The sequence below is a fragment of the Rhododendron vialii genome, chromosome 12a (assembly GCF_030253575.1).
Source record: "Rhododendron vialii isolate Sample 1 chromosome 12a, ASM3025357v1".
NCBI lineage: Eukaryota > Viridiplantae > Streptophyta > Magnoliopsida > Ericales > Ericaceae > Rhododendron > Rhododendron vialii.
In genome coordinates, this window is record NC_080568.1 from 31,865,120 (window position 1) to 31,974,086 (window position 108,967).

The 108,967-nt window shown below is 38.4% G+C and overlaps 11 protein-coding genes, 1 long non-coding RNA gene and 1 pseudogene across 23 annotated transcripts; 4 read left to right on the forward strand and 9 right to left on the reverse strand.

Moving 5' to 3' along the window:
• Positions 1-4,461: 4,461 nt before the first annotated feature.
• LOC131312095 (uncharacterized) lies at positions 4,462-8,528 on the reverse strand. Its single transcript, XR_009195696.1, has 2 exons — positions 8,368-8,528; positions 4,462-5,043 (listed from the first exon to the last, which is right to left on the reverse strand). It is a non-coding gene; the product is annotated as an uncharacterized LOC131312095 (long non-coding RNA).
• Positions 4,809-8,963, forward strand: LOC131312090 (aquaporin NIP6-1). The gene is made up of 5 exons (XM_058339822.1): positions 4,809-5,063; positions 5,447-5,671; positions 6,028-6,222; positions 7,763-7,824; positions 8,423-8,963. Exons 1-5 carry the CDS (start codon positions 4,809-4,811, stop codon positions 8,625-8,627), a joined length of 942 nt encoding a protein of 313 aa, XP_058195805.1. The 3' UTR covers positions 8,628-8,963.
• A 154-nt stretch (positions 8,964-9,117) lies between these two features.
• Positions 9,118-11,777, reverse strand: LOC131312094 (uncharacterized). The gene has a single exon (XM_058339829.1). It carries the CDS (start codon positions 11,542-11,544, stop codon positions 11,200-11,202), a length of 345 nt encoding a protein of 114 aa, XP_058195812.1. The 5' UTR covers positions 11,545-11,777; the 3' UTR covers positions 9,118-11,199.
• On the reverse strand, positions 11,739-15,640 carry LOC131312092 (large ribosomal subunit protein uL30z-like). Of its 3 annotated transcripts, none has more exons than XM_058339826.1 (6): positions 15,498-15,640; positions 14,986-15,180; positions 13,445-13,542; positions 13,183-13,320; positions 12,307-12,409; positions 11,739-12,207 (listed from the first exon to the last, which is right to left on the reverse strand). In XM_058339826.1, the coding sequence occupies exons 2-6, from the start codon at positions 15,166-15,168 to the stop codon at positions 11,989-11,991; spliced, it is 741 nt and encodes a 246-aa protein (XP_058195809.1). In that variant the 5' UTR covers positions 15,169-15,180; positions 15,498-15,640; the 3' UTR covers positions 11,739-11,988. The 3 variants fall into 3 exon arrangements, with proteins under 3 accessions (XP_058195809.1, XP_058195811.1, XP_058195810.1); XM_058339828.1 differs by having other exon boundaries at positions 15,549-15,610; XM_058339827.1 differs by having other exon boundaries at positions 14,986-15,174; positions 15,498-15,609.
• Positions 15,641-20,540: 4,900 nt separating this feature from the next.
• LOC131312087 (plasma membrane ATPase 4-like) lies at positions 20,541-28,897 on the forward strand. The gene is made up of 15 exons (XM_058339818.1): positions 20,541-20,846; positions 22,719-22,838; positions 22,935-23,033; positions 23,105-23,242; positions 23,520-23,834; positions 24,132-24,458; positions 24,639-24,758; positions 25,120-25,242; positions 25,335-25,439; positions 25,689-25,998; positions 26,520-27,034; positions 27,525-27,698; positions 27,987-28,169; positions 28,262-28,443; positions 28,792-28,897. Exons 1-15 carry the CDS (start codon positions 20,793-20,795, stop codon positions 28,886-28,888), a joined length of 2,862 nt encoding a protein of 953 aa, XP_058195801.1. The 5' UTR covers positions 20,541-20,792; the 3' UTR covers positions 28,889-28,897.
• Positions 28,898-30,669: 1,772 nt separating this feature from the next.
• On the reverse strand, positions 30,670-34,733 carry LOC131312089 (probable receptor-like protein kinase At1g80640). The gene is made up of 10 exons (XM_058339821.1): positions 34,222-34,733; positions 33,505-33,675; positions 33,164-33,414; positions 32,931-33,063; positions 32,742-32,805; positions 32,550-32,646; positions 32,364-32,466; positions 31,744-31,862; positions 31,137-31,226; positions 30,670-30,994 (listed from the first exon to the last, which is right to left on the reverse strand). Exons 1-10 carry the CDS (start codon positions 34,397-34,399, stop codon positions 30,872-30,874), a joined length of 1,329 nt encoding a protein of 442 aa, XP_058195804.1. The 5' UTR covers positions 34,400-34,733; the 3' UTR covers positions 30,670-30,871.
• An 8,739-nt stretch (positions 34,734-43,472) lies between these two features.
• LOC131312091 (uncharacterized) lies at positions 43,473-50,783 on the forward strand. 3 transcript variants are annotated; one of them, XM_058339825.1, is made up of 5 exons: positions 43,473-43,956; positions 48,264-48,314; positions 48,658-48,723; positions 48,818-48,886; positions 50,037-50,158. In XM_058339825.1, the coding sequence occupies exons 1-5, from the start codon at positions 43,600-43,602 to the stop codon at positions 50,055-50,057; spliced, it is 564 nt and encodes a 187-aa protein (XP_058195808.1). In that variant the 5' UTR covers positions 43,473-43,599; the 3' UTR covers positions 50,058-50,158. The 3 variants fall into 3 exon arrangements, with proteins under 3 accessions (XP_058195808.1, XP_058195806.1, XP_058195807.1); XM_058339823.1 differs by having other exon boundaries at positions 43,478-43,956; positions 50,093-50,783; XM_058339824.1 differs by having other exon boundaries at positions 43,478-43,956; positions 48,661-48,723; positions 50,093-50,783.
• A 790-nt stretch (positions 50,784-51,573) lies between these two features.
• LOC131312096 (acetylornithine aminotransferase, mitochondrial-like) lies at positions 51,574-55,440 on the reverse strand. Its single transcript, XM_058339830.1, has 3 exons — positions 54,252-55,440; positions 53,149-53,583; positions 51,574-52,239 (listed from the first exon to the last, which is right to left on the reverse strand). Exons 1-3 carry the CDS (start codon positions 54,645-54,647, stop codon positions 51,700-51,702), a joined length of 1,371 nt encoding a protein of 456 aa, XP_058195813.1. The 5' UTR covers positions 54,648-55,440; the 3' UTR covers positions 51,574-51,699.
• Positions 55,441-57,297: 1,857 nt separating this feature from the next.
• LOC131312097 (F-box/LRR-repeat protein 14) lies at positions 57,298-60,619 on the reverse strand. 5 transcript variants are annotated; one of them, XM_058339834.1, is made up of 3 exons: positions 60,451-60,619; positions 59,614-59,679; positions 57,298-58,937 (listed from the first exon to the last, which is right to left on the reverse strand). In XM_058339834.1, the coding sequence occupies exon 3, from the start codon at positions 58,890-58,892 to the stop codon at positions 57,489-57,491; it is 1,404 nt and encodes a 467-aa protein (XP_058195817.1). In that variant the 5' UTR covers positions 58,893-58,937; positions 59,614-59,679; positions 60,451-60,619; the 3' UTR covers positions 57,298-57,488. The 5 variants fall into 5 exon arrangements, with proteins under 5 accessions (XP_058195817.1, XP_058195816.1, XP_058195814.1 ...); XM_058339833.1 differs by having other exon boundaries at positions 59,149-59,679; XM_058339831.1 differs by lacking the exon at positions 59,614-59,679.
• Positions 60,620-61,968: 1,349 nt separating this feature from the next.
• Positions 61,969-71,068, reverse strand: LOC131309680 (BRAP2 RING ZnF UBP domain-containing protein 2). Its single transcript, XM_058336280.1, has 13 exons — positions 71,018-71,068; positions 69,805-70,149; positions 68,289-68,404; positions 68,077-68,185; positions 67,845-67,959; positions 65,918-66,015; positions 64,796-64,902; positions 64,472-64,718; positions 64,286-64,339; positions 63,911-64,060; positions 63,086-63,150; positions 62,599-62,653; positions 61,969-62,500 (listed from the first exon to the last, which is right to left on the reverse strand). The coding sequence occupies exons 1-13, from the start codon at positions 71,066-71,068 to the stop codon at positions 62,360-62,362; spliced, it is 1,653 nt and encodes a 550-aa protein (XP_058192263.1). The 3' UTR covers positions 61,969-62,359.
• Positions 71,028-77,299, reverse strand: LOC131312098 (3-isopropylmalate dehydrogenase 2, chloroplastic-like; annotated as a pseudogene).
• A 503-nt stretch (positions 77,300-77,802) lies between these two features.
• On the reverse strand, positions 77,803-83,663 carry LOC131312100 (RCC1 domain-containing protein RUG3, mitochondrial). 4 transcript variants are annotated; one of them, XM_058339837.1, is made up of 7 exons: positions 82,954-83,663; positions 81,548-81,687; positions 80,551-80,745; positions 80,208-80,372; positions 79,955-80,110; positions 78,218-78,603; positions 77,803-77,956 (listed from the first exon to the last, which is right to left on the reverse strand). In XM_058339837.1, the coding sequence occupies exons 1-6, from the start codon at positions 83,511-83,513 to the stop codon at positions 78,401-78,403; spliced, it is 1,419 nt and encodes a 472-aa protein (XP_058195820.1). In that variant the 5' UTR covers positions 83,514-83,663; the 3' UTR covers positions 77,803-77,956; positions 78,218-78,400. The 4 variants fall into 4 exon arrangements, with proteins under 4 accessions (XP_058195820.1, XP_058195822.1, XP_058195823.1 ...); XM_058339839.1 differs by having other exon boundaries at positions 80,208-80,336; positions 82,954-83,661; XM_058339840.1 differs by lacking the exon at positions 80,551-80,745 and having other exon boundaries at positions 80,208-80,336.
• Positions 83,664-88,748: 5,085 nt separating this feature from the next.
• Positions 88,749-98,148, forward strand: LOC131312099 (protein NUCLEAR FUSION DEFECTIVE 4-like). The gene is made up of 3 exons (XM_058339836.1): positions 88,749-89,272; positions 96,069-96,970; positions 97,378-98,148. The coding sequence occupies exons 1-3, from the start codon at positions 88,949-88,951 to the stop codon at positions 97,829-97,831; spliced, it is 1,680 nt and encodes a 559-aa protein (XP_058195819.1). The 5' UTR covers positions 88,749-88,948; the 3' UTR covers positions 97,832-98,148.
• Positions 98,149-108,967: the final 10,819 nt, after the last annotated feature.

The window sequence follows — 108,967 nt, forward strand, 5'->3', positions numbered from 1 at the left end:
GGTACAGATTGATGATGAATCTTGCTTTTAAGGTTGTAACTTCATCATATGAGGAGGGTTGCACTGTCTATAAAAGCCCAGTTGGGATGGGCCAGGTTCGTGTTTTTAGGCTCGGTGGGTTTGTTCATGTTCAATCTAGGGATGAATTTTTTTATTTTTTTTTGACATTCGTTAATCCTAATTTAAACCATCCTAGGGAAATTGGGGAGAAGATGGGGCTTATGAGAATCGAACATTGCCCATGTGCATGGGAATATGTAAGGGAGACCAACTACACTCTACTCTACTTGCATCTAGCGATGAAATTGGTTTGGTTTGATTGGTTTTTTGCCACTATTCGGACTAAAACAACCTAATCAGTTTTTGAATTGTGTTGACCGACACCGACCATTCTTTTAAAAGTAACCATTCAACTCATTGTGTGTTTGAACGGTTCGGATTTGGCCGGTTTAGTCAGGTTTTCGAAAGAATGGAAAAAAATAGCACTTCATTCATAAATAGGCTCTCAACGGCCCGAAGAGATGTGGGGTTCGATGTCGTTGAAACCAGAAATCTGTTAAGATTTCTTCTCTTCTTCTTAGGGTGAGATGTAATAGACAAATATATAACTTTTCTTGCACAATAGTTACGTTCAAGTCCTTGTTGGCGTTTGCCGTTTAGTGGAACTAAACTTACTCTTTACTGTTCAGATCATGTGATGGGATCTGAGCCTCGACCCTAATGTAATTGCACCATGTCTCCCACAAATTGCTCCCTCTATAATTCCTGACATGCATGTGGAGTAGTCTATTTACATATCTATTTTGCATTCTAAAAGGATTACTGATAACCTATGAGAACATCCAAAATGCTGAAATTGAGGCCTTGTTCTGCTAAGGGCTTTAGGGGTTTCTTGGCGTTTTGTCCTTATTTAAGAGCGTTACCAATCGATTTTCACGTTGAGTTAGATTAGCACAAGTCTCGTCAATAACCTCTTTTTCAATCAAAGAAATGATTAATCAAGAGTTGAGAATCACCTTTCATTAATTAGTGGAACTTTTTTTTTTTGCATGCATGCAAAACCAAACTTCTTTCAACTTTTGTCATTTAAGAACCAAACTCACTAACCCATAGAGGTCAAGTCGGTTCATCGACAAGTTAGAAACGGAGGCAGGATTTGAATTTAAAAGATGCATGTCGACATCTGAAATTCTAGGAATTAACATGATTATTGGATTTTTAAGGTTTAATTGCCTGAGTTTTCAGAGACGATATTACAGACTTTCGCAGAGAAAAAAGAAAGAAAGAAATTAGGTCAGCCTAACTACGTCTTTAAAGTCATTTCAATCAATAGCAAACATGCTTGCTTTCTTATACTGTAGTAATTATGCTACAGCGATAGGAGACATTGGATGGGCACCCAAAAATGCTAGTGCTACAAAAGTTAGTGAGTTCAAAGTCCACTAAACTTATGGTTCTACTTGAAAATTGATCTTTCAATGGCAGAAGTGCTCAAAGAATTATTTTCGTTTGACCAAAAAAAAAGAAGAAGAAGTGCTCAAAAGAATATGAATAAGTTGGTTAGGTAGACATCAAAACAAAGCTATGCATTGTATCAACCCTCGTCGTTTTCACGAATTCTCATAGAGGATCGGATTCTCTGTAGTCGATTTGAACAGTAGAGTACTAGTGCGAAAAAGAATCGACTGTTTGTATTTGACACATAACAGAGGGCCAACCAAGTAGTAGTGGTATTGAGGAGCAGAAATATAAAACGTCCCCCTCTCAATGGCTGTCGAATTCGAAAAAATACTACTTGCTCCCGGAATACCGCCACGTGGTGCTCAGGCTTTTACCACCACACATTCACGCGGAATCCGGAGCTAATTTGATGGACCCTATAAAAATGCGGTTGTGAAGACCTTTGGCTCCAAGAACACTGAATAATCACTCGTGAGTCGTGAAGTTCCTTAACCAGTTATCACTCTTCTCAGCAGTCTTTCAGAGTCATTTCAATTGGTTCCCTTGCTCTTTATCTCTTTTTGTTCTCGTGACAATGTCTGTCCATATTCTTATTGATATTGATATTTCGAAGGTAATTGAATGGCTCTGATCTATTCAAATTTAATCCTAAATTTACATTTATTTTGGTGTAGCTAATGGGAATCAACCAGTAACGTCCAATCAGTTCCCCGGTACTAATTCTTCCTACAAATCCTGAAACATACCATGGATTCCTGCTATGGTTTCTTACAAATTAAAAAGGGGAACGGTCGCTTAAATCCCTGTATTTAGAGCCCGTCTCATATACAACTAGGGCTGATAAGCGAATTAAGGTACTCAAGTTTGAACCCATCTTTGGCTCGTTAAAGTTCGTCGAGATCAGTTCGCAATATAAACAAATCAAACTTAAATATTTTTTATTAAGCTTTTCAAAAAAAAAAAACCAAGCTAGTTTAAGATATGCTCGGATGATGCACAAACGAAGCTTACGCAAGTACATTTGAAGCAGTTAAACTTGTAAGCCACACTTCAATATTGGACTGCTTGGAATCACTTATCAACCCTGTAACAGGGACCAAATTAAGTGATACTTTAAAAAATAAATAGAGGCAGATATTTGGCGGGATCAAGTATATACAGTTGGTTTGTAACTAAAAATACTCTATATATTACTAATATTTATTTTGGTAATGTAAGGTGTCTCGGGCCAGCTTGCCCGCATCTCGGTTTAATCCTTACAACACCTCTCACAACCATTTCAAAAGCTTACACGTGGGGTGAAGTGGATCCAAAAGATACTGACAATGAAAACCAAATCTGAGACCTTGAGAGAAAGCAAAATCCTAAGTCCCAAGCCACGATCTCTAGACCAACCCCTCGGGTTTCTAATACAATATATCTTTAGCTGGACTATTTCTATTTCTTTAGTGTCAAGTATGAGAGATTCCTCACATCAAACTCCTAAAAATACAAGGGTTCTTGTATTTTAGCAGGGGAGTGTTTTTAAAATCACAGCTCCTGCCACACAACGTGGGCAGTCAAAAGGATAAATGAGGGTCCGAAGTTGTTCAAGTGCTCTGGTTACGTGCCTACACGATTGATAATCGAACCAAATGTATCGGTTCTTATTATTACATCAACATTGATAATCGAACCAAATGTATCGATTTTTATTGCATCAACATACATGTGGAGTAGGAGCTGCCCTCCCTGATCGAAGAGGGATCTTGCTTGGGCCAAGCAAGGAGGGTTCACTCAAGAAATCAAAGTCCCGAGGGGGGTTACGCGAGTGAATAGTGAATTGCCCAAGAGCATCATTAAGGATTATCATGGTGGAACATCATTATTTTACATCGGTAAGAGCTTGACTGATTTTCGCCCTTAAATTCGCAGGGGCAAAAATAGAATGAATTAACCAATCAAGCATTTACCGTGTATTGCAGGGACTTTTAAAAATAATATTGTAAACAAATTAAAACTGCTTCGATCATTCGTATGGGCTCCCAAAAGATGAGCCCCATGCAATCTGAGCTTCTGAAAGATGAGCCTGGGCTTCCGAAAGATGAGCCCCATGCAATCTGATGTACATTTGTTGTACCCAAATGGCGTGCCACAGTAGGGCCCACGTACATAATACCAACAACAATATCATCAATGAAAAGTCTAGGGAATTTTTATAGACTGGCTAAAGGTTAAAATGTACCAGCCCTAGCTGCTAACCTACCTGCCCCTCTTGTGACTTAATAATGGCAATGTTCCAAAATATAGGGTCCTTATTTGGAGCCATCAAGTCATAAATAAACCATATCCCACAGCTATTTATTCAAGGAAAGTACAGGAAAATGAAAACCACTTCCTTGTAATTTACCAACCAATATTCTCTCTTATCCCATAGTGTTCAAATTATTGGCAACCAAGGGTGCTGTGGGCAATGGTCTTCCACATAATTGAGTGGAAGGAAGGATTGGGAGATGCTGCCAAGCGGGGTGCTTGGCAGTGGTGCTAAGTGGCCCGATCTGGGAATGAACGGCTTAGATCTTGACTGAACAATGAACGGTTCAGATCTATATGCACTCAGATTCAATCCGAATCGTGCCAAGATGAACGGCCAGATGCCGCTCGGCACCCCTCTTGGCAGAGGGTGCTTGGCAACATCCCAGAGTCCGTGAAGGAATGCATTGAGTAAATTGTTGATATACATGTATACTACCAAGTGATGGGTTCACTAGGCAAGCAGGTCGAGTTCCAAGCTTAATACTACTTGGGTTCTACATCCGTTCGTTATAGGACTAAAGTTACTCTTTAGAGCTCGCAATAAGAATCGGGACTTTAACTTCGACCTCTACATAGGTGCGGTGAGGCCTCCTGCATATGGCTATCAAGTGTTACGGGCAATACGCATTGACGAATGTATAGACTAGTCTATTTACATATCCATTTTCGTACACATATACGTACGTTGTCACACATACACATACATGTAATAATGAGTATTTATTTACACTTGCATGTAATCAAGTGGAAGGGACAGGAAAACCACGACTCATGTCTGAAATTCGAAGATTTTTTCTTGAATCCCGCATACCATAGTTGATAGTTCCCACCGTCCACTTCTCTAAAAGTCACTTTATTTCACCACATTTCAATTTCCTCCACTAACTTATTTTCTTTTCTTTTTTCTCTTGATCTCTTGGGAGTCAACTCTTCTAACTATTTATATGTTAACATGTGAAGCTCTCAGTCCTTAGAAGTGAGAGCTCAAGCTTCTCTGAGTATTTCAGTTACCTTTAAATTGTCTTTGGTTTTAAGCTTTTCCTTTGGTTGTGATGGAGTCTGAAGATGTTGCATCAGCTCCTTCAACACCAATGACACCAGGTACAAGCGGGGCTGCACTGTTTGGCGGGTTCAAGCCAGAGAGTAGTCATACCGGCAACAAGAGATCACCATCTCTTCTCAAGAGCTGCAAGTGCTTCAGTGTTGAAACTTGGGCCGTGGAAGAGGGCACCTTACCCACCGTCTCCTGCGCATTGCCCTCTGTCTCCTGCGCATTGCCTCCCCCTCCTGTTTCACTTTCAAGAAAGGTACGAGAGAGAGAGAGATCTCCAAAGCCATTATTGCATTTTGGAGAAGTGGATGAAAGAGTACTGAGTGGTCCAAATTTATCACGAGTATGGTTATACATATGAAGATGAATTTAAGGCACGAAGTTCATTTTCTATGCACTATCTTGTGTCCCACTATGTCTTTAGAGTTTTTGCCCAGCAAAATTTTGAACCGTTCAACATGCGTAGGACTTAGGCCCCACATTCAAAACGAATGCCCGTGCTGCCAACACCGCATTCTGGAGACTTTTCTGGAAAAATTTATGGCTCCATATCATTTGCATATGTGCATATGGTAAAGATGAAGGCTAACCCATTTTCACATTCTGCGTTTGTTGTAATGGGTTGGTGCCAAAAACCAGGTGGGAGCTGAGTTCATAGGCACCTTCATACTCATATTTGCAGGGACAGCCACAGCCATTGTGAACCAAAAGACACAGGGCACAGAAACTCTAATCGGCCTCGCCGCCTCTACTGGACTCGCCGTCATGATTGTTATTCTCTCCACCGGCCACATCTCTGGAGCTCATCTCAACCCAGCAATTACCATTGCCTTCGCTGCCCTCAAGCACTTCCCATGGAGAAATGTAATTCAACCCTTGAGTACGCTTCTTTTTAACTGAATTCTTATTTTTTTCCATCCTGCCGAGGAAAAAAGGGTTGGAAGGGGTTCCTTCCTTGGGCAAAGAAACTCGTGCCTCCCGGGGAACCAAATAAGAAGGATAACTCAAGAGGGACTTGCATCATAGTATGATCTCAGCCCCACAGGGAGATCATAGTATGATCTCGTGCTTCCCGGGTTCCTTCCTTGGGCTTGACCAGAGAAGCTAGTGGCTAGGATTATCAAACACGACTCTCCCCAAACGTTGCCCAGAGACCACACTACTTTTATGACCTTGCCGTAACTTTTGGGGATCATTTTACAAGTCAATTATTTGGGCAGGTACCAGTTTATATGGGAGCACAAGTGTTGGCATCCCTTTGTGCAGCATTTGCCCTCAAGGGGATTTTCCACCCTATAATGGGGGGTGGAGTCACCGTTCCTTCAGGTGGCAATCTCCAAGCCTTTGCTTTGGAGTTCATCATCAGCTTCAACCTCATGTTCGTTGTCACTGCAGTGGCCACAGATACCAGAGCTGTAAGAATACCCCTCCAACTATCATTCTAGTTTTCAGCTTATTCTAAAAGATGTCTTCTAGGATAGCCCATCACAAGGAGTCAAAACCATAAACTTTTTAACCCTTAAATTCTGAACCCTACATGCGTATAGTACTGATAAGTTGTCACAATTTAAAATTCAAGAAAACACAAGAGACGACATTCATCGTAATGTTACATTGTGGCGATGTGTAAACACATGAAGGCGCTAGGAAACAAGTTTGTATTACTTTCATATTGTAACGATGTATCAGCACTACAAGATTAGGACAAACAAGGTATACACAAGGGGGAATAGCTGATCCTAAGTCCTAACCTGGGTCTAAACAAGTAGTTCGTATCCTAATTCAATGAATAATTTGCTAGAACCAGGGACAAGAGTCAATGGTAGAAGTTGGCAAACTGCAACCCAAGATTTCTATGAATACTTAGCTGTTATAACCAGAAATAGTAGTAGAAAAATGCAAGTATCTATTGTTTAGGCAGTTCAGGGGGGAGATGTGGGAAGCCTTCCACCAGTTAGATGTGGTCTACCTCGATTAGACCAAAGTATTTGAGTAGCCATCTTAATTAACATTAGATCCTTGAATGGGATCAAGGTCAAGTGACATAGGGAAAGGAGCAAATGAATAAAATACCATACTTACTGGATTCTTCACCGAAGTGAAGAAATTAACCTATTTCAAATTGCTTTTGATTAAGCATTTTTGGGGAAGCTTTCCAATATGTTAACCATAATTTGATAATAGATTCCTGCAGTACAGTTCAAAATGTCAGACAGAGTATATTTGTTTGGGTAGGATGTTTTTTTACCAAAACTTTTGTGTTCTTCTGTGGAATCAATTGGCTTCTGGGGTAATATCAGCAGTGAGAAACGTTATGTAGTGTCCTGTGTAGCGACGGCAATTTCACCCGAACCTGATAAGTACCCGAATCGATCTACCTCCATGCGGGCTGTTTTCTGAAATTCCTACCTGTGGGGAGGTTCTGGTTTTGAAATCGAAATACTCGACCAGTTTCAATTTGGATTTGGTATAAAATAACCCGAGCTGTAGTAACCCCAACCCCGAACCAAACTTGAAACCGACCAAATAGTACAGTTGAGCTTCTTAATTACCAAACACTAAATAAATCTACGAATCTATACGCACCTGACAGTGTAATTTTATTTTATTTTGGTTTCGCTTCCTCTCCTCTCCTCATTTTAGTTTATATAAGCCTACATAGATAAAAAGGTGCCCAAGGTTAACTTTTTGAGTTATAGCATATAGTATTTTTTTTCTTTCTTCATCTGTTCATTATGAATATTATGCAATGCCACGGGTACGGTGCATTCCAGGAAAAGTTAAACCTTTTGTCGTTTGGTTATGGTACACTCAAAGTCACACCCGTCCGGTATCCGCTCGGGTTTGGATGCAAGTAAACACTTCAAGTTTGGGTATGGTAATTGCAAATCCGGACCAAATGACCCGTTGCCATCCCTAATTCTGTGTTTTTTCCCCTTCCATCTACATTTGCAGGTGGGGGAGCTGGCGGGAATCGCAGTCGGAGCTACTGTCATGCTTAACATACTCATCGCTGGGTATTACTTTCATGACTCTCTCTCTCCAAATGATATTGGACCTCTTTCTTTACTTAAATTTGTCCTCCCTTCTATGGTCCCAAACACAAAATTCTGAAAAATGACAATGCAACACCACAAGAATGAAAAGTTCAATATCTCATGTTCAACAATCAACACATCCTGCATGAAAGACATACTTTTCGAAATGATTTGAAGAATGATAAATATATAGGATAAATGGATAATAGGAATGAATTTTGAGGTCAAACAATATTTAGTGCAGCAAGTAAAAACATATCTAAAGGTCAACCACATGTTCAAAATGAAGCTTGAAAGATAAGAATATTAGTAGGGGCCAGGGGGCAAGAAAGCAAACACATTCAGGAGTGCCCAAGATTTCCAGAAAACTAAATCGACAATTTAGTATAATTTATCAGGAGCAGCTGTAACAAGAAAGAATTAAGCGTATGCAGGAACAGATTTAATGAACTGCAAATCCATCGGTTGTACTCAATATCTGAGGACCATTTGAAATGGCCATTGACCACTTTTGAAGTGTACCTTTGAGAGTAATTCCTTAATCTTGGAGCATTTGCCTTTCTGACAAATGATGTAGGGAGACCACGGGAGCTTCGATGAATCCAGTGAGAACTCTGGGACCAGCAATAGCTGCAAACAACTTTAAAGCCATATGGATCTACCTCACTGCTCCAATCCTTGGGACACTGGCTGGGGCAGGTGTTTATTCTGCAGTGAAGCTGCCCGAGAAAGATGGCAACGCACATGACAAACCTTCAGCAGCACACAGCTTCAGAAGATGATCCTTCAAGTACAACACCATAACGTCAGGCAATAAAGAACTCAGATTCCCTGTCCTACAATGCATAGGTCCATATGGGCAAAAATGGAGGTGGTTGGGGGTGGATATAGTGAAAAAGTAAAACATGCCATGTTCACTAATTAATCATTCATATGGATCAAGCTAGAGGTTACCATGCATGTGGGGAGGGGAAAAACTAGTGTGATGTATAATGTCTGGGACTCTGGGTGATTAACCTTCTTCAGAGAAGAGATTTCGTACTTCGAATTGAGTGAAACTGTTCTATTGTGTTCATGTTTATTGGGTTGTAAAGGGCTGGGAGCATCTTCAACAACAATTCCCTTCTACTGAGGTTTCCTGTTTCCCTTTTCATTGTCATATAACATGTCTTGTCCGTACTAACATAGCTTCTTGATCATAATTCATAAGGATATATTGCAGGTATTATGCGTCCCTATTCTTTTCTTAAGGGAGGTGGTGATGATCCGTTCTTTTCTTCCTTTTAATCATCTGCATTTTCTCTTAGGGATCATACAGTGCACTTACAGAGAATCACAAGTAAAACAGAGCTGAGGAAAGGTGGCGCTCAAGGATTTGGGAAAAGGAAAAGGAAAAAGAAATGAAAAAGTTATGCGATCTAATGAGCCATAAGACTTTAACTTTTCTCTTCATTTTTTTCTTCCTTACACAATTGGTAAATCCAAAATCCAAATACAACCTAAGTGGGAAGGCATTCAAATAATCAAATTGCACCGGTTTGTCGAATATGATATTAAAAACAGAAGGGAAAATAGCCTAACGTCAAACACTTCTGAGATGAATGCTAGTTGACGATGACTAACTAGGAGAACCCTGCAGGTACTCTATTTAGCTCATACCAATCGTAGCCCCTAGGACATCGACAATGTGTCTTAATATTTACTTCGTATACCAGCCATCTCAAGCTGTTAAACCTTCTAACAATGGGTAAATGTATCTGGCTCTTCCATGTGTCATGCAATGGTACTTGGATCCATGTGTCAGCCAACACACGGAACACTAATACACCTTCAAATTAGGAATTGGGCCATGCTGCAACGAATAGAATACATGCCACCCAAACCTTGAGCCTAATTGTTATGAGCTTTATAACGTCTCTCCTAGGATATGCTAGAGAAGACATGCTCGACACTCATTCAATTGATCAAAAATCTCTAATTCCTTAGCCTGTCATCCCTATGACTACCCCTCACCAGGTCTCAACGACTCAACCTCCAAAAAGCATCAGGTGCACAGTGCACCGATGACCAAGAAGTCAAGAACAAATCTGACATCACCTATAATATCCTCAAGGCACCCTGAAGTCATACCATGCTACCAGCCAAAGCGGAATCCAGAGCCTAGTGACCCACGGGATCAGGTCCTCCATGGTGAAATCATAGTGTACCCCGTTCCATGTGGTTCCAACCATAGGATCATGTTTTGAGATTCTTGTATTTTGAAATTCTTACGTAAGCTAGCAGCTGAAAACACACTGGGATAGGGTTACAACAAGATTTGGGTACAAAGGATTTTGGCCCTCGAGATTGGAGCCATAGGCGTACAGTCAATGGACGACCGGTCCCCTTCAAAGATCTCCAGGGTCTTTTCCATGGTTTTTATGTTCCTCAAGTCAAAGTCTTTCATTTTTGTATTTATTGAAACATTGAAAACATGTCCGCCTTTCAAAAAAATGAAAACATTGGCAGTCCCAATTTTGTTAACATCGAATGAAGTTAAATTCATCCGTTTGGATTTATTACTTTGAAGATCACCGTAAAGCTCCAAACTTATTTCTAAACCGAAAATACTATAGGTACTGATTGCAAGGGTACTGATTGTGTACAGACCGGGTTGCGGGGCCCACCTCGGGTTCCCGCATGAGTAATCAAAACCGTTCATTTTTAAACAACACATACAAGTATACAACAGACAGAGAAAAAAAGAGCAGCATTCCAAACCCTGTTTGTTTTTGTTTTTCCGTATATTCATTGGAACATCAATCAAGAAGTGACATCAATAATTTGCACATGCCAGATGCAAATAGAAAACACCTTCTGAATTACTACGATGTAAGGAACATTCACATCTGAGTATAACCAAAAATCATCTTGCTCATTTTCACTAGGTCTGATAAACCAACCAAACTATTTGAATTTGAGCTCGTATCCGCTCGTTAAAATTTAGTCTAAGAACAAATTGTGACATAAACAAATCAAGCTTGAACAAAACTACCGCTCATTTAGTTCAACTTATCATGCTTAAAAAATTCAATCTATCCGGGATTAGCTCGATCTCGTTGACAAGCCAAGCTTTTAAAGCTCGCTTTCAAACCAAGTTTGAACAATCAAATGTTCCGTATGTTCGATTTGTTGTTGGCCCTAATTTTCACCAAATAGAAACATCACAAATCAGCCGAATCCAAACATAAATGAAATCTCACTTAACTTCGCTAAAATATATAAAAGAATTCCTTTTCGAAACCTATTTAAAATGTAACCAAATAAAAGCACCTTAACCTGACCACGACGAAACGCTCGACCGCATCCATCGAATCAGACAATCTCGAGCCCTGGAACTTTACCCGACTGATCCGGTTTGATCCGGAGAGAGAGTGATTTAGAGAGAGAAAGAAGGAGCACAGCGAGAACAATGCCGACGAGATCAGCAAAGGCGTCCTTGAAGGAGGCTCCGGCGGACTTGAAGAATCCCAACTCGTCGGCGACCTCTTTGGCGGCGCCGGCGGCGAGCGAGACGACGGATCCGAAAAAGATGCTGAGGCGGCGGAGGATAGGGTAGCGGGTTTTGGAGGCGAGGAGAGAGAAGATGATGGTGAGGGAGAAGCAGAAGAGGATGTGTTGGAACTTGTCTGGGGCCAACCAGTCATCGCCGTTCTCCATAAGAGAGAGAGAGAGAGAGAGAGAGAGAGAGAGAGAAGGCAGGGGAGAGTGTTTTGGGAATTTTTTTTTTTTGGGGAAAATGGACTACTAATTAATTCGTTAGTTTCATTCAACAGATTTATAACACGGTCTAAGATCATTTTTTTTAATTCAAAAAAAATTAACCCCATTCAACCGCAATTAATCACAATCAATTTTAGTTACTAATTTAATTGCTCATACCAAAATTGAAATAAAAGACATCGTAGGTCATCTGAGGTCAAAGCTCAAACTACACTTCAATGGAATCTGATACTGTATCTTATACAAGAACAAGACCCTTTAGAAATGCTACTTCACTATTTTTTTCCGGATCGCTTGAAGGGAAGAAGAAAGACAGAAGAACAAAAGCAGAAACAATAAGAAACACAAAAGGCAACTGAACTATCAAGGGGGCAGCAAACCCTAGTTCATTTTGCTGATCAGCTCATTGATCTGGTCTTGGCGATTTCCGGTGTCTCCCCCATCCTTGTAAAGCTTTTTCTTCCCAAACAATGCTTTGTTGTCTGGCTTGTTGAGAGTAAAGGGGCATAGCAAACCGATAACCTCTTTGAAATGAGGACCGACAGTAGCGACCTCGTTCACAATGTCTTCTATGCATAAAATGCCATGATTCCCCAGTGCCTGCCAAGCATAGGAAGAATGTTTCGTTAGAACCTAAGAAATTTGGCAACAACTGGTAAGCGAATCACAAAACACGATTTAGTGAGATTCTTGACACACCTGTTCAACAATGTTGTTGTCTGTCAGAGGAACTCTCTGCTTGTCAATTTTCGCCAAACCTTTCTTGTAGATCAGATCCTTCACATTCTTCAGATTGGGGTATCTATAATCTCAGAAAAACGATGCAATCATATTACCAGCAACGAGAAGGCAAAGATGCTTAGAGTGACTAACATATATCTTCTACAAGACTATGCCCCAGTGCTTTTCAGGTGTTTTTTCTGTAATCTTTTTCCTTTTGCTCAATTCCAGCTATACTCCATTGGTTTAGTATTATATTCTGTCTACTTGTTAAGGATTTTCTTCCAGAACTTCTCCCAACTATAAACGGTAAGAGTAATGACGAATGGATGGCAGAACTATGGTAGAAATAACCAATTTTCACCTCAAACAATCCGAAGAAGTATCGCGAGTGACACAATGGTCAAACACTTGAAAGAGGCTTCAAAGTTCAACAGAGATACTGCTTTAAGACTCTACGCGGAGAGACTCGTGTGTGTGATGGCTAGGAAATCATGTCCCAAGAACTTTATTGTTGTTCAGTTTTTGTACAAAAAACAGAAGAATGGAGTACATGGGAACTGGGAAAAGCTTATACTCCCTCAAGGAAAGCTCAATATTCATTGGCACTGTTTCACACGAGATGGATTCCACATAACAAAAGCAAGGGGGTGAAGTGAAAGCTGCCCATGGTTAAAAACAACCAGTGTAATTGTTACCATTTGGATCATGCCATCATCATCAGCGAGTAGAGTAGAATTACTTAACAATATGAATATATATTATATAATCATGTATTAATGATCCCTTGCCTTCGGTAAACATCTAGCAGATGTTATTCTAGCAAATAATAGCAATAAGGAATTGTCTTCATACCCGTACGTAACAAAAGGCTCCACCAATTGAAGAATTTCCATCATCCTTTCATTCGCCTTCACAAAGACACCATTGAAGATTCTCCTTAGTCTCAGAGAGTATAAAATCTTCCTTGTCTTTGGATGCATGTCAGTTTTCCTGGAACGATTCGGTGGATACAAGAATGGATAAGGGGGATTGTTTATGTTTTAGGTGGACATCAAGGGAAAACCCAACGTACAATGTAGCGGATGCTATACAAACAATTGAATTAATAACTTACCCTCCAATGCGAATGATGAAAAGCAACTTGGATTCTGGTGTTACAGAACCTCGCCTTTTCTGTTTTCCCCTTTGCTTCATTTGGATGAGGTCCAACTCCTGTCACAAGATGGTTTTTCATGGACTGAATTGGAGCTGACATAGATCAAAGATTTGAGGGGAAAAGGTATCATATGGATCTCTAACTGGCTTCAGTTTAAGAGGACCAGTGGTTAAGAAGCAGAATGTAAAAACAGATGACACCCAGAAGAAAGATAAGTAATTCATTATATCTTTTTCCTGGAGTAGTTAAATACAAACTGACATATAAATAGGTAAATCTACGACTTGGAACGTTTTTTCCTAAGTACATATGTTTTAATGGTATAGTCCTGAATCTCCTTGTACAACAAAAGAGGAAAAGTTGATAGTCATACCCTATTTCCACAGTTGCAGTCCTTCATAATTTAAGCATGCTAGGAGTTAGATCAAGGCAAACTCCACCATCCATTCTCCACATGTTCATGTTTTCTATAGGAAAAAATTTTATTCTGCCCAAAAGGCTTGAATAACCAAATTATTTGTTTCCATCACATGGCAAGGTCAACTTTCGAAAACAACACATATAGATTTCACCAAAATCACCTTAAAGAATCAACTCCTAAGAGGCTAAGACCAAACACAAACTGAAGAAACTTTCACACAACTGGGGCTGGCAAAACAAGGTAAAAACATCAAGGAGAAGAATTTTTACTTTGTTGACCAAATATGGATCAAGTTTTAGTCAGGACAAATGTGGACTTCAAATGAACGGATTTGACATTGTTATTTCACCGAGCATAACCTGAATAAAGTTGGGCAATTTACATACAGATTTTGACATTGAGTTTGTGAGCTTTATTTGAGGGATTTGACATGACTATTTAATTACCGATTTGCAATCGTAATGTTAAGAGCTATATTTATACAGATGGCATGATAAAGTACATCTCTTTTAGCTCTAATTCATCTCCACTGTAATTTCACAAGCCACCAATAACTATGGATCTGTTTGGAAGTTGTGAAAGGAAGATAAAGTAACGGAAATGTTCAAGAGGGAGAAGCTAAGAAAGTAGGAGAAAAATCTATTATTTCTCCTTCTCTACATTTTCTTCTTTCTTCTCTCCTACCACTAGCAACTAAACAATAGAAGGATAAATTTTATAGCATTTCTCTTCCTTTCCATAAAATCCATTGCTTAGAAATCCACATCTACATAAACGGCATCATTACCTCCAACTTAAACCGAGGAATGCATCTAAGCATACCACAACAACAATGACATGATCCATGTAATCCCCCATCGACTAGGCAATAGGCAGGGAAGGATTAGAGACCGACCTAATCTTCAACAATATATGCACAAAGTGATTGATCTCACATACCACAAAATAGCGGCCCCCTTATACCTCCAAAAATCGAGTAATCCTGAAGATTATGACGAATACCTCTAAGCATGAACACAGGCAAAAACTACAATCCAGAGTTAACAAAAACTAGGGAGGAAAATATCGAGGCGATTACCCTGTCTCGAAAGTCCCTGATGAACTGCTCAGGCTTCTTGATGACGAAATTATCCCCCTTGCTTTTCCTAGTCTTCTGCTCCAACTGCAGCTTCCTTCTAATTGCCCACTGCTCATTGCTTTTCCTCTTCTTCAATATCACCTCCGGTATATAATTCAACGGCTTCGGTTCCCCCTCGGCCATGATTCACTAAGCCTCAATTACAAAATAAAGAATCACCAAATTAACTGTTTGTTCTTTGATAAACAGAAGGTAAAAGTAAAGCTTGTTATTATTGAGCTTCGTTGTTAAGAGCAACACACAGGTATTTGATTTGAGGAATATTGTGTAATTGGATAAGACAACCTCAGAAAAAGTTCAATATATGACTAAAACGAGCTCAAAAGCCGGTAAAAATAAAATACTAACTATACCTATAGACGTAGACGTAACTAAGGAGAGAACAGGGGAACTGTTTCAGCAGACAAAAACGGCTATCGATTCATTTGGAGAGAGAGAGAGAGAGTGCTTACCCGATAGCAGTGCCGGCGCCCGAGAGAGAGAGGGAGGGAGAGAGCGGGTACCTGTTCGATTTCCGAGCGCGAGAGAGAGAGAGAGAGAGAGAGAGAGAGAGAGAGAGAGGCACAGATGGCTGTATGAGGCCTTCAACCCTAATAAAGGCCCAACTAGTGTTTCAAAGACCATGAAAAATAGCCCACATATTTCACCAATATTGTATACTAACTAGCCCAACAGAAAAAACTGGCCCGCCCTAATAGTTCCCTCCTCGACTCCCCTACAAACATTTTCCGGAGGTTGTTTGGCAGCCTATTTTTCGACTTTTTATTTTTCGCATCTGTATGTTTTTTATGTTTGGAAAACTCTTGCAAAACTCATTCTATGAATTCTCATAAAGACATATTACTCTCCCAAATTCAAATAATACCCAAAACACCCTCATGTTTACGTTATTCTCATCCTCGCTTCGTTATTTTACTTTATTTTAATTTCTTCTGAATTACCAAAAAAATTAAAACATAGCTGGAGACTTTCAATTAACAAAGAAGAAAACAATTTCACAATATAACTTTAAGAAAATTGCTTAAAATATTATTCATACACATTATATATCATACTAATAAATAACCAATGACAATATAGTAAAAAATTAATCCATAATTCGTTTTCTTCATATATCTCCCAAATGGATTGGGAAATCCTGTAATGCAAGGTCTTGCAAGGCCACTCTGTATGGCGTACACTGGCGTCAATCTTGACAATAAATGGTTGAGATATAATTTTTAATTATGACTGGTATGTAATGACCCGAAATTCGGGCCAACATTTTTTTGAATAAAATTAAATATTTTATTGAAGTATTTTTTTTTGTAATTATAATTGATTTTGTTAATTTATATATCTAAACCTAGACTTTCTAGGAAACCCTAGCCCTACTTCTAACCCTACTTCATAATCCTAAAAATCTAGGATAAGATTAGATTGGATTTTATTAAGATATGAATGGATAAGATTGGACTAGATTAGATTTTATTAGATACTATATAGATTTTGTTAGATATTATTAGATTATATAGGATATTGTTAGGATTATATAGGATATGGTTAAGATTTCTAGATAAGATTTAGATTGTTCTTCCACTAGTATAAATAGGAAAGTCCCCTCCCCTCCATTCCACACGCCACACACAATAGAGAAAGGAAAGAGAAAATATATGGGGAGAAAGAGAAGAGGGAAAAAGTTGGCGGGCTATTGATGAATGCGGAAAAATATTTTAAGGCATTGATTCGTAGACGATGTGGCCGGTCATATTTGAGGTAATTCGGGGAGTATACGATATGCTTCCTACTTCCGAAAATTTTTCTTCACTTTCACCTTTATACTCCTTTTGATTATCTCATGAATTTCGTTCAATCCTGTGGAATATTGTTGAAAAGTGGAATAATTGGTATTGAATATGATGTTGTTGATTGAGTACTATGGAATTGTTTCGTACATGGATTGGATCGAGTGAACTCATGCACCAATAGCCTATCCAATAGCCAAAATGGATCGAGGATGACCCGATGAGGAAGGAGTTGGTGGAGGATCACAAGTCATGTACTGAGGAGAACATGGTATAAGGTTCCTTGTGGTTGTTGCTTCGATTTGGTAGATTATCGTTTCTTGATTCTACTTATGAGCTTTGTTATTCTGTTGTATCATATACTTTCCAGATAATTTCTTTTTCAGGTGTGGAGCCAGATTAGTCAAAATTGAATCGGAGCATTTAAGGATTAATTTGGAGATGTCTTGGAAGAGTTGATAATTTTGAAGCATCTAGAAGATTATTTAGAAGGCGGCTTAAGTTTATTTTGATGATGTAATTTATTTATGGAGAAAATAGGGGCCTAGAAGCATTTGAAAATACAATGTATTTTGGAGTTTATTTATAGAAAATAGCGGAGCGTTACAGGTAAGAATCATTTATTACCGATTATAATTAATTTTTAATATGTACAGTTGATTGATGAGATCGATAGCTGTGTGCACATGCTCTAGACGGGGTGCACTACAGCACCCCCGGATCCCTCCCAAGCACCACTCCTGTTGCAAAATACGTTCTCCATATATCATCCAAACACCCTTTCGGTATATGATAATGTACTTAATTTTTTCTAATGCACAATCTGACGGCTCGAAAATACCCAACAGAATACTGACACACCAGTGTATAGTACCCCAGCTCCACAACACGGATATGTTGTACATCTGACGACTCCTCTTGTCAGGAGTACATGTCCTCATTCATCACCTTTTCCCCTCTTTCTTTTCCTTTTTCAATTGTAAATGAGTAGTTCTAGGACCACACCCATTTTACACACCCAAATGCACATCCACACATACAAGTGTATGGGCTCCACACACACTAGTAGTAATTTACAAGTCAAACGACCTCTATGGCTCTATTCATCCCATATAGTTCTTTATTGATTGAAAATACAATTTGGTGGCATCGGTGTACTCAGAATTCATTTATTTTAACAAAAAATATTTTGCAAGAACGTGAAAGTTGAAGCTGTGCGTTTTACAACCTTCCTAATAACTGAACACATAAAAAATTACAATAAATTAATTTTCTCATCATTTTCATGCAACTAAACGAGGCCCAAGATGTTAACTCGAAGTGGGAAAAAGCACAAGTGAGACAAAATTAACTCAATGAGTTTTGATCCATAATTAAGCAATTATAGGTTTTGGGTTCCTTGTGCAGGCCATTCCAAGCCCCGACCCATTTTCATTTTTCAATCGGCAACGATAGTCATGTTCAATAACCTATAATTGATTTATGCTCGTATTATTACTGTGAATGAATCAAGTTGTTTGCAAACAATTCGAAACTCAAAAACTTCTCAGTGAGGATTCTTTTAGGCACTTTTGATATAACGAGTTGAGTGGGCACCTAAATTTTTAAAAAATAAAAAATAAACAAACAAACTATTTTTAGCTGGAAAATAATTTTTACACAAATATTGTCCTTTAATGTGTGAAAAAAGTACTATATTGAATAAAGGGAAATGATATTGACACTCCAAAAATTGATGCAAGCACTCCAAAAACAAAAGAAAATGGCTTTAGAATTACATTGATTTTGGAGTGTCAACATTAATTTTTGGAGTTCCCAATATCATTTCCCTTGAATAAAATGCAAGATAGTAAATTCAAGTAGATAAAAGCAAAAAAATTAGTATGAGTGACTAAAAAGGGAATGTGAAAATCAATCAACTTTCACAAATTTAGTTTAATTTCGAGTACTTTGAATTTCAAGCTAGCTCTCCTCAATTTCTGTTAATAATCCGATTGGACTCATTTGGAGTCGTAATTCCAACCAATCAAAAAATAGAAAATTGTAGATGAGGAGATTGTGATTTGGATGAACACGGATCCGCAACCAACCAAGATTTTTTATTTTTGATCCGCAGCACGGATCCAAGATTACTAACTCCACGTCATAGTGTGTTTGCATGGTTAATAAAAGCAAGCCAAAAACAAAAATGTAACGCTACCAAATCCGACCGACGGGTAATATTGACGGTTCACGTGTAATTGCCACAATTCGGCTCCGTTTCGCTAAGATTATTAATTTTTAAATATTTTTTTTCTTGCTTTATGAGACAGGTTATTCTCTCACAATACATAACCTTTAATTCAAAAAATAAGGACGTATTTCCCTTAGCGAATCAAGGCCAAACTATTTTCGTTGTCATCCGCATGACGCGTAATTATTTCAATGGTCTTGGAGACTGACAGGTAGTGCTCCAACGCTTTTCAACACCACACCTTGCAACGGGCTAAGGAGGCTATAGAATTTTAACCATACAAAAAAAAAAAAGGTGTTAATTTTTTTAAAAAACAGAACACCATATTTATTTTAGTTGAAAACTTATTGGGCCTAGTTCACTGTGTTTTGTTGAATTACAAGATCTACTTACTCATAAATTTAAGTGTATTATCGTATACTGTGATTTTGCATGAATGAATTCGTGCAGACAATATTAAAAATATTGTAAACATCTATAATATTATAATAGTGTTATAAAAAAAAATCGTAAAATGTCTAGCCACGCAAACAACAGCAACTCTCCAGTTGTTCGATCAACTTTTATGCATAACATATCCTTCTAATAAATTACACCATCTCCCTTCTCATTATTTAGGAAATGTATCTCTATTTTTTTATTTTTTTATTTTTTGATCGTCGAAATATATCTCTATTTGAAGGTCGTCTTTTATGATCAAATAGCTTATAAGAAAACGTCTTAGTTTTGTAACCAACGCTTTGTGTGAGTAAAGCAGTGGAGTAGAACAGGAAGTTTATCTAAATTGAGAATACAATAAAATTTCGTGCATTTAGGAACGGGCATCCCGCTAGCACGGACGTTTTTTTTTTTTCTTTTTTCAAGAGGTTCTCTGTACCGAAATCTTGGTGTATCCGTGTAATTACAAATGGTTTTCCAGCTGTAGGACCGGCGTCTCAAAATACGATTCTGCGATTGAAAATCGCCTGGTCCATGGATTCACAAAAATTTCGACACAGAGGATCTTGCGTCTCGGGGATTCTTCGGCCCCGTTTCAGAACACCTTCTTAAAAAATAAGTACTTATTTTATATTTTCAAACTAAAAAATAATGTAAATGAAAAATAATTTTTTAATTTTTTTTGCACCGTATTAAAGATCTCAATGAGATCTATCAAACAAGATCCATGTTGATAGGAAAATATAATTTACGTAAGCACGTGATTTTTGGGCTTGAAATTATCTTCTTAAGAAATAACTACTTATTTTTCTTTCCGGAACGGAGCCTTCGTATACTAGAGTGGACTCCTCTGGGAAAACAAAAAAAAAAAAATTGCTAACCACCCAATAATATTTCCCCCGCATGACCTGGGCTGCGGATCCACAACTATACTCCCGCCCGTTCGTTCGTTCGTTCGTTGGAGCCTTTTAGTTAGAGATAGAGAGAGAGACAGAGAGACAGAGAGAGAGAGAAGAGATATAGATACCATAAATGCAAAGGAAGTAGAAGTTGGTTATAAAGGAAAGACGCGGCCTCTAAAAAGAAGCTTCACCTCAAATAGGAATCCATTTAACACCAAGAAGAATGTGCAATGGGAACGAATTACAAGAGATAAGAGAGAGAGAGAGAGAAATCGCCGTCACGGGATATCTCTCTACGCAAGGAAGCCAGAGAGTCAGAGAGAGTAGTATATATAATGTATGTGTGTGTGTAGAGAGAGAAGGGGCTAGAGTGCGGTGAGAGAGGAAATAATGGCGGACAAAAGTATCAGCTTGGAAGAAATCAAGAATGAGAACGTCGATCTCGTAAGGACGTTTTCGATTATAGTTTCTCTGTTTAATCTTCAATCTTCTTCTGTTTCAGTTCTCGACATGATAGATTTTCGTCCATAAATCACTCTGTTTTCAATGTATACATACGAAAAGATGAACACGTAGACGTTTGTGTATTACTTACTTCATCCGTCCCATAATATTTGTCCGGTCCGCAAAACAAAGACTATAAAATAATGTATTTCTTTCAAGAAAAAATTCAAATTTTTTTCATAAGTTAAAAGAACTCGTTAAGATCTAGTAAATTATTAAATTTTTTTCAACTTTTCTTACAAAAATTGTATTATTTTTACGTTTCTGTTTTGCGGACCGGACAAATATTATAGGACGAATGGAGTAATTATATTCCATCCGGACCTAAATAAATATTTGAACTGCAAATCCTAGGCCTCTAAAAGATGCTTTCTTTTTGTTAAAAAATTCACAAATTAATAGATACCAGGAGTTCTTCCAAGGTGTGGAAAAAGTTAGAATTTTTTAACGAAAAAATTCATCTTTTTTAAAGCCTCGGGTTGCGAGCTGGATATTTATTTAAGGAACGGATGGAGTATTTAGGAATTGACAGGACCTGATACAAGATCTTTTTTGTGAATGACGAAGAAAAGTTTCCTGAAGTTCAAAGGACGAAAACAATACAAGTATACAACCGATACAAGATCTAGGGGATACTTTGGACATGATAGCTGGCGCTGTTTCATTGTCATGGAAAAATTGACAGATCTAAGATCACCATTCCTACAAGTGAAAGCTTGCGCGAAATACATGTGAAGAGGGTCTCTGAGTTACGGTGTGAACATGAGTCCATGACTAATGACTATGTGATCTAAGGTTGCGGTTGGTGGGATCAGATTATAGAAAACACAGGAGATATGAATGTAGAAAATAAAGGAATTGAAAGAACAAATACTAGTACTAACAAATAACACAAGAACATCATATGGACTTACTGATGTGGATCTATAACGATGGTTACAAGTTGTGCAGTTAAAAAATATTTTTGTAGAAGACCAAAAGTTGGATCTGCATGACTAGTTGAACAACTTCACGCTCCATAAAATCTGAGATTGTTTTCAGGACTTTTGTTTGATATTTCTTGTTTTTTATTATGTTTTTGGTTCATTTTGGATTGATGGTGTCAGAAATTTTATATATGTTTCCTGCATAGTTTATTACTATATTAATAGAACCGTATGGCCAGAGTTTGATTTCGTTGGTGGTGCTTTCCCCACTGATAACTCTGCTTTTCCATTGCTTCATCTAGGTTTTCTTTACTTTTATTATAACATGAGTGCAATATGCATGTGTAAGTTTACTTGTGTGGAAGATAAATTAAGATGAACGAATATCAGTATGTTCTCGTCAAAGTTTTATCACTATATGTGTTTTTTTTTTTTGCTAAGCTTATCGCTATATGTGTTAAGCATTGCCCATTGCATAGTTTACCTTCTGTTGGTCATCACTAAGGACTGTTTGAGGAGTGTAAGTTACATTCTGAAGAATGCGGGCATTCTTTATGAAGAGATAAGAGATCTACTGCGGGGATGAAGGGGTCTGATCAGAACTGTGGTCGAAGTGTTTGTGAAATGTGGCTGAAGTGTCCAAGGTTCGATAAGTGTTTGGAAAGAGTGACTGAAGTGTGTGAAAGTTTTAAAATTTACTCTTAAATCATACTTCAATATATCTATACCGTGCAGTTTGAGATGTCCTGAAACGATCTGCAATGAAGCTATGCATGCGTTTAGGTCGAAGAATGGTTTTACTTAAGTGCGCTTTCCGTCAATAAAAGACATGTCTCCTTACATATCATGGTGATGAAGTGTATTGAATCATATCATGCATGCACAGGAGCGCATACCAGTAGAAGAAGTGTTTGAACAGTTGAAATGTACAAGAGAGGGCTTGACAAGCGAGGAAGGGCAGCAGAGGCTCCAAATCTTTGGCCCAAATAAGCTTGAGGAGAAAAAGGCAAACTTTTCCTATATCGATTTACTCCTACTCTGCTTCTTCATTGCCAGTAGTCATGAAAATAGCTTATGTTTTTTTTAAACCATAATGTAACAGGAAAGTAAATTTCTGAAATTCTTGGGCTTCATGTGGAACCCTTTGTCATGGGTGATGGAGCTTGCTGCCATCATGGCCATCGCTTTAGCAAACGGAGGGGTAACTCTCTCTCTCTCTCTCTCTCTCTCTCTCTCTCTCTCTCTCTAATTTTCATCTGTAAATAAATGCAGGGAGAGCCCCCGGATTGGCAAGATTTTATCGGTATCATAGCATTGCTTTTCATTAACTCAACCATAAGCTTTATTGAAGAGAATAATGCAGGCAATGCCGCAGCCGCACTAATGGCCGGTCTTGCTCCAAAAACAAAGGTACAAAAGCTGTTCTACGTAATTACACACTATGCCAAAACAACAATGCTACTCATACAAAAACTCACACAACCTTTCACATACATGTGGGGCCCACACATAGTAGTGTGTGTGGAGCCCACATGCATGTGAGAGGTTGTGTTTGGTGTTGTGTGTGGGTTATTGTGTGAGTAGCATTTTTGATGCCCAAAATGAACTGTCTCATATGATTGGTGAAGTACCAGATAGATGATTGATGAGTGATGACATTAGTCATGTCTTTGTGTTGAATGGTTAGGTCTTGCGAGATGGAAGGTGGACGGAGCAGGAAGCTTCTATACTGGTACCAGGTGATATTGTCAGCATTAAGCTGGGAGACATTATCCCAGCTGATGCTCGTCTCTTGGAAGGTGATCCCCTGAAAATAGATCAATCTGCCCTTACTGGGGAGTCCTTGCCAGTAACCAAGCACCCATCTCAGGAAGTATTCTCAGGGTCGACCTGCAAACAAGGTGAGATCGAGGCCATTGTCATTGCCACTGGAGTGCACACCTTCTTTGGCAAAGCAGCTCACCTTGTCGACAGCACCAACCAAGTTGGACACTTCCAAAAGGTACTTTGCTAACTCAAAGATTAGAAGGAAGCTTCGTAACTAGTCTAACTAAAGAATGAACCTGGGTAGGAAAGTAATTAAGTATTGTGTGTTTACTGAAACTCCCAAGTTGAATTACATCACTAATTCAAATAACAATGAACTAGAATTGCATTACTTGGAAAAATCAAAAAAGTACTGGCCAAAGGTTCCGGTATCAATTTGTCCACACAAAATCAAGTAAAACAAAACGATTTGGCCTTATATTTTTGTACTAGATGCCTTCGTAACTTGACTGGATGGTGATGGTGTGAACAGGTATTGACAGCCATTGGTAACTTCTGCATATGCTCCATCGCCGTGGGGATCTTAATAGAGCTAATTGTGATGTACCCAATTCAGCACCGTAAGTACAGGGATGGGATTAATAATCTATTGGTTCTTCTAATTGGAGGCATCCCAATTGCCATGCCAACAGTGCTGTCAGTTACGATGGCTATTGGCTCCCACCGTTTATCACAGCAAGGTGCCATCACCAAGAGGATGACAGCTATTGAAGAAATGGCTGGGATGGACGTCCTTTGCAGTGACAAGACTGGGACTCTCACCCTAAACAAGCTTACAGTCGACGAAACCCAAATTGAGGTCAGTAATTTTCTTAAATTTTGGTGCCATATACATAACCGTTGATGTATGATGAAGTTTTGGACGTGAAAGTCTCCAGCCAAAGAAACAAAATAATAGAGCAAAGTTCTTAAAATGTCTATTTGATACTTGAACTCCATTTATAATGGCCTTGCAAGTAATAAGTCAATCCATATGCAGGTATTTACAAAGGATGTGGACAAGAAAACTGCAGTTCTACTTGGGGCAAGGGCTTCTAGGGTGGAGAATCAGGATGCTATCGATGCTTGTATCATTGGAACGCTCGCTGATCCCAAGGAGGTAATTTCAACGAGTAGATGTACTTGTATGTGTGTTGCGGTGAAGTTCAATAATTGCTGAGCAAATAGGCTTTACTAGAGTAGTAGCTCAAATAGCAACTATGTGGAGGCTTAACCTCACCTCTTTAGGCTATCGGGCTGTTGAAGTTAGGTTTAATGCTGTCAAGGATTACCACCAGTTTTCCGATGTAAAGGTTATGGGTTTTCCCCTTGCATTCAAATTCATGTACACTCTTTCAGAGTAGTTCTGATATCCATTTAAGTCAACAAGTACAGTTATCGTTGATTATGCCGACTTAATAACGTTGCAAGAAGAATAATTAAACATGCTCTTTTATTGTTCTACTTCTCATTCATTTCAGGCTAGAGCAGGAATCACTGAGGTGCATTTCCTTCCCTTCAACCCAGTGGACAAGCGCACTGCCATTACATACATTGATTCCAATGGAAATTGGCACCGCGTTAGCAAAGGTGCACCTGAACAGGTATTGTGTCCTTAAGCAGAATATATACTTACAAAGTTTAATTTATAGTTAACCAAGTTTCAGTTTATTGGTATACTGTCTATCTGCGCCAGATTATCGAGCTATGTCAAGTTAGTACCGATATCAAGAGGAAAGCTCATGACACCATTGATAAGTTTGCTGATCGTGGTCTTCGCTCCCTTGCAGTTGCTCAACAGGTCAGTTTGTATCTACTTTTCAGTGTGGCTTATCCCAAACCAAACTAAAATACTGCAATCAATTAAGCTTTATAGGAATCAGTTGCTTTCCTTACCACAGCATTCCATGTTAATAATTGCATCTCCTCCCCCTAACATTTCGATTAAGAGTTCTGTTATGGTTTTCTTCACTGTTGCATCTACTGGTCTGTTATTTGTGACCAAAATCACCTAACTTAAGGTTTTTTTTCCTTCTTCTCCTGTTTTCAGACTGTACCGGAGAAGACCAAGGAGAGTGCAGGAGGGCCATGGGTGTTTGTGGGTCTATTGCCTCTTTTCGATCCGCCAAGGCATGACAGTGCAGAGACCATTAGACATGCACTCAAACTTGGTGTCAACGTTAAGATGATCACAGGTGACCAGCTAGCTATTGCAAAGGAGACTGGTCGCAGACTAGGCATGGGGACCAACATGTATCCCTCTTCCACCCTCCTTGGCCAGACCAGGGATGAGACCACAGCTAATCTCCCTGTTGAAGAGCTGATTGAGATGGCTGATGGCTTTGCTGGTGTCTTCCCTGGTAAGTGGACAGGATCCTCCCATCTTTCCTTTCGCCCTTGAGTTGGTAATTTCATTCCTTGGTTACTCCAATTCAAAAGAGAGGGGAAAAAGGGAAATCCTACCAAAGTTTGAGTTTTGACTTGTTAAAAGGAACTTGCGTTATCGAACATAAATAGAGTGAAAAAGGGAAGGAGGATGTGAAGTTTAGATAGCCAAACAGGGATAATTTCCGAATCCACTACCCCTATCCTCCTATATATTGTGAGGTTGTAATGGGAGTTGTTGGAACAAGCCCCACTTATGATTAAGCATTTCGTTAGACCATCTAGCAATTATTAAAGGGAGTTATTGGAATTTTTTGTCAGAAACTGTACTTAACCAGACTTTGACATCAAAAAAGCGTGGCAGAATTAACCATTTCACATCTCCAAGTAGCAAGAAGAATAATGTAATGCCTTCTGGTTTTTACTTGGATGGCTTTTGATTTTTTTGCAATATTTTCACACAAAGAAGACTAACATTATTTGGGGAACAATGCAGAACACAAGTATGAGATAGTGAAGAAACTACAGGATAGGAAACACATCTGCGGGATGACAGGAGATGGTGTGAATGATGCTCCAGCTTTAAAGAAGGCAGACATTGGCATTGCAGTGGCCGATGCAACCGATGCAGCCCGGAGTGCATCTGATATTGTTCTAACAGAGCCCGGACTAAGTGTGATTGTGAGCGCCGTCTTGACAAGCAGAGCCATTTTTCAGAGGATGAAGAATTACACTATCTACGCCGTTTCTATCACCATCCGTATAGTTCTTGGTTTCATGCTCATTGCTCTTATTTGGAAATTTGACTTCTCGCCATTCATGGTTCTTATCATTGCCATTCTCAATGATGGAACCATCATGACCATTGCAAAAGACAAGGTGAAGCCATCTCCAATGCCCGATTCATGGAAGCTTAGAGAGATCTTCGCCACCGGCATTGTTCTAGGCACTTACCTAGCTGTCATGACAGTTATTTTCTTCTGGGCTGCTATGGAGTCAAATTTCTTTTCGGTAAGAAAATTATATGACATTTAGCACTCAATTTTTTCTTTGTTTGGATGCACGTAATCTTGAGTGGAATTGAGAATCTGATTACTAGGTATCAAATGCCCAGTTATTATCCTGAGGTAATCCGATTCAAATATTTGCAATAGTTCATGAATCTTATCCATAAACACGGTTTTAAGTAACTAATTACAATTCAACCCCTTCTTTCGATAGTTTGAGCCAGAAATTTTCGATCACCATGTGAAAATGGTAGGGATCACATACCTACTTATCTTTGGAATGTAATTGCAGATTGAGTAAATCGTCTAGAATCATTTTCCGATTATGGTCCATTCCAAATGTAACACTCCTTAGGCGGATTTGGACTCGTGTTCTCATAACACCTCAAGACCAGTCATTTAAACTTATACATGCTATCTTTTCTTCCTTTTCATTGCTCAGATTGTCATTTTAGTTTAAATTGTACTTGTACTTACTGAGCTTACTTGGGCAGGACTTGTTTCATGTAAGATCAATTAGGCACGACCCTAGGGAGCTTACTTCAGCACTTTACCTTCAAGTAAGCATTGTTAGTCAGGCACTTATCTTTGTGACGAGGTCCCGCGGCTGCTCCTATTTTGAACGCCCCGGCCTTCTCCTTGTTTCCGCATTCATACTCGCACAGCTGGTGAGTTTCATAACCTGGTTGGTTCAAATTTCTTATTTGCTCATTTCTTATGACCAAGCAATGCATAAAACCAAGAATAAGCAAACTACTTTCACTACAATTTGCTTGCATATATTTCTTATTCTGGAGGCAGCTACCAAACAAAGCTCATTTGCTTAATGCTCACTTTTAAGCAATAAGCAAATGAAAGAAATGGACCCTCAGTTTGAGTATCGATATCTTTATCTCTCTTCCACTGGAATTTAGTTTGCTGCAAAAAGTTTAATCAATTGTGCTTAATTAATTAAGGTGGCTACACTGATTGCCGTATATTGCAATTGGGGCTTTGCAAATATCCGTGGCATTGGTTGGGGATGGGCTGGTGTCATTTGGCTCTACAGTATAATTTTCTACGTGCCTCTGGATTTTTTCAAGTTCTTCATTCGATATGCATTGAGTGGCAGGGCCTGGGATACTCTACTGCAGAATAAGGTAAGAAAAGTTTGTATATGCAGATTTTATTTCCTCTATTCCATTGCAAATTTAAATTTACATTTTGGTCATGTTTCCATTGAATTATCCAGACTGCTTTCACAACCAAAACGGATTATGGACGGGGAGAGAGGGAGGCCCAATGGGCTTTGGCACAACGTACATTGCATGGCCTCCAGCCGCCAAATGACCCAGAGATCTTCAATGAGAAGAACAGCTACCGGGAGTTGTCAGAAATTGCGGAACAGGCCAAGAGACGTGCTGAAGTTGCGAGGTAATTATATGGTTTGAAGAGTTGATTCTGTTCTGTATTGTTTTGCTTTCTATGTATTTTCATCAGTCATTTTTTTTTTTCTTGGGTTTGGAATAGGTTCTTTTCGTAATGCGATGGACGTATCTGATTGATATGTTTTCCCTATGTTTCCCTATGTTTATTGAGAACCGATTGTTTTCAGAAATTCATCCCAAGAACAGTTTTTTGAAAGAGAAAAAGTTTTGCTGTGTTTTTCAGAGAACGAAAATACGAAAAGAAAACAAAACCCAACTAGTTATTTTCTCTAATTGATTTGGGGAATTTCTTGTCTGATATTTTGTGTTTCTTGTTTTTTTATTTTATTTTCAGGCTAAGGGAGCTCCACACCCTCAAAGGACATGTAGAATCAGTGGTGAAGCTCAAGGGTCTTGACATCGAGACCATTCAACAGCACTACACGGTTTAAGAGAGAAAAGAAAGGAGAGAGACGGAGAGTACGAAATAGAAAGTTGTGTTTTAGCTTTTTTATTTCGTTCTTCCCTCTCTTTTTCCTTATTTCGGATTTTTTTGCAGATGATGACGATGAAAGGGCAAGGGGAATAATAATCCAACCAGATGAGATTGGTTATTGGCAATCCTTGGTTGGAAAGATTGTTCATAGGACTAGGACTTAGATGGTTCTTTTTAACATAGTACAGCATATGACATGTTATTAATATTACTACGGTTGTTTAGCCTTTTATACTTTCCATTCTAGGTTTTTTTTTTTGAGTATTTTTTTTAAACAAAGCAAATGCAGTTAATATTAATAGAACTGCAAATTGCTACTTATAACTCTTAGTGCAATTTTGCAAAAGAAGAAAAATGCGTAGCACACGAATACGTGTGTAGAACAGTAAACAGAGTTTTCCTTTTAACCAAAGTTGGAGATGGAAACTTCTATACATGTTGTATAATTGCGAAATTTGATGTCGTCTTTCGTACTTTTGCATTTGGCAAATGAAAATCTCGCAATCTATGATTCAAGAAAAGACCGATTCGAAAGTGCTATTTAAAACATCACTCTTTATGCCTAGTATTCAATATCGACTGAAAAACTGCTAAACAACCTTCATGCGCAAGTGTGTATTTTACGTACAAAAAGGATCTTTTAAGAAGTGGCCAGCCCCTCGAATTGAATGGTATCTTAAACTGGTTCAGGTACTGTCACTATTGTGATACAAAAAATAATTTCAGCCCATTGATTGCAGAGAAACTTCCATATGCTTGTGTCTTCAGTCACAAGGCCAGATGAGGGCTCTAAGATCTTGGCAATAATGAGTATGATATGTATCAGTCCACTTCTTATAAGGGCGCCCTTACCGTATTACGGTAAATGTATCAGTCCACTTCTTATAAGGGCGCCCTTACCGTATTACGGTAAGGGCTTCCCCTTTTCTCTCCTTTCCCGACCAAATTTCGATGATCCGAGCCGCTCAATGTGTTTAGAACGTGATTTTAAGGGTACTCGCGAGAAATCAGCAAAAAAAAAGACCGGGAAGAGCTTGATTTGAGCAGTTTTATTTGAACCGTTCGATAAAATACAAACAAAAACTGCTCGGATCAAGCCCTTTCCGGTCTTTTTTTTTGTTGATTTCTCGCGGGTATCCTTAAAATCACGTTCTGAACACATTGAGCGGCTCAGATCATCACAAATTGGTCGGGAAATGGATGTCCTTGCCGTAATACGGTAAGGGCGCCTTTATAAGAAGTTTTGTGTGATATGTATATGCGTAACACATGTGTCTGGAGGGTAGGGCCGTAAACGAACCGAGCAGCTAGCGAGCATGGCTTGGCTTGTTTAATAAACGAGTCGAGCTTGAGCTCGAGTTTTTAGCTCGTTTGGCTCGTTCGTTGGACAAAAGCTCAGCTCGATAAGGGTGGCTTGGCTCAATTAAAGATGTTTGTTTAGTAAATGACTCAGCTCGGCTCGTCAAGGCTCAAGCCAAGCTTGAGATTGAATTTTTGGCTCGTTTAGTAAACGAGCCAAGCTCAAGCCCGACTCGGCTCGTTTACAGCCCTACTGGAGAGAGAGAGAGAGAGAGAGAGAGAGAGAGAGAGACAGAGAGAGAGATCTAGTAGACAGCCCACGAGATAGGAAAGTTGTTAGTTAAGAATGTTGGGACATGAACAATTAATATAAGCAGTTGGTTGATGTATTGACTATGCATGTGACTGGGACGTGTAAGAAGAAATAAAGTACAGATCAAGCAGAAAAACTAAAATCAATAAGATAGCTCTGGAACAATCACATTTTAATTGCTTTGATCTGTAAATTAAAAAAGAAAAAAGAAAAAAGTGGATAAAAAAGAAGACCGACGAATTTCCCGCATTTGATTCCGAAGAAAAAGGTCTTTGGAGTGAGGCAAAAATCGCAAAGGAATATAGACAAAAGGATTGCAAAGTATAATCATCCTCTTAGTGATCCCCCAAGCTCAATAGGTACAAGAGGAATTAAGGAATGCAGAACATCTGTTATCAGCGGTCGGTAACTCGGTTCTTGTTGTACACATAGCACCGCGACAGCAGCAACCTGTGTTCCAAGTTACGAAATTTAGTTCACAGTTAATGATTGCAAGAAATGACCAAGACGGGTTTTTTTGTGAACATGCGACAAATTGCATTCAAAAGCTCGAAGGCATTAGAAGCGATTTAACCAAGTAGATTGAACGTACTTGAAATAAGTGTTTCAAGTCCATTGAATTTCTGATCACTGGATCTACAATGTTCGGAAGCTTTGACCTGTCGGTGAGCTGAGGCATTGCCTGCTTGTTAAAAACATGGTTAGACAATAAAAGGTTCCAAAGGGGGAGTGTGAAATTTTCACACTCCCCTTTTTGAAATCCACACTCCTTTTTTTTTGTCTTTTAACTCTTCCAAAAACTTGAATAGCCTCTGTTTGGCATTTGCTTTTTTCTATTTGTCATTACACATTAGTCAACTTTTTCCCATTCCTTCCAAACATCTTTTACATTTCAAATTCTTTTAGTCTAGACAACTGAAACGTACAAGAAATGGAAAGAAATTCACTATAGACAAAAAGAAAAGAATTTTTCAGAAAAAATCAAAGTAAGTTGCACCAAACACACAATTGTTTGATACGATGTTTACCCATACACACAAGTGCTTGATACGATGTTTACCCATGTAACAAGAGGAAAAAAACCAAAGAAAGTTGCACCAAACACAGAAGAGTTTGATATGATGTTTACCCATGTAACAAGAGTAAAAAAAACTAAAGAAAGTTGCACCAAACACAGAAGTGTTTGATATGATGTTTACCCATGTAACAAGAGAATAGCAATGAGAAGACGCGGTTTTCTCCACAGGCTTTCTTCCCATCAAAAGCTCCAGAAGAATGACACCAAAAGCATAGACATCACTTTTATCCGTGAGTTTACCTGAAAATTGAATCGTCGAGATTACGCAAAGTTTTACTACTGACATTTCTAGACAACACAGCATTTGTATATGTTTGCAGCACAATTAACAGTGAAAGGTACTGAATTCAGTTTTTGGGTAATAACATACAAGAAAATATCTCCGGTGGCAGTTTTCCTGTAATTAGATGAGGTGTTGTGAACCTCATTTTCCTAATTTCCTATAATACACTATATTCAGAGTAAACTTGTTTCCCCAACAGCCCTGATATGTATCCAAGAATATGTTTGCTCTTGCAAAAAGTTGAAATTTCAGGTTAAGCTACGGTTGAAGCAAAAAATCCGCGAAATTGCATCACAATACACGAACTTCCCTCCTAAGTCCACAACTTCACATGAATCACATCTATGTTTAAAGAGAAGCTCCCAAAAAAAGAGAGCTATAATAACAAGTTTACAGTTCAGGTAATAGCTGTCAAGACAATTGAATGTAGTTAAAAGTGATTTAGGACTTTTGCATACCATCCAAAAGGTACTCAGGGGCTACATATCCCAAAGTTCCTGAAAGCTTTATGTTCTCCTTGCTTTGGTTTCCACCAGTTATGGCAAGGCCAAAATCAGATAGCTGAATCATGGCCAAACCGGTTAGCTACAAAGAATTATTGAACTAAACTTCAAGGAGAAATTAGGCATGTGTATTACTATAACCTTAGCATTGAAATTGGAATCCATAAGAATATTAGATGACTTCAGATCCCTATGGATTACGGGAGGGTTGCAACGCTCATGAAGAAATTCCAATCCTCTGGTCAATCAATTAGGGGGATTTCAATGCTCAACATAAGAAGATAGCAAAATATGCACCGATACCAATAATAATAGACTGGTCGAACGAGATACCTAGCAACATCGAGAGCGATTTTCATCCGGAGATGCCAAGTTAAAGCGGATCCATGAGATGGACCTAAAGTATCAGTCAAAAGTAAAACTGTAAAAGTTAGAAAAGCGAAAAAGCAAAAGCAAAAGCGAATTTAGGATACTATACATGATTATGAAGTGTACTATGTGGAAAATGAAATGCCTTTTTACCGTGCAACTGGGACTCCAAGGACCCATTATGCATCATCTCATAAACCAGAAACCTTGTATCCCCATGAACGCAATATCCCAGTAGCGAAACTACATTCTGATGATGGATTTTACTTAACCAATCCACCTCATTCTGCATTTTTTATTCATACGATCAAACGGGCATCGACAAACCAAAGCAAAAGGAAAGAAAACCAATACCAACATAAAGACACCAAATTCAATATCCGGACCTCAAATTCTCTTCTGGCATCCTGGTTTCCACCATGAAGTCTTTTTACGGCCGCAAGCACGTTATCACTGAACCGAGCCTTGTACACTCGTCCGAATCCACCCTCACCCAAAACATTGTTGTCCTGAAAATTGTTTGTTGCAGCTACTAACAACTGATACTCAATAAAAGCAACAGACCCCTTCTTGCCAGCCATTCTCGAAGAATTGAATCTACCCAAAATTGGACCAAGTGAAAGTCCTTTCGCAGCATCTTCAAATAGGCATTTCAAAAAGATGAGAAAAAACAACACAAGAGGAAAAGTGAATGAGACTTTGATTGATATACTAATAAAGAAGGTACCCTGGCTATGTTGGCTTTTGGAATTGGATTTCTTCAAGTTTTTCCGTCTATAGATACAGAAACAAAATAGAGACAGCAGAATTCCACCAAGAAGGCTAGAAGCAGCAATGAGTGCTATAAGGATTCTCTTATTCAAATCCTGGTGGTGCACTATTTTAACCTCTGGCACTCCTGCTTTCAAAAGTATTCACAAATAATGAGTTTCAGCCTATCAAAAGTCAATTTGGAAACAAACCTTTGGCCTCATGAATTAACAGAACCCTAACTCCACCCCAATCTAATCCAAGGGAGAAAGAGAGAGAAAGAGTAAGAGAACACCTAAATTACCCTGTTGTTGCCTAAACAAATCTTTGGCCTCATAAACTGTTTCTAAAAACAAAAACGTTTCTTTTTTGAGGGACTAATTTTTGAGAAGTCAAAACATTATCTCTGTGGCTTTTGTCAAAATGTTTTTTTATCACAAAAAATCTTCAAAATGGTATTGTGAAAAACTGCTCCCCAAATACTTACCCAGAAAGAGAAAACTGTTCCCTACACAAAGTTTTTGTCCCAAATTGAGAATAGAAAACAGAAACAAATCAATACCAAAACAGTTGGGTCTTACATTACCAGATGCAAATGGTGGAAATGCAATGACCCCACAAAAGAAACTATGAACAAAACTAATAAACCCACAAATAAAAGGAAATGAATAGGCAAAGTTGGGTTATTTGTTACCTGGAGAGTGAGCTGCCATTTCTGAAGGGATTTGAGATGAGGGCTGTTTCTCAGTTGGAATGAGTGGCTCAGAAGCTGCGGGAAGAGGAGGGTCTGGCCAGACTGGCCTGGCATAAGCTGAAACCCAGCTGGAACTAGCAAAAACCCATATGGGTATTACCAGAACAAGAAGATTCATGTTCTTCTCTTTGGATAAAAATGGCACAACACAAGACAACAAATGTTCTAAAGAGAGAGAAAGGGGCAATCCTTTTTCTACCAGTTTTGAATTTGTTTGGGCAGTGCCCAGTGGTAGGAGTATAGAATATCTGTGTTTCTCTCTCTACTCTCTCTCTCTCTCTCTCCTTGTTTCTTTTTTTCTTTTACGATGTGCAATATGGGACAAAACACTGGTGCAGGGACAAGTCAGAAAAGTGATTTTGCTTTATTCAAGAAAGGAGAGCGAGGCAAAAAAAAATGCACAGGAATCATGTAGCAGTTATTAAAAGGAGGGGAGAACACTCCCACGAATTAAGAGACTCACGTATGTTATCGTGTGCGTACGTACCCTGTATAATTATATACGCTGCAAAAATGGAGAGTCGTTGCTCTTCGTGGGTAGTATTCATATCATTCAGTGCTCTTGATGCACTGAATCATTGTACATTCATTGGGCTTTCTGCTTTTTGCTTTTTTTATTTTTTTATCCAAGCTTTTTTCTTTTTTTTAGGAAATGAAAAATACTAGTATATTCGAAATCATTCGAGCAATGGCAGAAACACGTGTTTAAAAGACACAACTTGTAGTATTTCAGAGTCATTAAATGACCATGAGCCCATTTATATCAAACGGCTCCTGACAGAGTTGTAGCCGGAGTTAAAATTTTAACCTTGTATTTTCAGGCCTTTTGTATTCATATACTAAACAAGTCCCAAAAATACAATTATATAGCTCATAGGGCTTACAAACCAGATACAACAAATGACCTATTGAAGATTACTATGGCAAGATACAACATTGTGTTCCTGAAAGAGAAGGAAAATTTCTCATCAATTAGACTTTTTGGATACCTTTTCAGATATTTGTGTTGTGTCAATAATATATGCATTCTTGCTAGTTTTATCAACATTGTCCAATTTGCACAACCAGAAAACCCTGGAATAAATGGCCAAGAAAATGAGCTGGATTATCCTCAAAAATAACAGGGCAAGTTTTGAAACCACCACTGTCAAATCAGATTGAAAATCATGTCACCTGTGTAAGGAGCTAGAGAATCAATTTTTTATTTTATTTTTCATTTACATGCTTTGAATGAGGCCTCAATCTGAGTTTCACAAAATGTACAAATTCATTGGAAATTAATTTCATCACATGATCTGTCACTTTCAGTTCAATCCCAATCAGGATATATCACAAAATTAATTCTTTATATAGTATGTTTTCGATAGCTAGTCATGGAAATTTCTGTTTTAGTATCCTCACCCCATCTACCTGCCCAACCACCATCACATCCTCCTCACAATGTGTATGGCGGCCAAGATTTACAAGTACTCTCATTCAATCTAATGGAGGATCTTTTTTCGTTTTTACTCTTTCGACTCTGAACATAATGTCTGTTATAAGATTCTTATACAATTATATATCTTCAAACAATCTATTTCGATTCGGAGGTTGGGGTCCAAACAGGTCTCATCGGTTTAGCTCTGTATTTCTGAACAAGCCACTCTCTCTCGCTTTTGTGGAGATTTGAACCGTTGAGGGGTTGGGGAGGATTGTCAGTGAACTGTATGATTACCTGAGATCGCGGTGCTGGCAATAGATGGTGTTTGTTGACTTCCAAATGATACAAATATATGTGTATATATTACTCTCCATATGTGGATATAAAGAGGAGAGGATGGAGGGACTAGAAGAAGGGTTAGGTAATGTGGTATGTGATAGGGACAAGCTTGCAAGTGGGGACAAATGGGAACGGCGGAAACTAGGGTGGCAATGGTAGCGACGTTGGCAATTTCGGGCTGAGCAGGTTTGAGAATGAAAAAAGGATGGTTATTACAAGATAGTTGGGGGACTAAGGTCTCATTCCGCTAAGGTTATTGTTTTTTAGACTTGATTAATTTGGTGTTGGTAATGAGAAAAGAAGGGGGTGTGAATATAATTTCCAGCGAGTCATAAAGTAAAAGACAAATATACCCTTGTGGAATCAAACAATGTGGAGCTAACAAATGTGTCCGTGACAAGAAAACCACCCTATATTCGAGGGTTTGACATGTACTCCTATGTAGGAGCAAAACACAACAACCTCCTAGATTTTTCTGAAAATAAATACATTCCCACAAAGGCAGTAGTTATAAAGATGGATCCAACTGTATGAGATAAGGAAAAAAGGTTAGTAAAATGTCTTAGTCAGATCTCTTGTAGGGTAACCCACATCAAAAAGGACTTGTAATCTAGTGTGCCTTTTTTTACGACGGTCAGGGTGTATGGGCCAATATATGCGCGTTTGGATTATTCTCTTCTCCGGTCAACGGCAGGTCATCCATGTCGAAACTAGGGGATTCAAAGGGATTTCTCTTTTGCGACCTGATCCCAAAATGTTGCCAAATTTCGAATTTAGAACACTTGAGTTTGCAGCTCATGCCTATCGTCACGTGAGCTATCCCATAGGTTCTAGTGTGCCTTTCAAACTCCACCAGATAAGCAGCAAAATAACCAAATACTAATACTCTTAGAGAAAAATGATTTCACTACTCACCTTAAATCAATGCAAACTTTTTATTTTTGTCTTTCATTCATGTAAAATTACCATTCATTTATTAGCTCTCTGTTTTTCACACATGTGAAAGGCCAATCTTGTACTTTAAGGAGAGTATGGATTACAAAAGACGAGCAATGGTAGGAACTCAATTTTAGAACATAATTGTGTTCAGACCGTTTAATACATCGACCACATGCATCAAACGATTCTTGACACAGTTAAGTTCATAATTTGTGAGAAATGCAGATGGATAAAAAGGGAAGGCCAAAATCACTTCCCCACGTGTGGGTGTGCTACTTATGGGCAATGCAAATAGCCAGATAATGCTACTAAAATCACTTTCCTACATTAGGTATATATATGCTACTTATGGGCAATGCCAGTAGCCAGATAATGCTACTAAGTACTAACTAGTATAAGTAAGATTCGATTGGAATTTTTAAAAGTGGGTAAATAATTCAGGAGTCCGGATCAGCTTACGCGCACCTCGACTAATTCTGAGAAATCAATCACACCGCCCACCTGCAGGGTACCAGTTAAAGACTTAATTAAAGCCGAAGTAAAACTCTGTATGAACTCAACCCAAATGAGTTGATTGCACCCGAGAAGTTTCGAACTTGAGATTTTAAAAAGGAGCAAACTCCAAAAGTATAAGTATTTTAAGTTTATGCACAGTAAGATGCACAATTCCGAGACGCAGCATGTGCATGTTAGTTTGACTTCTGTTTGTAAACGTACAAACAATAATTAGAGGATTGATAATGTTAATAGTCTCATCATATAATTAGCATGATAATGTAGGTAAAAGAGGTTGTCAACTATGTAGCTAAACTGCACAGTGGATAAATAATTAATTCCTGAGATAGAACTACAGTTCCAATTATGATAAATTCCTGAAAACAACCAAAGCTGCTACGGAAACCGACGGGGAAACAGGGCAAAGAGCAGGCGAGATCAATAGAAACCATCAAGAAGATGATAAAATCTGAACAAAGATGATCACTTTGTACAATAAACTGAGAGTATAAAATCCCCTTTTCCCCAATCAGCCAAACCAACAAAATATACACAAAACAAGGAGAAACAATCAAGAAAAGAAGGGAAACAAATGAGGCAAAAGATTTTCATGTGATTATCCAGTTGTGTAACTGAGAGTCTATTAACGGATCACACCAGTTTCCACAACGTGTCAAAATGAAGAATTAGTACAGATTAAATCGGCCGCTGCGTATATAGCATGTGTTTATAACCTAGAGTCTGCATTACCAATTCCCTTAACGCGTGCCCCTATCAGTTTGGCATTGAGGAAAGAAACAGAAGAAGATGAGAATGTAAACAATATTTTGTACAGTGAACTGTGAATTAAGAGCCCCTTTCCCCGATTTTCATTCTTGATAGATCAGAAATCCATTGTTTTCAAGAAGAACTGGACTTAATTGGGCCCAACTGCCCCATAACCAACCATCTACTAGACTACTCATGAGTACTCCAATTTGGGCCAAGAAAACCCAAGATGAAACCAATTTGGGCCAAGATGAAACCCATTTGGGCCCAACTGCCCCATAACAAAATGAGTAATAATAATAAAACCACTAAAAAGGACTAGTAATTTCCACATTTATTTTTCTATGTGAGCCATTCTGTATTTTTTTTCCTTAATATGATCATTGGCTCATTTTTTTAGACATGATAATGCAGTAAATTTCACATTACGTATAAAAAAATAATATTGTAAATTTAAATGACTAGGAATTAAAAAGGCAAAATTTTAGAGGGCCAAATAGGGAGTCAAATATCAATTTTTCATTCAAAAAAGGAGAAATCTCATGCGTGTTCACCTATTATTGAGAAGACATGCTATTTTTTTCCCTAATAGGCCAGATTTATCATAGAATTCTTTAATTCACCTAACGTATTCTTCCTCTGATTATCTTTAACCTCAAATTAAGAAGAAAAAAATGATTAAATTGAGACTAAAAACAAGGAGGAAAAAAAAAACTGTCCAGCGGGATTGTTGTGCCTCCGAGGGACAAGAGATGTGTTGTTCCCTTTCAAATGGTTACCATTTTCCGGTGAATGAATTAATATGAGAAAAAATCACATTTTGGGTGACTTGCGAAGTTTGTCATGTTCCCCAAAATTGATCGGACGACTCAAGTGTTCTTGACAAAAAAATAGTCATAATTTAAAAATAAAATTTACAAAATGGTTTCTCCATAGACCCTTGATAACACCCATTTGAATGGCACAATGCTCTACTGCTCCTCGAGGCAGGACCAGCTCCAAAAAAAACATTCTCCAAGAAAACAAACCCCAAACCCTCCCACCTTATGAAAGATAAAACTCCAGGGTTTTGGCTAAGTAAGTATGAGAAAGTAACTAAAGGGTTTGCTTCTTCTAAGAGGTTGCAAGTACGAATCCCGTGAAGCCCAAACACTCCAAATCCTTAGGGCCACTGGAGGCTTGCTCCGTTCTTGACTTCAAGGTCCCAGAATTAGTCGATTAGTCGAAGTGCGCGCAAACTGATTCGAACATCCAGTTATTAAAAATACTTACAAAAGATAGTAGTACAAAGTAAATAAAGTCCCAATGTGCTCATTTGGAAAAAGTAACAAGAAGGTCAAATCTTCCTAAGGTACACCAATAAATTATTCCCTTGTACTGTGTACATCTTCAACTTGAAGATGAAGCGGTATCCATGGAAGGCTTGAACTCGTGGTTTGGAGACGCGAGGTAAAAGCACCACGACTATAATTTTGAAAGATTGCAACCTCGTACGTTGGGGACGGGAGGGAGGTTCCGAGGTTGTGGCCTTGTGAATTCGCGTTCCGTAGTCGCAACCGTGGCTTTAGAGTTATGCCGTTCCGGTGGATCTGGTCTCACATTTTGGAAACGGGGGGTTGGACTTTGGAGCACCACGACTTTAGAACTAAACGCCGCCAGTTTTGAGAGATTCTGACCTCGCACGTTGGAGACCGGAGGTCGTGGGAGAGTCGGATCACAGCTTTAGTGTTATGCGGCGCCGTTTGGATATATACGGATCTCATTCCGTGGTCGAATCTCCCGTAACTTGTGATCTACGCCACGCAAAATCTACTTTTCTTATGATGGACATTCCCCCTGGTCCACAAGCCCAACACGAAACCTATTTGGGCCGAACTGGCCCACAACCATCTACTAACCGGGCCGAACTGGTCCACAACCATCTTCAAAAAACCCATTGAAATGGTTTCGTTTTTTCAACATAAAATGATGATAATGTTTGTAAATCATGGATTTTTTTCTCCACCGCACGTAGTCTTCCTCTCACTATCTTTAACCTAAAATTTGGCAAAAATTAAGTAAGTTGAGACTAAAAATAAGAAGGAAGAAAACGGACTAGGGGATTGTTATGCCCGCGAGAGACAAGAGCTAACATGTTGTTCCCTTTCAGATGGACACCATTTTTCGGATGTATGAATTAATTTGATCGAAAAATTACATTTTGGGCGACTCGTGAAGTTTGTCACGTACACCGAAAATGGGATCGATCGGACGACTCGACATGAATGAAAGACGTGTTCTTGGAAAAAAAAAATAGTCGTAATGCAAAGATTAAATTTACGAAATGACTTTCTTCATAAACCCGTGGTAACACCCATTTGAATGGCACAATAATCTATGATTCCTTGAGGCACACCAAGACTCATCTCCAAAAAAAAATACACTTTCTCCAATGAAAACAAACCCCTAAACCCTCCCACCTCATGAAAGCTAAAATCTCATGGGGTTTGGCCAAGTAGGTCCGAGAAATCAACGCCCCTTGTTACAACTCGCTCCAACTGATCTGTTAACCCTTTAGCCTAATTACATGACTCAAAAGATTAACCTCAAGTTCTACGGTAGCTGTTTGGGTTTCCTTATATATCGAATCCAATTTCGATATTTCATCGATGTGGGATTGGGTTGTCACACCACTAGACATTTGCACCGTCGTTGGGTTGCCACACCACTGGACATTTGCACCGTCGTTAACTTCAATTTTCAAGATGAAATTAGTCGATGTGCGAGTAAGCTGGTCTAGACACCCCCTTTTAAAATAAAATAAAAAACTTATGAAAGATAAATACGAACAAATAAGTTCCAATGTGGTCATTTGACAAAAGTAACAAGAAAGTCAAATTTTCCTGTAGGTATAGCAGATAATTAGTAAAATGCAATAGGGAAGCACATTTTTAATGTTTTTTTTTTTCTTCTGCGCTGCTTAGGTATCAGAGCCAATAAACCCGTGAGCGGCTTGTGGAATATAGAAAAAGGAAAGCTTTACTATACGTGAATAAGATACCACTCATTTTAATTATTCTAGTAGTTTTTTTTTTTAAGAAAAAAAAAAGTCAAAACTCACAAACTGTTGACAAATTTGTCAGAACGAATTTCCATGTATCATGGGTTGTTTCAACCAATGATCGTTAAAAAAGGTCAAAGACAAGAAAAAGAAAAAAAAAAAGAAAATAGTATGTTTTCTAAATTGCAAATGTAATTTGAGAATTGTGTTTTGTTTTTGTGTTTAATGGACCTTTTTCTACTTTTAAGATTCTTTTCCTAGACCGCGAAAAAAAAAAAAAATTTCTTATCACGAGCTATAAACCATTTTACTTGATATTCCGATGTACCAAAAAAAAAAACCAATTTTATTGAAACAAACCATATTAAATCAATTGAGTCGAGCTTTAAGTTATGATCAATTGGGATCGGTCACGTAAATCCATTTTCTCGATTGAGCTCTTCCGCGGACAGTCGTGTTCCGCTGTGTCCAAGAAATCCATGTTTTTCCCAAATAGCGCATTTAAAGACAATTTTGGGTGTGCCCTTCTACAATTTTACTAGAACCACTCCGGAAAATACTAAAAAGAAAAATACTAGTAAAGGACATAACTGCCATGGCAAACAAAGCCCAAAAGTAGAAACAAACAAAGAGCTTTCAAATCAATTTGTCCATTTTGAAACATTTTCCCGTCTACTTCGATCCCACTGTTCAGTTTTTCGGTGGCAGTGGCAGTGGCACCGTTCATAATTTCATGCACGCAAAGCCCGGATCTGGAGCGTTGTAGTGCATCCTTCGTACTACGTTCGTCTCGATAGTGGATGACTTAAATTTTCATTCGAACAATAAATGATTAAGATTTGTAAAAATTTAGATTAAATCCGAACCGTTTGTACTGATATGAATGACCTAATCATCGGCCACACTACACGTTGTACTACAGCAGCTGCAATCCCAATCCAATCCCACATAGCCTCCGGACCCCACACCCCACACCACCGAATTTCCACCTCCACCCCTAAAGAATTCACAAAATTACAATTCAATCCAATGGCACCATAAGCACGTGGCCCAACATTCCTCAACTCAACCGGTCCCTCACTTTCCCTTATCCTCCATATCATACCAAAATCACTGATTCCAACCAGGGCCCTCAAAAAAGATTCAAACCGCTCATTTCGTAGCTCTTTCATTCATAAACATTTACGTAAAAAATTACTAACTTGATCAAAAAATATGTAGATGCATGAAAACAATCATTTAAAGTGGACAGTAAATATGATTTTGAGCATAAGTTATTAACTTTAAAAGATTTGTTTATATTTGTATCAGATTTAAATCAAGATTTTTTTTCGTAAACGTGTTTTAAAAAGTAAGTGCTACCAAATGAACGGCTCGGATATTTTTTTAAAAAGTTCAGAATTGAGCCAAAATAACGTACTTAAGCCTAGTGCCGGGATAATGGTATGGAGGGGAGCTTAACCCCAAATCAGCTGGTACTCCAGAAAGAAAAAGGAGCATTGCCAAAAGCCGTACTATAGCTGCAAATGAAGCCTAAAATATAGGCAGGCGGTGAGTGCCACGTCTCACTGGTGGGCCCATAACACAAAAGGTGAGAGAAAGAGAGGGGGGCGAAAGAAGATAATTGTGATTTAAAAAAGAGAGGAAAATATGTGAAAAAAAAAAAATTGAAAACCAAACAAGGAAAATTTGTTAAAATAAAACACATTTGTCTTGAAATTTTGTCTTAAAGTTTTGCACACGCAACAAACTCAATGTGCTAAATAAAATGAACGATTTTAATTGCCTTATTGAGCTCGACATAAGATCTTTATGCGTGTGTCAAAAGATCTTCCGTGCTACCGCAGCGTCTTCCAATTAGGATTTCATCTAATTTCTCCTGCTACAAGACAAAAAGAAAAGTTCGCATTCATCGGATAGAAAAATTCCAGAAATCTCTTTTCAAATGAACCCAAAAATATTACTAGTCTATTTTGACCTTATTTTTTAAAAAAGAATAAAAGTTTAACAACTAGTGAAAAAAAACCTAAAAAAGGGAAAAATAAGCCAAACACAAATGATTTATGACAAACATCAGCTCGCCCATACACATTGCAACAACAACAAGGGTTGTCAATTGGCATCTACTCCTCCCATCTTTGGTACACCACATATATAACTCCCACCCAGGGCCCCAACCCCAGTACACGCCCATTCTTTATGACTCTCTCTCTCTCTCTCTCATATTCAGATTTCCTTCGCCACCATTCTTCCATTTCTCTCTCTCTCTCTCTCTCTCTCTCTCTCTCAATAGTGACTGCAAAAGGGTCCAAAAAGCATGAGTGACGAGGATTGGGTGAAAGCGGCGATGACCGACGACTCCGTCGTGGTGGAGCTCCTCTTTCGTCTCCACCGGTCCACGCCGCCGCCGCCGTCGAAGAAAGGCTCGCACCCTTCTCGTCCTCTCGAGTGGAGCGTCAGGCAGCGCCGCTCCAAGCCGATTCCCCACCAAGCGGCTGAGAAGAAGAGAAAGAAACCCGCCCCGACGGCGAGGGACAGCCCCACCACGCCGCTCTCGTGGAGCGGCGGCGCCACCTCCGTCAGCGGCGGCTGCTCCGCCTCCGCCGCCGCAGCCGATGGTTTCGAGGAGTCGAGTGTGTCGCCTGCCAAGAGGACTGACGCTGCTAGATCTAAGGTTTGTTTATGTGTTCTTAATATATTTTATGGTCGCCGGCGAATGGTTCACTTGAGTTGTTGTCATTCGTCTATAAACTAGTTTTCCAAAAATACCCCTTTATTTACTTAGTTCTAAAAATATTTGTCCGGTCCGCAAAACGTGAATTTAAAATTTTGAATTTTTTTCACAAAATAAAAAAACTTATTGATAAGTCAGATGAAACTCGTTTTTCATGGGAACTTTTATTTTTATTTTTTTTCATTGAAACTGGAGCGTGCTTCTTTGGGGGGCCTTAAATCTCGGGTGTATTGTGATGGTCGGGTCGAGTTTATTTACTTATTTCGTAACGGTTAATTTTCTTACTTTTTTATTTTAAAAAAAACGATTATTTTCTGGTTAGTTTAAATATGTTCACAAATGATCTACATGGAATGTTATAAATTGATGACTGATCAGCAAAATAACGACCCAATAACGCCACTATGTCCACGCCAATCCACATTTTTTTGGAAAAAATACTTTTGATGCGGATGTCTAAAGACAAATCTGGACACAGATGCGCGGTGATTTCACGAGCACTGTGTGAGATTAAATGTGTTTTGAACGACTTCGAACACATCTGAATCTGTTAGGTCAGATTGTCGCTGTTTTAGTAGTTGGGCTGAATTCTGACAAAAATATAGGAAATTTATATTGCGGTTATTTATTTATTTATTTATTGATGACGCTCTATTTTGTTCATAAAGTTAGTTACTAGTAACTTCACGTTGAAAGTGAAGCGGAACAGAGCGCGATTATCAATTTCCAAAATATATCATCCACGTTCTATCTCGCATGTCTCGAGAATTTCCATGACCACTCTTGTCATTTCACCCATCTAAACGGTGGCAGGTCATCTCCGGCGGACAACCGCTCCTTCTCACATCTGATGACATTCTAGGCTTCCATTTTTTAATCATTACTCACACTAATTAATTTACGATATTCTCCTTATACCCACTTTTGGTCATTGGATAGCCCGTAGCCGTGCTGCCAACATTATTCTAGTATATATATTTGTAAATACAACTTTACTATTTTCATTTTAACTATATTTTCAATTACAAATTTTCAACTGTTTTTAAAAGTTCATTAAATTCACAAAAATACGTTATTTTCTCAATTGAAGTTATATTTGTTCTATTTTCGAAACCGGGATCAAATTAATTGCTCTTTTTGTAAGTATCATTACCAAAATAGTAAGCAACAACGGATTATTAGACTAAATTTGAGATAAACGGATTGAGTCTTCAAAATCAGATAAAAAAATATTTTGAATGCAGATGTCTGGACACAATCCGATGCGTGTGGATTTCAAATGTTGCACGTAGAATCCACGTGCATCGGACCACTCTCGACATATGCCAGAGTATATTTTATAAAAATCAGAATATGTAACACTCTTTATTTTTATTTTATGAGAGAGAAAAATGATGACTTTACTTCAACGCATAAATGGTCAGAAGATTGAAATGACTAATCACGTTTTCTTCTCTCACTCCCACCACTTTCCGCTCACCAGCCGAAACCCATGATTGTCAGTCTATCTGCGTGGCATGCTCGATAGTGAAAAGACCAGGAAACCCTTGGTCTGAAAGGGTAGCTTCGTCAAGCCAACAGTTCTGCTTCCACTGTTTTCTAGGAGAGCTGACACAGAAAATGTCGGAGGTCTTTTCTGTTATCTGCGGACCGGTATTTCGTTCGTTTGGTCATGGGTTTGTCAAATGACGGAAAAGCCACTCCCCTAGAGTCAACTCTCTCACCGCACGGACCCACACGCGAGGGCAATTTGGTCCGTGAGTAGCCTTTTTTAGGTACTTGCGTGTTTAAATGGCAAAAAGGTCTCCGTAATAAGTTTGGTGTAGTGTTGTTAGTGGTTGTGTGGGAGGAAATGATCCCCTGTAGTCGCCTCTGTCTTATGGTAGGAGTATTTATGATCTAAATGTTTGGGCTTTGGGCTCTCTATAGTCTATAACACGCATCCGGGGATGCTTCAAAGCGCTGTAGATTGCCTGGCAGGATGCACCTGGACCGTCCATTTCAGCAATTAACGGTTCAGATTGAAAACAAACTCTTCCAAGGGAGGGAAGAGTTCATTTTTAATCGGGCCGTTGAAAACATTTTGGATGGCTGTGGTGATGAACTACAACGCTCTACAGGAAGCTGCTTTGCAGCATCCCCGGATCCCGTCTCAAACTGAAATAGCACAAATGGGATCTAGATAGTTTTGGATTACTCTTGAAGACACGACTGGAAAAATTCTTGTTGAGAAACAACCAAGAAAGTACAAAGAAAATCAACTAGTACAAAGCTGGAAAAAGAACCCGAGTCCAAATCCTCTCTATTTACAGATGAGTTCTTTTTGCTAGTCTATTATAAAGGATACCAAAATAAGAGAGCCCCTCTAAAATTCATAATTTTGGGGGGCCTAAATAAAGCGACTGCACCCATCTTGAGCTTTAACTCAGAGTCGGCTCTATACCAGGTTTCGTACATTTTTTACAGTTAGATCAAGTGAGAATTTTTCTATTGTTAAAAAATCTCATGGAAACCTGGTACATGGAAATTTAAGTAGAGAGGTCATAGGATTCCCCCCTCAAGCAACAAAAAAGAAAAGAAAGAAAGGCCAGTTTTTTAAGTTAAAGCCATCTGTATTTTGTACACAAGGCATGCGTATCACAACTGCGTTTATTAATCTGTCCATTTAATCATTGGATAGATGGATGGATATACTAGTAGGTAAAGACAAATATGGGTTATGGATAGTAGATATAACTTGGCAGCTTGATCAAAACCGTTCTTTTTATGGAGGAAAATACTAGTAGTATAGTACAACTTCAAAAGTGGAAGAGTTTACTTTAATGATTCTCTGTAAAAAGGATTAGAAGGGCCTTGAAATTTGATTGGGGCTGTTACAGTGACAGCCTGTTTTCTTAGCTTTCTTTCTTTCTTCCTTTTTTTTCCTTTTTTTTCTTTTTTTTTTGCTTGGTGGGTCCAGGAAAGTAGAATTCAAAATTCAAAGTCAAAACAAATGTTTCATGCCATGAGGGTTGGAAAATACCATTTGCAAGTGTTCTTTTTAGGTTATGATTAAAAAAAAGTGCTCTTTAGATGCAACAGAGGGAATTGCATTAGATCTTGTGGTGGGGACCATTTTGGCACCCCACAAAAAAAATACGAGTGTTTTAAGCTGACAAGTGTTACCAAATCAAACTCACCAACTAAACTATAGGGAAGTTGCCGATCAAAAAAACTATAGGGAAGTTTGTCCTATTTGTTTGTCACCTGTGCTTGGCCAATTGGGTACCAAAAAAGGTTGGCCAAGTGGCACTATTTGACCTCATTCAAACACTCTTGCCACAAAGTGTATACTTATTTACCCATATACCGATAATCCTATCGTACTCATATTTCATAGACATACAGTTCTTTGCATGTTCTATGAGGCAAACAATTCGGATCATAGTTTTGGGCCCGAGATGTGGACGAAAAGTTAGAGTATGGAGGGATGAGGTATGGAGAGGAGCTCATTCCTTGGCCAATTGGGTACCAGAGATTGTTGGCCAATTGGCACTATTTCACCTCATCCAATCACTCTTGCCAGCGATTTTGAATTCCTATGGGTTGGGCACACCACTGACGTGGTGTTCATATAACTTCAAAATAATTGCGGGTTATTTTCACAATTAGAAGTTGCTTATTTTTATAGTAGGAGACGTTTCACATGTTGAGCTTTGCTTCTTTCTCTGGCATTATCCAATTGATGAGACTTTGTTTAGTTCATAGTTTACAATATTGCAATATCTGAGAAGGAAAGGGTTACATGGATCTGTATCTGTGTTATTGAAGTACTTAAGATGTTCCTGATGGGAAAGTGTCTTGCTCTTTCGTAGTTGATGGTATCAGTCTATCGGATTTGATTCACAAAACCTCCCTTATCTTACATGGATCGTGGGAAGGATATACGCTTATGCAATTATATTAGTTAAGTTCCTAGACTGGAAAAGTTTATTTTGCCCCATTAAAGTGGTTCGTTAATTTATCTCCCACTTGCAAAGGAAATGTGGACCCGGCCATGACTGTCATGTTACAAGGCTAATGTTTTAACTGCACATCTTTCAACTATCTCAGTTTTGTGATGCTTGGACTTATTATAAGAAAAGTTTATGTTCTTCATTTGATTTGTTTGGTTTTTATTGGTTTATTGGCAAATCAAATTAAATAGGTACCAACAAAGAGATTTTTACTTTATTATGTGATGATATCTGAATGATTGGTATGTGCAGGTCACTGCTACAAATGAAACAACTACCAACAAGAGGGCAAAAAAGAAAAAGGTAAAATTCTGGTCTTTATGAGTTTGGTTCTTGTAAACTCTTGTCAACTTCATAGGGCATTGGGCATCCTCCATAATTTTTCCGAAAGCATAAAATGCTTACATCGACCAATCAAGTGACAATCCCCAGTCTTGTACCTCTATTTAGACAATGAAACTTTCAGAGGAGAATGATATACACACTTCATAGACTATGAATTACCCAATTGATTGTTGGGAACACATGATGTGTAACATAGACTGACCTGTCATTCAAGACTTTTGGATTAGATTTATCTCTCGATTTTCTTTTTTTGCTTCTCTCTATTGGTTTGATTAGCATACTGTCGTTTGCATGGCTTTAGCAGACCTTGGCTGAACTTAAAGAAGAGGAGATCTTGCTCGTAAAGGAAAGAAGGCATTTGAAGAGGGTATGTTTTTCTTGAGCTTATATACCGAGTTGTCCATGGTATTGTGGTACTTGGAAATCTTGAAGATTAGTGTGTAAATTCCCTGTCTGAGCAGGAATTAGCAACCTTACGTGCCACTGTTGAGAAACAGAGAGCCACAAATGAAAGCCTGAAGAGATTGAAGGTTAGCATGTTACTGATTCTTGTTCTCAATCCTGTTTACGGTTTCAGTTGATTGGATCTTCACTGACATACAATTAATGAACAAAATCTACTTGTTTGGCAATCATTCAGTAAACCCCTCTACAAGTTTAGAAAAGTACTAGTATTACATATTTGTTTGAGATAGTTTTATGTTGTTTTAATTGGAAATCTGATTGAGTGAAGCACTTTATGTCAAAAGATGTGTTGAAATCCTGTTATGACACTAGACAAACTTGGGGTTCGTTTCTAGTTTTTAGGTCATCATTAAGGACATAGCCGTCAGAATAGTCCAAGTATGTCCTGTGTAATTATCTTGCAATCTCAACTGATGTCATTAGATAAATATGGAAATCGGAAAGGCATTACATTTCTGCCTATGTTAGAAACCATGTGATGATGCACTTATGATCCGTATGGTGATTTACTAGTATGGTGCAAGTCTTTGTTAGACAATGAGCGTCTCAAGACTCTCAACCATGACATGAAGAACTAAAAGATGCAAACAGATAGCTCAAACTTGAATACTCATTTAAGTAGAAAGCTTATTTCATCTTTTTTAATGCTCACGAAAATGATTTGGCTGGTCCGTTTTTCTCTTCGCTGTTTTTTCAATTGGGATCCTGATTGGTTCAAGCATTGCCAGGCTTCTGTTCCTAACTTGATATGCCAGAGATCCTTATATTCATGCACAAAGGCATAGCTTTAGAGGGCTCCAGAGTCCTGACAGATAATTACGTTAGAGTTCCCTCTAGACACTGAATACCTTTTCTTCTTTAGATGATCTATAGACTATACAACTGGAGTTTCTGGTAACACCGGTCGAAAACAAAATCCTACTGAATGCTTGACATTAATTTATCTGCCTCGTAAATTCTCAAGGAACTTCCTTTTGAAGCACAAGTATCACTTCGACAGTTTGAACAATCAAATGGCGTCCCTCAATTAGTTAGACTTATTTAAACAAGGCACACAGTTAAAAGCCGAAAGTCTGAAATGCTTAGTTTGAAGTTCCAGTTTTTAACTAATCCACGGTATTCGTAGTATATAATCTATATGCACATACTCCTTACACTTGTCTATGATTGTTTCCTTTTTCCTTCCCATTCTGCTGATAATATTCCTATCTGCAGACATTACTTTTGCAAGACTAACATCTAAGACAATGTTTGGAACACTTGTATTACAGCTCAATTTCGAATCACAGCCACTGGTGGAAAGTGTTAAAGCGGTTGCACCTATTGAAGCGAGCCCTGGACAAACACAGCAAAACATAGCATCTTGTGACCCAATGCCTCTGATCTTGCCGCCGGAAGTCAGAATAGATGACCACGAGGACACCAAGCAACAACCGCCTACACCAAAGGTTTCTTCCGAACTGCAGCCAAATCAGGAGAATAAGTTTGCGGTACCTGATCTAAATCTACCGCTCGACGACAATTTCAACTCGTGAGGTCTTATATAGAGTTAGCTAATATTGATCAAGCATATATGGATAACTTGTTTCCTGGATGAAGTGGGATAAATGTGCGGAAGCAATTATATCCAATAAGTGCTAACCTTGTTGTAGAGTAATCTGTGCAACTGTTAACTCCGGAGTCCAGAGGCGTTTCCTTCGCTGCTTCCCAAATGGAAAGCGGAAGTATTTTTTTTTTTACCCCGTTTCTGAAGGTTCTGAGGGTAGCCCTGAGATCGTAACCTAGTAGATGAACCACATAATATTGTCACGGGTTTCTACACTTCACTGGAAATCTTTTGGCGCCGACCCTCATTCCTTCAGTTCCCTTTCGATGAGTATTAACAGATGAGTTGTACAATATTGTTATAGATGATCAAATGCTGGATACCTTTTTTTATAGGAACTATTTCATCTCATTTTTCATTTCTTAGCCCTGGTTGGTGAAACAACTGTGAATGCTTTTGATTGTGCAAAGAAAGAAGGTGGTTAACTGTGTGCTGTAATAGCTGTGGATGGAGATAAGTGCCTGGTTGAATTAGGGATAATGCAGAGAATGGTGATTAGAGATTCGGTCGTGCAATTTATGTGGCCATAATGTTGACAGAAATGAATTGACATGGAGTACCCAAGTCATAGGTCTGCAAACGAGCCGAAACGAGCTTTGTCAAGCTCGAGCTCGTCTCATTTACTAAACGAGCCAAAAACTCAAGCTTGAACTTGGCTCGCTTCGTTTATTAAACGAGCCGAGCTGAGCTCACGAGCTACTCGATTCATTTACAGCCCTTCCAATGACCATGTTAGGTGAACGTAAATACGCAGAAGGGAGTTTACTATTTGATTTGGAGAATCAGTCTTCTTGTTTGGGTTTTTTTTCTATTAAAAAACTCGAATGGCTTGCAGATAGGTTTAGTTTTTGCGTGTAGTAGTAGTAGAAATTTATTTGTGTTCTGCGAGGCTCTCCCAATGCATTTCTTTTGCTATTGTTCAGTTTTTATTTTTGATCTTTTACAATTAACGAAAATATTCTTCCGCCGTTAAAAAGCAAAAAAAAAAAAAAAAGGGTCTAAATATGCTAAAAATTAAACCTAATTGGTAAAAGTGGGACACTAATTCGACAAATAAAGACCTCCATTTTTACTTTTAAAGTCTCTTTTCTCAATTTGTTCAATGTGACTAGTCATTAATGTTGATCGTTGAATAATCCCCAAAAATTACTTTGTTAAGCTTACTGCGAATAATTATTGATCTAAATCACGAAGAAGGCCAATACAAACATGAAAATTCTACAATAAATCTAAGAGCGACAATACACTGACAGTCGGAATATTTTCTCCCTCCTACTTTGAGTTACTCTGATCAAGCACCGGCAAACATTCCAGCAAAATCTCCGCCGCACGATCCAATTCCCCCTCAGAAATGACCAACGGCGGCACAAGCCTAACCACGTTTCCTTTGCCCGCCGTCAATATAAGAAGACCGGAATTCCGACACGCATCCACAAGTGCCGATGCAGATACGTCGAGTTCTACGCCAACAATAAGGCCCGTTCCTCGTACTTCTCTCACATGCGAGTTTCCCCCCAGTTTTTGTATCAAGATTTCCTTGAAATACTTTCCTTTCTTGGAGACACTGGCCAAGAACTCTGGCTTGGAGATTTTACCCAGAACGGCAATGGCAGCTGCGCAAATGAGAGGCCCACCGGCGAAAGTGCTTCCATGGTCTCCGTATTTTATGGCAGAAGCGACCTTTTCAGTTAGTAATACAGCACCAATGGGTAGACCTCCGGCGAGAGGTTTAGCAAGAGTCATAATATCAGGGAATACACCATAGGCTTCATATGCCCAGAGGAGGCCAGTGCGGCCTAAGCCACATTGAACCTAGGAATAAAAAACAATAGGGGGTTTAGGTACAATGATCAAAAGCTCATCAATAACAAGAGTCAGAAAGTTATAGTTGGTTATATGAATGAGAAAATTGTCATACAAAGATGATACAAACACACTTGAGAGAGATGCAAATGTCATATCTTTAATATGTTTTTCGTAATTAAAGACATGCAGCTTCATACTTTCAGATCTCATGGCGTTCCATATGAATTAGTGAATCCAACGGTGTGTCCTGCAATATCATCGCAGCCACAATAAACATTGAAACAACAAACTATGTCTGGCTCCACCCCCAGGATAAAAAAAATTCTGACCCCGCCTCTGATATTAACTCTTTCATTTTATTTCACATGGAGCTACTATGCTACTCATGTCAAAATAACGTTTTTACTGTTAGGTCAACCCGTTCACCATTTAAACAACAGAAAACCAGCTGAAAGAAGCAAATAAAGCTATACCAACTTTCCTCTACCCTTCATTTATCTTTTTTATTTTCCTTTCGTCCCACTGTGATTAGTAAAATCAAGTAGACACTAGTCAGTAGGCTTGTGATTTAACATGCTTACAATGCGGAGGTGGTTTTGTGATCAGAGTGGCCCCTACAAAAAGAAAAGAAAGAAAATGTAAAAAGGCAAACAAGTTTCCTGAGAGCATCCGTCCAATGCATCACAAATCTCCTACTTTCACCTCGAAGAAACTTACCTCACGTTATATACCAGTGAAATAGGAGATCAAGTAACATCTCGAAGACTTTAACACACAACTCAGCAGGTCTATATAACAAAATCAATCAAGTCCGTTATAATTGTAATGATAGAACATCTTGACGACTGGAACACACAACCCAGCATGTGTATGTATATTGTTTACCAATATCATCTCCAAAAGATAGCAGCTTACCTCGTCATAAACCAGGAGAGCGCCAGCATCATCACAAGCGCTACGAAGGGCTTGCAAGAACTCCTTGGTGGCAGTGTATATGCCACCTTCACCTTGGATGGGTTCCACAAATACTGCAGCAATCTTTCCGGTTCGAATCAATTCTACAGCAGCTTGGATATTCCCGTACTCTAAGAAAGTGACACCTGGCATGACTGGTTCAAAAGGTGTTCTGTACTGCTCTTTGCTAGTCAAAGCAAGAGCACCCATGGTCCTCCCATGGAAGCTGTTACTAAATGAAATAAACTCTGCAGGTGGCTGTTTCACATCCGGATTCGAAAACTTTTGGAATTTTCTCGCAAACTTAATAGCAGCTTCATTTGCTTCTGTTCCGCTGTTTGAGAAGAAGACACGGTCCGCAAAAGAAGAATCCACTAGACGTTTTGCGAGCTCCACCTACAGCAGTTAACCATTGGCTTCTCAATAATAGATACGATATCTTTCGCATGAGCAATAAACATCACAAGAATATAGAGGGTTCAAAACATCATGAGCAAGCGGAGGCTCTGTTCTAAGCAGAGCCACCGCTTCGAGGTGAATTTGAACTACCTACCAAATCAAGGAAAATTCTAAATTCATAAACCAAAACCCAAATTATTTGATCAAGAAGGGCTAAAAATTTGCTTCTAAAATTCACTCTCTGACCCCATTGGACAGTGATTTATGTCCTCAATTACTTCTTTCTCTTCAACAGACCTTTGTGACAAAAACACAATTCGATACTACCACTAAAAATGTCACAACATAAGAAAAAAATATACCCCGAATCAATGAAAATTCATAAACATCCAAATCAAGGAAAATCCTTGAAAACCCAGATCAAGGAGAATTCATAAAAACCCAAATCTTTGAACCAAAAAGCCTAAATCTTTCTTCCAAAATCCATTGTTTGTTTCTATTAAATGGGAGTGTGTCCTCAATCAGTTTTATTTCTCTTCAACAGACCATCTTAGCATAAACTTAATCCGCCATCACCAATACCATTACACTCAAACACTACACTCAGAATTCACAGAACATAAGCATAGAAAACACAAACCCAAATCATTTGGAAAAAATCTCACCTGGGGAACAGAATAGAAGACATTGCTGACGTGGGCAAGCACATTCGCCTGCTCCGTAACAGCCCTCACCCAATCAGGATCCCCATGCCCTAACGCATTCACCGCGATCCCTGACGTCATGTCCAGATACTCCCGCCCCTCCACGTCATACAATTTACATCCCTTGCCACTCGCCAGCACCACCGGAGCCCTCGCATAGGTCCCCACCAAAACCCTCGCCTCCGTCGCCATCACCGCCTCCGCCTCCGTGGCCGCCACAGCCAAACCCGGCGGCCGCACGTCCACCGTGGCGCAAGCGATCACTCTCCCGGTGAACGGAATTCTGTGGCGGCGAATACCCGCCTCCGCCGCCGGAGAGACGATGGAGTGGTTGAGAAAGAGATGGACTGAGCTCATGGCTGTAATTTGGGTATGCTCTGGTGATGGAATTAGGGGCTTAAATAGGCGAAAGATTAGGGTTTTGACGTGGGTTTGGTTTGAATTGGTGACGAAGGGTAGAGAATATGGACACGATATTGTTCAAGAGATTCGACGCACGTTCAAGGTTTGGTTCGGTTTTCTGTTCTCAACTGCGAGAATAGGTCTTGAATGCTTTTTGCCTTTGGGGAGCACCTAATGCCACCCACTAAATTTATGGTGCCATGCTGATTGATACTGAATGATGGTTTTACCCTTGGAAATGGGTAGCAAAACCAAGGTTATGAATACCGTTCCGTACCGGTCGATACGTACTGGTTTGTGAGAAAAATGGTACTGTAACCCTTTAATACCGTTTCGGCTCCAATATCGGGCCTTACCGGAAAATACCGGCCGAGATGACATTACCGGAAATTTCGTCCGAAATTTTGCAAAACTGAGAGAAAAAAAAGAAAATACAGAAATGGAGGGGAAAAAGAGAAAAAGAAGATCGGAGCAACATTCTCCGGCGTAATCTTGCAGCCAAGGCTGTAGATCTTGTTCCGGCGGTACGTAGTAGTGAAAAAAATGGAAAAAACTGAAGGGAAATAGAGAATGGGCAGATTTGAAGTTCATATCGGAACGGAGGGAGGGAGAGATAGAGAGACCCAGCTCAGCAGATTTGTCTTCTTCGCAAGTTTACTGAAGCTGTAAATTCTTCAATCTCAATGAGTCTTCATAGTCAAAGACAAGAGAGAGAGAGAAGAGGCATCTCAGATATTGAAAAGTGAAAACAACGCCCGCCGATTCATTTCCCCTCTACAAGGAACTGTGTTCGAAGGATTGGAAAACCACTGGTTTTGGTTTTGAGCCCACCGTTGGGGAAAGCTTATTGGTTAAAAATAAATGTTAACTGATTTTTTTAAAATTGTAATAGTCTAACAGGACTTCATGTATGTCACAGGTGTGCATGTAAGGAAAAAACAAGGTTATAATAAAAGTATATATATTTTTATATTTTTAACGACAAATCCGAAAGGGTACCCGGTAACACACCATTATCGGTACGTACCGTTCCAGTGACAAATCTTATACCATGTCCGAAACGGTATTCAGAACCTTGAGCAAAACTGCTGCAAAAGGTTGAAAATCGATTGTATAGAAGATTTGCATTGTTATTTTAAAAAGATTGTCTCAGTTTAAAAATAGGGCAGTGATTTTGCCACACATTTTTTTGATAATGCCACACCCTACAAATGTATTTTTGCACCAAAAAATACACTTGCAAAATGTGGCATTATCAAAAAATAGTGTGGCAAAATCATTTCTCTAAAAATAACGGACAAAAGTTAATGATTCTACTCTTTTACTCTCCAGTCTCCAGCGGACAAGAGTTAATGGTTTTATTCTTTTACTCTTCGTTTCTAAAATTAGTTACTTGATACGAGAAAAAAATAAGCGATGACGTTCGGAAACGACTTAAAGGATGAAAAGAAAAAATAATATGACAAGTGCAACAAGAATGTTTCTTTAACAAATTGGAATCTTCAAAAGAGTTTCAGCAAATGGGGACGAAGACAAGAGAGCATATCACAACGATAAGCACTTTGGAGTTGGACTAGTTTGAATAGTCAGAACCTAACTAAAACTTTTAAAGAATGGATCACTATCTAATTCTAGTTCCCCCTTAGTCGAACGATACGAGAGGGATGAGTCGGGACGAAACCCTGAACGCATCATCAGAATCCTGAAGGAAGAAACACAAAAATACATGAGTTGAGGGTAAGATTGTAAAATCTCACGAATAAAGCGTGGCACCGTACTTTTGGAGTGTGGTATTAGTGGCTTCCCTTTTTCTTAGGGGTGACTGATGTTCAAAAAAGAGCACTGGGGGTTGAGAAAGAGTTTAGGCATTATCTGAGGGAGAAATTTGTGTGAAGAACGTGCCTTCCTCAATTTCAAATCACGAAAAAAGAAAAACTGAACCGAACTCTCTTCAAAAAAGGAAGAAAAAAATGAAACCTGGTTTAGAGTTGGACTTGATGGGCCCATTCGCAGGGCTGTTGAAAGGCCCGTGGGCTTTATTAGACGCCCACTTCCCACAGGTTTCACGGCCCACCTACAGTTCTGTCCATTGGCAGGAAGAGGGGTGCAAACGAGCTGACCTTGGTAGCGTTCAAGTTCGGCTCGTTTGCTAAACAAGGTTGAAGCTCGAGCTCAACTCGTTTGTAAACAAGCCGAGCTTAGTTCATTTAGTAAAAGAGCTTAGTTCATTTAGTAAACGAGTCTCTATAAACGATCCGAGCTTTTTCAAGCCGGGCCAAACTTTAGATTATTGAGCTCGGGTGGATTACTAAACCAATCGAGGCTATCGAGCCTCAATCTGAAGCCCTTACAGAACCGCATAGCATCAGCAAAAGCTATTGACATGCACAACTTGCACACACAAATATGCAACTTGGTTTTTGTCTATATAAATGTGCTCCTAAAATCATATCAAACAATATGCAATCAACTTGATTTTTGGCACACTTGATTCTCCCGATGATTTCAAAAAAATGAATGATCCCGTTCGTTGAAGTGGGCTATGGAAAAACTTTTTCCGGGATGAAATTGTATAAATGGATTGGAGAGGAGCTGGACCCGCATGGCCGCATAAAAGGTACAACAAGCTTTATTCCAGAAATATACAGTTGGTTACAAGATACACGATGAAGAGAAAGAGAACTAAATTCTCTTACAATTCACCACAATATGCATTTACAGAAGAAGAAGAAGAAATCATGAAAAGCCAGTAGAGGGCATTTGGAAAACACAAACTTAACAAGGGATTACTCCAGATCAATACATCCATGACAAGTCTTGCTTGAAAGTAACTGATTTAGCAACTCCTTGAACACCCCGTTCGGATATTTGTGGACAATCTTCCACAAACAACGAATCCAGTTTATATGACCCCACAAGCAGCTTCAACCCATCATCGGTGACTCCCAAACACTTGTTAAGCCGTAAAACACACAACCGAGGAAACCGGCTGATATGCTGCAATCCGTCATCACTAATCTCTTGGCACCTCGCAAGCTCTAGGGTTTCCAAATACTCAGCCGAACAAAGAGCTTCCATGCCATCATCGTTGAACGAATACACGTGATCAAGAGAAAGTTCTCGTATCGGACACATTTTAATCAAGGTTAATATCCCATTCAGAGTAAATGAAGAAAAGGATGGAAACTCTCCGTCGGAAAAAGATAGCCTAACCGATTCCAATAGTGAGCAGTTCTCCGCGATTGCTTTTAAACTCTCGTCGGTTAGTCTCACAGGATCGTTCACCAATGGAGGAATCGAGAAGTCTGATGGTACTCGCAGAGAAATGGACTGGAGCTTACTTGATTTTCTCGCCAAGCCTATAATGTCACAGTCTCTCAATCCGACACACATGTCCAAGCGAATCTTTTCTAAGTTCTTACACTTGGCCATTACACAAGCAAGGCCTCTGCCTGGACTAATGATGCAATTTACTAAGTTTAGCTCTTCCATGCTTTCGCACGGGACCCCCTGCTTCAGCCATCGATCCACAGCTAAACGATCGTAAAGCTTCATGTATCTGTAATTCGCATCCACCTCAAATTGCAACCTTTTTAGCTTTTGCCAACTGGGGCCGAGTTTGATTAAGTCACCTTCCCCTATAGCCCTACAATTCTTAATAGAGAGATCTTCTAGTACTTCAAGTTTTCCAAGGTACTCTAACCACTCGACGCTGCTTACGTTTAGACATCTAATGAGGTGTAGACTTTTAAGATTTTTGCACCCCACGACTAGAGATAAAATTCCACAACCATTTATTCTTGGGGTGAAAATTAGTTTCAAGGCAGAAAGATTGGAGCAAGAAGAAAGGTAAGTGAGACCTGCATTGGTGATGAAAGTGCAGTAACTCAAGGTGAGATCAGTCAAGCAAGGGCAGTTGTTTGAAAGAATTAGAAGTCCTTGGTCGTCTAACTGCTTTCCTAATTTGGACATCCAACCGGAATAAACTATGTCTACTCTTGTCAAGGTTGGAAACCTATTGCAGAGGGAAGTCAAGGCTTGATTTGCAGGGTCCAATCCACAACCAACCCGAAGAGATTTTCTTTGTTCATTATCAAGATGGTAAAGGCGCTTACATGCTAAAGATGCGGAGTTTCTATCTGTCGTTTTCTTAATCCTACCCAAGATGTCCCAAACTAGCTGATCCGGCAAATCATCCATAGGACTAGCTTTCCTTTTCGTTTTGTGAAAGAGATTGTCAATAGCCTGAATTGTTGCAGAAGTCAGTCATATACCACAATAAAACAGGGAAACAAACCCCCAGAAAATAACTTCTTGTAAAAACATGTGAAAGATGTCCAGAAAACAGTTATGCTAAAGTGTTGTGCATAAAAATTGCTAACTAGGCTTTCCTCCGTGATGAATATCTGAATCTCGAATGCAATTGGAAGATTAGAGATGGGAAAGGTTTCAATACCTGGAAAATTGAAAACAAAAGCCTAATGAAGTTCTCCTTCACGGCAAGCAACAAGTTTCAAAGCTTGAATACAAAGTGAGGGTTTCCTTTAAACTTCTGCTATAGTGCTTCTATAAACGCCTGTAAAAGTAAATAACTACTAGAATATAATAGATTTTCATGGTCTTTGTCCATATAAAATGTGATATACGGTTTCAGAGCGAGAAAAGGATCTTAGATATCAATGACCAACTTTTCTAAAAGCACATTTGGGCCATTGTTTCTTGATAAAAATAGCTCACTTGAGGAAAGATAGCTCGGAGAAGTACAAGAGGGAAAGACACTACAGTCTCAGAAAGCAGCTAAATGTACAAAAGGACTTTTTGCAAAGAAAGGTGGAAGTGCAACTAAAAAATCTTCTTGTGGACTAATTTCAAAGAAAGGTTGAAGTGCTCAGATCCATTCAAATAACTCTAAAGGCACAACCTGCTTATTTAAATTCCAATCTAAGAACGCAAAAGTTGGTTACTTTGCAGTGTCTCGCCCAACATCCTACAATTAGATGTAGAACGCAAAAGTTGGTTACTTGTAAAATAGCCGTTGGGAGTCCGATGGGCTGCCGAGCTTGATATCTTGTCCCTCCGAAACCTTGCTCTATCAATACCACAATCAAAACTCATTTTTCAAATGCATCCTCGTAGTGTTAATATTGTAGCTCATTTTTCTATTTTCCAGTCAAAACTCATGATAAAATACGTGAAGCCACAAAACCAGGTGAAACACACTCAACGTGAAGGAGAGAATCTATTGGAGAATTTGTACTAACAAAAATGGTCCCAGAAACACGAAATACCACAAGGATGTGGAGTATGGACAATGCATTTTCTTAATTAACCCAACAGGCAACAGCAGAATTTGTTGGTTAAAAATGTAAAAGAACAAAAGATAAACACGAACAAGATACAAAAACTACCCACAAAACGGTATCCCTCGAAAACGTCAGATTGGAACAGTATCGTTGCTAAAGTAAATTTACCTTGAGAATCTTAAATTAAAGCGAACAGTTTTGAAATACCCAGATGGTATTTCTATTAAAAGAGCATCTAAACTGAAAATTCAAGACGTGATACAGATAGCGAAACAATCTTTAAAGCTTTTCCCTTGATTACTTTCTAATAAAAGAATGAAAAGCCAAGACCTTAAACTTGAAATTCAGAAGGTCCTCCAAAAAAAAAAAAAAAACTTGGAATTTAGAAGAAGAATAAACATGTTTATGCTAACTGTGAGATAACCGAATTGAATAGAAAGGCATGAAATTTGTACCTTTCTGTGGGTGAGACCCAGAATCGGATGATGATGATATAAGCGAAGATAGAAACTGGGAGGAGGTAATATCCAATGGAATGAATGGACAAATCCTATGTCGGCAGGTCAGGTACTGGATCCAACATCGTATTTACGGGAAATGATTCCAATTAAGCCCAAAAAAAAAACAAAGACTTTGGCAGTGGCACTCTACTTTTTAATTACCACGCTACAATATTTGTTTTTAGTCTCTAGAATATACTCCTACATGATATAAATACAAAAAAATAAATATTGAAGTGTAGTTACCACTTACCAATACATTCGTACATATTCAGATGTAGATGTGATGTGTTCAGATTGTTTTAAAAAAGTGATTGATCAGTTTGATTTGAGAACTTAACGAGCTTTAAATATATATTCAAACTAGCTTTGATTATAAGACGAGCTAATCATACGAGCTTCAATCGAGTCAATTACGAATTGATTTTGAGCAACTTGGACTTTTTATACTTCATAAGCCGAACGAGTTGAGTAGTAACAACTTTTGTTCAATCTTGATTTCGAACTTTAACTACTTTCAAAATATATTCAATTTTTAACGAACAAACACAAGCTCAAACTCGAATAGCTTTGATTTGTTTAGCAACCGATTTGGGTGAACTATAAAAATAATGTTTTTAAGGAAAAAGCAAGAAGCATAGATACAAAATCCCCCAAAAAGGGAACAAAATTAATCCAAAATCTGAGTGACATAATTTCATATTTTTGTTATGTTGCATAAGAAAGTGTACTGATTTTCACACTTCTTCTTTTTTATTTATCAATTAAACTCTATATTTATGTTCTTGTATTTGAAGGTACAACGTTATCCTTTCACATAAGGACATTTATACATATAAAAAGATAATACTACAAATTCACTTGCAAAGTAACAGATAAAAGGAGTGCAACAATAAAAGAGAGATGTGTGAAAATCAATTACTCAGTTTGCCAAACTATAAATGACAAGTAAATAAGCAATTTGTCTTTTCATTTATCTCAATGTACCTGAATACAAATCTATAAGGTTTTCACTAGCAAGTGAATCAAAGTGTTAAATTTTTAAATTTCTCAAAATTTAACCATCAAGATTATCAGCTCAAACAAATTACATACTCCTTTCATCCCTTTTTAAATGTCTCGTTTTGTAACTCCAATTTATTAATAAAACATCATTACACACTTCACATCAACTTTTACCTCTACTTTTCCTATTTACCCGATATAGAGACATCATTATTACATTTTTACTCATTAACTTCTCAAAATAGAATCTACCTACTCTTAGGGGCAAAATGAAAAATGTACTAATTTTTACCCACCAATTTTACAAAATTGACACTTATTAAAGGACGGCCTAAAATGAAATACCGGACTTTAAAAAGGAGACGGAGGGAGTAGGTAATTTGTACTTAGAATCTGAAATTCATAGACATGTCTTACGATGAAATGCAGGTATGATTCGAGGGTAACCGCTTCGAGTGAGAGCCAACAGAACCGAATTTGGCACTAGTTTTAGACTTGGCACTTTACAAATCAACTTTACAACAGATCAGGGTTAAAGTTCACCAGATATCACAATCATATCACTAACCTGAACAAACAAATCAATGCCTAGCAAATCTAGATAAAGCCGAAAAGGTCGCCATCATCTTTGATTTCACATAATGCTGGAACAAGAAAAAATCCACCCCTAGGAACCTAAGGGGCTTGGTTCACTGGAATGAAGCTGGAAATGACTGGAATCAAGCGAACCAATTAACGTGATAGTTCATTACAGTGGAGTCAATGACTGACCATTCCAATCATCCCCAAATTCAATCAAGCAAACCAAACACTACATTAAATCGTTCCCGGATCACAAGTCCTTTAGCCAGTTTCATGTTTACTTCTTGTCGCCGTCATCGCTACTTCTTAAGGCAGACTCTTCTAGCACTGGTAATACACTGCTATCCTTTGTTTCGTCCAATTTTGGTAGCTCTTCAACTGTATTCCCTGTTTCTAAGCACGCCATCAACTCTCTAAGCTGCATATACATGACAAAGATTCTTATCTCATTTAAAATTGCATCCACAGTGAAAATAGCATTGAGAAGCTGAAGCCTGTGCGATTTTGAGGAAGTACCTGTTCTTCTAATTCCTGTACTTTATTATCCTTCACTTTTAAAGCTTTCTTCTCCCTGGATTAGTATTCATTAGAGAAGGGGGAAAAAAAATGGAAAACTGCAGTAAAAGATTATGAACATTAAACTGTAGTGTAAAATAACCAGTCCTCCTTGTTTCCCAACTGATTACTTTTTTCGGAACTTGCAAACAATGGAGTAAACGGCTAAATATCTGTTACGGTGATTTATATTAGAGGGAGCCACATTTATCCCCTTTTGTACTAAAGGGAGGTTAATTTCTTCAAATAACAATTCCAAGGAGCGAAATTCGATCAAATGGCAGGGAGTATGGTATAACAGCTACAGTAACATCTTTTCTTTTATGACCATCGATTATAAATTTTATGTTTGATATGAATAATTATTTATCCTACATGGTAGATGAGCCGAAATTCCACTATTTCATGAAAGCTTCATGAACTACATAAAAATAGAAGGTAGTATTACCTTGCTTCAATTTCCAACATCTTTGCCTTCCATATCTCCTGGTTTTTCAATAGATTCTCGTTGAGCTGCATGCAAGAGGGAAAAAGATCAAGAAATTGTCTAAAACAACTAGCTACTTCAGTATAATAAGACTTCCTTCCATGAACATATGGATACAGACGAGAGATATAACTTATGACTGTGACAGTAAACAGATGAATGAAACTCTTCAAAAAATTAGGACACGAATACCTGAAGAATATGGCCATTTTCATATGTATATGTAGCATGTACGTACACATATTAGAAAAGCAATTTTGTCACTACTAATACCAGAATCTACAACAATCTACCAAAAATTTTCCACGTCAAGGTTAACTCATCTTTGCATGATAACCATGAAGTTATGTTGTGTGGGGACGAACTTGGACCAAATTTGACATGCTCTAATCTCACTATTGCGGTCTTACCTATTTTTTCATCTCTACAGAAATTGCAAAGTATTGAAAACACTCTTACCTTTTCACTATTAATCTCATACCACAAATAAAAGAAATCTTCATTGTAATTCTAAGATAGGTCTGATTCTTGGAGTATCCACAGCTTGAATGAAAAATGAAAAGACACAAAGACTAATTTATAATTATGTATGCCCAAGAAGTATCAGACATGCATCCGGGAGCACCCAAGTATGGGCATCAGACACTGATATGACTTGCTTCTAGAAGTAACACTGCTTGACATAATTCACCACAGCAGCTGGGGAGGGGGTTATCAACTTGGTCAACTAACAGCTATAGATAAGTAAAGATTCCAACCCACTCATGAGCAGAAAAAGAACACCACCTCGTCAAGAAATCCCTTCTCTTTAACACATCTATCCAGCTTGGCTTGCATCTTTTGGAGCTTCTGACTGCCGCTGACAGCCTTTTCAATAGCTTCGGATATTTCCCTTTCAGTTTCTTCTTCCACCTCTCGTATTAAAGTCTCGAAATACTATCAGGAAAGCAGAGGCTATTAATTAAAAAAGAAGGAAAATTTAAATATCCAAATATCTACACCATATGTGCCCACAAAAAAATCGACTGGGCAATTATCAGAGAATCCAATTCCAGGGACAACCGATGCCACCATATTGGTGGGCATTAAGTCAGATGTCATACTGAAGCAAGATATCGCATCCTGAATCACTAAATTATCAGAATGGAAGTATGAACTTACTATCTTTTGGTTCTCAAGTTGCGTAGTAAGAAGGTCATTGTACTCACTTATAATCTGCAGATTAATATCAAATGAGTGTTGCAGATTAGAAGCTACGTAATACCATGGAATAGCTGAGCGAACCAAGAAAGCACTGGAGCAAGAGTTACATACGAACCCAAATAAAAATGGAGAAAGAAACATTACAGATTCAACTTTACTGTTCAGGAGAGCTTCACTAAATCCAGGATCAACACTGCAGTTGCAACTACCACACCCGTCATCAACATGCGCACATTGATTGAACTCAACCAACTTCCCATCGGTTTTAGATTGAATCAAACGGTGGACATAGTTGTCTCCAACATAATCCCACACGCGCTGAGTATCCAATTCAAGAGAGTAGCAGTGTTGTGTATCTTTCCAATGTGTTATAGCATGTCCTTCTTTATACCTGCAGATGATGATAGTGCTAATCTTTCCTTCTGAGGGTAGAGTAATCTCTCATCAAAAGAAAAGTTCAATGGTTACCTTCCACAACCAACAAAACCACAAAGAACACAAATCCAGAGATTCTCAGAAGTTTGGCAAACAAAACAAATTGACTTTTCAGGCTGCTGCTGGCAATATCGGCATACCTGCAATAACAAGTATAGAACAAGTCAACCCCAGTTCCATTTCCACAATCCAAACAACCCTCATGGCATAGCATAAGTAGGATGAAGAAAGTGAAAATATAATTCCACACACAAAGCAAAAGGGCCATGTCACATACCACAATTAGTGTGTTTACCATGACAACAACCACACTTTTTTCCAAGAGGAGGTAAGGTGCCAACCTCTCACCTCTTCCTGATCATGCTGTAACCGAGAAGCCTTGTGTGCTGGGAATAACAAACATTACGAGTTTATGTTCTACTTCCTTTCTTGGTTAGACATGCTTTTTTTGTTCTTTGTTCCTTCTTCTTGTTGCAATATCTTTTCCCATCAGAAATATTAAAATTACATGCACTTGATGCTCGAGCCCATATAATGATCTCTAAACATGAAGTCCATAACCATTGACTAGTGACTTCATAGTTGGGGCACTGAAATCCAACATAAAAAATTCCTAGATAGCCACATTTAAAGAGCTGCAGAGACCTCCAACCCAAAAAGAAAAGACTAAAGAAAGTTGACAAGGCAACGGAAAAACTGGGAGGCTTCCTGTAAAAGACCAGTCAGCAGTAATGGCCATGTAAGTGGCTTTCTGTTTTCTCCCACTCATGAAATCAAAACAATGATACTTAACCTCCCCCTAATTCAATATCTATCGCTGTAACAACTATCTTTCTTCTAGCCATCCAGTTCACTTACTCTGTAATATTGAGGCCTGGCTCTGATAGGGTCAAACGAATGACCGAGCTTTCAACAAAATATTTCACTTTCAGCCATCGTGTCTACAAAGTGTCCCATTCGCCCAGAATCGGATATGATTGTCCAGGTAGCATCTGGGTTGTGCCCAGCAACAAAAAAGATATGTAGAAAAAATATGGAGATGGAATGGCACACATAACAAACACCTATGCATAGGCTTAAAAGACGTGTCTGAGCTAATTAGATCACAATTCATTGTCCATATGTTCCATGCAACAAGAAATTCATATTACATACCGGGCAAGAAGAATCTGTCCATTTAGAAATACAAGAGCAGTGGAAAGAATGATTGCAGATAGTTGTGAGAACTCCACTAGTGTCTTGGTCCAACCTCTCTGTAGCAAATGCGAAAAAATAAGATTAATTCCAGCAAAATTACAAATCAGCTATCAACTTCCGGTTTGACAATGTCAGGAAGACTTGGAACAGTCATCAGTATGTCAATGTGGTTAATAAAGGACTAGCAGCAAGAAGGAATCAGATACTCCTATCACACTTTCGAGGTGAACAAAATACTTTCCCAGGAAGTCAATTCCCAATAGCTTAAGCTTCTAGATGAGATGGTAATCAACAAATTTACATTGTTCGATCTCAAAGTTTCAAGTGTACATAAACCTTAATCAAATCAGTTTTTTTGACACTCCACGTGCAACACAGGGGTCATATGTGAAGAGCATTAGCTTAACACACATTGTTGGGTCATTTCCAAATAGCATAAAGTTTTACAGAGTTTGTGGTTTAACAAGCTAATATGTTAAGTAAACACAGCACAAATTTCAATATTCAACAGAAAGTGCAAACTCTTCAAGCCTTTTGCTTCATAACCTGGAGACATATCCTGATATCCATATTGCAGTGCAAGTGCAGCCACGACTTTTCCTTTTGTTTTTCATTCTTCCTTTCTATTAGGTGCAAACAGTTTTTTTTAGTCTAATCATTTTTTCTGCAATTGATTGGGACTTAAGGCTCGGTTTGGCTTGTATATTTCTGCAATGTGATTGAAACAAGAAAATGCCACAACATTTGTTGCCTCTTACATACTTCTTTCATTGATATGTCAAATCTCAAATTGCCAACCTACAAAACTTACTTTACATGTAATTAGTATAACGTAAAACCTTATATCCAACGAGCTTTCATTATCTTTGCAGATCCTGTTTCTAAGATATAAACCTTTTGGAAGTACATAATTAAGCAAGGCGGGCTTTAAATGGTGATGGTAATAGTATGTGGAATACAATGGTTGACACTATTAGAAGGGTATCGAAAGAGGTTCTTGGAGAGTCAAAGGGGAAAGGTTCTATATCTAAAGAAACCTGGTGGTGGAATGTCAATGACGAGGTTCAAACCATTGTAAAAGCAAAAAAGGAATGCTTTAAAAAGAGGAAAAGGATCAGAATGAGGAAACTTATAGGAGCTATAAACAAGTATGCACAGAAGCTAAGAGAGCCGTTAGGGAAGCTAACCTGGGAGCTTATGATGATTTTTATGCTAGATTAGATAGTAAAGATGGAGAGAAGAACATTTATAAACTCGCCAAGCTGAGAGAAAAGAAACCAGATACTTCTCTCAAGTTAAGTGTATAAAAGGGGATGGTTCGAGGGTGTTGGTGAAAGACGAGGAGATCAAGGATAGATTAAAAACGTACTCCCTCCGCCCCATAAAGTTAGGCCACTACGAAACTAAGTGCAATTTTTAAGCTTAAAAATAAGGTACTTATCGAAATAATTTTTTGGGCAATATGGATCTTATTTGATAGATCTTGACGAGATCTTTTGAACGGTGCAAAAAAATTGCAAAATTCTTTTAGTAAATACGTTATTTTTAAGTTCAAAAAATGCAAGTAATTTTGTAGGGGACCAATTTTATGGGACGGAGGGAGTATTTCGAGAAGCTTTTGAATGAGAAACACTTGATGGCTTTGGCGAGGAGGGATTTGGTGGCCCTGGTGAGAGTCTAGAATACGAGTTCTATTGTCGGATATAAAGTCCAAAGTGGCCAATGCTTTGAAGTGGATGAGACGGGGTAAGGCCTTAGGGCCAGATGGTATTCCTATTGAAGTGTGGAAAAGCCTAGGTAACACAAACAAGAAACACGCAATTACCTTCATAACACAAACAAGAAATGGATATTAATTTGCAACATTGAGGATAAAGAAACAGACCGAGACAGACTACACATGAGGGCTGCTCTGTTGAGCTTGCAGGTGTACTCTGTGCATGTTCAATTGAACCTGTGTACTGCACATCAAATGTAAAAAGTACACGACAAGCCTCCACCTGTAAACATAAGAAAACAAAACAAAATATAAACATCCATGATAAAAGAACAAGCTTTCAAAGAAAACTCTTCAGCATTGGTGGAAAATAAAGAAAATAACTAAGACCAAAACAAACCTCAAGAGAGGAAAAGTGTCTCCCATTGAAATGCTTGTAGAAAGCATCGGTCGAGCTCTGATCGTCAAACCTTATCAGGACACTATACTTATCCTCCACTCCATCATTCCTAGACCCTCAAGCAAGATAGAAAACAATCAAAACCAAATTCAGAACAAGAACAACCATCACTTATTTCCAAAATGAAGGCAACAAGTCTTCAGAAATTGAACCTGACAATTCGCATTTCCAATATATGCTGAATGAATGAACCACAAAACTGACAGAAATCTGCATATGTCATGTGATTTGGCACCCCTAGCACACAAACAAGAGTTTTCCTTCCAACCTTAACAACAAGAAAGAGACAGAATACAGTAAAAATTCTTCAAACTCAAGATACTATACTAAAAAGAGTAGATAGGACTCAACAACAAATGAGAAGTGTAAATCTTAATGCAGTCCTTTACATATGGCAAACAGAAAGGTATTGCATATCCAATACTTCTGAGCATTTCTGGTCATATCATATTTAAAGAGAACAGTTTAGATTTCAAAGCAACCAAACCTAAAACGAGAAGGGCAGTTATTAAAATGAGAGGGGGGAAAAACCTATTTAGTCATCTGCCAAGCATCAAATTATCTTCCAACAAGATTTAATTTCAACCAGACCAGTGAAAACCCAATTAAGTGACGTCTGGTTGCAATATCAAAGTTTACAAAGTCCTCTTTTCACCACATTTTCCAGGGACCAAACGAATTCTAGGAGCCAACAACTATATTGAGAGTTGAGACAGCAGTGTAAGTGAAGACATCAGATTTTAAAGCAATCAATTGCCAACAGATTTTGATTTTGGATACTTTAATATTGTTTCTGCGCTAATGCTAGGCTTTCGAAGACTTGTGAAACAAGACTCTATTTCATCCTGATAGATTGATCCCTTTCTGTTTGTGCCATAATAGCAGTTTGAATCTTTGTGATCCATCTCTTCTGTTACCTCACCACATGCCAGTGGGCAGTTGTGCTCGCGCATGTCAGAAGTGTCAGAGCTTGTTCAAATTTTATAATGGTCCAAAATAGTATATGAGCAGGAGCAGTTTCCCAACTCATTGCCAGTTGGTTTGATTGGATGCTTTAAGTTTAACATCTCCTAATCAACAAAGTGAAGTGTCCATAGTTCTATGTATCACTTCAGACAAACCCCAAGGGGTTTGGCCAAGTGGACATGAGATTGCGTTTGCCTCAAGAGGTCGCAAGGTCGAATCTCACAAAAGCCAAAAGTTCCAAAACTTAGAGCCACTAGAGGTTTGCCCTGTTGTTAACTTCAGGGGCCTAGATTAGTCGAGGTGTGCGCAAGCTAGCCCGGAAACCCGTTATCAAACAAATATCACATGAAACGAGGGAATTGAATATACAAAAACTCGTAAAAACCCTACACCAAAGAAAACGTTCCAAAACTTGGGGCCACTGGAGTCTGGAGGTTTGCCCGGTTATTAACTTCACGAGTCCGGAGTAGTCAAGGTGCGCGCAAAGGTGCGCGCAAGCTGACGTAATTGAAAGAAAAAAGTATCACGCGAAACGGACAAACAAAAGATACAAAAACTCGTTTATAAACCCTAAACCAAAGGAAAGGACAGCTCAATGGGATGAATCAAACTTGTCCGCGCACGAATTTTCAACTCTACGCAGATCAAAACCGAAATTGGAAGCGATTCAGATACAAGTAGCGAAGGGGAGAGTGAGATTACGGGTAGTTGAGAAGGCGATGATGGTGCGAAGTCGTCGCGGTAGAGGTGCATGACGCCTCTGGTCTCTTCGATTCTAGGGTTTCCAGAAGAGAAGTGGAAGGCCTGAGTGGGGGTTGACGCGGACGATGACGTTGAGTCGCCGGGAATCATCATGGTGGCCGGAAGACGGAATATGTCTTCCGGCGAGGCTCCGGCGGAGGCACTTGTACTTGTTGAGGTTGCTTGTGACATGGCTAAGGAGAGAGAGAGAGAGAGAGAGAGAGAGAGAGAGAGATGGCTTGTATTTATAGTTTTGCGCGAGATTGATGATGGTTTATATACTGTTGTAGAGGAAGTGAGACAATCCTATACGGTCGAGATGCAAAAATTTGTACTCCCTATGCCCATATAGTGGAACTCGGATTCTCTGTAGTTTGACGGGAAAAAAACGGTTGTTCATCTTAAGAATTAATGATCTAAAATATTTTTGAAACACTTTGAGATGATTGCGCTAAGTTAGACTGCCTACTCGACATCTTGAGAATTAGCGTTCTAAAATCTAAAATACTTTAAAATACTTTTGAAACACTTTCGAATGATTGCGCTAAGTTAGATTGCCCTCTACGGTTCAAACAACCCACATTCTTTAAACTTTGAAAGTAGGTAATACCGCAAGAGTATCCTCACCAATGGGGGAAAAAAAAAAACTGCACCAGCCCAGTCTTGAATTTTGCATGGCTCTACTTTAATGATTGAAATTTTGCATTTTATAGAGTTCATTGAGAAGATTAATGATAACAAAAAAAAATTTTATTGTAATGAAAACCTAGATAAATACTCCCTCCGTTCCAAATTAAATGTCATTTTTTGATATTCATGTCAATTTTAATTCCTTATATCTTTCAATATGGATTTCAAAAAATATACAATATGAATCTTGTTTGATAGTTTTCAATTAATTCTATTATACAAAATTTTCAAATTCATGAAAAAAATTAATAGATTGAAAGATATAAGCGATGAAAAATAATATGAATTTCAAAATTTGTCATCCTTTTTAGGACTTTTTAGGACAGAGAGAGTATAATTATGTTTCACATTTATATCTTGAAAAGTTAACAGAACGGCTCACTTGATTGAATTGCTTTACTCTATTTCAAGATGTCAACGTTCATGTGTTTTGAGTATGATCAAATTTAACATGATTTTTGCATGGTTGAATTTCTCAACGAACTCTTGAATCATCAAATGAAACTCTAGTAAAACAAATAGTATCAGTAACCATTGATTACAAAGGAAAAAGAGAGAAAAATCTAAATCAAGAAACTCTACAATCTTGCAAGGCTGCAATAATCCTTAATGAGATCCAGGAAATGGTTTTCTACCGAGCACCAAAAACATCTCAATCCCAAAATCCTCTCGCCGCTCTCGGAGTAAAAAAGGAGCTCTGCTGGAACTAAATGAACCCATTTAGAGTTGGTCTTCAACAGTTCATATCGGAACGGAAATTTTGAGTTCTACAGACTTCAGCACCTCTTCGCCCATCTCCTTGCATCCAACTAATTTCTGATCAGAAAGAAGGGAAAAACACAAGCATTACCCATTTGATTAGCAGCAAATTTATTCTACTCTTGGGATTGACGAAGAAATTTTACGACAGACACACCACACAGAAGCTTGGGCGTGAGCGACATGAAGCAGAAACGAACCAAAACCTTGTGCAAGTACTAAAGCGAACAGTGAAAAGGAAAATTGGAAAAACAAAAGTCGGAGCATCTACATACATTTACTGCGGAGTATATGTCGCCAGTGCGAAACCCCCCTATTCAGAGTATCCAAGACAGCAGTCTCGATTCTCTGGGCAGCTTTGGCTTCGCCTAAGCCATACTTCAAAAGCATAGCAGCACTTAGAATGGTTGCTAAAGGGTTCGCTTTATCCTGCATATTAGACCCATGCTCCATAAACATTCACATAAACTTACGGAATCGGAAAAAGGATCGTCAGAGAAAAGAATATTGAACTTTCATGAATTCAACTTGTCCAGCAATATCAGGTGCCGACCCATGTATAGGTTCAAAAAGTCCAGGTCCCTGCAGACAAATAATTGCCAAACAAACAAGAAATCAAGTGTCATTCTACTACACAACTTCCATCTACGACAGAAAGAAGAATATCACAGTTCTGTGAAACAAACATCCAAACTCAAAATAGTGAGAAAAGCAATTTGTTCCCAATACCTCTTTGCCGAGACTAGCAGATGGAAGCATCCCAATACTTCCCGTTATCATCGAAGCCTCATCAGATAAAATGCCACCAAAGATATTATTTGTAACAATTGTGTCAAACTGCGTGTGTTTTTTTTGTCAGATGGATAGGACAACTGATATTGTCAGTATGCTTGAAATTGTACATAAAGAGAGCAACATAAATTACAACGAATTTTTTTTCACAAACACGAGGCAAACCTGTTTTGGATTGCGAGCAAGCTGCATTGCAGCATTGTCAACGTACATGTGAGTGAGTTCAACATCAGGGTACTCTGAGGCAACTGCCATTACTCTTTTTCTCCAAAGCATGGATGCCTGGCAAATACACAGAAATAATCATACTACAACGATATGACACTGAATTTTCATCTTTAGCCTCTTTCATCTATCACTATTGTTAAATGCAATTTTCAAAGAAAAAAATGTGAACTTAAGAATCAATGTGTAATTGCGTTAGTGTCATCGAACTCAACGTGACATTTCGACCTCACAACCTTGCATTGCTCTAAATTGAAAAGAAGGCAGAGGCTCTATCAGATGTGTAAACCAGCAAAAAATTAACTTTCATACATAACAAAACATTACAACTTTGAAGCACCTCCAAGACATTGGCTTTATCTACAGAACAGAGCTTCCCACGCCGCTTTCAAGCAGTCTCAAATGCAATGTGAGCAATCCGATCAATCTGTCAAGAGAAATTTTTAGATCAGCAATCCTGTGGCAAAAGTAGTATACAAGCAATATTTACTACAAGGGGGAAACAAGCTTCTTCAGGTATGATCAGGAAATTCAAAATCTCAGTCAGAAAAGGATTGCCTAAATGCACTCTTATTTTCTTTGGTGGCACGGTGGCACCACATAAAGAATTACCAAGCTGTACCCAAATCTAAATTCTTGTTGTAAGTTATCTGAAACAAAAAAACCAAGGAGAAAATTTAAAGGTGTACCACCTTCACTTTTCAGCGGGGAAAAAGAATATTATTTCAAGCACCCTCTTGTTTTACCTTCCATCCACAACATAGGTAGATGCAAAAAAGTAAAGCAATACCTAGTATACTCGAAATTTTAACACTAACACCACATGGAATTAGAGAATTCACATCGAAGTTCATTGGTCAGAGAGTCACGCTAGATAATTACCTCATAAGTAGCATAGACCTCAGTGTTAAATCCAATCTCCTGTCCATCTTCATTTGTTCCAAAACCCCTTGGTTTTCCAAAATAAATTCCTATTGTCAGTAAATGCTAGCATCAACATTCTTGAAATCTTTACTACAAAAACTAAACAAATAAAGAATATAGACAGAATGGCAGATAATCCATGCAGAGTAAGCTCCCTTACAACCAAGTATACTAACCTCCAGTAAGCTCCCTCACAACCATGAGGTCAACGCCTTCAGCAACCTCTTTCTTCAAAGTTGAAGCATCTACTAACTAGATCAGGTGAACATACAGAATAAGCATCTAAAACCGGTGGACAAAACATAGAAGTTACATAGATACAAGTGGAATTTGGGAAGTGCCAAAGATGATTGATCGCTTGTTAAATTGGAAGGCGTGAAGAGTCATTCTATAGCAGCCACAAAAGGTTACCATCAACTGGAAATTGTAAAAAACAAATTCACTAGTGTCTCCGTCAACACAACCTAAATCCACATCTTTGCAAAGGAATTGTTCAATATATCCTGGTAATATTTAGAAAAAGATCAAAAAATCCCGAAAGTTTGACGAAAGCACAAAAAGAACTCGTTTATTTTAGCATGTCTTGTTATACCTGGAATTTATTTACTTGTCTCTATGCCATAATGTCGTGTTCATGGCACATTTTCGTTCAATATTTGAAGCTTTTGTATGATTGATGGACTAAAACTGGAGATAATGAAAAGGGGCATCCAGAGCAAACCGATAAACTATGATACATACCAATGTACCATTAGCTTGTGAAAATTGTTTTCTGTTATCCTTTTCCTTTCTTTTAAGTAGCGACAGTGTGGCAAGAACTTTTACATTGGAGTAGTAATATGAATTTGAAGCCAAGACCTTAATGTACACCTAATGGACCTTATTGTACCATTTTAATACTTCACGTACCAATAAAATAAATTGATACTACTAGCTTTGGCAAATAGAGATTCTATCCTTAAACAAACCTGGCTCGAGCTATCTCTGCTTGTGGCCAAAAACTTGTTACTCCCTCCGTCCGGATTTAATTGTCCTTAGTTCTATTCTAACCAGCTAAAAAATGGGTTATATCTTTGAATCCGTAATGAATTTCATATCAAATATGGATCTTGTTTGATAGATCTCAATTAGTTCTATAATACAATGTTTTCGAAATCACGTAAAACATTATAAATTGGAAGATATAATCAATTGAAAAATGGCACGAACTCTAAAAAAGGACTATTAAATCCGGACTGAGGGAGTTATTACTCCCTCAGTCCGGATTTAATAGTCCTATTTGAAAGTTCATGCCATTTTTCAATCGATTATATCTTGTAATTTATAATATTTTATGTAATTTTGAAAACATTGTCTTACAGAACTAATTGAGATCTATCAAACAAGATTCATATTGGATATAAAATTCATTACCAATTTAAAGATATAGCTCATTTTTTATCCAGTTAGAATTGAACGAGGGACTATTAAATCAGGACGGAGGGAGTACTTATTAGAGACATATTAGCTAACTTAATTCCCTTAGCAAAAAATCTCACCCCCAACACAACAATTTCATGTCCGTCAACTTTTGAAATACTAGGACACAATATAGATGATAGATCATTACAAGCAGTGTTCTAAAAGAAGGATTTAATCCCCGATTAATCGGAAATTTGGCCTAACCGATTAGATTAATGCCTAGTCGGTTGAATTAGTAGGTCAGGAGGTTAATCGGAGTTAGTCAGCGATTAGTCGATTAATCGGTTAATGGGCGATTAGTCGGCTATTGGGCGATTAATAAGGGTCAAATCTATAATTTTGGAAAATCAATGGGTGTAATTGTTATATACTCATACCAGTTTAAAGGGCTTCGAATCATAGTTTTTAGGACTTGTTCAACACCCAGTCATCGATTGATCGATCTTGAAGTCACATGTCATATCTCTATGAAACCCTAAAACACAAGATCTCCGAGCCGCCTATCGCCTCTCTCTCTCTCTCTCAAATTCGAGATTTCCTCTCACTCCACGTCTCCACCGACCTCGAACATTAGTTTTTCTTTTTTTGAAAATCCCATACCCATATTGACATGTTAGTGATTCTGGAAACAAAGTGTAGTAATATTTTTTATTAAATCTTAACACGAAGTGTAGTATTGTTTGGTGTATATAAATAAAGTTATTATAATTGGTAAGTGACTAATAAATGAACGGTGTTATAATCATGTTAACATTTTTCTGTAAATGAGAGATTTCTATGTCATATTTGAAAAACAATTGATGTTGATGGATTGATAGATGAATGTTCAATTTTTTATAAGAGTTGTCATTGGGGGTATTTATATATAAATAAATAAAAACCCAACTAATTGCTACAAGCCGATTAATCGGTGATTAATAGGTCTCGAAGCTCGAAAGTGATCGACTGAGCGACGAACGCCGAGCAACTTTTAGAACATTGATTACAAGCGTCATGTCTTTGAAGGTAACCCGTTACATCGCCTTAGATACTCAAGTTCACACCTTTATACATCCAATGATCAAGAAAGATCAACATTTTCACAACTATAGCTGTCTACGTAAGTCACTGTTTTCGGGTAGTCTAGGAGTATAAAACAAAATCCAACTACTCTTAGCCCTTAGGATAGAGCGAGATCAGAGTCTCCAGAGGTTAATGGTCATAATCCATTGGTTACCTGTGGCAGTACAGAAGCAGGCCTCAAGTTTGCAAAGACCTTAAGACCTTGCCTAAGCTGAAGTAATCCAGTCTCAGGCTTCATATGTTTTTCGTTATTATCCCATTTATACCTGAAAACCACAAAACTAAGCATCACCGAGGCTAATACCAAAATAGAGAACCATAGATATTGTGAAAGTAATGAGGTGCAATTACCCTCCAATTGTGCCAAGAAGAACAGCATCAGATTGCTTTGCAGCCGAAAGGGTCTCCTCTGGCAATGAAACTCCAGTCACATCCAAGGCAGCCCCACCCATTAGCATCTCCTTGAAACCAAATTCAAGCCCTGATATATAAATGCAAGTGTAATATAATCAACCTGCGCCTTCAGTTTAGGATGCCTTCGGCAAAAATAGCCCAATCTCCAATGTAGACCCCAAAACCCAACCAACCGGTCTTTATTTTCGTAATTGCATGTTGCCAACTTATGATTTGTAGTCCTTTAGTCAAACCGGGGGACTCAGATTAAATAAATAATAATACTAATAATCACTCCACTCCTTCAGTCAAACCTACACCAAATTCAGTTTTACTCAAATCAAGAGAGACTCAAATTTTGCTAGGCTATCTCTTCACTCCCAAATTTACAATTCCAGAAATGAAGCTTTTACTCAAATTTGTGCTTAGATTTGAGTTTGCCCATTGGAGCATTTCATACCAAATGAACTTTAACTCAAATTTGAGTAAAAGTGTGAGTAATAAGGGATGGAGATGCTCTTCTAAACCCTAAACCCTGGGGAAAAAAAAACAAACATCTTCAAAAACAAACTTTCAAAGCATACTATATTCTATAACAGTAGTTAATCTAAACCCGACTTTCATTCATCCAATCAAGGAATGAAAACTAGGACCTCTGTTTTCTAGGTAAAGCAACGGGAAACTCACATTCGGAAATTGATTTTAGCCTTTTAGGGTTTATGGGGAGTACCTTCGAGAGACCCGGCGAGTTCAAGGACGTTTTTGGCGACGGAGATGACTTCGGGGTCGATGCCATCGCCGGGAAGCAGAGTGATGGTGTAGCGCCTAGAGGGTGAGGTGGCAGAGCAGCGGATAGTAGCGAATTTGAGGGAGTGTTTGGATAGAGGTTTGGAATTGGAGTGATTGGGTCTAAATGCGATGACATTGCGTTGCATAGAAGCCACCATTGCTGAGTGACAAGTGCAGAGAGAGAGGAACCTTGCACTGCTGCGAAGCCGATGTAGGGAGAGATTGGCGCAAAATTCCGTGGAGTACGGTTGTGTTTCCCCAAACCCCAACATCAGTAAATAGGCGTGGTTAGGGAACACGAGTTTTGTTTTTACTGGCCGCGAATAATTACTCCTGGCCACGGATAATTTTAAAAGCGTGATTACTGTGCACGATGGTTGGTTTTTTTCCCCCTGGCAATAGACCTCGCAAGTTGAACATGCGAGGTTTTAATATGTCAAACTCCGTTTGGACGTTCCTCGCATCTCCAAGACGTGCATCTCCAAGACGGCAAGACCACGACGGTCTCTCCTCGTCATTCCATCGCCGGCTGCCGTCCCTCAACGCCCACTTCTCTCTCTCTCCCTACTTCTCTGCCATCTATCTCCCCCTCCCATAACAGGTACATCTCTCTCCTTTCCCGGCAATAATTACGACTATGTACTATTTGTTTTCAATCTGGGTTGATAATACTATTCATATTTAGGGATTTCTGCATAAAGTGATGCTTAAATGGTATAAAAAAGACATACTTGCACATGAATTGAAAAGATCTTGAAGAAACACGGATGGTGAACCAGACGAAAGACTGGTCATTAATCATTTTGGCATGGTCTACGGAATGCATGTGTTGGAGTAGGAAAGTTTGAATTTGACAAGACACAATTGAGATGGAACTTGATTCGGCTAAATTCAATGAGAAAAAAGATAACCGATGAGAAATCCAATCTAGTACAGTATTTCATTAATTTCAACATGTCTTGCTCCATGTGCGATGTGGCTGCGGTCGAAGGTTGTAGCAGTTCAAGAAGATCACCGCCTGCAATTCAGAAAACCCGTTGGATCAACCAGAGTGAAACAAAGATCAGTAAGGTTGTATTTGGATCAAGCATTTAAGGAGGAATTTGCCGAGAGAAAAGAAGATTAAGAAAGATTAAATAGCAAACATTGTATCCACTGACGATTCCCTTTACGTTGCCTATTCCTCCAGCAAATCCTTGATCCAAACCCACGCTAAAGGAACGCTGATGCACTGTTTCATTAATAGGAGAGGTAGTAAAGACAGCGACAGGGGCTGTACCTGTGAATTTTGGATTCTTCTCCTATATGCCGTGTATGGTATCTTCTTTGCCAAAAATTCTGGAGTTCCAGTATAAATCTCACCTTCACTTCTATTTGTGAAGTCAATCCAAACTAAACCATCCGTCCCTTGTAACTTTACTTTACAGATACAATAGCTCCACACCACATGTGAAAAACCGTGCTACTCTCTTTCGTGACCTAACCTCGAAACCAAACAGATTACATGAGATGCACCAATTGCGACAGAGAGCACATGATGAGTCCCCAATCCATCATCCTCCGTTAGAAACTTAACTTCAACAGGAAAAGGTTGCACTTCAGGCAGTCCAGGAATACCTAATTGTGAATCCTTGGCATTTCCCCACATGTACAGTTTCCCTTTATCTGCACATGCAACAAAATTCTTTATTCAGTTTGTTGCAACCAAAAGGACAAAATTATGAAATGCAAGTACATACTAGATAGTGCTCTTCTTCAAAAGATTGTCATAGAGTCAATGCCGACTCTTGATATCATCCCAAATTACAATAAGCAAAATGACAATATCAAAACATACAGACAACATAACATAAACCCGGCCGTGTCATCATTGAACCATTGGTCCATATTAATCACTTGGAACTTCTTATCTCAAGATATAAAAAGTAGTAGAATAGTTCCTTCCAAGTGATCAACTATCCAAAAATGTCACGCTACTTGAAATATCTTCCATATCTCTTCGGCAGTGTAGCAGGGACTCATCTGTTATCCTCATTCCTCATGCTACATGATATGTGCGAAAACAGAAGCTCATGTTATCTAATGAAAATTTTCTAGCCTCATATGGATGGGATATTAAAAAAAATTCATACCTTTTCTTAATCCCAGTTGATTTTGAGTACATTCTAAATAATTGACAACAAATAATATTGAGCATAGAAGCATATTGCAGAATTGAACTATGAGTTTTGGGCGCGCCCTCATACCCATACCGTCCCATACCCACACCAGATACGCATCTCTGAGTCCATTTAACATAGATAGTTATGGTAACAAGGGAAAATGCATCCATGATTCTGAGTGTGTTGCTATAAATCCGAAAGTATGATTGAGCCAAGATTTGCCACTTTGTGCATATTGCCAAAGGTTAGGTCTGTCTCCAATCTTCTCCCGCCCATACTCCCAATGATTGGGGACTACATGGGTTCTGTTGTTGTTGTTGTGTTGTATAGTTTTCCCTTCGTGTGCTTCGCCACATAATGTTATACAAAATTTCCTTAGTTTCATTGTTGCTGATATAAATATCTCCTTCATAATTTTCCTCTAAGATGCTACTCATGCTGGGTCCTCTCAGTGGAGAAGTCTTTCCCAATTGTTCTCTAAGCTGTTAATGAGAGCAGGACATCTTAGCAGGTCCTCTGCTGTTGAGATATTGTAGAAAATCAATGAATGCCAGTAGCAGTTCAACTCTGACTTCTGTTTCTACCTATGGAGTAGTATTTCTTACTTGAAACATTCCAGCACGGGATACAAAACAATCTTGTGCCATCTGAGGGTTCAAAAGGCAAAATGGCAGCACAGGCTCCCACTTGGGAAGAGTACTATGTTTGCAGCCATACCCAACCGTCCACGGTTTAGTTTTGTCAGAAAAATAGATGACACAAGTTTACAGTGGTTCTATAAACAGATGAAATAAAGACCAACCACAAGACCTTTTATCTTGTGCAACAATTAAACATAGGGGATCTTTTCTCACCAGTTATAGCTGCTGATGATGAACCCCCGCAAGCAATATGGGTAACCCTTTCATCAGCTAAACCCTCAATTGGCACAGGAATTTTCTGATTTTGGGTAGAATAATGACCCAACTGACCATGTCCGCCATGACCCCAGGACAGCACTTTACCGTCATCTGAAATTGAATGTTATAAATGGATGGAAGAAAACATTGGCCTACAATTGAGATTATACAGAAATTGGTGCTAAATAGATTTCAGTAGTCAGTTTACCAGTCAAAGCAAGAGAGTGGTATCCACCACCTGCTATTTGAATTATACGAACATCGTCAAGGCTAGGGATTGGTTTTGGTTTCCACCCGCCAACAGTATCACCTCTTCCAAGCTCATAGTTAGAGTTTGCTGTGTAAAGACACCAATTTGAATCAAGATGTCCCTCTTCGCATAGCAAAAGAGAAAAAAAGGACAGAACAGCCACATGCTCAAATTATGGCAAAGGATCAGATTTTAACAAAATTCATCGCATTCTTAAATAGGAAAACAACAATGCAAATCGTAAACTGGAAAGTAAATGAAGAGGATAAAAGGTTGCCAATATAGAATGTGGAATTCTCACCACCCCAATTCCAAAGTTGTCCCTCTTTTGTCAGAGCCATGGTGAAAAAACCTCCACAGGATACAGCAGCCACAGGCACAGGTAATGCTTTTACTTTGGAAGGAATGCTTAGTCCACTAGCCTCACTTGGTCCACGACCGGGACCGAGGCCCAATCTGCCATCACCCTCATCTCGACCCCATGTATAAAGTTCACCTTTAAAATGAAGGGAGAAGAGATTAAATGTTTGAACAGATACGCCATAGAATGATAGAAATAGTAAATCAATGAAATTACCAAGTCAATAATAGCATTGCATACATGCTTGGCAACACTTTGCAGCCGTTTTATCAAAAAAGATGTGATCACGTGAAGGAAAACTTTGATCTTGTAATGTGAATAAACCCTGACTAGCTGCTTTATACATTCCTATTCTGATCCAAATGCGGTACCGGAGTTGAGATTGTGTTGCTTAACAGGAGATTATATTGCTGTCAAGCATTAAGATGCAGCTCCACTTTTCAGGGGAGCCCAAACGAGCAGGGTAACTAAGAACTGTTTGCCTTGCAGTATAATGGGAACTGTCTCGTATCTGAAAAAAGGTTGGAACCCACGAAAAAATATCTGACACATAAATATCTGATGCAGTCAAAATTCAAGTTGAATCACCAAATGGGTACAATATAGGAAGTCCACACTGAGGAGGCAGTGAAAGGTTCCACATTGTTCTATTTCTTTCTATTTATGCATTATATGATAAAGTTCAACCATTCGCTTGAGCTTTTACAACAGCTGATTGTCTATCATAGTGTGATAATTTTGACTATAGGAGATCTTTAATTCAAGTCTCCGTATGCTTTTGCGCCTTCTTAACCAACCCTAAGCCATTAATTTAATACCGACTGGTAAAGGTACTAGGCTGAAGTATGCACCTAATTCAAAGAAACATGAAACAAGAAAAGAACGAAAGAGCACTATTGTAAATTACACAGAAGGGAGGAAAAAATAATCATCAAACCTGACTCAGTGATGGCAGCAGTATGTGTCCCACTAGTTGCAATGTGTCGTACTTTTGCATCCCATGAGCCTTTCACCAATTGAGGAGACAGTTCTCTATGGTATACAGAATGTCCAAGAGCTCCGAAACCGCCATAACCCCTGAAAACTTCATAATTAATCATAAAAAACCATGTTACATGGATTAAGGATGTCCACATTAAGAAAAAAAGCTTAGCCATTGCGTAATGAAGGTTCTAAGAAGTCAAAACAAGGTTAAATCGGTTATAAGACATAACTGGGAGAAAACTAATTATGACGCATTATAGTCTCTGTGTGTGTGTTTAAAGGGTCCATTATGCCTCTCCCTAGTCAGCAATTGCCTAGGTGAGTTGGCACATGGAATTACCCCTATTGCCCTCCACCAAAAAAACGCATTATAGTCTAGCTATCTGTGGACGTTTAAGTGAATTTGTAGCAACACTCTCTGCAACACTGATTTCCAAATTATCTAGTAAAGTGGTGATGTTCAAATAAATTGCAAAAGAAGCCTAGAACAAAATGACTGCATGTTTTATTAGGGTAATACGCTGTTTGCACGGGACAAAAATATGTGCTTACAATGCACGACTTATTCGCAAATCATCCAACAAGCATGATAAAAAACAGAAGGGAGTGGAAATTAATAAACTGAGGTTTCAGTGGTGCATTGCATTGCAGATTTATTGATATCAAGCCTCCCCCCTCAAAACAGTTTTAATTAACAATGTAATTTTACGAAAAGGTCACCCACTATTTAGATACATAAGCTTATTCCTGCTATTAAAGGGCCTACCTACTTAGTACTCATTTTCACGTCACTGAAATGACTACCAAGCAGTATCAACAGAAGCTCAGCTTTCTGACTTGTTTTTTCCCCTCAGATTCCGAAAAAAAAAAAAAAAAAGCGCTAACTCAATGGCATCATTTCAGTCAACATAGTCTGGATTATCTGGAACAAACATGAATTATATATTGCTTGAAAAACCCAATCGAAACTGCATGTAAACCATTATGTTCCCATCTTCACAAGAAGCGACAGGTCCACGGGGTTTAGAGGGTCACCACAACCCCAAAACATTCGAAGGAGTGATTTTTAGTGCTCCTGGAGCACCACCGCGTGATGCTCCAAGAGCCTTTCCCACCAAACACCTTGGTGTGGCAGCCAGCCCACAACAATGTGTGATGGAAAATGGCCTTGAACACCCCATGGCAATGCTTCGGGAGCAATTAATAATTTTTCCATTCAAAGACGCCTCGCGGTACATACTACTATTATTTAACAAAATCATGAAACAAATCTTTCTTATTTTATACATAAGCAAATGATAATACATGACAATAATGCGCCAGAGTATCGGTATATTGGTTAAACACTGAACTAATTACCAGGTGAAGACTTGGCCAAGAGAGTTGAGAGCAACGGAATGAAGTCCACCGAGAGCCAAGCTTCGTACGAAATCCAAATTAGGGTTCAAAGTGGGGGCAAAAACGGAATTCTCGTGGCCAAACCCGAGGCGGCCGCCGTCTCCTTTCCCCCAAATCCACACCTTCCCGTCCACCAACAATGCCGAGTGGAACAGGCCACACGAGATCCCCACCTCCACATCACCATCACCATCAGAAGAATGAGAATTATCGTTGTTGTAATCGGTGAGGCGGCCGGGGATAGGATTGGAAAGGCGGAAAGAGGGAGGGAGGAGGAGGGAGGCGAGCGGGGCCGGGTAGAGGCGGATCTCCTCGGTGCCGCCGCCGAGCTGGCCCGAGGCGCCGCGGCCCCAGGAGAGTAGCTGGAGTGTGATTGATGCGTCGTCGGAGACGGACTCGGAGTCGGCGGTGGGGTTAGTCCACAGGAGGGGGATTTTGTTGTTTTTGTTGCTGGAGGAGGAGATGTGGCGTTGGCACGTGCGGAAAACGGAAGAAGCAGGGGATCTACAGACGGCCGCCATCAATGGATTTCAAGGCGGCATCCAACGGAGAAATTGAATTTGATTCCGGGGTGAGGTGGTGGCGTCCGGCGAGGTGCTCTCTGAACTTGGAACTTGGCGAAGGTTTTGTGGGTTTATGTCTTCTATCGGTCTGCAAATACAGAGGAAAAAAAAAACAGAAGAAAACAAAATAAAATAGAAAAGCCTCGGAAAACAGTAACAAACTAACAATAGTGAAAGGAAAATTCTAAAATCAGTCCAATAATAATGAGTGTGTGAATGTGTATTAAAGGTATAAAAAGTACACAGAAATACGTATTTTTCTTGTTTAGTATGCTTATCGTCAGTCCAGTGGGCTGACAATAGCAAGACCGATAATGAAAACCCACGAGTCCTCTTATTGGGTTTTGGAAGAACCGGTTTGCAACCCGCGAAAAGCACCAAGACCGCCGCCTTCGTCACTACCGCTACTGGCAAAACTCCACCACGGTTGCCTCCAGAAAGTCGTCGAATGCCGGAGCTCCAGACCCATTTGGTACAAACATTGAGTGGGACATTTTGCTACCGCATGTGCATTGTATGGATCATCATTGTATAAATTATTGCTTTTTTTATTCATATGATACTAAGAGCCCGTTCCAGAACATCTTCTTAAAAAATAAATACTTATTTCACATTTTCAAACTTAAAAATAATGTAAATGAAAAATAACTTTTAAATTTTTTTTGCACCGTATTAAAGATCTCAATGAGATCTTTCAAACAATATCCATATTACATATTTTTAAATTTCAATAAGCTCATCATTTTTTAGCTTGAAATTACCTTCTTAAAAAATAAAAACTTATTTTGCGTTCCGAAACGGGGCCTAACCCACATAACGTACATGCGGCAGCAAAATAACCCACAATCAATTGCTAATAGCATTACATTCAATTACGAAATAAATAAGTCTCGAGTATTTAACATTATCGAGTCTTCTCACAATTGCAATAACAAAAATAGAATGTGCAGACATTAGTTGAAATAAGATTCAACAACTTGCTAAGAGCTTTCTCGGCTAATAAGTCCACGCATGTGTTCACCTCTCGACGATCATGTCTAACTTCCACCACAAAAAAACTTCGCTAGGAGTCACCTACATTTACATATTATTAATTTTGTTCATTTTTCACATTATTTTTCCGTGCAACCGAACGAAGACATAGTGTTTACGAAAAATTTCAAAATGACACCTGAACTTTCACTCAAATGTCACAAAAACACCTGTATTTACAAAAAAAAATACCCAAATTAAGGCCCCTACCATTATCCTCCATCCAATTTGTAGTGACGTGGCATATTTTTTCCCTTTTTTTCCGTTGAATTCTGCATTGGCACACAATACCAGCCTCAAAACTTGTAGACAATCAAAGCCCCCTCCCCCAAATCAAAACCCTCTTCTCCCTGTAAATCTTCTTCAACCTTTGAACCCATTTTCATCATCTCCCTCTCCGTTCACACCATTCCATGGCCACAATGAAAAAGCAAAAATCACTGTGCTACCACTTCGACCTCCTCTCCGAAGAACTCATCCTCGCAATCCTCGACCGCCTCGACTCAAGCCCACTCGACAATAAATCATTCTTCCTTCGTCTGCAAATCCTTCTACTCCGATGAATCCCACCACGCCACCCTCAAGCCCCTCCGTTCCGACCACCTCTAAAGACCCTGACCCGATACGCTTTCGTGACCCACCTCGATTTCTCTCTTTGCGCCCCGCATCACTGATGCCTCCCTCTCTGTCGCCACTCCGTCTGCGGCAAAATGTTGAGGTCCGTCGTCCTCTCGAGATCCAAGTTCTTTACCCACATGGGTCTGTCGGGTCTTACGGCGAATTGCTCGAACTTGGTCCAGTTTGACATGTCCAACACAACGGAGTTGAGGGATTTGGCCGCGACCGCAATTGCAGAGGCTAGGAATCTGGAGAGGTTGTGGCTAGCGAGGTGCAAGGGATTACGGATATGGGAATTGGGTGTATCGTTGCTGGGCGTAGGTAGGCCTGTCAATGGACCGGATTTAATTCGGATCCGATTTAAAAAATTCGATCCGAATTCGAATTTGGATCCGATAAAATCGATCCGATAATCCGAATCCGATAATTCAATACAGATTCGGATCGGATTAAATCCGTTATCAATTCGAATCCGAACTTTATTTTTTAAAATTTTTAAATTTTTTTTTTAGAAAAAAAAAATGTTTAAGAAGTTGTATTTTTATTTTTTTATTTTTTTAATTTTTTTCGGAAAATTTTTTTTTTTGAAAATTTTTTTTGTATTTTTTTGAAAAATATATTTTTTTTTTTTGCTAAAATTTTTGAAGTAAAAAAAGTTTTCGGATCGGATTCGAATTTTTCAGATCCGGATTCGGATTTTTCGGATCCGGATCCGGATTACCACTATCGGATTTGAGTCTTATTGAATCCGGATCGGATTGGATCTTATTGGATCTGAATCGGATTGGGTCTTATCGGATCCGGATCCAGATCTGTTGGATTCGGATCGAATCCGATCCATTGACAGGCTTAGATGTAGGAAGTTGAGGTTGTTTGACTTGAAGTGGTGTTGGTGGCAGGGCGGAGATATAGTAGTTTGAGGGAGGGGCTATGATTGTCTACAATTTTAGGATTGGTGTTGTGCCAATGCAACACTCAACGGAAAAAAAATGCCACATCACCACAAATTAGACGGAGAATAATAGCAGAGACCTTAATTTGGGGGTTTTGTAAGTACAGATATTTGATTGAAATAAACTTAAATTTATGTGTTTCTGTGACATTTAGGTGAAAGTTCAGGTGTTATTTTAAAATTTCTCCTAGTGTTTATTAATAACTTTTTGACACTCTAAGAATAAGTACAACCTTAATACCAAATGCTATGCGAAGTTAAAATTTGGCACTAACAATAAAATATATATGTATAAATTGGTCCGAATACATGAATTATTAGAAAAAAATATGAAATGGCGTTCGTAAAGGGGACATAAAAAGATGAATGTAGCCAGATGGCATAGCACTACGGAACGATCTCAAAATACCCACCCATCAACTTTCCCTTGCAAAGTCAAACGGGCCCGATAACAAATCGAAGTCGTGTCACAAAGGATTAATTAAAAAAAACGTGTTTATATATGCCTCGTATATACGTGTCTATATTCGCGTGTTGTCAGCTACTCCTGGTCCCCTCCCTGTCTCTCCCCATCCAAATACCGTCCACACGAATGTTATGGGTCCCGTACTAAGGAGGTGTTCGGACAAAAAAAATTCCCATGGCTTATTGACTTTTTCGACAAAAATAAGTTTTCTGACACACTGTAGCTTTTTTGGCTCACTTATTCCGAGAAAGCTGGCTCATTTTTATTCCCGAACAGCCCCTAAGCATATGAACAAATAAAAAAAATATGTGTAAAGGAAACCAGCGTTGGAGGCACCACTTTGGGATGCCCATGAGACCACTGAATAATTACTCCTTCACTCTTCCCCATCCAACTCCCAATAATGCTAGAGGACACAATACTACATCACAACACTAACTGCACCAGCTTACGTGACACTATATGATTGATAATGGGAATACAAACACTTTTAAACTATAATAAATTTAGATACACTCCCACCGACCGCTCTTCTTTCACATATTTATGGGGCCGATCCCATAATTAAATGTGTAGGGTTGACACATGTGTGATAGGTGAATGATAGGTAGGAGTGTACGAATCATTGGTGTTTAAACTATTCTGCAACCACCAATCATATAGTTCCAGGCGGATGTGGTTGGTGTTTGTGGTGGAGTGTTGTGTTGTGTCGTGTCATAGCATTATCAATCTAACTAGCTCTTCTTCGAGTAATTATTCAATACTCCTGGAGCATGTGAACAATATATTTCCTTCTCTCACAAAACATATGAGTCCCACATACTACCTCCGTCCCAATTTAGTTGTCACTTTTGGGAGTTCGTGTCACTTTTCAATTGATTATATCTTGTAATTTATAATGTTTTAGGTGATTTTGAAAACATTGTATTATAGAACAAATCGATATCTATCAAACAAGATCCATATTGGATATAAAATTCATTACCAATTTAAAGATATAACTAATTTTTTTATCCAATTAGAATAGAACTGAGACAAGTAAATTAGAACGGATGGAATATTATATGAGAAGAGAGAATATACTGTTCATATACTCTGAGAGTATTGAATAATTTTCACTCCTCTTCTATACGTGTCACAACCCCATATGCCAAGCAATATCTACCAATTGTACCTCATCACGTGGATCTAAACCTAAACCAACCCAGCCGGTAGTAGATATTTCCAACGAATCCGACCACTAGCGACACATCCATGCCTGGAATTGGACATCTGCATCGCACCTACTCCTATTTCTTTCCTATCGGGCGAGGGTTTAAGCCCCGTCAATAGAATTAGGAGTCCGGCGGTTTGTTTGGACATAAAATATTTTTTATTTTTTTGTGTTTGGTTGTATAGAGGATAAAAAAAAAATTTATCATGTAAAACATTTTACTTCATTCGGTTGAAAATATTTCCAACTTGAAAATGTGATAAGTCATTTTTCGAACTTGGCTTCGCTGCTCGACTAGTAATTACGTTACTTTACTGAGCTCTCCTACGGTTCCAATCTCATCCACCTATGACTTAACCCCGTGCTTTCTCATCAAAGGCTGGAAAAATTTGTGTAATACATACGTATACGTATGTACATATATACATACATAAATACATCATTTTACAGTCAACAACCAAATACCGAAAAATAAAAATAAAAATTTGTTTTTTTGCAAAATCACTATACATGAAAAAACTCTTAGATGGAAAAAGATTTTACTTTGAAACAAACGGACCCTAGATAAAAATTTGTTTATTATAAAAATAGTTAATTTCGAATTAGTAAAAAATTGCTTAAGAATTCAATTATGAGATACACAGTTGTATGTTTCATAAATGCCTGCATCGATATCTGATTGAGTTATTTTTATGAGGATCCTAACTAAAATATTTTGAATAAAATAAACCACTACAATCATATTTGTGCAATCTGATACGGGTTCTAAAGCCACATATACGCCCAATATGTACCCTTCACTCATAGGAGATGTTTTTTAATACAAAGAGTAATTATTCAATTGTCCGGCCTCCACGCGATATTTCGAACCACCTTACAATATAAACTTGCAAACGGCCCCTATAATTTCTTATAGAAGTCGTGACCAAACTTGCTTGTTCCTTTTGTCCGTTGCATTGTCGCTGACTTCTCTCTCTCTCCTCTCCGAACAAACCCACAAACACCCTCCACAGTTCCACACACTCCCCTCCCAGGCTCTCCTCCTCTATACGTGTCACAATTACCAACTCTTCCTATAATCTGATCATAACGTGCATCTGACTACAACTCAAATGCCAGTCCTGAAAGCCGGCAGCAGACCGCCGTGGGTTGGCCTCGGAGCCGCCGTGTGGGTCGAAATCGCCGCCGGAAACCCCTACAACTTCCCTCTCTACTCTCCTGCTATCAAATCAGTTCTGGGTTACAACCAACAACTAATAACCATCCTCGGAGTGGCCAATGACTTCGGGGAAAACGTCGGCATTCTACCTGGGATCGTGTGCAACAAGTTCCCGCCGTGGGTCCTGCTTTCGATCGGCGTTTGTGCGTGTTTTCTGGGGTACGGTGTCCTTTGGCTCGCCGTCAGTCAGACTGTTCAGTCCATTCCTTTTTGGGTTGTAAGTAGTCTCTTACCCTTCTCTCTCCTAACGGCCCCTTTGTTGGATCCAGGAGTTTGATAATAAAAGAAAAGAAAGTATTGGATTTTCTTGCCAAATCTCTTGTATGGGTTGAAGTTCCTGGTGAGAAAGAACAAAAATGATACTCCTTTCTCACTTTTTTTTGGTGGATTTGGTGAGAAAGGGTGTGATAAGAAAGGGCTCTCCTTTCTTATCACACCTTTTCTCACAATCCTAGGGGCTGAGGTCAATTTTCGGATTACGCATTTAATATAACAGTAAATCTATGTACCTGGATTTAAACTAAATAAGTATTCCAAGTAGACGAATGTAGAGTTTAAATGAAACCTCGTGTAATCTGGGTCTCATCAAAGTGAGCTGGCTCATGCGGCTTAGTTTTTGGAACATTTTATTTGGTTTGAAATTGGGTATATAGACTTCTTAGAATCTTAATTGCCTAGATTGGGTATGTATGGATGGAGTGATAATTTGATTGAAATTTGGATGATTGTTTGAAGCAGTTTTTATGAACTCCAGTTGTATATGTGATCGTGGGAGTGATTATTGAACTGGATTTGTTTGGAAATGGGGGTTTTATTTCTAAGTTGCGATTCAATTGAATTGAGCAGCGTAATTCAACTTGTAGCCCAGATGATATATGATCCTTCATATGGTAGTCTTGGAAATGATGACATGGTTCGTTTCAAAGAAACGTTGTTAACAAAAAAGAAACCCTAAGATGTGACCAGAACCAAATTCAGCTGAAAGAAGCGTTCGAGAATTTCTGTGCAGCCGAGACATTGCCCCTTTGAGAATTTCTGTGCTACTCACTATTGTCCGAAGAGCTCAACCTTGGCAACCCCTGCCTTGGAAGTTGGAACCACTCCTTCCTAAGTGATAAGTGATGGTTGTCTTAAAGAGTATAACAAAATTGATGACAAACGGAAGTGGCAAAGAAGAGAAAGAATATCTAGATAGTGGATCCATGCTTCTCAACAGAGTTATGAGGCGATCTTGGCCCATATTACTATATATCATGTTGACACGGTTAAGAGAATCGTTTCTTGTGAAGTGTTTCTTCACTATAGATGACCGGTTTACTTGGATTCTCTTCTATACTTTCGTCGGTTTCCGTTGCCCAGCATCTTGAGTAGATTGGAGGTCACTGCAAAATTTGTTCTAGAGAAATCTTGTTCTTTTGTTTCATTTAGTTGGAGATGGTAGGAACGAATGCAATAAGAACGCCATAGCACAAAATATAGAAAGTTCACTATGCCAATTCGCTTACTGCGAGGATTGAAGCTTTAGGGCCTGTTCGTTTTGGGATTTTGGATTTGGATTTGTAGGTAATGAGTGTAGAGAGAAATAGGGGTAATGATTGGAGAGAGATTGAAAGAAAAATGAGTGTAGTGATTGAAGATAGGAGTAAAGAGTGGGGAGAGAATTAAGATAACGATTAGAATCCAGAATCCAAAATCCAAATCCCACAATCGAACAAGGTCTTAGGCTCCATAGTCAGAACTATGTAGTAGGTATTAGGTAGGGGGAGGACACCACTGACCACTTCTATTGGGTCCAGAGGACAGGAATGGAAAATAACAGTGGGATATTATGTTGGGGGCTGCATCTGAGGTTTTGGATATGGCTGAGGACTTCCCCTGCAAAGTATGGAGTAATCAGTGGAAGGCAGCTCTGCATACGCAAGAGGGAAGAGAGAACAAGTAGATGATAAGAGTTGACCATTCAGCATCGGGCAGGGACTTAAGGCCTCCAAAGTAACAGAGACTCGACCGAGATACTATTATCCGGGAGCCCGACACTTAGGGTGCTTGCTTCCTTGCAAAATCCATTTTTGCAATCAACTGGTGCCCACTTGGTGCCCCATGTCAGCAGTGGTCGGCTTGTATCTTAGAGGAAATCTGAAGCAATCAAGAGGGGCATAGAGTTACTATTTTTCCCTTCCCTTCCATTATCTTGCTATCTCTTGGAACGAAGAGCTATGATATGAGATGATTGGTAATCTTCGTTATGACTTTGGAGTTCTTTCCCTAGGCCTTTTTCCTTTTCGGAATCCTTTTCTTGACAATCATCTTGCTATTATTGTAGAAAGGAGTAGCAGTCAGCAATAGATGACCGTCATGCGTTCAAATAAGGGGTTCTATTTCCTTCTCCTTCTGGACCTTTTCGTAGACCATTCCCAACGAAAATGTGCCAAACAAGAGAATGATCGAATGCAAAAGTAGGGAAAAATGACTAACCTTTTATTTGAAACAACTCTATAAGAGAAGGGAAGAGAAGAAGTACAACGGATTTTAGAGAGGGAGGGAAATCCAAAACCTGACTATACCATTAAGACGCATTCCTTATATAAGGAATTCTGACCTACAAATGAAATTCAAATTACACCCAAATTCAAATGAAAAGGAGATAAAGCTGTCAGGTATACTTGAAGGGCCCCATCGTCAAATGCTTTTATCTTTTCACCTAAGCTTTGAGTGGCGAAATTGATATAGATGATGGATTAATCCATGCGTCTTTTCTCATTTTAAAGGACAGTTGTTTTGCAATTGGGTCATGCTATTCCAAAAATCTCCCAGAGTGGGCTCATTGAGCCCTTCATCTTCATAGGGGTCCTGAGAATACAATCTTTCAACCAATCTCATCCTAGATTAATGGGGAAAGACAGTATTCCAGAAGGGAAATCTTACTATTCATTGCTAAATTTGGAAATGGGATATTCAATATGGATACAATAAATCCAATTTTCCCATTCTTTAGAGAACTTTTCAATATCGGTGGTGGGCACAGATTCCAATTGAAGAGACAGTTTTGGCAATCGAAGCCAAAATCCAAGAATTTAAGCTACAAATTAAGCAGCAAGACAAATTGTCTATTAAGAATCCATTCCTGGATATCTCAGCTCAAATCAAGGCAAAAAATCCATCTTTGACTGATGAGGAAGAAATAATCAGAACTATGGATCACATGAAGAACCATTTTTTCCAAACTTTCACCAAATTATCCGATGATGAATCCATGACTTCGGCAAAATGTGCAGAAGAAAATAACAATTATCCATTCTCATGTCTGGTAGGGGAATCTCAGGACCATTATGAAGATGAAGGGCTCAATGAGCCTACTTTGGGAGATTTTTGGGATAGCATGTCCCAAATAATTGCAAAACAACTGTCCTTAAAAAAAGGAGAAATGACACATGGATTAATATATCCATCATCAATATCAATTTCAGCTACTTAAAGCTGAGGTGAAAAATAAGAGCATGTGACGATGGGGCACATCAAGTGTACTCGGCAGTTTTATCTCTTTTTCATTTGAATTTTGGTATAATTTGAATTTCATTTGAAAGTCAGAATTCCTTATATAAAGAATGCGTCTTAATTGTGTAGTTAGGTTTTGGATTTTCCTCTCTCTAAAATCCATTGTACTTCTTCTTTCCCCTTCTCTTATAGTATTGTTCCAAATAAGACGTTAGTCATTTTCCTCTAATTTTGCATTCAATCATTCTCTTGTTTGGTATCAAAGCCACTTCCTAACCCATGTGAGAAATTATAACCCATGTAGAAGCTTTAGGCTCCATAGACAGAAGTACAGAACTATATAGTAGGTATTAGGTGGGGGGAGGACACCACTGACCACTCAGTACCTACTGGATCCAGAGGACAGGAACGGGAAATAAGCAGTTGGATATTATGCCGGGGGCTGAATCCAAGGTTTTAGATATGGCTGAGGACTTCCCGTGCAGAGTATGGAGTAATCGGTGGAAGGCAACTTTGCATACGCAGGAGGGAAGAGGGAAAAAGTAGACGATAGAAGTTGACCGTTCAGCATCGGACAGGGACTTAGAGCCTTCAAAGCAACAGAGGCTCGGCTTAGATACTATTATCCAAGAGCTCGACACTTGGGGTGCTTGCTTTCTTGCTCAATCCAATCAACTGGTGCCCCATGTCAACAGTGGTAGGCTTGTATCTTAGAGGAAATTTGAAGCAATCAAGAGGGGCACAGAGTTACTATTTTTCCCTTCCATTCCATTATCTTGCTATCGCTTGGAACGAAGAGCTATGATATGAGATGATTGGTAATCTTCCTTATCACTTTGGAGTTTTTTCCCTAGGCCTTTTCCCTTTTGGAATCCTTTTCTTGGCAATCATCCTATTATTATTGTAGAAAAGAGTTACAGTTAGCAGTGGATGACTGTTATGTGTTCAAATAAGAGGTGCCTATTTTCTTTTCCTTCTAGACCTTTTCGTAGACCATTCCCAACAAAAATGAGCCAAACAAGAAAAGGATCGAATGCAAAAGTAGGGGAAAATGACTGACATTTTATTTGAAATAATACTATAAGAGAAGGGGAAAGAAGAAGTACAATGAATTTGAGAGAGAGGGAAATCCAAAACCTGACTATACCATTAAGACACATTCCTTGTATAAGGAATTCTGACCTACAAATGACATTCAAATTACACCCAAATTCAAATGAAAAAGGAGATAAAGCTGTCGGGTATGTTTGATGGGCCCCATCGTCATATGCTCTTATTTTTACACCTAAGGTTTGAGTGGCTGAAATTGATATTGATGATGGATATATTAATCTATGTGTCATTTCTCCTTTTTTGAGGATAGTTGTTCTGCAATTATTTGGGTCATGCTATCCCAAAAGTCTCCCAGAGTGGGCTCATTGAGCCCTTCATCTTCATAGGGGTCCTGAGGATACAATCTTTCAACCAATCTCATCCTCAATTTGGGGGGAAAGACAGTATTCCAGAAGGGAAATCAATCTTACTATTTATTACTGAAGTTGGAATTCCTTGAATATGGAAATGGGATATTCAATATGGATACAATAAAATCCAATTTCCCATTCTTCAGAGAACTTTTCGATATTGGTGGTGGGCACAGATTCCAATTGAAAAGACAGTTTTGGCAATCAAAGCCAGAATTTAAGCAACAAATTAATGAGCAAGACAAATTGTCTATTAAGAATCCATTCCTGAATTTCTCAGCTCAAATCAGGGCAAAAAATCCATTTTTGACCGATGAGGAAGTAGTAATCAGAACTATGGATCACATGAAGAACCATTTTTTACAAACTTTCACCAAATTATCCGATGACGAATCCATGACTTCGGCAAAAAGTGCAGAAGACAACAACAATAATCCATTCTCATGTTTGGCAGGGGAATTTCAGGACCCCTATGAAGATGAAGGGCTCAATGAGCCCACTTTAGAAGATTTTTGAGATAGCATGACCCAAATAATTGCAGAATGACTTTCCTCAAAAAAGGAGAAAGGACACATGGATTAATATATCTATCATCAATTTCAGATTTCAGCCATTAAAAGCTTAGGTGAAAAGATAAGAGCATGTGACGATGGGGCCCATCAAGTGTACCCGACAGCTTTATCTCCTTTTCATTTTAATTTGGGTGTAATTTGTATTTCATTTGTAGGTCAGAATTCCTTATATAAGGAATGCGTCTTAATGATATAGTCAGGTTTTGGATTTCTCCCTCTCGCTCTCTAAAATCCAATGTACTTTTTTCCTTTTCTCTTGTAGTATTGTTCCAAATAAAATCATAGTCATTTTTCTCTACTTTTGCATTTGATCCTTCTCTTGTTTGGTATCAGAGCCACTTCTTAACCCATGTGAGAAATTATAACCCATGTAGAAAAGCTTTAGGCTCCATAGACATAACTATGTGGTAGGTATTAGGTGGGGGGAGGACACCACTGACTGACCACTCAGTACCTATTGGGTCTAGTAGACAGGAATGGGAAATTAGCAGTTGGATATTATGTCGGGGGCTGAATCCGAGGTTTTAGATATGGCTCAGGACTTCCCCAGCAGAGTATGGAGTAATCAGTGGAAGGCAACTCTGCATGCGCAGGAGGGAAGAGGGAAAAAGTAGACGATAGGAGTTGACCATTCAGAGTCGGGCAGAGACTTAGGCCTCCAAAGTAACAGAGGCTCGATGAAGATATACCATTATCCGGGAAACCAACACTTGGGGTGCTTGCTCAATCCAATCTACTGGTGCCCACTTGGTGCCCCATGTCAGCAGTAGTCGGCTTGTATCTTAGAGGAAATATGAAGCAATCAAGAGGGGCATAGAGTTACTATTTTTCCCTTCCATTATCTTGCTATCGCTTGGAACGAAGAGCTATGATATGAGATGATTGGTAATCTTCCTTATGACTTTGGAGTTCTTTCCCTAGGCCTTTTTCCTTTTTGGAATCCTTTTCTTGGCAATCATCATTCTATTATTGTAGAAAGGAGTAACAGTCAGCAGTGGATGACTGTCACGCGTTTAAATAAGAGGTGCTTATTTCCTTCTCCTTCTGGGCCTTTTCGTAGACCATTCCCAAATTAGAACACCTATTTCCTTCTCGTTCTGGACCTTTTTGTAGCCCAATCCAACAAAAGCGAAAATTTTAGCTTCCCTCACTTTATTTAACTTTTCCTTTGTTTCCTTGTCCTTTCTGTCAATGTCTTCTATTATGGCTAAGCATTAAGGGAAATTGTAATTACAGAATCTTGCAATTGTATCTTAATGGGCGTTGGGTTGAAAGAAATGGATGACATGTTCTCTTCTATGTCATTCAAGGTCTTCCAATTTTTCTTCTATAGCTGTATATTTAGCAATTATTAATAGCTTGTTTTGTTTCAACTGTTACCTGAATTTTTTTTTTCTGATTGGAATGTCTTTCAATTAATTTTGCAGTTTCCATTCTGTTATGCAAATGTAGATTGTAACCAAAGTATTTCATTCTGTGTCAGTTGTGGATTGCTCTATGCATTGCCACCAATAGCAGCGCTTGGTTAAGTACAGCCGTGTTGGTAACCAACATGAGAAATTTCCCTCTCAGTAGGGGTACAGTGGCTGGCATTCTCAAAGGATATATTGGAATCAGTGCTGCAGTATATACAGAGGTGTACAGTATGGTGCTTCAAGAATCCGCAACGAAACTATTACTAGTCCTTACTCTTGGGCTTCCAGTTATTTGTTTAGCCATGATGTATTTTATTCGGCCTTGTACTGCAGCTTCTGGTGAAGATTCTTCAGTTCATGTCCATTTTCTCTTCACTCAAGCCACAAGTCTATGTCTTGCCATCTATGTTCTCACAACCGTGATATTAAAGGACCTATTATCATTAAATACTGCCATTTCCTATACTTTTGTTGCCGTAATGGTAATACTTTTGATGTCTCCTATTGCAATTCCCATCAAAATGACACTGTTTCCTGTATATTCGAAGAAGCGTGGCCCACCGTTTGTTTCTTCTGATGATTTGGTTTCGGCAGAAAATGATTCAAGCCAAACGGAACCTTTGTTGATAGATTCTTCGTCAGATACAAATCTAGTGAGTTCTTATGAGAGTGAAGATGTTTCGGATGTCGATATACTTCTTGCTGTGGGAGAGGGAGCGGTGAAGAAGAAAAGGAGGCCCAAAAGGGGTGAGGATTTCAAGTTTCGCGAAGCAGTTGTTAAGGCTGATTTTTGGCTTCTATGGTTGGTATACTTCTTTGGGGTTGGTTCTGGAGTTACTGTTCTCAATAATTTGGCACAGATTGGAGTTTCCATGGGTGTGGATGATACAAACATATTGTTGTGCCTCTTCAGCTTTTGCAATTTTCTGGGCCGTCTTGGTGCTGGTGCCGTCTCTGAACATTTTGTGAGGTAATTATTATGATGGCCTTTCGGTTTTCCTAGTTTATAAATTTTTATGTCTATAATTTCCTACCTTACATGAACTCGGTTATGGGTGTCGGCTGGCTGTGCGTTAGGGGTCAAATTCCTCCTTAATTCAAAGGAACACAGACCGTAAAACTCATCATTATTTGGTATTTTCAAGACTATGTTTTGGGATAAAATGTTTTTTTATGTAGCGTAATAGTGTAAAAGATGCAATTTGCCAATTGTAGACATTATGCTACAAAATGTGCAAAAAAGGACAGTTTTGGAAACAATAATACAGCAAGTGTCCAAGGAAACTATCGGCCCGCATTTCACATCCTTATCCAGGAGTTCAAGTCTCCGGCATGCTTTCATTTAAATTCCTAACAAACAAGATTGTGTCATTTCAGGTCAAACAAAATTCCACGGACAATATGGATGACCATCTCGCAAATAATCATGATCATGACATTCCTCCTCTACGCGTCAGCTCTCGACGGCACCCTTTATGTTGCGACAGGGTTGCTAGGGGTCTGCTACGGTGTTCAGTTCGCAATAATGATTCCAACTGCTTCCGAGCTTTTTGGTTTGAAACATTTCGGGATAATATTCAACTTCATGCAGCTTGGCAACCCAATTGGTGCACTTATCTTCTCTGCTCTTCTTGCTGGTTATGTGTACGATACAGAGGCGGACAACCAAGGAGGGTCCTCCTGTTTAGGTGCCAATTGCTATAGACTCACATTCCTCGTATTAGCCTGTGCATGTGGGGTAGGCACAATCTTGAGTGTTCTTTTGACCATCCGGATAAGGCCGGTCTATCAGATGCTTTATTCTGGGAGTTCCATACGTCTAACCCACTAAAGATTGGACATTCGTTTGTCCATTTTGACGAAGTTATTTCAGCTTTGGTAAAATATTAAGTTTGAGTCCACTGAAATAAGCTTTGAATCTCACTTGTTGAAGGTCCAAAGTCTTTTTGAAAAGCTTTTTTTTTTTTAAATCTAAAAAGCTTTTGAGGCTCCTATATATATCAATTGTTAGTTTGGAACAATGTTGAAAAATAGAACTCAGGCAGTTGGCCATTGTAAGAGGATATGTATGATGCTAGATACTGAATCATATGATTAGACCGTTCACTGTGTTCGTCTGATAGAATGAAGAAAGAATATTTGCTGCCATTGTTAGATAGTCTTTTCTAAATCCAATGCTCAAGATATCGAGTTTAATGCTTAGTGGCGTATTACATTTACTGAAATTTTTACGGCCTGGAGTTGATTAAGTTGCTGCTAGATTATAGCATTGTTGTTTTCGATTGTCCTTTGAAAGAAGCACAATAACCAATTGATGAAATCTCAAGGTGTTGCCATTTTGCTTTACTGATTCTGATAGTTTGTTCGACGTGTTGCCTGTTCACCTTGATCGCCTTGAACTATAGCCTCTTGCCATGGACCACTGCAGGTCACTAAATCAGCATCGGCAGACAGATGTGTCCAACACATCCCGAATCCAGTGATACCTGACGGTCCAGCTCGGCATGCAGATGGCAACCGGCCGAGTCTAAAAACCCAAGTTTTTGAGAAACCCAATTTACGTGGCTATCAAGGAGTAGGTTCTGGAAACAGAGGAAGAGGTGCAGCAAGGAGGAAGGAATGAAACGCTGAAATTACTTAGAAAAACACCTCTATGTTAGCTTGACTGTGATATTGAAGCCTTGACATGGGGATTTTGGCTGCCATTTTTTTCTATCCTGCGCAGTTTGAAAATCTCTCTAGCCTCTGCAAGTTGACATGGGGATTTTGGCTGCCATTTTTATAAAGTTAATCCATCTTCCTCGAGCTCGTCTGGGAGAAAGTTTGGCCATGTTCATAGACCAGGGTAGGGAATGCAAGTTTGTGATAGCCAGGAGAACCCCAACCATGCCTGGATTTGGTTGTCCCCTATAAGTTCTCTCTTGTACTCTCCCTTCTTTTCTTCATTTCTATTCGTTAAACTCCAAACACGTCGCCGGAGAACCGATACTGAACAAAAATATTGGATTGTTAATCACCGATTCATATTAAACTTGAAACTATCTAAACAGCTAGTAGTAAAAATAGTGAATTTTTTCTCTCTTGGGAATTGTTTTCCAAATCCAACCTCATGGAGACGAATTTAAAAAATGCAAAACTATGACAAAAATCCACAAATTTAAAATGTAAATGAGTAGTGAAAATAAGTTAAGTAAATCTAAAATTACTGAATAATCATTTTTTTGACATATTATTAATTAGAAGAAATCACATTATCCTAAACCGAGCCCAACTCAAGAATAATAGTGGTAGCTTTTTCTGTATATAAATTCAATTTTAAAACTCACTTGTATTATTAATTAAAATATGCATACAACAATGATAATCCAAGTAGGAAGTTGCTTCTTTTGCCACAACAACGTCTTGATTTTGATTCTGTTATAGAGTTCGTTCCCTAGCCTTAAGCAGGCTTGAGTAGATTTCTTGCATGTTCATGATGAGAAATACAGCTACAACACCAACTCGACTACTTAAATATAGGTCTCTGATTCTCTCGGTTAAACAGAAAAATTTAAACCTGAACCATCCATTTATATAATTAATGGTTTGGATGTACTCAGATACTCTTACCATAAGAATATCTGAGTAGATCCGAGACGGATCGAAAACGTAAAAAATTAACCTAAATATTTTTTGAAATATTCAAGATAAAACAAACTTTTTGGTCTTTTTCTTGAATATTTTCAAAAATATTTGAGTGAAAGTAATAATTTTTTACTTTTTTGATTCATCTTGAAAAATCCAAAAAGTGATTCATCTTGAAAAATTCAAAAAGTGAGATAAACTAATAAACGCGGGAAGTATTTGAATAAGGACAAAACAAAAAAAAACCCCAAAAGTGTTTAGCGAAACACCGCGGAACAATAATAAACGATTCAAATTTGAACAATCTTGTCCGGTCCAAATTATAGGCCGAAGGATGATCCAATTCTTAACTACTCCCTATACAATCGTTTACCAATTTTAGGGAATTATCCTATTTAGATAAATCATTCTCTTTATTTACGCGATATATTTCACACCACGAAAAGGTGCGAGAGCAGACGTGGTTTTCTCGTAAGAGGATTATATAGCGCGTGCGACACAAGCGCGAAACGTACACGTCGTGCGGTGCTTAAAAATAGAAAGTGGGTCTTTTCTCGGACTCCGTGGAAACAACTGGCATAACTGCGGAGTATATCGTACTACTTTTTCCCCGACATAAACGTCAGTCGACACGAGTTAAGAATATCGCGATAATTTGATCTACGTCGATGGAGTATTTTTTTAGTATTTTTTATTTGTGGTGTGTGATGGGAAAAGAGAAGTGTTTAAGAAAGAAAGGACAATTGGACACAACTGGTCCTGACGTGACTGCCACCCACCTTAAAAAGTGATGTTTTAAATGACCCCTTGACTTCTCGTGCAATTTCGGAAAAACCGCCCTTGGAAATCATGTACTCTCCCGTCCTCACTCTTTTGTCACTCGTCCTATTTCAACCGAATAAATAATTAATTGTAACTTTTACTTGATAATATCATTTATATGTAACATGAATCTTGTTTGATAGATCTCAATAAGCTCTTTTAAACGATGATTTTGAAATCACCTCAAAGATTATATATTATAATCAATTGAAAAGTGGTTCGGACTCCCAAAAAGGACTAAAGAATTAAGACAGATGAAGTATTTATTGGTGCATCACGAGGCCCCCCTGATGTAAGTACGGATTGTTTTATATAGGGCCAATTTAGTGGACGGGGGGTTGGTGCTTTGCACCTGCTTAACAAATACTGTGCTGCGCAGCTCGGATGCTGTCTGTTCAGTAGTCCAACAGTTTAAATCTCATCTCGGTAATGAACAGCTTGGATGCAATATGGTGGATATGAGATTTGAACTGTTAGATTACCGAATGGATGACCTACGAGCCGCACAGCATGGTGCTGTGCAGCAGCTGCACATCACCAACCCCGAGTGAAAAATTTGTAAATTTTTATTTGTGGTTGTGAAGTTTTTAGGTGATTTTGATAGTGAATAAGTTGTTGATAATTTTGTAAGTAAAGTTGAGTACAATTTTATTCACCATCTTTAAAAGAGAGGGTGGACACCCTCCTTTATATTGGTTGAAATGGTGTGGATCCCACCACAAAGTAATGTCATGCTTACCCAAATAGGAACGAAGGTAATTTTCAACAAAACTCAACTCAAGTAGAATTACTGTAGTAAAAAAAGTCTTTGTTGATAACTTTTTTGTTAGTGGAAACAAGATAAAATGTTGAAATTTTTTTGTTAGTGAAAACGAGATGGTAAAATGGGTTAAGTTTTTTGTGTTAGTGGAAACACCTCCTTATTACGTGCATCTTGATTAATTCTAAAATCCTGAACTTAACAAATACTAGTGGATAAATCGTCAGCGGCTTCAATGTTTGAAATGTTAGCCTCAATGGAATTCGAACATACGATCTCATAGAGAATAAAAATATTTATTTGTTTTCTCGTGCTCATTTATTGAAACCATTTGGAGTTATGTAGACCAACATTTTCATTCTGGAATACGCTAATCACAACCTAACAGATAGTGGGATAGCATAAAAAAAGGGAAATGATTTCACACTTCCGTTTTTTGATATTTACACTTCTTCTTTTTTGTTTTTTATTGATGAAAGTGTATGTATTTTTTTTTGCTAAAAGACAAAAATGAGTATGAATATAAAAATAAGAGTGTGAAAATCATTTCCTAAAAAATATAGGAGTGGTTTTCGCACTCCCAAATTGTCGAAAATCAATATAGACTTGATTTTCACCCTTCCCAAATTATTAATTTTGGAGAGTGCGAAAATCTCCTTAAAGATGTAGTTAACAATTTGAAGAGTATGAAAATCTCTTCTCAAAATATATTAATAACTGTGAAAGGTGCAGAAAGATTTGTGTAAGAGGCATTGATATTCTAATTTCTTCAGCACCACACATGCATTATCCCAAGTAAACTGTGGTAAAGATTTTTAGTTTTTCAATTGTTTGGGACTTTTGCGGAGTCAATTTCATGTATATATATTGCAATAACCCAAAAAAATGGTGGACCATTAGTTCATCAGATAAACTTTGTCTTACAAAATTTGCTCGGTTGAATTAATTATTCTGTAACGTAAATTGTTTGGGAGGATTTCAAACGATTTAAAGTTACAGTTTCTTTTATTTGCTACCTATGATTTTACTTCAGGGAACTTCAACAAAACAAGCGGGATGCCAGTGCAGTTGGCACGGCTCCACACCCTCATACATGAGGTGTGTTGGTACTAACTTTTAACCTTTAACCCCTATTGATGTAACATAAAAGTAACATGTAAACGTTGATGTGGCCCGGCCGCCACATTTGACAACTCAGTACTTCCATCAGTTTATCACCACAAACAAGTGCACACACACATGCGATTGGAAAAGAAGGGTCCTAATTAAGTATCAAGTGATGGTAGTCCATAAGTATTATATTTAGATCAGTCTGCTTCCAGTCACGTGGTGTCGTATGTCTCTTTTCCGTCCAAAATTAGTACGGTAGGCACATACTTTGTGATGAAACCACACTAACCTATAATAAGATAGACGTTGCGGTACTCCAAGATCACGTAATAATTTTTCGAGTTTGGGATTTGACCGACCAATATTTTTGGTGGATTGGAGGGTTTGCCGACTGGTCCCACCTTTGTGGTCCGTTAGATTAGACATATCAAGATGTTAATGGATGATGACTATGATGCGTAAGTCGTGGACCCCTGGTATTTAAAAAAAAAATTGTCAAAATCGACAGGAAATTTTTTATTTTTTTTGTTAAAGGAGAGAACCTAAACTTAAGTAACCCAATTGAAAAGTAAAGAAAGGTGAAAGGGCTGTTATTTTTTTTTTTTTTTATGACTTAGGTATCTGAGCTAGCTTACCACTTATGCGCACCTCGATTAATCCTAAGAGCACAGTCCCACCGTGTGAAAGGGTTGTATTATGTCTTTATGTACTTTTGCGCACGTGACTATATTCAGTACTACTGGAACGTCGTTACGTGATGTTTTAGAATTCTTTCAATCACACGGTGGTTTGAAAGTTACACTTTTGTGATGAAACTTACACAAATATATGGTAAAAATGAGCTATAGAACATCATATGACGGTGCTCTAGGAGCAATATAATAATTTTTTGTATAGTACATGTTTATAATGATGGTGTACATGAAACTCATCCATGAAAGTGCTATAAATCTGAACCGTTGATTCTCCTTTCATGTACCCTATCAAACCTCAACGAGTCTCTTGCTAATGGACGAGGGGATCAGCCTTCTGAAAATTACCCAATATGCAAATAAGTTGGTCCGAACACACCCGAGATATATATAAAAACACAACTAAAAAAGCTTTGCATTATTGCCGACAAAGGTAGGAGCAAGACGTTCAACGTGGTAGATGGCCCGTGTGTACATGTTTGTCTGTGGCCCTATAAATGCCTCTTTCATTTTTGGTTTGGCTTTTTGTTTGGTGGTTGCTTTCTTAATTTGGACGTATCCAAAACCCATAATTTCGTTTTCATCTTCTAGCTTTATCTTTTATGCCAAGCAATCCAATCCAATCCATTTTCTGTCATTAGACTCTCCTTTATATTGTATCCATCAACCATGCATTATATTCTTAATTAGCAGAAACTTTTCAAAGAATAATGTGATGGGACTGGTAAACCAATGACTAGAGGACCGATCGAGGAACATTACTATCTAGATTGCTACCCGGGACGTTTGAAACACTTTTGTTAGAGAAAGGAACATTGCTCGTGGAGCTAGCTAATTTTTCCGGCAGTAATCTCGCTGAAACGTTAAAATTGCGCTTCCACAGGAGCTTGTGGTAATTTCAATTTCACATCACTTTGAGAAAGCAAAAAAGAGAGGCCAAATCATCAGCCAACTTTCTCCTTTTATGGATTAACACCAAATTTACAGACACCAAGTGGGTACAAACACTAAGTAGGTTAGAATCGTAGAGAGAACACAACACAGGATTATAAGTGACTGGAATATTATTACTGACTGGTTAACTTCCTTGCAATCTCTTTTTACAACGGGGAGAGTCCCCCTTTTATAGGCGTAAAAGGGACCTCCGGTTACATCATGAAGCCTTCCGCTTACATCATAGTACAGTGCAACCATTATTATAGGTTACTATTACGTTGGACTTTTTCTACAACTTCTAACTACTTTTACAAACTTTAGACTTTCACCCCTCTCCGGAAAGAGGACAATACTACCATACTTTATATTACAGTACACACCAATAATATGATACAACAACAAACAGTAACCACCAATAATTTACATCACATAAAAGAGACAGCTGGTACGAGCACGTGATTGTTACTCTGGATCATCTGAACTACTTTCTATATAGGAGATGAATTTGAAGCATGTGCTTCTATGGAGCTTTGACTTGTCAACAATTCCTTGTACATAATAAATACTTCTTTCTTTCTTTTTTTTCCCCATTTATATCTTAGTAGAATGGTACACTTTGATAATAGAAAGGGACATGATGAGGTTCTAATAGTGCATGCTTCAACAAATCCATACTTTTGTTTCTAATTTTTATTTCTGCAGGAAAATTAAAAATATTAAATGATGATAAAATTAGAGGTATATAGCTAGGGATGTGTATGATTGGAGTGACAATGAATAGTAAATTCTCCTTAATTCACTTTCTGTACATATATGAAATTTTTTTTCGGTCATCTGAAATAAGGTTTAACAGGATATTAGTAGATTGAAGACGCTCTTGTCTAATTAGTGAAAACGCTCTAGAATAAATTTATTTGTAGAAGTATGATTAGCTAGAATTCATGAAATTCTTTCGTAGCTGATTTCTTTAGATCATATATAGTATTCTCGAGTTTATTTCTCATAATGTAATATACATGGTGTGTCTAATGTCAGAACTGTTTCTAATAATGTATTATATATGGCGTTTCTAATGTCAGAATTGTTTTTATTTGTGCCAAAACTATAGTCATAAAATCTTTATATTGTTTGCATGATACAATACTTTTATGAACTAAAATTTTGGCACAAATTTTTTTTTTTTTTGATATTATCATTTGTCGTGTATTATATGGCATGATGCATTCTTGGCAGGGGGACCACTGGATAGTTTTCTCAAGTTAACACCTCTCCTTGTCTGTCTCTCTCTGTCTGTGTCCCCACAGTTCAAGCCAATAATCAATAAAGAGCGGTGCAGTTGCACAGATTATATGTGCACAAATCACTATATGGGATCCATCAAGGGTTTCATACAATCGATCCAAATCATTCATTAAAGGTAAAATATTGTTTCAAAGGATCCATGAGAAATCAGCTCATGCAGTTAATGAACGATTCGAATTATTTGCGTAAAATTCGCAATAGATCCCAAACCGTGATCTATGAACAAAATCTGTGTAGTTAGACTTTCTGATCAATTATCAGATCACCTCAATCTGTTTAACATGGTATCAGAGCTTTAACAATCTGAAGTTCAGAGAAAAAAAACACACAAAAAAAAGATCACCTCAATCTCACTTCGATTCTCTCGCGGTAAGATACACACATATTGAAGATTACGAAATCTTCAAATTATCGTACATATCGTATGAAGCTCTAGTAAAATATTCTCGTTATCTTGAGAAAAGTGAAGAGTGTCTCACCAAACTAGAAAAGATTTTGAGAGACTTTTTTTTGTTTACCCCCCCAAAAAAAAGACTTTATCTTAACCAAAAGAGAAAGACTTTGCTAACCGCAACCCTAATGACTAATGCGAGAAATTTTTTAGTGCCGGGCGGGTACCACGTGGTGATTGCTCGGCGCTTTTAGGCCGTTCATTTTGATTTTGGATGGCTCAGATTTGGAGAGAGAAAAAGAAGAGAGAGAGAGGTGGAGTGAGAGGAGAGAAAAAAGTTTCAATCTAGGCTGTCCAACATATACTTTTGGACGGTTCAGATGAGCCGCTCGGGTACATCATGTGGACTCAGCCACGTGATACCCATGGTACAGAAAAATTTCTCGACTAATGCACAAATAACGTTGGGAAAAAGCTAGAATTTCTATGTACTTTTTAGGGATAGCAATACACTTTCAGAGATATCAATTATTACTCTCTTTGTTCCAATTCTTTATTCTCTTTTCGGAGTTCGTGCCACTTTTCAATTAATTATATCTTGCAATTTATAATCTTTGAGGTGATTTTGAAATCATTGTTTAAAAGAATTTATTGAGATCTATCAAACAAAATTTATATTGCATATAAATAATATTATCAATTAAAAGTTATAACTAATTTTTTATTCGGTTGAAATAGGTCGAGGGACGAAGTAGAATTAAATGGTCTTGTAGCCCAGCGGTTATCTCTTGGTGGTCCTACCACCAAGAAGATCATGGTTCGTGCATTTAGGGCTATGAATAGTTTTCGTGCTTCTGGTGGGCTAACCCCCACTAGATGTATACAATATTAAGGGGAAAAAATGTATACAATATTAAGGGAAAAAAAAGAAGAAGTAGGATTATTATCCTACGAAAATATCCCTTTCACGGAAGATTAAATGGACATTGAAAAATGAAAATTGCAGAAGTTGATTGTGATTGACTGGCCTAGGTACGGTGAGCACGCATAACACTTGCCCATTAATCACAGGGAGGGAGAGTACGGTGGAGTATTTGCTAAGAAAAGATTGTCGACATATTTGGTTAAGGGAGATTTTTTGGATAATGATCCCAAGTTTTTTTTTTTTTTTTTTTTAATTCGTATGATTCCGCTATGGTCAATTTAATTTGTATGATTCCAAGTATTTTTCTAGAACAAACAGGGGTAATATTTTATACTGACACAAATGGCGGTGCAAACGAGCCGAATTGAGCTTTATATATATAGTGTTCAAGCTCAGTTCGTATGTAAACGAAACAAGCAGAGCCCTTAACGACATAAGCTAGGCAAATTTATTTAACGAGCCTTTTTGAACGAGCCGAGTTTATATATCAAGCCGAGCTTTCGAGCGTTGAACTCGGCTCGATTGGTGAATGGGCGGAGCCGAGCTCTAACTTTTGCAGCCCTTAATACAAATTACGTGCGGATTACATGACCATTACTGCTAATAAAACAAAACTTAACATCTAAAAATTAAAACGAAAAATAAAATAAAAACGGTCGATCCTAACACACACACACATGATCACCCCGTACGGTAAAATATGAAAAAGGAGACAAATCTACAACTCTCGTTTAAAACTTGTTTTGGATTTTTTGGGTTTAGGCTTTTTTCTTCCCTTCGGTTATTTTGGGTTTCGGTTTTTTGGTTGTCGTCTTGTCTATCTCTTTGTTTAGATTTCGGTGGCGTTTTTGCCAATGTGCTCTTGTTCATTTTAATTTTTGAATCTCAATAGCATTTTTGCCGGTGTGCTGTTGTCTCTATGTGTACAATAATCCGATCTACTTGATGGAGATTTTTTAGTTCTAACCGAAAAAGACAGAAAAATGTTTGGGAAAGCGCCAAAATCTCAAGATAGAGAAGCCTCTGGGTTCCTCCAACCTCTCATATGGAGAAATTATACACTTATTATGGGAGTATGACCACGTCTTATTTGCAAAGAGAAAATAGTGAGCATTAATTTACTCACCATATCTCATTTACAGGGTTGGCTCTGAGATTTTAATGGCCTAAGATGACATTTGAAAATGAGGCCCTTACCGTTTCAACGCTCCAACTTGATAACGACATTTATAGAAGTCTGTATCAATGAAGTAAAGGCGGATAATATGATATATTCCTAATTAAATGGCTTAATTATCAAAACTTTATTAAATTGACAAAACGTTGAATTTTTTTTATATTTTTTAAAGGAAACCTATATCAAGATCCTTAAACTGAGTCATCACCATGTGTTTCCTACGTGTCCTGTGTACACACCGACATAAAAAAGATCCTTAAACTGATACTATCATTTATACTTTCTCTCTCCTTTTATTTATTATTTTATAATCGCGTCATTAATTTTGTTGAATAAAAGATACCGTATTTGCGTACATAATTATATACTCCCTCCGTCCCTTTATTATGGTCCAGTATTCCATTTTGGGCTGTCCCTTAATAAGTGTCCATTTGGTAAAGTTAGTGGGTAAAAGTTGGTATATTGTCTATTTTGTCCCTAAAAGTAGATTCCATTTTGAAAAGTTAGTGATTAAAAAGTGTAATGATGATGGGTAAGTATGGAAAATGGAGGAAAAAGTTAATGTGAAAGGTATAATGATGATGTTTTTTTAATAAGTTGGAGTTACGAAGTAGAACATTTAAAAAGGGACGGAGGGAGTACTTTTTTTTGCACCAATCTAAATATATCTTTTACCTCTTTAAAGGCTATAGTGGTACAAAGATATTAAAAACTATGCAAACGGAAGTTTATTTATTTTTAATTAGAACATCATAGTGTTTTAAAAAGTAACAAATAATATGAGATGGAGGGAGTACTTTAATTTTTATGCAAGTAGGACAGATCATCTCATAGAACGATTTCTCATGCGACGCAGAATGAGACTCCCCATTTTTTAAGATGATTTGAATCGATAATTTTTTAATTCTTTATGTGTATATGATTATTTGTGCAAAAATTAAGTTAATTGGGTATTGATATCTATTTGAGCGAAGCATATTTTGTCACAAGAGAAATTAAATGAACTTTACACTCTGACTACTCATTTCTCTTTTAACAAATATGAGTCAGTCGGGTGTTTAGCGATCGATGTCCGATCAATTTGAGTTAATTTTCTCATGAATGACAATAACATTGAGCATAAAATGAGCAACTCATTTCATCAAACGAGACGCACCATGATCCTATTTACATCACATGAGAAGATCTAAAACAAAAGGAAGAAAAATTAAAATTTGTCAAAGTTGCT

What these genes read in the sequence shown, in the direction of transcription:
- LOC131312090 (XM_058339822.1), top strand. Translation starts at nt 4,809, where the DNA reads ATGGAGTCTGAAGATGTTGCATCAGCTCCTTCAACACCAATGACACCA. An exon ending in CTGTTTCACTTTCAAGAAAG is followed by an intron (nt 5,064 to 5,446) that starts GTACGAGAGAGA and finishes GCCAAAAACCAG; the next exon opens with GTGGGAGCTGAGTTCATAGG. An exon ending in AGCACTTCCCATGGAGAAAT is followed by an intron (nt 5,672 to 6,027) that starts GTAATTCAACCC and finishes TTATTTGGGCAG; the next exon opens with GTACCAGTTTATATGGGAGC.
- LOC131312094 (XM_058339829.1), bottom strand. Translation starts at nt 11,544, where the DNA reads ATGGAGAACGGCGATGACTGGTTGGCCCCAGACAAGTTCCAACACATC.
- LOC131312092 (XM_058339826.1), bottom strand. Translation starts at nt 15,168, where the DNA reads ATGGCCGAGGGGGAACCGAAGCCGTTGAATTATATACCGGAGGTGATA. An exon ending in TTCATCATTCGCATTGGAGG is followed by an intron (nt 13,321 to 13,444) that starts GTAAGTTATTAA and finishes GAATCGTTCCAG; the next exon opens with GAAAACTGACATGCATCCAA. An exon ending in GAGCCTTTTGTTACGTACGG is followed by an intron (nt 12,410 to 13,182) that starts GTATGAAGACAA and finishes CTGAGATTATAG; the next exon opens with ATACCCCAATCTGAAGAATG.
- LOC131312087 (XM_058339818.1), top strand. Translation starts at nt 20,793, where the DNA reads ATGGCGGACAAAAGTATCAGCTTGGAAGAAATCAAGAATGAGAACGTC. An exon ending in ATAAGCTTGAGGAGAAAAAG is followed by an intron (nt 22,839 to 22,934) that starts GCAAACTTTTCC and finishes ATAATGTAACAG; the next exon opens with GAAAGTAAATTTCTGAAATT. An exon ending in GCAAAGGTGCACCTGAACAG is followed by an intron (nt 25,243 to 25,334) that starts GTATTGTGTCCT and finishes TATCTGCGCCAG; the next exon opens with ATTATCGAGCTATGTCAAGT.
- LOC131312089 (XM_058339821.1), bottom strand. Translation starts at nt 34,399, where the DNA reads ATGAATCTTCTTGTTCTGGTAATACCCATATGGGTTTTTGCTAGTTCC. An exon ending in GCTATTCTCTTGTTACATGG is followed by an intron (nt 31,227 to 31,743) that starts GTAAACATCATA and finishes TTTAACAAGCAG; the next exon opens with GCAATGCCTCAGCTCACCGA. An exon ending in ACTTGAAACACTTATTTCAA is followed by an intron (nt 30,995 to 31,136) that starts GTACGTTCAATC and finishes CTTGGAACACAG; the next exon opens with GTTGCTGCTGTCGCGGTGCT.
- LOC131312091 (XM_058339823.1), top strand. Translation starts at nt 43,600, where the DNA reads ATGAGTGACGAGGATTGGGTGAAAGCGGCGATGACCGACGACTCCGTC. An exon ending in CTGACGCTGCTAGATCTAAG is followed by an intron (nt 43,957 to 48,263) that starts GTTTGTTTATGT and finishes TGGTATGTGCAG; the next exon opens with GTCACTGCTACAAATGAAAC. An exon ending in AAAGCCTGAAGAGATTGAAG is followed by an intron (nt 48,887 to 50,092) that starts GTTAGCATGTTA and finishes CTTGTATTACAG; the next exon opens with CTCAATTTCGAATCACAGCC.
- LOC131312096 (XM_058339830.1), bottom strand. Translation starts at nt 54,647, where the DNA reads ATGAGCTCAGTCCATCTCTTTCTCAACCACTCCATCGTCTCTCCGGCG. An exon ending in TCTTCTATTCTGTTCCCCAG is followed by an intron (nt 53,584 to 54,251) that starts GTGAGATTTTTT and finishes TAACTGCTGTAG; the next exon opens with GTGGAGCTCGCAAAACGTCT. An exon ending in CTCTCCTGGTTTATGACGAG is followed by an intron (nt 52,240 to 53,148) that starts GTAAGCTGCTAT and finishes TTTTATTCCTAG; the next exon opens with GTTCAATGTGGCTTAGGCCG.
- LOC131312097 (XM_058339831.1), bottom strand. Translation starts at nt 58,892, where the DNA reads ATGGATGATTTGCCGGATCAGCTAGTTTGGGACATCTTGGGTAGGATT.
- LOC131309680 (XM_058336280.1), bottom strand. Translation starts at nt 71,068, where the DNA reads ATGGTTACTGATACTATTTGTTTTACTAGAGTTTCATTTGATGATTCA. An exon ending in CATCGCCTTCTCAACTACCC is followed by an intron (nt 68,405 to 69,804) that starts GTAATCTCACTC and finishes CTTGTTGTTAAG; the next exon opens with GTTGGAAGGAAAACTCTTGT. An exon ending in CTCATGTGTAGTCTGTCTCG is followed by an intron (nt 66,016 to 67,844) that starts GTCTGTTTCTTT and finishes CATTTGCTACAG; the next exon opens with AGAGGTTGGACCAAGACACT.
- LOC131312100 (XM_058339837.1), bottom strand. Translation starts at nt 83,513, where the DNA reads ATGGCGGCCGTCTGTAGATCCCCTGCTTCTTCCGTTTTCCGCACGTGC. An exon ending in CTTGGCCAAGTCTTCACCTG is followed by an intron (nt 81,688 to 82,953) that starts GTAATTAGTTCA and finishes TGAAGTTTTCAG; the next exon opens with GGGTTATGGCGGTTTCGGAG. An exon ending in ATCATCAGCAGCTATAACTG is followed by an intron (nt 78,604 to 79,954) that starts GTGAGAAAAGAT and finishes TTGCATGTGCAG; the next exon opens with ATAAAGGGAAACTGTACATG.
- LOC131312099 (XM_058339836.1), top strand. Translation starts at nt 88,949, where the DNA reads ATGCCAGTCCTGAAAGCCGGCAGCAGACCGCCGTGGGTTGGCCTCGGA. An exon ending in AGTCCATTCCTTTTTGGGTT is followed by an intron (nt 89,273 to 96,068) that starts GTAAGTAGTCTC and finishes ATTCTGTGTCAG; the next exon opens with TTGTGGATTGCTCTATGCAT. An exon ending in GTCTCTGAACATTTTGTGAG is followed by an intron (nt 96,971 to 97,377) that starts GTAATTATTATG and finishes GTGTCATTTCAG; the next exon opens with GTCAAACAAAATTCCACGGA.